The sequence below is a fragment of the Engystomops pustulosus genome, chromosome 4 (assembly GCF_040894005.1).
Source record: "Engystomops pustulosus chromosome 4, aEngPut4.maternal, whole genome shotgun sequence".
In the NCBI taxonomy this organism is placed as follows: Eukaryota; Metazoa; Chordata; class Amphibia; order Anura; family Leptodactylidae; genus Engystomops; species Engystomops pustulosus.
Genome location: NC_092414.1, coordinates 193652485 through 193779865, shown reverse-complemented (window position 1 = coordinate 193779865; position 127381 = coordinate 193652485). Strand labels below are relative to the sequence as shown.

At 43.6% G+C, this 127381-nt stretch overlaps 4 protein-coding genes across 4 annotated transcripts in view; 2 read left to right on the top strand and 2 right to left on the bottom strand.

The window, feature by feature from the left end:
- The first annotated feature begins 32085 nt into the window (after window positions 1–32085).
- Window positions 32086–61378, top strand: LOC140127938 (uncharacterized). Its single transcript, XM_072149166.1, has 12 exons — window positions 32086–32180; window positions 41192–41293; window positions 43518–43622; window positions 44220–44330; window positions 45379–45420; window positions 47008–47052; window positions 47441–47494; window positions 51338–51382; window positions 51718–51771; window positions 54522–54673; window positions 55988–56094; window positions 58752–61378. The coding sequence occupies exons 1-12, from the start codon at window positions 32132–32134 to the stop codon at window positions 58882–58884; spliced, it is 999 nt and encodes a 332-aa protein (XP_072005267.1). The 5' UTR covers window positions 32086–32131; the 3' UTR covers window positions 58885–61378.
- Window positions 61379–68396: 7018 nt separating this feature from the next.
- LOC140128514 (CD209 antigen-like protein 2) lies at window positions 68397–89646 on the top strand. The gene is made up of 11 exons (XM_072150212.1): window positions 68397–68475; window positions 76348–76485; window positions 77563–77616; window positions 78530–78574; window positions 82815–82913; window positions 82992–83108; window positions 84779–84820; window positions 85327–85380; window positions 86417–86568; window positions 86889–87001; window positions 89091–89646. Exons 1-11 carry the CDS (start codon window positions 68433–68435, stop codon window positions 89221–89223), a joined length of 990 nt encoding a protein of 329 aa, XP_072006313.1. The 5' UTR covers window positions 68397–68432; the 3' UTR covers window positions 89224–89646.
- A 14207-nt stretch (window positions 89647–103853) lies between these two features.
- On the bottom strand, window positions 103854–118871 carry LOC140125739 (uncharacterized). The gene is made up of 12 exons (XM_072144596.1): window positions 118697–118871; window positions 116364–116459; window positions 113980–114030; window positions 113777–113827; window positions 113580–113696; window positions 111401–111442; window positions 111231–111308; window positions 110437–110478; window positions 108894–108971; window positions 107070–107221; window positions 106576–106688; window positions 103854–104125 (listed from the first exon to the last, which is right to left on the bottom strand). The coding sequence occupies exons 1-12, from the start codon at window positions 118728–118730 to the stop codon at window positions 103993–103995; spliced, it is 987 nt and encodes a 328-aa protein (XP_072000697.1). The 5' UTR covers window positions 118731–118871; the 3' UTR covers window positions 103854–103992.
- Window positions 118872–123617: 4746 nt separating this feature from the next.
- Window positions 123618–127381, bottom strand: part of LOC140125738 (CD209 antigen-like protein C) — an 18848-nt gene continuing 15084 nt past the window's right edge. The window contains exons 8-9 of the mRNA XM_072144595.1: window positions 126889–126998; window positions 123618–125392 (exon numbers count right to left, since the gene is read on the bottom strand). Of these exons, the coding sequence (XP_072000696.1) occupies window positions 125257–125392; window positions 126889–126998 (246 nt within the window). The 3' untranslated portion in view covers window positions 123618–125256. The remainder of the gene's footprint in view (window positions 125393–126888; window positions 126999–127381) is intronic.

Genomic DNA, 127381 nt, shown 5'->3' with positions numbered 1-127381 from the left:
ATGCTATAGAGCCATAAGGGCTCTGAGGGCGTTACTAGAGCACCTCCACGCTCTGGCTTAACATGCTGTTACACTGTCTCCCTCTGCACTTCCCCCTCCAACTGTGTGCTGCTACACAGCAGGAAGTGAGAGGGAGGGAAGTAGTGAGGGAGACAGTGGGGAGAGTGATACATTGTAACAGCTGATAAAGAGAAGGGTAGAGCCTTTCTGGCTTATTAGCATAAATTGAAAAGTTGATTTTAGAAGGAAGGAGGCCATGGATAACAAATTTAAGAAGATTCCCTCAGTCACGGTGCCTGGATCTATGACTAATATTTGATGGTAGATTTCTTTAAAACTTACTCAATGTTTGATTCTAATAAAGGACATTGCCCACGTTTATCATCAACAACGTTTTACTTTCTTTAACAACCTTAAGTATCAGGCTTATTTTCATCATTTTTCAAACTTTCTTTGTGGCACATTGGCCCAGATTTATCTAAGCTAGTGCAGTGTGTACTTTGTGCAGTGTGCCTGTGTAGTAGCAGAGTGCAGCAGAATATTGAATTTTGGTCTTCAATAATCTGGCGCCCCCTGCACTGCTCGGGAAGGGCTCATCAACTTTTTTTTGGTGCAACTTTACCATACATTGTGAGACAGAATCGGGGGATTTATTAATTCTGTCGCAACCTCGACAGTCGGCATCTGAGATCCGACTACGGAAAGCACAGCCCGACGCATTAAAGTAGCGCACGGCTGTAAGTAATTTATGCGCAGACGGAACTAATCAGTAGGGAGACATAAAAATTGCAACACAAATGAGATGTGCGCCAAAATCTTACATGGGCTGTGCCTGTTTTCCTTTTTCTTTGAGTTCAGACCATTTTTTTCCTGGTCTGTTTTGCGACCAAATTTGTGCTTAAAACGACTGAAATTTCCACATAAATGTGGCGTGAGAAGTGAAAAATGGTGGCCACACTTTCGTTCTTAAATACATGTGTGAGCAGTTTAAACATTCTTTTCAGTGCAAAATCAGGCATAAAACTGGTGCAAACACTTTACTATAAGTGGCCCAATATGTTCCAAACTTGTAAAGGTTTGTAGACTAAAGCAAAAAATGCGTACAAGATGTTGTATAGAGTAAAATGAAACACAATGGGGCACATTTACTAAGGGCTGTGTGCCAGTTTTCTGTCGGACTTTGCACGTTCTTTTAGGTGCAAATTGCTTGCACAGGTATTTAAGAAGTGTGGCACCACATTTGTGTTGCATGTCACCCTTTTGTGTTGCAGCTGCACTATTCTTCATGTGACATAAATTTCTGCACTGAAGGGGGTGTTCCGGTGCTCAGTCGGACAATATGCCCCATTTAATATGCAAAGTCCAAAGAAATGTTTGCCACTCCCCATATTAAAGGTGCAACAAAAAAAAAAAGTGGTACACTCTGTCGGAGCAGTGCAGGGGGCACCAGATTCATGAAGAACGGGTGGCAGAAATCCTGAATCTGGCGCCCCCTGCACACTACACAGGTAACTGCACATTTCTTAGTAAATGTGTCACATTCTCTTTGTCCGTTTTATATCATCAATTTGTTTTTTGTTTGTATAGTGATAATGGGGCAGATTTACTTACCCGGTCCATTCGCGATCCAGCGGCGCATTCTCTGCGGTGGATTCGGGTCCGTCTGGGATTCACTAAGGCAGTTCCTCCAACGTCCACCAGGTGTCGCTTCTGCGCTGAAGAGCATTGGACACTTTTTTTTTTAAAATGCGCCGGTTTTTCCAAATCCGTCAGGTTTTTTTTACGGTCACCCCCCCCCATTTCCGTTGCGTGCATTCCGGCGCCGATGCGCCACAATCCGATCCCGTGCACCGAAATCCCTGGGCAATACAGGGAACACAGGATGCAGAGACTGCTAGGTGGCCTCCCAGAACAAAAAACACTTTTAGAGCAATCAACTGATTCTAGAGTATTTTTATTTTAAAGGAAACCTACCACCACGGATCTACCTATAAAGGTAGATCGGGTGGTAGGTGCATCTATTGGACGTGAGGATAGCTCTTTTAAGGGCTAATCCTCATGTCCCCTGTATCTTTTTCTAACTTTTATTCCCCTGGGGCGTGGAGTAGCCGGAGCTGAGGCTACATGGCGCGGCTCCTCAACGCCCCAGTAGCCTCTTTGATCCTCCTACTGGCATATCTTCAGCACGCAGCTACGAGGAGCTGAGCACCCTTGTCTATAAAGTTGGCATTCTGCGCATGCACAGAACGCAGGCACACAGCTGCACGGTCAATCCTCCTAAGCCAGGGCTACTGCGCATGCGCAGAACTTCCACTTCGCGGACGAGGGCGTGCAGCTCCTCATAGCTGCGCGCCAAAGATATTGCGGTAGGAGGATCAAAGAGGCTACTGGGGCATGGAGTAGCCGCGCCATGCAGCATCAGCTCCGGCTACTCCACGCCCCTGTAACCTCTTTAGAAAATTATCATATTAGGGGAATAAAAGTTAGCAAAAGATACAGGGGACGTGAGAATTAGCCATTAAAAGGAACATCCTCACATAGAGGCACCTACCACCCGATCTACCTTAATAGGTAGATCCTTGGTGGTAGGTTTCCTTTAAATAATTAAAACAATATCCATATATGCCTAATAAAAGGGTAATTCTCCAAGAACACATGGGATTCCTTGCTGTAAAACAATGATAAAAATGGGATAGATATGCGTTTCGGGTCGCAAACTGACCTGTAATTTTTCCCTTTTCCCCCATCCCCTACTACCTGTGCAACTTCAAATGATCAATTTCGTGTACCATATCTACAGAAGGTCCTACTACCATAGTACAGTACAAAACACCAGCCTACTACAGTAAAGCACAATTTATCGCAACACAAAAAATACTGCAGTTGGGCAATAACCATTATAGACCATATCAGACATCAAAAAAATACAGAGCCCAGACCAAAAAAATTATTTTAATATAGAACCAAAGTCAGACAATTAATTTTTTTAATTTTTTTTTTTTTACGTATAGAGGATGAGAGTATAGGAAACAGCTAAGGGACCACAGTCCCAAGACAAAGCATTACACAAGTAAGGGCAATGGACAACAAGGTCAAGGCAATGTCTACATTATACCAACTGAGAATATTGAACAATCCTGAGCCAACCCCACACTCAGCACATTTTTTATCATTATGAAGCAATAAGAAGGGACAGCCCCTTTATGGGGTTCCTCAACCAAACTGAAAATAGAAAAAGAGAAAACTAGACCAGGGTTGCACCAGTCAGGTAGCGCATTGGACCACTGGCCTCAGGCAGCACCACCTGCAGCAAGATGTGGAAATGCATGGGGGGGGGGGGCATGTATCGGATAATAAGCATCATCTGCCAATAGTGTCTGGTTATACCTGATGTCAACATGGAGAAAAGACTTGCTAAAAAAATACCCTGAATAACATTACTATTGGTTGGGGCAGAGACGGTGCTGCTATACAGCTCGGCTCAGACAGCAGAGCGTTTAGGTTCACCTCTGGAAGATTATATATATATAAAAGTGACAAGAAAGAAACGGTTAGAGGGAACCCTTCACCAGGGAGCTCATCTTCATTAAAGACAGGTGGCAGAAGCCCAGTACAGCTGGATTGAAATTATGTCTTTCTGCCTTTTCTGAGAATTTGCATTACAAATTAATTTTGTGTTTCAACTTACTTTGCATCCTGACAGAATTCTGTTCTAAGTCCCAGGTTTGTTTTGGTTTGGATGCATTTAAAAAAAAACATGTGACTTGTCTGTGCTGCTCAGCCCTCCGTTCTCAGCCACCACCTTTGTGCTCCAGTGTAGCTCCTCCCTCTTGGAGGTGAGCTGACATCGGTGGGGGAGTGAGGAGCTGTGCAGGAGCGGATAGGTGGGGGCCGAGAGCTGAGGAGTCTGCAGCACAAACAAGTCACATAGGTTTTTTTTTTAAATGCATCCAAACCAAAGTCCAACCCCTGGGACTTAGAACAGAATTCTTTCAGGGTGCAAGGTAAGTTAATACATACAATTATATTGTAATGCTAATGAACAGAAAAGGCAGAAACACATATTTGCAATGCAGCTGTAATGGGCTTCTGTCTCCTGTCTTTAATGAAAATGAGGTCCCTGATGACAGGCTCCCTTTAAAGGTAGAGAAAAAGGAAGGATTCCAGGGGATAAGAGGAGTGTGGTCCATCCGCTTCAATTATCAAACTACAAAACTACCAGGTCACAGAGAGTTAGGATAATCAGCAGTCTGCTGAAATGTACAGAAATGAACAGAATTACCAAGAATTACAGCAGAAGTCTCTAAATCTCCTGTCAAAATGCATCAAAATGTGACAGAAAAATAAAATATGGAGGCAACTACTTAATAGATTCTGGCAAACTCACCAGTGGCATTTAAGTGGCTGTGGCTTATGCTGGCATTAAAGGGGTTTTCCCACAAAAAAAAATCTCACATCTCAATCCCCTAGTGATGTTAACACAATAAAGATCATTTTAACCCCTTACTTTACAATTGACAAAGTTTTATTGCTCTTGGGCGGTGTGCCTTTTATCGCCTAGGCTCAGCAGTTTGAGCACCGCCTGCTGTCGCTTAGCGACGGCACTGCTGGTGTGCCTAGAGCTACCGACTGATGGCGCCATGCCCACGGATGGTAATTCGGAGGAGGAGGAGGTGGAGGAGGGGTGGGAGGAGGAGGCATAGTAGGTCTTTGAGACCTGGACCGAGGTAGGCCCCGCTCGTCACAAGAGACGGGGGAAGAAGATTCCCTTGTTGATAGCCAAAGCACCCTTAGGTCTGTTTCTCAGCGCATATCGGAGGAGGTGGAGGAGGATGAGGAGGAAGAGGAGGAGAATGTTGGTGAGACAGAAGAGGGGACCATTGTTCAGTCCTTCACTGTTCAGCGTGTATGGGCAGAAGAAGAGGAGTTGGAGGAGTTGGAGGAGGAGGAAATGGAGAGTCAGGCCATTGAGGGGAGTGAATTCTTGCGCGTTGGGACTCTGGCACATATGGCAGATTTCATGCTAGGCTGCCTATCCCGTGACCCTTGCGTTCAAAGAATTTATTCCAGCACCGATTACTGGGTGTTCACTCTCCTGGACCCACGGTACAAGCAAAATCTTTCCACTCTCATCCCTGGAGAGGAAAGGAGTGTGAGAATGCATGAATACCAGCAGACCCTGGTGCACAAGCTGAAACAGTATTTCCCTTCTGACAGCGCTAGCGGCAGAGGGCGTACTTCTGCGAGACAAGTAGCGAGGGAGAGTAGGCGAGCAGGCAGCTTGTCCAGCACTGGCAGGGGTACGCTTTACAAGGCCTTTGCCAGTTTTATGTCACCCCAGCAAGACACTGTCACCTGTCCCCAGTCTCGGCAGAGTAGGGCTGATCTTTACAGAAAGATGGTGAGGGAGTACGTAGCTGACCATACCATCGTCCTAAATGATCACACAGCTCCCTACAACTACTGGGTTTCAAAGCTGGACATGTGGCACGAACTGGCGCTGTACGCCTTGGAGGTTCTTGCCTGCCCTGCCGCTAGCGTGTTGTCCGAGCGGGTTTTCAGTGCAGCTGGTGGCATCATCACCGATAAGCGTACACGCCTGTCGTCTGACAGCGCTGACAGGCTGACGCTTATCAAGATGAATAAAGCCTGGATTTCTCCGCATTTTCACATTCCACCAGGTGAAAGAAGCTCAACCTGAATAATGTATGCACTCCTCCTCCTCATTGTCCTCCTTCTCCTCCTCTTTGTACACTAAAGCATAGGAAACTGGCTATTTTTTGCCAGGGCCAACTGGCTCTAGCTATAGTACTCTATGTATTTAATTTTTCTGGAGGGCCACCTACCCGGTCCTCTGTTTTAAGCAATTTTTGGGAGTGCCACATACAGGCACTCAATCTATTTAATTTTTCTGGAGGACCACCTACCTGCTCCTCTGGTTTGAAAACTTTTTTGGACTGCCACATACAGGCACTCAATTTATTTAATTTTTCTGGAGAACCACCTACCTGCTCCTCTGGTTTGAAAACTTTTTTGGACTGCCACATACAGGCACTTTCCAAATTAAATTGTCTCCATAGCAGCCTCCACATGTCGTCTTTTTAGCTGGCTCCACACGTTGTCTCCATTGCTACCTCCACACGTCATCGCCATAGCTGCCTCCAAAAGTCGTCCATATAGCTGCCTCCATACATTGTCTCCTTATCAAACGAACTGTGTCAGGCAGAATTTTGGGTTGTTTTCATGGCTTCCACATCAAACTTGTTAACTTTGTCGCCACCCTGCTGTGTAATCCACAAAATATACTGGCAAACTTTTATCATTTACCAATATTATTTCAGCGCTTCTTGCGCATCTGTTTACATTCCCCTCACCCGTCATATCCTAAACTTATAAGAACGCTACTACACTTGATCTTATACAAAAGGTTCTTAGAAGTGCTGTTTGGGGAGTAGCCTAGAGACAGGGGCTTGGATTGGCGAAAGCTCGCCTGGCAGCGGAGCGCCAGCTCCATCTCAAGATCCAACTAACATAGTTTTAACTGCAGCACCTTTAATCTACTACTAGTTTACTGCCTCCATACATCGTCCCCTTATCAAACGAGCTGTATCAGGCAGAATTTTGGGTTGTTTTCATGGCTTCCACATCAAACTTGTTAACTTTGTCGCCACCCTGCTGTGTAATCCAAAAAATATACTGGCAAACTTTTATCATTAGAGATGAGCGAGCACTAAAATGCTCGGGTACTCGTTATTCGAGACGAACTTTTCCCGATGCTCGAGTGCTCGTCTCGAATAACGAGCCCCATTGAAGTCAATGGGAGACTCGAGCATTTTTCAAGGGGACCAAGGCTCTGCACAGGGAAGCTTGGCCAAACACCTGTGAACCTCAGAAAAGGATGGAAACACCACGGAAATGGACAGGAAACAGCAGGGGCAGCATGCATGGATGCCTCTGAGGCTGCTTAATCGCACCATTATGCCAAAATTATGGGCAACAGCATGGCCATGACAGAGTGACAGAATGAAGCTAGATAGCATCTAAAACATCCAATAATTGACCCTGACACTATAGGGGACGGCATGCAGAGGCAGCGGCAGCAGCGGCAGGCTAGAGAGTGGCATGGCGACATACCCTAAATGGACTCAGGCTTCAAACCAATGGGTGGCAGAGAGGAACCAAAGGAGGTGAGCAAGAAGCGCTCAAATAATATCGGTACATGATAAAAGTTTGCCAGTATATTTTGTGGATTACACAGCAGGGTGGCGACAAAGTTAACATGGAAGCCATGAAAACAACCCAAAATTCTGCCTGACACAGCTCGTTTGATAAGGGGACCATGTATGGAGGCAGTGAACTAGTAGTAGATTAAAGGTGCTGCAGTTAAAACTATGTTAGTTGGATCTTGGCATGGAGCTGGCGCTCCGCTGCCAGGCGAGCTTTCGCCAATCCAAGCCCCTGTCTCTAGGCTACTCCCCAAACAGCACTTCTAAGAACCTTTTGTATAAGATCAAGTGTAATAGCGTTCTTATAAGTTTAGGATATGGCGGGTGAGGGGAATGGAAACAGATGCGCAAGAAGCGCTGAAATAATATTGGTAAATGATAAAAGTTTGCCAGTATATTTTGTGGATTACACAGCAGGGTGGCGACAAAGTTAACAAGTTTGTTGTGGAAGCCATGAAAACAACCCAAAATTCTGCCTGACACAGCTCGTTTGATAAGGGGACCATGTATGCCTACAGTTCATGCCAGTCGCTGCTCTGGCTGCCAGTCTCCTTTCGAATACAGTTTAAAATAATAACCCTCATCCATAAAGCTCTGTATAATGCTGCACCCCCCTACCTCTCCTCTCTTATCTCAGTCTATCGCCCACCCGTGCTCTTAGATCCGCCAGTGATCTTAGATCAACCTCTACCCTAGTGCGGACCTCCCACTCGCGTCTCCAAGACTTCTCTAGAGCTGCACCAATTCTATGGAATGCTCTGCCCCGGACTATCAGACTAATACCTAACCTCCAAAGTTTCAAACGTGCTCTTAAAACCCATTTCTTTAGGCAAGCCTATAACACTCATTAACTGCATGAAGTTTTAACTCTTCTACTAACCCGTCCTGTGTCGTCCTCCCATCTGTTATCCAGCAACCAACAGGCACCAGACTTCTATGCAGTCCCATTCACCCTGGACCTGGTGACGGCTGAGTGGTTCAATCGACAGCAATTCCATTTATTATATTTTGTTCTATTCCCTAAGAAGAATGGCTTGACCATTAAAAATTCTTTTACCTCGTGTTACCCCATCATCTTCATAAACCGTAAGCTCTGGCGAGCAGGGACCTCACTCCTGTTGTTCCATACAAATGTTGTGCTCTGTTACATTACATTTGTATTTGTTTCCTATGATTTGTAAAGCGCTACGGAATATGATGGCGCTATATAAATAAAGATTATTATTATTATTATTATGGAGGCAGTGAACTAGTAGTAGATTAAAGGTGCTGCACTTAAAACTATGTTAGTTGGATCTTGGGATGGAGCTGGCGCTCCGCTTCCAGGCGAGCTTTCACCAATCCAAGCCCCTGTCTCTAGGCTACTCCCCAAACAGCACTTCTAAGAACCTTTTGTATAAGATCAAGTGTAGTAGCGTTCTTATAAGTTTGGGATATGGCGAGAGAGGGGAATGTAAACAGATGCGCAAGAAGCGCTGAAATAATATCGGTAAATGATAAAAGTTTGCCAGTATCTTTTGTGGATTACACAGCAGGGTGGCGAGAAAGTTAACAAGTTTGATGTGGAATGCCCTGTAATAGCTCTTGGGCGGTGTGCCTTTTATCGGCTAGGCTCAGCAGTTTGAGCACCGCCTGCTGTCGCTTAGCGACGGCACTGCTGCTGTGCCTAGAGCTACCGACTGATGGCGCCATGGCCACGGATGGTAATTCGGAGGAGGAGGAGGTGGAGGAGGGGTGGGAGGAGGAGGAGGTATAGTAGGCCTTTGAGACCTGGACCGAGGTAGGCCCCGCAATCCTCTGCGTCGGCAGTATATCACCAGCCCCAGGGTCAGACTCGGTCCCAGCGTGCACCAAGTTAAGTGTAGTAGCGTTCTTATAAGTTTGGGATATGGCGGGTGAGGGGAATGTAAACAGATGCGCAAGAAGCGCTGAAATAATATTGGTAAATGATAAAAGTTTGCCAGTATATTTTGTGGATAACACAGCTGGGTGGCGACAAAGTTAACAACTTTGATGTGGAATCCATGAAAACAACCCAAATTTCTGCCTGACACACCTCGTTTGATAAAGGGACGATGTATGGAGGCAGCTATATGGACGACTTTTGGAGGTAGCAATGGAGACAACGTGTGGAGGCTGCTATGGAGACAATTTAATTTGGATAGTGCCTGTATGTGGCAGTCCAAAAAAGTTTTCAAACCAGAGGAGCAGGTAGGTGGCCCTCCAGAAAAATGGAATAGATTGAGTGCCTGTATGTGGCAGTCCAAAAAAGTTTTCAAACCAGAGGAGCAGGTAGGTGGCCCTCCAGAAAAATGGAATAGATTGAGTGCCTGTATGTGGCAGTCCAAAAAAGTTTTCAAACCAGAGGAGCAGGTAGGTGGCCCTCCAGAAAAATGGAATAGATTGAGTGCCTGTATGTGGCAGTCCAAAAAAGTTTTCAAACCAGAGGAGCAGGTAGGTGGCCCTCCAGAAAAATGGAATAGATTGAGTGCCTGTATGTGGCAGTCCAAAAAAGTTTTCAAACCAGAGGAGCAGGTAGGTGGCCCTCCAGAAAAATGGAATAGATTGAGTGCCTGTATGTGGCAGTCCAAAAAAGTTTTCAAACCAGAGGAGCAGGTAGGTGGCCCTCCAGAAAAATGAAATAGATTGAGTACCTGTATGTGGCAGTCCAAAAAAGTTTTCAAACCAGAGGAGCAGGTAGGTGGCCCTCCAGAAAAATGAAATAGATTGAGTGCCTGTATGTGGCAGTCCAAAAAAGTTTTCAAACCAGAGGAGCAGGTAGGTGGCCCTCCAGAAAAATTGAATAGATTGAGTGCCTGTATGTGGCACTCCCAAAAATTGTTTAAAACAGAGGACCGGGTCGGTGGCCCTCCAGAAAAATGAAATAGATTGAGTACCTGTATGTGGCAGTCCAAAAAAGTTTTCAAACCAGAGGAGCAGGTAGGTGGCCCTCCAGAAAAATGAAATAGATTGAGTGCCTGTATGTGGCAGTCCAAAAAAGTTTTCAAACCAGAGGAGCAGGTAGGTGGCCCTCCAGAAAAATGAAATAGATTGAGTACCTGTATGTGGCAGTCCAAAAAAGTTTTCAAACCAGAGGAGCAGGTAGGTGGCCCTCCAGAAAAATGAAATAGATTGAGTGCCTGTATGTGGCAGTCCAAAAAAGTTTTCAAACCAGAGGAGCAGGTAGGTGGCCCTCCAGAAAAATTGAATAGATTGAGTGCCTGTATGTGGCACTCCCAAAAATTGTTTAAAACAGAGGACCGGGTCGGTGGCCCTCCAGAAAAATTAAATGCATAAAGTACTATAGCTAGAGCCAGTGGGCCCTGTCAAAAAATAGCCAGTTTCCTCTGCTTTACTGTACAAAGAGGAGGAGAAGGAGGAAAATGAGGAGGAGTGGATAAATTATTCAGGTTGAGCTTCCTTCACCTGGTGGAGATTGGAAATTATGAGAAATCCAGGCTTTATTCATCTTAATAAGCGTCAGCCTGTCAGCGCTGTCAGTCGACAGGCGTGTACGCTTATCGGTGATGATGCCACCAGCTGCACTGAAAACCCGCTCGGGCAAGACGCTAGCGGCAGGGCAGGCAAGAAACTCCAAGGCGTACAGCGCCAGTTCGTGCCACATGTCCAGCTTTGAAACCCAGTAGTTGTAGGGAGCTGTGTGATCATTTAGGACGATGGTATGGTCAGCTACGTACTACCTCACCATCTTTCTGTAAAGATCAGCCCTACTCTGCCGAGACTGGGGACAGGTGACAGTGTCTTGCTGGGGTGACATAAAGCTGGCAAAAGCCTTGTAAAGCGTACCCTTGCCAGTGCTGGACAAGCTGCCTGCTCGCCTACTCTCCCTCGCTACTTGTCCCGCTGAACTACGCACTCTGCCGCTAGCGCTGTCAGAAGGGAAATACTGTTTCAGCTTGTGCACCAGGGCCTGCTGGTATTCATGCATTCTCACACTCCTTTCCTCTCCAGGGATGAGAGTGGAAAGATTTTGCTTGTACCGTGGGTCCAGGAGAGTGAACACCCAGTAATCGGTGCTGGAATAAATTCTTTGAACGCGAGGGTCACGGGATAGGCAGCCTAGCATGAAATCTGCCATATGCGCCAGAGTCCAAACGTGCAAGAATTCACTCCCCTCACTGGCCTGACTGTCCATTTCCTCCTCCTCCAACTCCTCCAACTCCTCTTCTTCTGCCCATACACGCTGAACAGTGAAGGACTCAACAATGGTCCCCTATTGTGTCTCGCCAACATTCTCCTCCTCTTCCTCCTCATCCTCCTCTACCTCCACCTCCTCCGATATGCGCTGAGAAACAGACCTAAGGGTGCTTTGGCTATCAACAAGGGAATCTTCTTCCCCCGTCTCTTGTGACGAGCGCAAAGCTTCCGACTTCATGCTGATCAGAGAGTTTTTCAACAGGCCAAGCAGCGGGATGGTGAGGCTGATGATGGCGGCATCGCCACTGACCATCTGTGTTGACTCCTCAAAGTTACTCAGCACCTGACAGATATCAGACATCCACGTCCACTCCTCATTGTAGACTTGAGGAAGCTGACTGACCTGACTACCAGTTCTGGTGGAAGTTGACATCTGGCAGTCTACAATCGCTCGGCGCTGCTGGTAAACTCTGGATAACATGGTCAGTGTTGAATTCCACCTCGTGGGCACGTCGCACAACAGTCGGTGAGCGGGCAGTTGGAGGCGGCGCTGCGCTGCCCTGAGAGTGGCAGAATCTGTGCTGGACTTCCTGAAATGCGCACAGATGCGGCGCACCTTCGTGAGCAAATCAGACAGATTGGGGTATGTCTTGAGGAAACGCTGAACTATCAGATTTAACACAACGGCCAGGCATGGCACATGTGTCAGTCTGCCGAGTTGCAGAGCCGCCACCAGGTTACGGCCGTTGTCACACACAACCATGCCTGGCTTCAGGTTCAGCGGTGCCAGCCACAGATCAGTCTGCGCCGTGATGCCCTGTAATAGTTCTTGGGCGGTGTGCCTTTTATCGCCTAGGCTCAGCAGTTTGAGCACCGCCTGCTGTCGCTTAGCGACGGCACTGCTGCTGTGCCTAGAGCTACCGACTGATGGCGCCATGCCCACGGATGGTAGTTCGGAGGAGGAGGTGGAGGAGGGGTGGGAGGAGGAGGAGGCATAGTAGGCCTGAAACACCTGGACCGAGGTAGGCCCCGCAATCCTCGGCGTCGGCAGTATATGACCAGCCGCAGGGTGAGACTCGGTCCCAGCCTCCACCAAGTTAACCCAATGTGCCGTCAGCGATATATAGTGGCCCTGCCCAGCAGCACTCGTCCACGTTTCCGTGGTCAGGTGGACCTTGTCAGAAACGGCGTTGGTCAGGGCACGGATGATGTTGTCTGACACGTGCTGGTGCAGGGCTGGGACGGCACATCGGGAAAAGTAGTGGCGGCTGGGGACCGAATACCGAGGGGCGGCCGCCGCCATGAGGTTGCGAAAGGCCTCGGTCTCTACTAGCCTATAGGGCAGCATCTCCAGGCTAAGCAATCTGGAGATGTGGACATTAAGGGCTTGGGCGTGCGGGTGGGTTGCACTATATTTGCGTTTCCGCTCCAGCGTCTGGGGTATGGAGAGCTGAACGCTGGTGGATGCTGTGGAGGATCGTGGAGGCGACGATGGGGTTTTTGTGGCAGGGTCCTGGGCAGGGGGCTGACTATCAGCTGACACAGGGGAAGGAGCAGTGGTGTGCACGGCCGGAGGTGAACGGGCTTGTTGCCACTGAGTGGGGTGTTTAGCATTCATATGCCTGCGCATACTGGTGGTAGTTAAGCTATTAGTGGTGGAACCCCTGCTGATCCTGGTTTGGCAAATGTTGCACACCACAGTCCGTCGGTCATCCGGTGTTTCCTTAAAGAACCTCCAGACTTCTGAAAATCTAGCCCTCGCCGCAGGAGCCCTCGCCACGGGAGCTTCACTAGTTGACACATTTGGCGCTGATGCACCAGGTCTGGCAATGCCTCTCCGTCTGGCCCCACCACTGCCTCTTCCAACCTGTTCTGGTCGAGGACTCTCCTCCGTCTCAGAAGCACTGTGTTCACCCGGCCTATCAACCCAGCTTGTGTCTGTCACCTCATCATCCTCCGATCCCTCAGTCTGCTCCCCCCTCGGACTTCCTGCCCTGACAACAACTTCCCCACTGTCTGACAACCGTGTCTCCTCATCGTCGGACACCTCTTTACACACTTCTTCCACTACGTCAAGAAGGTCATCATCACCCACAGACTGCGACTGGTGGAAAACCTGGGCATCGGGAAATTGCTCAGCAGCAACCGGACAAGTGGTTTGTGACTGTGGGAAGGGTCGAGAAAACAGTTCCTCAGAGTATGCCGGTTCAAATGCCAAATTTTCCTGGGAGGGGGCAGACTGGGGGGGAGGAGGCTGAGGTGCAGGAGCTGGAGGAGTGCCGATTTCGGTGACATGGGTGGACTGCGTGGAAGACTGACTGGTGGACAAATTGCTCGACGCATTGTCGGCAATCCACAACATCACCTGTTCGCACTGTTCTGGCCTCAACAGTGCTCTACCACGAGTCCCGGTAACTTCAGACATGAACCTAGGGAGTGTAGCTCTGCGGCGTTCCCCTGCTCCCTCATAAGCAGGTGGTGTCTCACCCCGCCCAGGACCACGGCCTCTGACCCCTGCAGTAGTTGGACGCCCACGTCCCCGCCCTCGTCCTCTACCCCTAGCCCTCGGGTTAAACATTTTGAAAATGAGAGTTATAACTTTAATTTTTTTTTAACTTTTTATTGCTTTTTGTTTTTTTTTGTGTTAAAACCAAACGATGCTATCCTATTGCTATGGCTATTTTCTAGCCAAGTATGAAAGCACACTGCTATGCCAGATGAGATGACGCTGAGTTATTAAAAAAATAAACGTAAAATAAAAAAGGAAATGGCAGACTGTGCCTAATTAAAATCCAACCCCTAATAAATTTTCCCACTTCGGTGTTTGCGATGGATATGTGCGTCACTAAGCGCAAAACACAGCGGTCGCAAGTCTCACTACAAATTGCTCACAATTTGCTAGTAGATGCACTGCAGCAAGGACAGCCACCAGCAGATCAACCAGAAATCAAATATATATAACGCTACTGTAGGTGTAAGTAAGCCGTTTGGATTCTCCTATGGCTATTTTCTAGCCAAGTATGAAAGCACACTGCTATGCCAGATGAGATGACGCTGAGTTATTAAAAAAATAAACGTAAAATAAAAAAGGAAATGGCAGACTGTGCCTAATTGAAATCCAACCCCTAATAAATTTTCCCACTTCGGTCTTTGCGATGGATATGTGCGTCACTAAGCGCAAAACACAGCGGTCGCAAGTCTCACTACAAATTGCTCACAATTTGCTAGTAGATGCACTGCAGCAAGGACAGCCACCAGCAGATCAACCAGAAATCAAATATATATAACGCTACTGTAGGCGTAAGTAAGCCGTTTGGATTCTCCTATGGCTATTTTCTAGCCAAGTATGAAAGCACACTGATGAGATGACGCTGAGTTATGAAAAAATAAACGTAAAATAAAAAGTAAATGGCAGACTGTGCCTAATTGAAATCAAACCCCTAATAAATTTTCCCACTTTGGTGTTTGAGGTGGATATGTGTGTCACTAAGCGCTAAACACAGCGGTAGCAAGTCCCCCTGCAAATTCCTCACAGTATGGTACTAGCTGCACTACTAGTGCCAGCAAGCCCAGCCACAAGCAAACAAAAAAAAAAAAGTATAACGTTATTGTAGCCCTAAGAAGGGCTGTTGGGTTCTTGTTGAATCACTCCTGCCTAACACTATTCTAATAGAACACCCTAACGCTTTCCCTGACCAGCAGCAGCTCTCTCCCTAGCGGCATCCAGACACAGAATGATCCGAGCAGCGCGGGCAGCGGCTAGTCTATCCCAGGGTCACCTGATCTGGCCAGCCAACCACTGCTATCGACGTGTAAGGGTACCACGTCATGCTGGGTGGAGTGCAGAGTCTCCTTGCTTGTGATTGGCTCTGTTTCTGGCCGCCAAAAAGCAAAACGGCGGGAGCTGCCATTTTCTCGAGCGGGCGAAGTATTCGTCCGAGCAACGAGCAGTTTCGAGTACGCTAATGCTCGAACGAGCATCAAGCTCGGACGAGTATGTTCGCTCATCTCTATTTATCATTTACCAATATTATTTCAGCGCTTCTTGCGCATCTGTTTACATTCCCCTCACCCGCCATATCCTAAACTTATAAGAACGCTACTACACTTGATCTTATACAAAAGGTTCTTAGAAGTGCTGTTTGGGGAGTAGCCTAGAGACAGGGGCTTGGATTGGCGAAAGCTCGCCTGGCAGCGGAGCGCCAGCTCCATCTCAAGATCCAACTAACATAGTTTTAACTGCAGCACCTTTAATCTACTACTAGTTCACTGCCTCCATACATCGTCCCCTTATCAAACGAGCTGTGTCGGGCAGAATTTTGGGTTGTTTTCATGGCTTCACATCAAACTTGTTAACTTTGTCGCCACCCTGCTGTGTAATCCACAAAATATACTGGCAAACTTTTATCATTTACCAATATTATTTCAGCGCTTCTTGCGCATCTGTTTACATTCCCCTCACCCGTCATATCCTAAACTTATAAGAACGCTACTACACTTGATCTTATACAAAAGGTTCTTAGAAGTGCTGTTTGGGGAGTAGCCTAGAGACAGGGGCTTGAATTGGCGAAAGCTCGCCTGGCAGCGGAGCGCCAGCTCCATCTCAAGATCCAACTAACATAGTTTTAACTGCAGCACCTTTAATCTACTACTAGTTCACTGCCTCCATACATCGTCCCCTTATCAAACGAGCTGTGTCGGGCAGAATTTTGGGTTGTTTTCATGGCTTCCACATCAAACTTGTTAACTTTGTCGCCACCCTGCTGTGTAATCCACAAAATATACTGGCAAACTTTTATCATTTACCAATATTATTTCAGCGCTTCTTGCGCATCTGTTTACATTCCCCTCACCCGCCATATCCTAAACTTATAAGAACGCTACTACACTTGATCTTATACAAAAGGTTCTTAGAAGTGCTGTTTGGGGAGTAGCCTAGAGACAGGGGCTTGGATTGGCGAAAGCTCGCCTGGCAGCGGAGCGCCAGCTCCATCTCAAGATCCAACTAACATAGTTTTAACTGCAGCACCTTTAATCTACTACTAGTTCACCGCCTCCATACATCGTCCCCTTATCAAACGAGCTGTGTCGGGCAGAATTTTGGGTTGTTTTCATGGCTTCCACATCAAACTTGTTAACTTTGTCGCCACCCTGCTGTGTAATCCACAAAATATACTGGCAAACTTTTATCATTTACCAATATTATTTCAGCGCTTCTTGCGCATCTGTTTACATTCCCCTCACCCGCCATATCCTAAACTTATAAGAACGCTACTACACTTGATCTTATACAAAAGGTTCTTAGAAGTGCTGTTTGGGGAGTAGCCTAGAGACAGGGGCTTGGATTGGCGAAAGCTCGCCTGGCAGCGGAGCGCCAGCTCCATCTCAAGATATGCAGCACATCATCCCCTTATCAAACGAGCTGTGTCAGGCAGAATTTTCAGGTGTTTCACCAGATACATAGTGGAACTTGGCCCATCTGTCGCCGCCATGCTGGAGACCTGAAGTTGCAATCATAGCAGCGCAATATGAATGCCCCATACTGTCGCTCTTAATCATGGAAGTCGTCTCCATGGCTGCCTCCACATGTCGTCCCCTTATCAAAAGAGCTGTGTCAGGCTCATTTTTCGGGTCAACCTTTTGTTCACATAGGAAATCATTTCACCTCCTTTGGTGAAACCTGAGTCCATTTAGGGTATGTCGCCATGCCACTCTCTAGCCTGCCACTGCTGCCGCTGCCTCTGCATGCCGTCCCCTATAGTGTCAGGGTCAATTATTGCATGTTTTAGATGCTATCTAGCCTCATTCGGTCACTCTGTCATGGCCATGCTGTTGCCCATAATTTTGGCATAATGGTACGATTAAGCAGCCTCAGAGGCATCCATGCATGCTGCCCCTGCTGTTTCCTGTCCATTTCCGTGTTGTTTCCTTCCTTTTCTGAGGTTCCCAGGTGTTTGGCCAAGCTTCCCTGTGCAGACCCTTGGTCCCCTTGAAAAATGCTCGAGTCTCCCATTGACTTCAATGGGGCTCGTTATTCGAGACGAGCACTCGAGCATCGGGAAAAGTTCGTCTCGAATAACGAGTACCCGAGCATTTTAGTGCTCGCTCATCTCTAGTGTTTATGTAAAAAAAAGTGATGTTTTCGTTCTGTCATACTTGAAACCTTATCACTTAAAGGGGTTTTCAAACGAAAGAAAATACTCACATTTCTATCCAATCGTAAGGTTAACACAATAAAGATCATTTTAACCCCTTACTTTACAATTTTACTCAGTTTTATTGCTGTTTTAGCTCTTATCTCTCTCTCGGCTGCTCAGTGCAAAATTTCAGAGTGTGGGGCGGGGCCTCTCTAATCAGACACATTGGGGCACATTTACTTACCCGGTCCATTCGCGTTCCAGCGGCGGCTTCTCGGACGAGCGTTCGGGTCTTCCGGCGATTCATGAAGGTCCTGCGCCCGATGTCCACCAGGTGTCGCTGCTGCGCCGAGGTCCGCCAAGTTGCGTCGGAGTTCACTGATCTCTTCCTGGTGCATGTGAGTATGGCCCGTGCGACCAATTTTTTTTTTTTAAATGCGGCGGTTTTTCCAAATCTGTCAGGTTTTCGTTCGTCCACACCCCCCGATTTCCGTCGCGTGCATGCCAGTGCCGATGCACCACAATCCGATCGCGTGCGCCAAAAACCGGGGCAATTCATGGAAAATCTGCGCAAATCGGAAATATTCAGGTAACAAGTAGGGAAAACGTGAATCGGGCCTTTAGTAAATGACCCCCATTATTATCCATCTAGTTCTGTGGGGTGTCAATGTGGTTAGATTATCAGGGTACAAGGTGTATGTATATGCACTTTCATCTGGCTTCTGACATTGTACTAACACATAGAAAGAGAGATGAGACAGACCAGAGATGCATGAGATTACACAGAGGCTGACAGACCATTACACTGTTACACTGTGAGCTCTGCTACATCTCACAGACATGTGCCTGCCTCACACTGCCCCCAGATCATTTATCTCCTTGTAGTTTGTAGTTTCAGCCTCTCTTTGTCCACCATGTGCTGACAGGATGTGAATCAGTGAGTGTTTCAGAGCTCTGTGCCCCCTGCCCCTGCACAGAGTAGAGACAGATTTCTGTCTGTCTCTACTCTGAGCCTGTAGCCGTGCCCCCTGCACAGCTACAGGCTCAGAGTAGAGACAGACAGAAATCTCATCTGCACAATATCATCCAAGATGGCGGCCTGACCATAAGTCAGAAGTTACAGGGTCGTGTCTAGGGGCAACTGAAATTGTGTACAGCAGGACTGATAGAGACAGGTTTGATTCATATATGTGAAATGCTGCATTTTTGTTAATAACATTGAATTAGAGAAAGTGTTTTTCTTGGTATCCTGAGTACATATAACAAACTTGTCTATGTGGGAATACCTCTTTAAGGTATTTCTAGCAACTCTTTATTGTTCTTGTCCTGATTTTCCTTACTATTCATTCTCATTAACTTTCTTCACTTTCTCATTTATGCATCTTCGTACCACTTTCTCCTATTTGACTTTCTTAATTCTCATTTACCTTGTACCTCATTTTTACTTGTTATTATTTACCTTAATCTTGTTCAGTTTTATATTTCTTTAACCCCTTAAGGACGCAGGGTTTTTTCGCTCATTTCTCGCTCTCCACCTTCAAAAATCCATTACTTTTTCATTTTTACGTGTACAGAGCTGTGTGAGGGCTTATTTTGGGCGTAACAAATTTTACTTTCCCGTAATGTTATCTATTTTAACATGCCATGTACTGCGAAGCTGACAAAAAATTCCAAATGTGGAAAAAATTTTAAAAAACTGCACGTGCGTCACGTTCACCTCAGCTTTATTCTTTGGTTCGGTGCGATCGCGGTGATACCAAATTTATACAGGTTTTATTGTGTTTTAATACAGTTTCAAAAATTAAACGAATGTGTACAAAAAAGAAAAAAAATTTTTTGCCGTCTTCTGAAGCTAATAACTTTTTCATACTTTGGCGCACAGAGATGTGTGAGGGGTCATTTTTTGCAAAATGAGCCGATGTTTTCATTGCTATCATTTTGAGGTCTGTGCGACATTTTGATCATTTTTTATTCCATTTTTTATGTGGTGTAAAAGTCGCATTTCGGACATTTGGGCGCCATTTCCCGTCTCGGAGGTCACCGCCGGCCGTAACCGTTTTTATATTTTGATAGATCGGGCATTTTGGGACGCGGCGATACCTAATGTTTCTGTGATTTTTACTGTTTATTATGTTTTATATCAGTTCTAGCGAAAGGGGGGTGATTTGAATTTTTTATATTTTATTAATTTTTTTTTTCTTTTTTAAACTTTTTTTTTCTTTTTTTTTTCACTATTTCTTAGACCCTCTAAGGTACATTAACCCTAGATGGTCAGATCGCTCCTACCATATACTGCAATACTTCTGTATTGCAATATATGGCTTTTTTGCAGGTCATTCATTACAATGAGCCACTGGCTCATTGTAACGAATCTGCAGAAGCCATGTAGCCTCGTGTCAAACGAAGACCCGAGGCTACCATGGCAACTGATCGCCGCCCCCCGATGCCGTTCGAGGGTGTGGCGATCGGAATAAAGATGGCGGCCGTCGGCTTTTAAATGTCACCGTCGACTTTGCCGGCGGCAATGAAAGGGTTAATAGCTGCGATCAGTGCAAGCACCGACCGCGATTATTAGCGGTGGGGGTTTGCTGCAATATGCAACAACCCCCACCCTTGTATGAAGAGGAATCAGCCCGTGAGCCCTCTTCATACAATCCCTGTACCTCTGCGACGTATATACGGCCGATATATGTCCTCTATAGACGGCAGTGGGCGCACGGCACCTTACCGCTCTGTACCCAGGAAAAAGATAGGACATGTCCTATCTTTTCCCGTATTACGACGCCGTGTGCCATACATCCCTATGGAGAGGGGTGGGGGTGAGCAGCACCGTGCTACGGTATGGCGGGCAACGGCAGTGTGAATATAGCCTTAATCATAGATCAAGACCCCGTGACCATGGTGATCTTCTCATATTTATTTTTTTATGGCCTCCTTCCTTCAACTTTTAGAACAAAATCAACTTTTAGAATTATGATAATTAGCAAGAAGGGCTTTGGGGGACATTAAGAGAGCCCTCCATGCTCTGACTTCATAGGCTGTTACCATGTCTCCCCCTCCCCCTGCTCCCCCTTCACTTCACCTTTCCTCTGCCTGCAGTAATCTCATGTCTGCAGGGAGTTTTAGCACACAGTGGGAGGAGGGAAGTGCTGGGGCACAGTGTAACTGCCTGTGAAGCTACAGCACGGAGGTGATCAGGCAGTTCTAGCTCATTAGCATTATTTTAAAATTTTAAAAGATTTTAAGACTTTAAAAGAAAGGAGGCCCTAAATAACAAATATAAGAAGATTATCACTGCCCTAGGGACTGGATTTATGAGTAAGTGTCCCTGGTTTATCCATACTCTGTTTGGATGGTAAATAGGGTAGACATGTTCTTAGAAAGTAGAGGCTTTCTTTGGCTGCCCTCTACCATCCATACTCTGTGGGGGTCATTTACTAAAGGCCCGATTCGCGTTTTCCCGACGTGTTACCCGAATATTTCCGATTTGCGCCGATTGTACCTGAATTGCCCCGGGATTGTGGCGCACGCGATCGGATTGTGGCGCATCGGCGCCGGCATGCGCGCGACGGAAATCGGGGGGCGTGGCTGAACGAAAACCCGACGTATTCGGAAAAACCGCCGCATTTAAAAACCGAAAAAGTGTCGCTTGGGGAGCGCTTACCTTCACCTGGTCCGAGGTGGTGCATTCCGGCGCGATGAGATGACTTTCAGCGCAGCAGCGCCACCTGGTGGACGCCGGAAGAACTACATTCATAAATCCCGGCCGGACCCGAATGCAGAGCAGAGAACGCGCCGCTGGATCGCGACTGGACCGGGTAAGTAAATGTGCCCCTGTATGTTTCTTATTGTACTGTCATGAACTTGAACATTTAACGTGCTAGCTGAGACCTGTAGAATCTTAGTATTTCTTGTGTTGACATTGGGGTAAATTTCCTGGGATGTTCACTCTTGTAAAGATTGTCAACTGTCTTGTGATCTTCACAGGATATTGGGCTTTAATTGATTTGGAAATGACCATATAAACCAATCGTTGCTTCTCTAAAAATATGTGACTAACAAGACTAACAGACTTACCGTGATCAAGGGAAATGAAACACTTTTTTCTCAACCCCGTAATTCCTGCATAAGCAGTAAGTAGGTGCTAAATTTTACATACACAACTTCTACATTTCCGTCACACTTATTAAGTAGCCCCAGAAATTTGCCTTGTGTTGTTGTTCCTCAAAGGGTGTATTTTTAGGCAGATTTTAAGGCTTTCCAAGAACCAGATGTTTTTCATATGTCCAGTAAAAGCCGAAGATTACAGAGATTGGACTTTCTTTGTATAAATAACCCATTTCTGCAAACCACCTTAATAGTACATCAGCGTTGGGAAGGGGGGCTGTCTGTAGAAATCTTGCTGCAGCAGTGAGTATGTGCTGCCTGTGCTCCTGTGAGATTTCAGCAGACACTGGAAGGGAGCAGGGAGCTGGGGGAGAAGCTTTGGGGCATGTCACAGCCAGAGCCTGGGGCTCTGGTAACGCAGACTGAAGCACTTCTGCTTTATTTACACGAAGATAAAAGTTCATTTTATAACAAAAGTTGCATATAGCTTTAATTAAAATGGTTAATAAAGCTCAAACCTAATGGTAGATTTCCTTTAAAGTAATTTGATAAGAAAACTGATACATTACTAATCATTTACCATTTCTTATTATTTTCATATACTTGAACCTGTCATCAGTTTCGGCAAACAACCCATTTCCAGATTTGGAAGGTAATTCAGTACACGACATATGTTATTTAGTCCCATAGGAGTACTTGTAATATTTAGAGGCCCATCTTTGTGTTTCAGTTATGTCAGATGGTAACAAGCAGAGACCTGGAAGGTGCAGGCAGATGTTCCTGACATGGTTGTTGGTCATCATCTTAGTTTCGTTGGTGGTCTTCACTGGATACATCTTCTTTCGTTGTGAGTAAAGTTTAAACAAACTCCCTACCGGAGCATATTAAATTACATTAATCCCTATTGGTCTTGTATTGGTCATTATATATAGCTTATCAAATTGATTTAAGAATTACCCATCAACTTGTTTTTAGGGATCGGTCAGAACCAAGGTTGTTTAATTAAAGTCCTAATATTTACTCAGTGATAAGTGTAATGTTCTTGGCTAACTCATCCCTTGTCACCTGCATCAACTCCAACTCTTGAAATCTATTATAGGTGTCATTCCAATGATTCCGATGCAGTTGGAATTCTTTCTTTAGCCCTCAATATTCTCAAGCAATATCGACCAATGACATAGATCAACCACTGTAGGATATGCTGCCTGCTAACATACAAAGGTTAAGCTGGAACATGGTTTAGAATCAGTTGAAGGCTCTTAGGCAACATGAGGGCAATATAATGACCCGGGAGTCTTCAAATTGTTTCGGGAGACCAGAGTAGCTTGGTGTTCACGGGAAAACTTTATACCTTCACCATTTTTGAAGGGCCAATTTCCCATCAGTATCTTACTGATAATATTTAGACCAGTCCTGTTTTACTGTTAATTATGTACACCTTTGTGAGCATCTTTTTTCTTATTATTATTGCATTGCATCTATTGGGCTAAAATAATCTTTCTAAAAGGTTTCCACATATATGTTCTTTTTTTAGACAAAGACCCATCTGAGAAACTGCCTGGTGACATGTGTATATCTTATCTGTCTTCTTCTGAGTAGTTATAAACACTCATTTCAGCTGAATTCTTTCAATACTGACCATACATCAGCTTAAATTAGTGTTTCTAGCCACTCAAGAGTCAGACAAGGGGAAAAAAGTCATAGTAATGAAGAGGCTGACATATATATGGTGGTTTGAAACAAATTGTGGTTTGAAGGCTATGTACAACTTTATTGGCAATTTTATAATTAATACATTTATTTTAGATCTACAATCATTTTCCTATAATGTTTTCGCTGAAAATTTAGCTTAATCTCTCTTCTGTAAGTGCAGCCTGATAGCTTACTGCATGTTTCTTATCTGTCTTCTTCTATGTCAGTGATGGCAAACCTTTTAGAGACCGAGTGCCCAAACTACAGCCAAGACCCACTTATTTATCGCACAGTGCCAACACAGAAATTTAATGTGGGATTTATGCTCCCTGCTCTGTCACAGCTTTCATTCATATCAGCACCCTGAGGACACCAATAATGCAGAAAATAGGAGAAATTTGGATGATCTTTATAGCTTCCCTTCAACAGGAAGAATTGTCAGGGCCGGAGCAGGAGCTACAATCCAGATCTGTCCACACTAGAGATGAGCTAGCACTAAAATGCTCGGGTACTCGTTATTCGAGACTTTTCCCGATGCTCGAGTGCTCGTCTCGAATAACGAGCCCCATTGAAGTCAATGGGAGACTCGAGCATTTTTCAAGGGGACCAAGGCTCTGCACAGGGAAGCTTGGCCAAACCCCTGGGAACCTCAGAAAAGGATGGAAACACCACGGAAATGGACAGGAAACAGCAGGGGCAGCATGCATGGATGCCTCTGAGGCTGCTTAATCGCACCATTATGCCAAAATTATGGGCAACAGCATGGCCATGACAGAGTGACCGAATGAGGCTAGATAGCATCTAAAACATGCAATAATTGACCCTGACACTATAGGGGACGGCATGCAGAGGCAGCGGCAGCAGTGGCAGGCTAGAGAGTCTCATGGCGACATACCCTAAATGGACTCAGGTTTCACCAAAGGAGGTGAAATGATTTCCTATGTGAACAAAAGGTTGACGGTATATTTAGTCGATAACACAGCATGGTGGCGACATAGTGACCAAGTTCCATAACGTATCTGGTGAAACACCCGAAAAATTAGCCTGACACAGCTCTTTTGATAAGGGGACGACATGTGGAGGCAGCCATGGAGACGACTTCCATGATTAAGAGCGACAGTATGGGGCATTCATATTGCGCTGCTATGATTGCAACTTCAGGTCTCCAGCATGGCGGCGACAGATGGGCCGAGTTCCACTATGTATCTGGTGAAACACCTGAAAATTCTGCCTGACACAGCTCGTTTGATAAGGGGATGATGTGCTGCATATCCTCTCGTGCTCCAGCGTCTGGGGTATAGAGAGTTGAAATGAGACATTGGTGGACGCTGTGGAGGATCGTGGAGGCAACATGGACAGGAAACAGCAGGGGCAGCATGCATGGATGCCTGTGAGGCTGCCTAATCTTGGGATGCAGCTGGCGGTCCACTGCCAGGCGAGCTTTCGCCTGTCCAAGCCCCTGTCTCTCGGCTCCTCCCCACCCAAAATGGGCCTGGGGGCCAGAAGCGTTTACTTTGAAAAAATTATAATTTTCAAAGCAGGCCGGGTCATTTGAATATTTCATCTAGGAATAATGGAATAGCATAGTGGTTCTATTTTTAATTGTTTTTACGGAAATGGTTCCATAATTAAGAGCGACAGTATGGGGCATCCATATTGCGCTGCTATGATTGCAACTTCAGGTTCCGAGTTCCACTATGTATCTGGTGAAACACCTGAAAATTCTGCCTGACACAGCTCGTTTGATAAGGGGACGATGTATGGAGGCAGTGAACTAGTAGTAGATTAAAGGTGCTGCAGTTAAAAGTATGTTAGTTGGATCTTGAGATGGAGCTGGCGCTCCGCTGCCAGACGAGCTTTTGCCAATCCAAGCCCCTGTCTCTAGGCTACTCCCCAAACAGCACTTCTAAGAACCTTTTGTATAAGATCAAGTGTAGTAGCGTTCTTATAAGTTTGGGATATGGCGGGTGAGGGGAATGTAAACAGATGCGCAAGAAGCGCTGAAATAATATCGGTAAATGATAAAAGTTTGCCAGTATATTTTGTGGATTACACAGCAGGGTGGCGACAAAGTTAACAAGTTTGATGTGGAAGCCATGAAAACAACCCAAAATTCTGCCCGACACAGCTCGTTTGATAAGGGGACGATGCATGGAGGCAGTGAACTAGTAGTAGATTAAATATGCTGCAGTTAAAACTATGTTAGTTGGATCTTGAGATGGAGCTGGCGCTCCGCTGCCAGGCGAGCTTTCGCCAATCCAAGCCCCTGTCTCTAGGCTACTCCCCAAACAGCACTTCTAAGAACCTTTTGTATAAGATCAAGTGTAGTAGCGTTCTTATAAGTTTGGGATATGGCGGGTGAGGGGAATGTAAACAGATGCGCAAGAAGCGCTGAAATAATATCGGTAAATGATAAAAGTTTGCCAGTATATTTTGTGGATTACACAGCAGGGTGGCGACAAAGTTAACAAGTTTGATGTGGAAGCCATGAAAACAACCCAAAATTCTGCCTGACACAGTTCGTTTGATAAGGAGACAATGTATGGAGGCAGCTATATGGACGACTTTTGGAGGCAGCTATGGCGATGACGTGTGGAGGTAGCAATGGAGACAACGTGTGGAGCCAGCTAAAAAGACGACATGTGGAGGCTGCTATGGAGACAATTTAATTTGGATAGTGCCTGTATGTGGCAGTCCAAAAAAGTTTTCAAACCAGAGGAGCAGGTAGGTGGTCCTCCAGAAAAATTAAATAAATTGAGTGCCTGTATGTGGCAGTCCAAAAAAGTTTTCAAACCAGAGGAGCAGGTAGGTGGTCCTCCAGAAAAATGAAATAGATTGAGTGCCTGTATGTGGCACTCCCAAAAATTGCTTAAAACAGAGGACCGGGTAGGTGGCCCTCCAGAAAAATTAAATACATAGAGTACTATAGCTAGAGCCAGTTGGCCCTGGCAAAAAATAGCCAGTTTCCTATGCTTTAGTGTACAAAGAGGAGGAGAAGGAGGACAATGAGGAGGAGGAGTGCATACATTATTCAGGTTGAGCTTCTTTCACCTGGTGGAGAATGAAAATCCGGTGAAATCCAAGCTTTATTCATCTTGATAAGCGTCAGCCTGTCAGCGCTGTCAGTCGACAGGCGTGTACGCTTATCGGTGATGGTGCCACCAGCTGCACTGAAAACCCGCTCGGACAACGCGCTTGCGGCAGGGCAGGCAAGAACCTCCAAGGCGTACAGCGCCAGTTCGTGCCACATGTCCAGCTTTGAAACCCAGTAGTTGTAGGGAGCTGTGTGATCATTTAGGACGATGGTATGGTCAGCTACGTACTCCCTCACCATCTTTCTGTAAAGATCAGCCCTACTCTGCCAAGACTGGGGACAGGTGACAGTGTCTTGCTGGGGTGACATAAAACTGGCAAAGGCCTTGTAAAGCGTACCCCTGCCAGTGCTGGAAAAGTTGCCTGCTCGCCTACTCTCCCTCGCTACTTGTCCCGCAGAAGTACGCCCTCTGCCGCTAGCGCTGTCAGAAGGGAAATACTGTTTCAGCGTTTGCACCAGGGCCTGCTGGTATTCATGCATTCTCACACTCCTTTCCTCTCCAGGGATGAGAGTGGAAAGATTTTGCTTGTACCGTGGGTCCAGGAGAGTGAATACCCAGTAATCGGTGCTGGAATAAATTCTTTGAACGGGAAGGTCACGGGATAGGCAGCCTAGCATGAAATCTGCCATATGTGCCAGAGTCCCAACGCGCAAGAATTCACTCCCCTCACTGGCCTGACTGCCCATTTCCTCCTCCTCCAACTCCTCCAACTCCTCTTCTTCTGCCCATACACGCTGAACAGTGAAGGACTGAACAATGGTCCCCTCTTCTGTCTCGCCAACATTCTCCTCCTCTTCCTCCTCATCCTCCTCCACCTCCTCCGATATGCGCTGAGAAACAGACCTAAGGGTGCTTTGGCTATCAACAAGGGAATCTTCTTCCCCCGTCTCTTGTGACGAGCGCAAAGCTTCCGACTTCATGCTGACCAGAGAGCTTTTCAACAGGCCAAGCAGCTATCAGACAGATATCAGACATCCACGTCCACTCATTGTAGACTTGAGGAAGCTGACTGACCTGACTACCAGTTCTGGTGGAAGTTGACATCTGGCAGTCTACAATCGCTCTGCGCTGCTGGTAAACTCTGGATAACATGGTCAGTGTTGAATTCCACCTCGTGGGCACGCCGCACAACAGTCGGTGAGCGGGCAGTTGGAGGCGGCGCTGCGCTGCCCTGAGAGTGGCAGAATCTGTGCTGGACATCCTGAAATCCGCACAGATGCGGCGCACCTTCGTGAGCAAATCAGACAGATTGGGGTATGTCTTGAGGAAACGCTGAACTATGAGATTTAACACATGGGCCAGGCATGGCACATGTGTCAGTCTGCCGAGTTGCAGAGCCGCCACCAGGTTACGGCCGTTGTCACACACAACCATGCCTGGCTTCAGGTTCAGCGGTGCCAGCCACAGATCAGTCTGCGCCGTGATGCCCTGTAATAGCTCTTGGGCGGTGTGCCTTTTATCGCCAAGGCTCAGCAGTTTGAGCACCACCTGCTGTCGCTTAGCGATGGCACTGCTGCTGTGCCTAGAGCTACCGACTGATGGCGCCATGCCCAAGGATGGTAATTCGGTGGAGGAGGGGTGGGAGGAGGAAGAGGAATAGAAGGCCTTTGAGACCTGGATCGAGGTAGGCCCCGCAATCCTCGGCGTCGGCAGTATATGAGCAGCCCCAGGGTCAGACTCGGTCCCAGCCTCCACCAAGTTAACCCAATGTGCCGTCAGCGATATATAGTGGCCCTGCCCGGCAGCACTCGTCCACGTGTCCGTGGTCAGGTGGACCTTGTCAGAAACGGCATTGGTCAGGGCACGGATGAAGTTCTCTGACACGTGCTTGTGCAGGGCTGGGACGGCACATCGGGAAAAGTAGTGGCGGCTGGGGACCGAATACCGAGGGGCGGCCGCCGCCATGAGGTTGCGAAAAACCTCAGTCTCTACCAGCCTATAGGGCAGCATCTCCAGGCTAAGCAACTTGGAGATGTGGACGTTAAGGGCTTGGGCGTGTGGGTGGGTTGCGCTATACTTCCTTTTGCGCTCCAGCGTCTGGGTTATGGAGAGCTGAACGCTGGTGGATGCTGTGGAGGATCGTGGAGGCGAAGATGGGGTTTTCGCACGGGAGGTGTTTGGGCCGTGGTCCTGGGCAGGGGGTTGACTAGCAGATGACACAGGGGAAGGAGCAGTGGTGTGCCCGGCCGGAGGTGAATGGGCTTGGTGCCATTGAGTGGGGTGTTTAGCATTCATATGCCTGCGCATACTGGTGGTAGTTAAGCTAGTAGTGGTGGAACCCCTGCTGATCCTGGTTTGGCAAAGGTTGCACACCACAGTCCGTCGGTCATCCGGTGTTTCTTTAAAGAACCTCCAGACTTCTGAAAATTTAGCCCTCGCCACGGGAGCTTGACTACGGGCAACATTTGGCGCTGATGCACCAGCTCTGGCCCTGCCTCTCCGTCTGGCCCCACCACTGCCTCTTCCAACCTGTTCTGCTATAGGACTCGCCTCCGTCTCAGAAGCACTGTGTTCACCCGGCCTATCAACCCAGCTTGGGTCTGTCACCTCATCATCCTCCGATCCCTCAGTCTGCTCCCCCCTCGGACTTCCTGCCCTGACAACAACTTCACCACTGTCTGACAACCGTGTCTCCTCATCGTCCGACACCTCTTTACACACTTCTTCCACTACGTCAATAATGTCATCATCACCCACAGACTGCGACCGGTGGAAAACCTGGGCATCGGAAAATTGCTCAGCAGCAACCGGACAAGTGGTTTGTGACTGTGGGAAGGGTCCAGAAAACAGTTCCTCAGAGTATGCCAGTTCAAATGCCAAATTTTGGTGGGAGGGGGCAGACTGTGGGGAAGGAGGCTGAGGTGGAGGAGCCGGAGGAGTGCTGATTTCGGTGACATGGGTGGACTGCGTGGAAGACTGACTGGTGGACAAATGGCTAGAAGCATTGTCCGCAATCCACGACATCACCTCTTCGCACTGTTTTGGCCTCAACAGTGCTCTACCACGAGTCCCAGTAACTTGAGACATGATGAACCTAGGGAGTGTAGCTCTGTGGCGTTCCCCTGCTCCCTCATCAGCAGGTGGTGTCTCACCAGGACCATGGCCTCTGACCCCTGCAGTAGTTGGACGCCCCACGTCCACGCCCTCGTCCTCTACCCCTAGCCCTCGGGTTAAACATTTCCATATTAAAGTGTAAACTTTTAATTTTTTTTTTTTTGTGTTTATTTTTTTTTACTTTTATTTTTTTTTTTAACAAAACGATGCTATCCTATTGCTATGGCTAGTTTCTAACCTACACTGACAGCACACAACTGGATTTTGTGCTGTGCCTGATGACTTTGAGCTATAAAATGAAATAAAGGAAAAAAAAAAAAATTCTGCAGACTCTGCCTAATTCTAATCAAACCCCTAATAAATTGTCCCACTTCGGTGTTTGAGGTGGATATGCGTGTCACTAAGAGCTAAACACAACGGTAGCAAGTCCCCCTGCAAATTCCTCACAATATGGTACTAGCTGCACTAGTGCCAGCAAGCCCAGCCACAAGCAAATAAAAAAAAAAATGTATAACGTTATTGTAGCCCTAAGAAGGGCTGTTGGGTTCTTGTAGAATCACTCCTGCCTAACACTATTTTAATAGAACACCCTAACGTTTTCCCTGACCAGCAGCAGCTCTCTCCCTAGCGGCATCCAGACACAGAATGATCCGAGCAGCGCAGGCAGGGGCTAGTCTATTCCAGGGTCACCTGATCTGGCCAGCCAACCACTGCTATCGACTGTAAGGGTACCACGTGATGCTGGGTGGAGTGCAGAGTCTCCTGGCTTGTGATTGGCTCTGTTTCTGGCCGCCAAAAAGCAAAACGGCGGGAGATGCCATTTTCTTGAGCGGGCGAAGTATTCGTCCGAGCAACGAGCAGTTTCGAGTACGCTAATGCTCGAACGAGCATCAAGCTCGGACGAGTATGTTCGCTCATCTCTAGTTGAAATGGATACAAAGGATAATTCGTCAACCGCCAGAGGGTGGGGTAAGGGAGGACGGGAAAAGATAACAATCTTTATGTGATTTTGTACGTATGATAAGAGGAATATACTAATGTAAAGATAATCTGTTTTGTATGTTTTTAATTGTAATACTTCTTTTTGCTATAATAAAAGTTTATTAAAAAAAAAATGATGTCACAGCTTTGCATTAAAAAAGTCATGATCAGCGCTAGCACACATTGTGGGTGTTAGCGGTGGAGGGGTGACCCAAGGCTGAACATCTGGGTGGTGTCCTGAACACTGTGGTTTGGGTCACTTGAGGTGTTATACTGTAGATGGGTGCCGTGCCAAATGAAGATTGCAGGGAGTTTCCAGAACTTTAAAATAAAGTTTATTTTAGCCATCAAAATCACACTTAAGTCAGAAAACTTTCACAAACACAAACAATTTGTACAGTGAGAAGCAAATACGAAGGTTCCCTTTTTATATATTTTTACAAGAACAATATAAAAAGTGACAACTACATGCCACACACAAAAAGCAGCAAAATACATCAAATCATTTTATGCTAAGAGAATGTAGGAAACTTTTTGACTCTTTCCCTTTTTTCACATTTGTTTTTATTTTCTGATTTGTTTGTCTTCTATTTTTGTATGTTTGTATGATAATAGGGGCTGCCTTCTGCTGTGACCTCTTCTGGCTTTCTCTGTGCCGGGAATATGCAATAATTGAGATGCAGAAACTTTTTTGGTAGAGCAAGGCAGCAGGGATTCTTATCTGCTTGCTCTGTCTCCTTGATTTAGGGAACATCCAGGGTCGGCTCCAGAATTCTGTAGGCCCCTGGGCGACAGAACCTCATTGGGCCCCATTGCAGTGAACGTGGTGGCATTAAAAATTCTGAAATTAAAACCCCCCTCATTTATATGTTATTTTATATAAAGCGTCCCTAAACCCCTATTGATTCATTAGATATAGCCCTTTCATCCCCCATGGATTCCTTATGTGCAGGCTTATATGGGTCCCTCCAGCAGCCCTGGACCCCGGGACTTGCCCTTATATGCCCAATCCTGGCACCGGCCATGGGAACATCATTGTACTGCTTACATTTTTCTGCAGGACACTGGCCGGAGGATGAGTAGTAAGATGTAGGAGACCCACATTAACAGGCAGTCCCCTACTCAAGGACACCCGACTTACAGACAACCCATAGTTACAGACAGACCCCTCTGACCTCTGGTGAAGATTTCTGAATGCTTTACTATAGTCCCAGACTGCAATAATCAGCTGTAAGGTGTCTGTAATGAAGCTTTATTGATAATCCTTGGTCCCATTACAGCAAAAAATGTTTAAACTCCAATTGTCACTGGGGCCAACATTTTTTTTGTCTGGATCCACAATTATAAAATATACAGTTTCGACTTACATACAAATTCAACTTAAGAACAAACCTCCGGACCCTATCCCGGGGACTCCCTGTATAGGGGTATTTTTTTAACTAGGGGTCAATTGGTTTGGAGATGCACAATGATGTATTTTGAATTCTGGTTGACCCCTTGTGAAACCCTAAAACGTAAAGATATCATTTTAAACTTTGACAACTATCTTTAGTTGCAGCTGCCCTGTGACCACCACTCACTTCCTTTTTGTATGTGATAAACTATGAGACAGAAAGTACAAGGAGCTTAGTGATTGTAAACTGATGCTGGAGGACACTGTTGAGAAGACCACAACTGAGCAATGAAAAATAAAAAGACCAAGAACGTTGACGATCAGACAAGGAGGAAAGGTAAGTTATACTGCTATTCTAGCAGAGCTGCTGGGCTATGCTCACTATTGTATGCACTTTAGCTATTTCTACCTTATCACTTGTCAGACTTCCACTAATGCACAGCACTCGGTAGTTTATATACTGATATAAGGTCTAGTACCTTTGCTGCTCTGTTTTAGGCTGTAATAGTCTGTAAAACCATATCACAGAGGGGCTAGGGCATCCTCTCTGACTCATTAGCATAATTTTAAAAGATGATTTTAGAAGGACGGAGGCCATAGATAACAAATATAAGAAGATACCACAGTCACGGTGCCTGGATCTATGAGTAATGTCCCTGGTTTATCATGATGGATTTTGATGGTAGATTTCCTTTTGGGGAGTAAATCGCCATCGTGCCTTGTAGGATGAGTTTGATAGGTTCTTTCTTAGAGGCGTTTTGTTTTCGAGTCTTCAGAAATGAGGAGGGTCTTGTTTGTGCTGACCCAGCGCCTTGGTAAGAGAGTCTGAAGCAGAAGACGTATGCTGACTCGTGGAATTATTGTGGATGATACATGGTAATACTTGGTTAAGAAGCTGAGATCTATGCATTATAGGAACTAGAAAGCACTTGTATAGAGCGAAGCAGGCTGTGGCTTGTGGTGCTTCCCCCTACTCCTTCTCCACCGCATCAGCTGCTGATTTTTATGATGGATTTACGAATAAACATTATGGACTTTTTTAATCGGTGAGTGCCCCAGTTTTCTTCATGCTTCATTTGCTTATGTCTACAAGTTACAGGAAGGGATTTCTGTAGTAATTTATAAAATAATTAGCTTAATTGTACAATATGAATTCTTGAAAAAAATCTGAAGAATGCAGAGCAAGGCTTTACTGTTCATGAAAGATACCCTTGACATGGAATCAGTAAACTAAGAACCTCTTTAACATAAATTGGCCATGTGCCTTTACTGCCTTAATAATATTCCCTGAATGTTCCCTAATTGATTCATCATCCCTGATGCTTCCTTTAGTGCTGTGTGCAGACTCTCTGGGGGGCATTTATTATGTCCTTTCAAACAGAAAACTGGCAGGGTTCAATTTTTCTTCTCTGCGCCTCTTGCACCTGAATTTATGAAGTGTCGGCATCACAATATCAGTGTTTAATGACACTCTCAACTTGTTCTAGTTTTGGGAGCAAAATTTTGGCGACGCTTCAGAGTCCACTAGTCTTCTGGTGCTTCTATTTTTCTGTTTTTAGCACATTTTGTTGTGCAAACAGAGAGCAGCTAAAAGCAGGTCTGGGATGTTCTAAACCTTTTAGTCCATGCGCCAATTCATTAATCCTTTGCGCCACAAACTTACACCCAACTGGAAAATATAACACGGTTCTAGCGCCACCCTGCGCCAAAATAAATGCCCCTATCTGTGCACCCTGTAGGATCTTTGTTTACATGTCTGTGCACTGATAAATATGAAGGACCTGTAGCAGATGATTAGAACTCATCCTGCTCCTTCCCCTTTCCCTGTGTCTGTCAGTGAGACGGACTGAGAGAAATAAAACACACTGGAGGCTGCCATTACGGAGGGACTAAAAGCAGGAAGTAAGAAACAGGAAGTTGGGTATAAATGCAGAGGGAAACATGAGGAGAAAAGGGAAAGGATGAAGTTCTCAGAGAGATGTATTGAAAATTGGCCAACTCCTTTAAATGATATTCTTTTTAAATTTCTTACATCTTTCGCCACCAATCATTCATATGCTTGTTCTAGACTCATAGGGGTGTATTTGATGTTACCCCTGTCCCTCACACGGCACTGGATATATGAAGAGGCTCCGGCATCTTAATATATTCGAAGCACGACCGTGCAGCTGGAAAATATTATACCAGGCCATGGCTGGTGTAGGACTGGGCTATAACCTGCACCAGGAACTGATGCAGGATAAGACTAGTGCGTTTGCGCAGCATGGCCTACTCCATGTCCCCCCCCCCATCAATGCAAGTGACGGTGGTATAAGGGAAGGAACAGTCGCCAAGAAATGCGACTTTATCAAAGTTTCTGCGCCACTGCAAACCTTGATAAATCCATAGACTTCCTTTAGCTTTAGTAGCGGTTATAGACAAGGAAAGGTAAGGAAAGGTGACACTTAGCAAAAGCTGAGTAAGAGAGAAGCGATACAGGCACATAGCAAGGAGGCCACAGTTAAATTGTACAATTCTATCTCACCCCAAGTGCTTTATTCACATTGGTACAGGTCATTACTTCTTTATTATAACCTACATCCTGTTGTCTCACGGTTGTGGTTCCCACATTTTTTGGTTTTTAGATGTACTTGTATTTCGTTTATTTTAATCAGTGCAAATAGTAAGAGAAAGGAAATGAAACTGCCAATAAATCAAACTTAAACCTAAGTTGCAAATTTGAACGTTTCTTTTACTTAAAATGAGGAATTCAGGAACAGATTTCTTGCACAATCATGAAAATGCCATGATCCTCCTGTCCCTCCACCTATCACAGCCAAAATCCCCCGCTGTATAGACACAAAAAGTAAAGCGGGTTTATTCACTAGCCCGATATAGAAAGTTAGATACACACAACAATTGCAATAATAAATAAAGTCTAAAATCTAAATCTGGCGCACGGTCTGACTGTGCACCGTAACGCCCCCTTCAGTGCAGAAATTTGTGTAGCGTGATGACTAGTGCAGCCCCTTAAATACCTGTGCAAGCAGGTGGCACTAAAAATAAAGTGCAAAGTCCGACAGAAAACTGTAGCCTGGCCCTTAGTAAATGTGCCCCATAGTATTCAGTAAAAAACAGCATCATTGTGAGACTCCTCATATACTCCAGTAACATGACCAGGCCATGCCATAATTCAGGGCTTTTTTGGGAGGGAAAAACTTAAAATACCTCTACCTGACCACCACCTAACTACAAATAACGACAGACACATTTTTGTTGGAAAGGTGAATGGTCACAGTTCTTTATTAATAATCTTTTAATGATCTGTAAAACAAAAACATGCATTAAAAATGCGACAATTTAAATAACATTTTAAACTCTGATAGCTGAGCACTTGGCAACAACCCCAATTTGGCATTATGTTAACCATAAACCACTGACTTATTACATTGTCTCCCAAAACCATCAATAGCACGCTCAGCGCACGAGAGCCACACCCCCAGCTCCACTTAGCCGCTAACCTCCTAGCCAAGTGGCGAACGAAGATGTGGCCCTAGACCAACCTTTTAACTTGGAGACAATGAAAACCAACCATTCCTCCTGGATAACGTCCCAGGGGAAAAACCATCAACTTCTCACTCATATAACTCCACCTTCTTGTTGATTCGTGGCTATTTTTAACCACCAATTTTTTTCCTGCCCACTGGTTGTTGCCAAGAACCCGCCACCTTACAAAACCCTAACTGCTTATCCTCTACCCCCCTCTGACATGAAAACTTTTTTCTAATTGTATCCCTCCTCCCCTAAAACACATGTGTGTCCCCTGTACAAAACAAAACTATAGGGAGGGTGGGTGGGACAATTTTTTCTGGCCAGAATGTGGCCCTCCCTTCCTGACAGCTACCTATATAATAGCTAACTCCACCCCCTTCTTTAAATCCCCCTATCGCCTCACTTGTTATTCTCCACCCCCAATCACTACCACCCAAGTATTCCTTAAGCCCTTCCCTGCCCAGCCTGTCATGCCCGCTCTCCGCCTATCTCCGCAGGCTCCGCTCTCACAATCCAATGGATAGAACATAATCAATTGTAGAAAATATGTTAAATGGCAAAAGTCAAATTAAAGTAACATAACAAGTTAGTTATAAAGATCACGTATTTCCCCTTAAGCTGCTTCATGCCTGGTTTATTCAGCCCACTCCGTGCCCCTCACTGCCCGCTTGTTGTGGAGGTGCGGCAGAGCTTAAGTTGGAGATAGAGAATAGCAGCCACATTTTCTGGCAGATCACACAGTCCCCGGCAGGGAGGAGAAGGGAACTACATGGACTGTGTCTAGTGTGTCTGACCATATTTGAAAAACTATACCCAGCTATGAAAATATGATATTGATAGAAAAAAATGAAATGGAAACATTAGGGCTCATTTACTAAGGGTCGTGGATCGCACTTTTGTCACACTGTTCGTCTGTTTCGGAGATTGCACGGCTTGGACAGGCATTAAACAGGGGTCTGCACTGGGATTGTGTCGTATGCGATAGTTTTTTGGTGCAGCTGCGCTGGCTTCCATGTGACAGAAATGGGGGGGGAGGGCGTTCCGCCAGACGATCTGACTGATTCGGACCGAGCGCAGGATTTAACTTTCAAATTGGGGGGATTTACGAATTGTGGCGCAAGCACGTCTGTCGGCATCGGAGATCAGTCTCCGCAAAGCACAGCCCGATGTATTTAAGTGGTGCACGGCTGTTAGTAATTAATGGGTAGACGGAACTGATCAGTCGGGCGCCATAAAAATGCCGACATCAATGAGATGTGCGTCAAAGTCTTACATGTACTGTGCCTTAATTTTGCTATCTGACCATTTTTTTCCTGGTCTATCGTGCGCCAAAAATTGCGCCTAAAAATTCTGACAAAAAAACACTTAAATGTGGAGGATAATGTGGAAGCGTTAGACCACGCCCGCTTGCGCCAATAAAAGACAGTGGAGTCGGCATAGTCGGAAACATCTGTTCTTTCAGACGCACACTCATTATAAATGATCTGCAACAGTTCTGCGCCATTGCAATTTTGGCGCAGATGCGATAATACATGTGCCCCATTGTGTCACAAAAACAATGCATTTACATGCACCAGGAAAAAGATGGTGAACTCTGGCGGACCTGAGTGGGGAAGTGACACATGCAGGATCTCGGGTGCACGATCTTAGTGAATCGCGGCAGAGTGCATTATCATCAGACAATGCATTTTCGGTGAACTCCACGGATGGGTAAGTAAATGTGCCCCATTGAGACTACCTCACAGTTAATTTCACAGGCAGTTAAAAACATTTTTTAAAATGTTTTTTTCCCCCCATTTTCCAAAAGCCGAAAGTGGGTAGCAATGGCGATCACAGTAAGAGAATTGCAGCCCAACAGTTTTGCTATAACCAGTGCCAGATTTACAATAATCTACACAAGTTGTGGCCGAAATCCATGCCAATTCCATGCTGACACAGATTTAATCTCTGGGACAAGAGATGTCAGTAAAAAAGTTTCACAGTCAATACCTGAGATTGCATAATGAGGACTAATTAGAAGGTTGCTCTATTTAGCAATTAGGAAACAAATGAGCAACAAAAAGAAATGTACAAAGGTGTCCGTATGCTTATATGTAGAGATGAGCGAGCACTAAAATGCTCGAGTACTCGTTATTCGAGACGAACTTTTCCCGATGCTCGAGTGCTCGTCTCGAATAACGAGCCCCATTGAAGTCAATGGGAGACTCGAGCATTTTTCAAGGGGACCAAGGCTCTGCACAGGGAAGCTTGGCCAAACACCTGGAAACCTCAGAAAAGGATGGAAACACCACGGAAATGGACAGGAAACAGCAGGGGCAACATGCATGGATGCCTCTGAGGCTGCTTAATCGCACCATTATGCCAAAATTATGGGCAACAGCATGGCCATGACAGAGTGACAGAATGAAGCAAGATAGCATCTAAAACATCCAATAATTGACCCTGACACTATAGGGGACGGCATGCAGAGGCAGCGGCAGCAGCGGCAGGCTAGAGAGTGGCATGGCGACATACCCTAAATGGACTCAGGCTTCAAACCAATGGGTGGCAGAGAGGAACCAAAGGAGGTGAGCAAGAAGTGCTGAAATTATTTCCTCTTTGAACAAAAGGTTGACGGTATATTTAGTCGATAACACAGCATGGTGGCGACATAGTGACCAAGTTCCATAACGTATCTGGTGAAACACCCGAAAAATGAGCCTGACACAGCTCGTTTGATAAGGGGACGACATTTGGAGGCAGCCAGGGAGAGGACTTCCATGATTAAGAGCGACAGTATGGGGCATCCATATTGCGCTTCTATGTTTGATAAGGGGACCATGTATGGAGGCAGTGAACTAGTAGTAGATTAAAGGTGCTGCAGTTAAAACTATGTTAATTGGATCTTGGGATGGAGCTAGCGCTCCGCTGCCAGGCGAGCTTTCGCCAATCCAAGCCCCTGTCTCTAGGCTACTCCCCAAACAGCACTTCTAAGAACGTTTTGTATAAGATCAAGTGTAGTAGCGTTCTTATAAGTTTGGGATATGGCGGGTGAGGGGAATGTAAACAGATGCGCAAGAAGCGCTGAAATAATATCGGTAAATGATAAAAGTTTGCCAGTATATTTTGTGGATTACACAGCAGGGTGGCGACAAAGTTAACAAGTTTGATGTGGAATGCCCTGTAATAGCTCTTGGGCGGCGTGCCTTTTATCGCCTAGGCTCAGCAGTTTGAGCACCGCCTGCTGGCGCTTAGCGACGGCACTGCTGCTGTGCCTAGAGCTAGCGACTGATGGCGCCATGCCCACGGATGGTAATTCGGAGGAGGAGGAGGTGGAGGAGGGGTGGGAGGAGGAGAAGGTATAGTAGGCCTTTGAGACCTGGACCGAGGTAGGCCCCGCAATCCTTGGCATCGGCAGTATATGACCAGCCCCAGGGTCAGACTCGGTCCCAGCCTCCACCAAGTTAAGTGTAGTAGCGTTCTTATAAGTTTGGGATATGGCGGGTGAGGGGAATGTAAACAGATGCGCAAGAAGCGCTGAAATAATATCCGTAAATGGTAAAAGTTTGGCAGTATATTTTGTGGATTACACAGCAGTGTAATCAGCAGATGAGCAAGAAGCGCTGAAATAATATCGGTTAATCATAAAAGTTTGCCAGTATATTTTGTGGATAACACAGCAGGGTGGCAACAAAGTTAACAACTTTGATGTGGAATCCATGAAAACAACCCAAATTTCTGCCTGACACACCTCGTTTGATAAGGGGACGATGTATGGAGGCAGCTATATGGACGACTTTTGGAGGTAGCAATGGAGACAACGTGTGGAGGCTGCTATGGAGACAATTTAATTTGGATAGTGCCTGTATGTGGCAGTCCAAAAAAGTTTTCAAACCAGAGGAGCAGGTAGGTGGCCCTCCAAAAAAATGAAATAGATTGAGTGCCTGTATGTGGCAGTCCAAAAAAGTTTTCAAACCAGAGGAGCAGGTAGGTGGCCCTCCAGAAAAATGAAATAGATTGAGTGCCTGTATGTGGCAGTCCAAAAAAGTTTTCAAACCAGAGGAGCAGGTAGGTGGCCCTCCAGAAAAATGAAATAGATTGAGTGCCTGTATGTGGCAGTCCAAAAAAGTTTTCAAACCAGAGGAGCAGGTAGGTGGCCCTCCAGAAAAATGAAATAGATTGAGTGCCTGTATGTGGCAGTCCAAAAAAGTTTTCAAACCAGAGGAGCAGGTAGGTGGCCCTCCAGAAAAATTGAATAGATTGAGTGCCTGTATGTGGCAGTCCCAAAAATTGTTTAAAACAGAGGACCGGGTAGGTGGCCCTCCAGAAAAATTAAATGCATAAAGTACTATAGCTAGAGCCAGTGGGCCCTGTCAAAAAATAGCCAGTTTCCTCTGCTTTAGTGTACAAAGAGGAGGAGAAGGAGGAAAATGAGGAGGAGGAGTGCATAAATTATTCAGGTTGAGCTTCCTTCACCTGATGGAGATTGGAAATTATGAGAAGTCCAGGCTTTATTCATCTTAATAAGCGTCAGCCTGTCAGCGCTGTCAGTCGACAGGCGTGTACGCTTATCGGTGATGATGCCACCAGCTGCACTGAAAACCCGCTCGAACAACACGCTAGCGGCAGGGCAGGCAAGAACCTCCAAGGCGTACAGCGCCAGTTCGTGCCACATGTCCAGCTTTGAAACCCAGTAGTTGTAGGGAGCTGTGTGATCATTTAGGACAATGGTATGGTCAGCTACGTACTCCCTCACCATCTTTCTGTAAAGATCAGCCCTACTCTGCCGAGACTGGGGACAGGTGACAGTGTCTTGCTGGGGTGACATAAAACTGGCAAAGGCCTTGTAAAGCGTACCCCTGCCAGTGCTGGAAAAGCTGCCTGCTCGCCTACTCTCCCTCGCTACTTGTCCCGCAGAAGTACGCCCTCTGCCGCTAGCGCTGTCAGAAGGGAAATACTGTTTCAGCTTGTGCACCAGGGCCTGCTGGTATTCATGCATTCTCACACTCCTTTCCTCTCCAGGGATGAGAGTGGAAAGATTTTGCTTGTACCGTGGGTCCAGGAGAGTGAATACCCAGTAATCGGTGCTGGAATAAATTCTTTGAACGCGAGGGTCACGGGATAGGCAGCCTAGCATGAAATCTGCCATATGCGCCAGAGCACCAACGCGCAAGAATTCACTCCCCTCACTGGCCTGACTGTCCATTTCCTCCTCCTCCAACTCCTCCAACTCCTCTTCTTCTGCCCATACACGCTGAACAGTGAAGGACTGAACAATGGTCCCCTCTTGTGTCTCTCCAACATTCTCCTCCTCTTCCTCCTCATCCTCCTCCACCTCCTCCGATATGCGCTGAGAAACAGACCTGAGGGTGCTTTGGCTATCAAGAAGGGAATCTTCTTCCCCCGTCTCTTGTGACGAGCGCAAAGCTTCCGACTTCATGCTGATCAGAGAGTTTTTCAACAGGCCAAGCAGCGGGATGGTGAGGCTGATGATGGCGGCATCGCCACTGACCATCTGTGTTGACTCCTCGAAGTTACTCAGCACCTGACAGTGGCATAGCAGTGTGCTTTCATAGTTGGCTAGAAAATAGCCATAGCAATAGGATAGCATCGTTTGGTTTTAAAAACTAAAAAACACAAAAAAAAGTAAAAAAAAAATTTGCTTATAGCACACTGCTATAAGCAAAACGGCGGGAGATGCCATTTTCTCGAGCGGGCGAAGTATTCGTCCGAGCAACGAGCAGTTTCGAGTACGCTAATGCTCGAACGAGCATCAAGCTCGAACGAGTATGTTCGCTCATCTCTACTTATATGCCATGTGTTTCTATTCTTCCTTAGAACATGCTCAGAAGAATAATGTGTATGGAAATGTGGTTGAAATAAAAAGGAATCCAGTATTGAACGCAGCTGCAGAAATGAATGGAGCCTCAGTAACCATGGGTAAATTATTTTTCTTTAGATTAATCTTTTTTTTTACCCCACCACTAAATCTAACATACAGAATTGCAAAGCAAAAATTAACCATTGCCTTAAAGGAAATCTACCACCAAGATGAAGGATTATGAACCAAGTGCACTGACATACTGGTGTGCGCCCCCTCTGGCAGGATCTGCACTTCTTTTCGCTTCTTTTGCCATTGCTTTTACAGAAAAAGTCTTTAAACATTATGCAAATGAACCTGAGGGGCTCCAGGGTCAATTAACAGCTACAGAGTCCAGAGCCCCTCAGGTGCATTTGCATAATTTTTAAAGACTTTTTCTGTAGTATTTTTAGTAAATTTTTAGTATTTATTTTCCGGGCCACATTTCTAATTGGAAACGCATTATGCATTATGAAGCTTAGTTACAGCAGTAACGCTCTGTGTTTGTTTGATTACTATATTACTATGTATTGTAGACACCTCAATGATATTGTATGTATACCAACAGTACACAGTGAGAAGTGATTACTCTACATTTACATCCGGTGATCCTTGCAGCGCTGGGGTCCTGGGTGCAAGTCCCAGGGTCAACATCTGCAAAGAGTTCTCTCTGTGTTTGTGTTGGTTTCCTCCAGGTCCTCCGGTTTCCTCCCACAAAACATACTGGTAGGTTGATTAGATTGTGAGCCCCATTGGGGACAGGGTTTGATTTGGCAAGCTCTGGGTAGCTCTGCATAATCTGTGTGCGCTATATAAATAAATGAATTATTATTTTTACTATTATTCCCCGAATGTAGTTAGAAGAGTAAGATAAAAAATACTGTCACCCTTGTAGCCGCATATTTCTCTATTATCTCAGTTATTGCTCTATAAACTGATCTACAATTGCTTCTGACATTAAAAGGATAATTATCTTCATAAAGGAGTGGGAGAGTTATCTGGCAGCTTGCATCATAAATCTCAGTGCACAGAGTTTAATTTCTAGAAATCAAAGGAGATCAAAATGATATACAGCAGCAAGTGGGCCCCTGACTTATGGGCTTAGTTTCAACTGAAACCACTTCAACCTCTATAAGTTATGTGACTGTAATATATAAAAAAAAATGTGAATGTAAGGGAGCCCTAAGGGTGTTGGGAAAGAACAGAACAAAACAGAATAAGAAAGGTCCATTGCTGTCTAGGTTGGGAAAGAACAGAACAAAACAGAATAAGAAAGGTCCATTGCTGTCTAGGTCCATTGCTGTCTAGGATGTTTGAATCTATTGTGTTTTCTCGCTTCCCATCTCATTAACGCTTCCACTCTGTGTATATGGTCATCTCTGTCGTATCACTCACAGACATTTCCTGCCAGCAAGGAGTAGTGTACACAGACTTACTCTACAAGCTACAGGCAAGATAAGAACTTGATAGCAGGGGAAGGAGTTATAGCAAACCTAACAGTCTGTGTTATAGCTGAGATATAGTATAGCTGATAGTGTGTGTTATAGGTGAATTATCAGTGTGTCATTGTGTGTTATATCCATCTTATGGATCTCATCATCTCTCATCTTTGATCTATCTCATCTCTTTTTTCCTATGTGTCAGATAGCTAAATAAAAGTGTAGATAAACCCTATCCCTGATAATCTAAGCACATTGTCAGCACACAGCATCTCATAGCACAGAGGAATCAGAGTAGAATTGTAAAGTAAGGGGGTTAAAATGATCTTTATTGTGTAAACATCACTAGGGGTCATTTTTCGAGAACATTCTTTCATGGGCAAACCCTTTAAGCAATTGTGTCTGGACTTGTTTTATTTAATCTAAATGTAAAAAAGAAGGTGAGAAAGATTGTAAACGTAGGAAGTCCTCAATATCTGCCCATGTATTTTTGTGAGATGGAGCTGTAGTTAGTTGGGGAGGACGGTTCCATATATCTGATGTATTACTTTGTTTGGTGTTAAAATACATAGGATGAAGGTTGCAAGGTATGTGGGATTATTATAGAGACCAAAAAAATTTTGGCTGGCGTAACTTAACCTACGGAACCTATCTGGGACTATATAGTTATGTGACTGGATAGGCCCTTACATACCCACACAAGATAGAATAACCAAATATCAGAAATCCATGTTGCCTCGAAAAGTTTGGTCTGAATATGGGCGGAACTTATTTTTTTTTTACATTTCGTATCTTTCCCAAATTTTGGGCCTGAAGAATAAGAAAAATATGTGATCTTTCACTAATAATGTTTCTAATTTTTTAGACAACTATATCGGAAATGATGTGTATGTGAACATGGATGAACTAAACAAAGAAGAACAAATGATCAGGACTATGAAGAAGGGGAGAGAACCAACAGTAACCAAAAGTAACGCTTATTAATCATTCATTTCCTTGAGTAAATTTAGATCTTTTTTTTGTACATTTTTTATTTAATACAGATTGTCCCCTACTGAAGGACACCTGACTTACAGATGACCCCTAGTTACAGACGGACCCCTCTGCCCACTGTGACCTCCGGTGAATCTCTCTGGATGTTATTATAGTCCCAGGCTGTAATAATCAGCTGTAAGGTGTCTGTAATGAAGCTTTATTGATAATCCTTGGTCCAATTACAGCAAAAAATTTGGAAACTCCAATTGATCTACAATTAAAAAATATACAGTTTCAACTTACATACAAATTCAGCTTAAGAACAAACCAATGGGACCTTGGGCAGTGTTTTTTACAAGTTTAGGACTGTCTGTAATAACGTCACTAGGGAAAGTCAATAAATGAGCCAATACTGTATAGAAAAAACTGTAAAAACAAGATGATTTCACATGAGAAGTGTAAATTTCTGCTATTATGGAAAATCTCAGCTCTGCTTCATGTTGTATAATGTGTAACATCGTCTTATATCTGTGTAGGTGATTAGGCGCAGCCTCAGTTCCTCTTGTACTCATGGACTTTTTGTTTATTGCAGAAGAATCAACAAGCAAAATCCCCAAAGTGCGGATAATTGTAGCGGCACTGATCCTTCTAGTTGTCTTGTTCCTTATTCTGATTGCCATAACCAGTGTCCTTTTCATATACTGTGAGTTTTGGTTGCTCTTTTATTATTGTCATGGAGTTTATGTTGCACAGGTATAAAATCATCTACACAGTAAGCTTAAAGGGGTATTCCAGAAATAAGCATGATTCATAGTTAAAAGGGTCGTTAAAATATAAGCTAATAGGAAATAGCTGTTAAAATGTTGCCCCCATAGCAGAAAAATGCTGTTGTGAATAATGGTGAATAATGACAGCAACTCCCTGTACACAATAAATAGGCCTCATGCACACAACCTTATTGGGAGACATGATCAGGCCAAATCACAGCCCCCCATTGAGGTCTACAGCACCTGATCATGGTGCGTTGAGGTCTCACAGCATCATGACCGAGCCACTTGTGTTGCTATGGAGACGGGAGCAGGACTCACCCCCTTCTTTCTTTACCTGGTTCCGGCCCAAGTGAGCACATGGTCATGTGCACATAGCCTTAGGCCTTACACAGAAAAAGAAGGGGTGAGTGCTTGTCACCCCTCCCCTCTCCATAGAATATTGAGTGACCATACCACAAGTCCAGCCAAATAAAGGACATGTCCTATACTTTGGGACGAGGCCACCCAACGTGGTCACATTGCTTCGAGACACCAATGTGCAGCCAGATCAAAGCCCCCAATATGGTCCTGAGGCCTAAAAAGTACATGAGAACGTAGAAGAGTTGGGTTTTTAATTTTCACTTGCACAATGTTAAATAACTGTTGACAGGCATGAGTTAGAATTCTAGCACATATTCCATGTCATGGGGGTGGAGCTAGTGCAGGGCGTGTCCTGGTACTGGTTCTTGTTCTTGTGTAAATCCACTCTTTTCAGTGAATACGGTTCCCCACAAACACCTCCGCCAAAAGAGTCGACTTCACCAGCCAGAAGAATTTGTCCAGTAGAAGATGTTGAAGAGTGGATACCACTCAATATAATGGCCGATCACAAACAACATTTAGTTGGAAATTCTAGTAAAATAACATATAACAGAAACATATAGCAGGAAAAAAAGTAAAAGCTGTCTATAGTTTTGATCTTTTTTATCATTTTTTTAACAGATTTGGAAATGAGAAAAGAGGTGTCACATCAGAAGAATCTTGGTAACTATGCACTATTATCAGCAGGGCCAGCTCCAGCACTGGGAATATCTGGGAAAGTGCCGGGGCCCAGAGTGGCTGGGGGGGCCCACATAAGGCTGTACATAAGGAAACCATGAGGGGGGGTTGTATCTAATGATTCCATAGGGGGTGAGGGGGGCTTATATAAAATAACCATGAGGGGGGGCGATTTGGGATGATAGGAAAAGAAGAAAGTTGATTGGCCCTCACTAGGTCCGTTAAAATTCTTGAACAGCTTTATTCATCCATAGTAAGAACAATACTTGTAAAGGCAGATACAAAGATAAGGTGCTGTACACATCTACATTTGACGCGTTTCAGACCATTAGGTCCTTAGTCATAGATGATAAACTATGGGATGATAAACTAGAAAATATTTTAGGGAACGGGAGACTTTTTTAGTTTCAAAATTTTGAATGCTGCCCCATGCGTTAACTGCAAAGGGGCCCAATGAGGCTCTATTGCCCAGGGGCCTACTGAAACCTGCAACCGACCCTGATTACCAGAGTTACTGCATGCACTTTACTTCTAAGTCTGCCATCTTAGGGAGAAAACGATTGTCTTCTATCTAGGGTAATAGTTTGTTGTGATTTTCTAGAAAGGTTCTATGTTTGCTACCAGTGGATAGAAATCTGACCATGGTCACACAGGTGCACGGCTCGTTAGTATCATAGAGAGTAATCAGAGCTGTGTGACATCATGAGCCGTGCACCTCCGTGACCATGGTCAGATTTCTACACACTGGAAGTAAACAGAAACTTTCTATAGCAGAACAGCAAGCAGAGATCTAGAAATCTGCCAGGAATTGATACAGAAAGTTTATTGGAAAATTGAATAACTTTTCATCACACAATCAATAACATTACATTGCCTAAATGGAAACACCCCTTTAAGTTGAGTTTGTATGCTGGTATATTTTGTAAGTGTAACTCCAAACTACTTTTATCGACCATGTGAAAGTTGAATTTTTATCAGTTTTGGCTGTCATGGTAACAATGTTTACCAAGAAAACTTAATTGCAGGCACCTTTGATAATTTATATAGTTCATCATTGTAGCCTGGGGCTCAAATTCATGAATTAACAGCACCCAGGGGTCACAGGGAGCAGAGAGGTCCGTTTGTAACTAGGGAACATCTGTAAGTTGGTTGTCCTTAAAGAGGTTTTCCGACCAAGCAAGTTAAGCCCTATCCACAGGATCGGGCCTAACTTGCTGATCGGTGGGGGTCTCAGTGATGAGACCCCCACAGATCACGAGAACATGGGGTCCCAGGTACCTCCGTAAAACCCCTTGTGGCTCCCCGAGATTAATGGAGGAGACGGACGGGCGTGACCGTTCTGCTCCATTCATCTCTATGTAGCTGACGGAGATTGTCAAGCGCCCCACTGCGACCCCCACCAATCAGCAAGTTGCTTGGTGGGAAAACCCCTTTAAGTTGGGGACTGCCTGACTTCTAGTTCTATAAATTGTCTTTATTTATTGCGCTGTTTATTTCTGAGGATCATTTTACTTATTTACTCCTCGGACTAGTAATATAATTGTATTGATGGATCTCTAATTTTATTTACAGCCGACAACCAAGAAAGGATGAACCTTGAAAACGCTGAATCTTTAGGTGCGTCCTTTAAGAACTTCTCAGCAGTTTATCATGAGGTGTAATTGTCAACTTCTGGGACCTTTCCTTATCCTTCCATGATGCCAGGAGTTACATCTTTCTTGTACTCTAATCCTAGGAAAGGCAGGAATGGTCTGAGAACTATGGCCAACATATGGTCCATATGTCACCGTCTTTGATTTCATTGTTTTCTCTAATAATGGGATATGCAATACTGGGATGTCTTGGGTCAAAAGCCTTAAAGGGCATCTACCACCAGGATGAAGGAATGTATGCAAAAAAGCCCCTCAGGCTGGTGGTAGAAGTCCTATAAATCAAAATCCCAAGTCAAAGATGTTTGCTGAACGATATTTCTCTCAAAACTAAACATTTTTATACTTTATTGCAGAAAATATAAAACAGAATTTTCAAAAGGACATCAAAGCTATTAACAAGACCTTTGGTAAGTGATCTAAAACTAAGATAAACTCTTCTTGAAACATATCATATGTATCTACATACTGGAGCTTATTTATTAAGGGTCTGCGGCTGCATTTCCGTCGGGTTTTCCGACGTTTTTGGGGATTGCGCCGCTGGGACAGGTATTTAGAAGGGGATTGTGTCACTGTCCGTCTCTGACACTCTCATTCCAGCGACTGCCTGTCTCTGACACTCTCATTCCAGCGACTGTCTGTCTCTGACACTCTTATTCCAGCGACTGTCTGTCTCTGACACTCTTATTCCAGCGACTGTCTGTCTCTGACACTCTTATTCCAGCGACTGTCTGTCTCTGATACTCTTATTCCAGCAACTGTCTGTCTCTGACACTCTTATTCCAGCAACTGTCTGTCTCTGACACTCTTATTCCAGCGACTGTCTGCCTCTGACACTCTTATTCCAGCGACTGTCTGTCTCTGACACTCTCATTCCAGCAACTGTCCGTCTATGACACTCCTGGGCTTTCCAAAATCCACTTGTAACCCACCATATACAGAAGCCATTTTGTGCTGCTGTGGCAGTTAGAAGCTAAGCCGTGATTGGTTGCTTTCCTGCTCAGAGCTCATTTATATGAGCTCTGAGCTTTGATTGGCTGCTACAGACAATGAGTATTAGACGCTTCTGTGTGAAGTAAAATGGATAAGGATAAATAGATAGGGGGAGATTTATCAGAAATATCTTAGGTAAAACCGTTCCAGTTGCCGATGGAAACCAATCAGAGATCAGCTGTAATTTTATGAACAGCTGTGCAAAAATGAAACTTGAGCTCTGATTGGTTGCCATGGGCAACTAGAGCAGTTCTGCTCTCAGACAAAATTTGGTGATTGTAAATGCGACGGTACAGATTCCTTTAGCAATATACATACACATACAGTCAGCTTTATACATTAGATGTTAGAATTGGTACCAATTTTTTGATTTTGGTAGATCTCTAGATAAAAAATACATAATTTAAGGCTCATTTAATAGATAAAACATATTGATAAATATCAGAGAGTTGATATAAGCTTTCGCATATTCCATGCACTGATTTCAAATAATCACACGTATTGGGGCACATTTACTAAGAGCAGTGCAGTGTGTACTATGTGCAGTTACCTGTGTACTGTGCAGGGGGCACCAGATTTAAGATTATTGGCGCACATTCTTCATGAGTCTGGTGCCCCCTGCACGGTCCCAACAGAGTGCACAATTTTATTTTGGGAGCACAGGGAGTGTGACACACTTCAGACTGAGCCCCGGGAACGCCCCCTTCAGTGCAGAAATTTGTGTTGTATGATGAATAGTAGTGTGTGCACCACAAATGTGGCGCGGACACTTCTTTAAACCCTGTGCAAGCAGTTTGTACTGAAAAGAATGTGCAAAGTCCAACAGAAAACTGGCGCAGGCATCTTAGTAAATGTGCACCATTTTCTTCTGGGTAGAGATGAGCAATTCTATTTTTTCAGTCACCAAAATGAATTAGAATATTTTCTACTTCGCTTCCAATGAATCTCTTTAAAGGACATCTACCACCAGAATGAAAGACTGTATGCAAATGAGTCTGAGGGGCTCCAGGCTCCATTGACACCCAAGGAGCCTGGAGCCCCTCAGGCTCATTTGCATACAGTCCCTCGTCCTGGTGGATAAAGGCTAGCTACTGCTGTCATTTATCCCAGAGCTTAGGTAGAGGTGATGAGTGAAGGAAAATAAAAAAAAAATCTGTGTTTTAGTGGAACTAAAGGGGGTTATATACCAATGTCTAGGACAATTGGAGGAACATTGGTTTGGACATAATAGATTAGGACCTAAACTGAATTTTTGAAACATTTGCTGAACCGCAGTTCAGTTGAGGTCATTAAGGCTGGCTTTTTTCTGGCCTCCACTGATCCACAACATTGGGGCACATTTACTAAGGGTCCAAACGCTGCATTTTCATCGGGTTTCGCATTTTTTTCCCGTTTTACCCTGAATTGCTCCGGGTTTTTGGTGCACACGATCAGATTGTGGCGCATCGACGCCGGCTTGCATGCGACACAAATCAGGGTGCGTGGACGTCGGACAACCCCACTGATTTGGACAAACCGCAGAATTTAAAAAGCAAATTGTGTCGCAAGATCAGCACTTACATGCACAGGGAAGAAGAAGGTGAACTCCGGCGGACCTCGGCGGGGAAGCGACACAAGCAGGAAATTGGACACCAATACAATAGAATGCAGGAGACATTTGGATTGAAGCTCCCCTCCAGTGTCCCCTGAAAAGGAAGAATCAGGGGACCCAAAGCAGGAGCTCCAATGATAATCTCTGTGCACACCTTCTCTCTCCTCCTATAGTCCTGGCAGCCAAGCCACTTTCAAATAGCACTGAGTGTGGCGCGTCCTCAGCTGCCATAGGGGGTGAGGGGGGCTTATGTAAAATAACCATGAGGGGGGGGCTATTTGGGTTGATAGGAAAAGAAAAAGTTGATTGGCCCTCACTAGGTCCGTTAAAATTCTTGAACAGCTTTATTCATCCATAGTAAGAACAATACTTGTAAAGGCAGATACAAAGATAAGGTGCTGTACACATCTACATCTGATGCATTTCAGACCATTAGGTCCTTAGTCATAGATGATAAACTATGGGATGATAAACTAGAAAATATTTTAGGGAACAGGAAACTGTTTTAGTTTCAAAATTTTGAATGCTGCCCCATGCGTTAACTGCAAAGGGGCCCAATGAGGCTCTATTGCCCAGGGGCCTACTGAAACCTGCAACCGACCCGGATTACCAGAGTTACTTCATGGACTATACTTCTAAGTCTGCCATCTTAGGGAGAAAAAGATTGTCTTCTATCTAGGGTAATAGTTTGTTGTGATTTTATAAAAAGGTTCTATGTTTGCTACCAGTGGATAGAAATTTGACCATGGTCACACAGGTGCACGGCTCATTAGTATCATAGAGAGTAATCAGAGCTGTGTGACATCATGAGCCGTGCACCTGCGTGACCATGGTCAGATTTCTACACACTGGAAGTAAACAGAAACTTTCTATAGCAGAACAGCAAGCAGAGATCTAGAAATCTGCCAGGAATTGATACAGAAAGTTTATTGGAAAATTTAATAACTTTTCATCACACAATCAATAACAATCAATAACATTACATTGCCTAAATGGAAACACGCCTTTAAGTTGAGTTTGTATACTGGTATATTTTGTAAGTGTAACTCCAAACTACTTTTATCGACCATGTGAAAGTTGAATTTTTATCAGTTTTGGCTGTCATGGTAACAATGTTTACCAAGAAAACTTGCAGGCACCTTTGATAATTTATATAGTTGATCATTGTAGCCTGGGGCTCAAGTTCATGAATTAACAGCACCCAGGGGTCACAGGGAGCAGAGAGGTCCGTTTGTAACTAGGGGACATCTGTAAGTCGGTTGTTAAAGAGGTTTTCCCACCAAGCAAGTTAGGCCCTATCCACAGGATCGGGCCTAACTTGCTGATCGGTGGGGGTCTCAGTGATGAGACCCCCACAGATCACGAGAACATGGGGTCCCAGGTACCTCCGTAAAACCCCTTGTGGCTCCCCGAGATTAATGGAGGAGACGGACGGGCGTGACCGTTCTGCTCCATTCATCTCTATGGAGCTGACGGAGATTGTCAAGCGCCCCACTGTGACCCCCACCAATCAGCAAGTTGCTTGGTGGGAAAACCCCTTTAAGTTGGGGACTGCCTGACTTCTAGTTCTATAAATTGTCTTTATTTATTGCGCTGTTTATTTCTAAGGATCATTTTACTTATTTCTAGTAATATAATTGTATTGATGGATCTCTAATTTTATTCACAGCCGACAACCAAGAAAGGATGAACCTTGAAAACGCTGAATCTTTAGGTGCGTCCTTTAAGAACTTCTCAGCAGTTTATCATGAGGTGTAATTGTCAACTTCTGGGGCCTTTCCTTATCCTTCCATGATGCCAGGAGTGACATCTTTCTTGTACTCTAATCCTAGGAAAGGCAGGAATGGTCTGAGAACTATGGCCAACATATGGTCCATATGTCACCGTCTTTGATTTCATTGTTTTCTCTAATAATGGGATATGTAATACTGGGATGTCTTGGGTCAAAAGCCTTATAGGGTAGAAGTCCTATAAATCAAAATCCCAAGTCAAAAATGTTTGCTGAACGATATTTCTCTCAAAACTAAACATTTTTATACTTTATTGCAGAAAATATAAAACAGAATTTTCAAAAGGACATCAAAGCTATTAACAAGACCTTTGGTAAGTGATCTAAAACTAAGGTTCTTCTGAAGATAAACTCTTCTTGAAACATATCATGTGTATCTACATACTGGAGCTTATTTATTAAGGGTCTGTGGCCGCATTTCCATCGGGTTTTCCGATGTTTTTGGGGATTGTGCCGCTGGGACAGGTATTTAGAAGGGGATTGTGTGACTGTCCGTCTCTGACACTCTCATTCCAGCGACTGTCTGTCTCTGACACTCTTATTCCAGCGACTGTCTGTCTCTGACACTCTTATTCCAGCGACTGTCTGTTTCTGACACTCTTATTCCAGCGACTGTCTGTTTCTGACACTCTTATTCCAGCGACTGTCTGTTTCTGACACTCTTATTCCAGCGACTGTCTATCTCTGACACTCTTATTCCAGCGACTGTCTGTCTCTGACACTCTTATTCCAGTGACTGTCTGTCTCTGACACTCTTATTCCAGCGACTGTCTGTCTCTGACACTCTCATTCCAGCAACTGTCCGTCTATGACACTCCTGGGCTTTCCAAAATCCACTTATAACCCACCATATACAGAAGCCATTTTGTGCTGCTGTGGCAGTTAGAAGCTGAGCCGTGATTGGTTGCTTTCCTGCTCATTTATATGAGCTCTGAGCTTTGATTGGCTACTACAGACAATGAGTATTAGACGCTTCTGTGTGAAGTAAAATGGATAAGGATAAATAGATAGGGGGAGATTTATCAGAAATATCTGAGGTAAAACTGTTCCAGTTGCCGATGGAAACCAATCAGAGATCAGCTGTTATTTTATAAACAGCTGTGCAAAAATGAAACTTGAGCTCTGATTGGTTGCCATGGACAACTAGAGCAGTTCTGCTCTCAGACAAAATTTGGTGATTGTAAATGCGACGGTACAGATTCCTTTAGCAATATACATACACATACAGTCAGCTTTATATATTAGATGTTAGAATTGGTACCAATTTTTTGAATTTGGTAGATCTCTAGATAAAAAATACATAATTTAAGGCTCATTTAATAGATAAAACATATTGATAAATATCAGAGAGTTGATATAAGCTTTCGCATATTCCATGCGCTGATTTCAAATAATCACACGTATTGGGGCACATTTACTAAGAGCAGTGCAGTGTGTACTATGTGCAGTTACCTGTGTAGTGTGCAGGGGGCGCCAGATTTAAGATTATTGGCGCATGTTCTTCATGAGTCTGGTGCCCCCTGCACGGTCCCAACAGAGTGCACAATTTTATTTTGGGAGCACAGGGAGTGCGACACACTTCCGACTGAGCACCGGAACGCCCCCTTCAGTGCAGAAATTTGTGTTGTATGATGAATAGTAGTGTGTGTACCACAAATGTGGCGCGGACACTTCTTTAAACCCTGTGCAAGCAGTTTGTAGTGAAAAGAATGTGCAAAGTCCAACAGAAAACTGGCGCAGGCATCTTAGTAAATGTGCCCCATTTTCTTCTGGGTAGAGATGAGCAATTCTATTTTTTCAGTCACCAAAATGAATTAGAATATTTTCTGCTTCGCTTCCAATGAATCTCTTTAAAGGGCATCTACCACCAGAATGAAAGACTGTATGCAAATGAGTCTGAGGGGCTCCAGGCTCCATTGACACCCAAGGAGCCTGGAGCCCCTCAGGCTCATTTGCATACAGTCCCTCGTCCTGGTGGATAAAGGCTAGCTACTGCTGTCATTTATCCCAGAGCTTAGGTAGAGGTGATGAGCAAAGGAAAATAAAAAAAAAAATCTGTGTTTTAGTGGAACTAAAGGGGGTTATATACCAATGTCTAGGACAATTGGAGGAACATTGGTTTGGACATAATAGATTAGGACCTAAACTGAATTTTTGAAACATTTGCTGAACCGCAGCTCAGTTGAGGTCATTAAGGCTGGCTTTTTTCTGGCCTCCACTGATCCACAACATTGGGGCACATTTACTAAGGGTCCAAACGCCGCATTTTCATCGGGTTTCGCATTTTTTTCCCGTTTTGCCCTGAATTGCCTTGGATCGTGGCGCATCAGCGCCGGCTTGCATGCGACACAAACCGGGGGGGGGGGGGGGGGCGCGGACGTCGGACAACCCGACTGATTCTAACAAACCGCGGAATTTAAAAAGCAAATTGTGTCGCAAGATCAGCACTCACATGCACCGGGAAGATATACACAGGTGAGATCCTATTTAGAATTTTTGGTTCCAAAATGAACAGAAATTGTTTGGGAATACCGTGGGCAAGAGATGAAGTTCAACAATGAGATCTAGAATTGGAGTTGGTGTAGGTGCCCAAATGTGCCCAATGTAACCATTGGGTTTCCCAAATATTTCGGAATCGCACAGGGGATTGTGTGCACCAGTGCCGGCTTTCATGAGACAATTTTGAAAGTTAAATTCCGTGGTTTGTCCGAATCAGTCAGATTGTCCGACGGCCACGCCCCCAATTTGGGGGCGTGGCCGTCGGACAATCTGACTGATTTGGACAAACCGCGGAATTTAACTTTCAAAATTGTGTCGCAAGACACGAACTTACATAGACACGGGAAGAAGGTGAACTCTGGCAGACCTCAGCGGGAAGCGACAAATGCAGGAAATTGGACGCACGATCTTAGTGAATCGCGGCAGCTCCGAATTCTCGTCGGACATTCCGGATCGGCGGACACAACGGGACGGGTAAGTAAATCTGCCCCAGTATGTTTGCCTTTGTCTACTTCCCTGTCTTCACCTACATGATATGTGGTTCTTTACCCTCTCTCCCATTCAGAGACAATCTGTGGAAAGTGCCCCTCTGGATGGCTGGCAATAGGTGTTTTTTGCTACTACATCTCCACGGACACCTCATCCTGGGACGCTGCTAAAGATGAATGCATAAAAAAGGGGGCAACTCTTCTGCCTCTAAAGACTCAGGAAGAGACGGTAAGAATGTTCTCCTTCCAGCAGACCTCTAGCTTGGGATGTCTTCACATAGTTGTGTCCTTCAAGCAATTTTAATGAAAGACATTTGAAAATGGCAAATACACTCATCTAGTGGCTATAGAGAGATTGGGGCACATTTACTAAGGGTTTTCCCGAATATATCCCTATTGCGCCGTTTTGCACCAAATTGCCCCGGGTTTTGGAATGTGGTGTCGGCTTGTACACGACAGAAATCAGGGGGCGTGGCCGTGGGACAACCCGACGGATTCGGAAAAAATGCAGAATTTCAAAAACGAAATGTGTTGCAAGATCACGCACTCACATGCACCAGGAAGAAGAAGGTGAACTCCGGTGGACCTCGGGATGGAAGCGACACCTGCAGGAAATTGGATGCAGGACCTTAGTGAATCGCGCCGGACCCGAATCCTAGTCGGACAATGCACCGCGGGATTGCGTCAGGACCGGGTAAGTAAATGTGGTCAGATCCCCCAAAAATTCCATGTAAAATGGATTCCATGAAAAAACAATGAGACTGATACTTGCCATCTAAGTTAAATGTTATACCCAATGCCGGGACTGCGACAAAACTCATGTTAAAAAATGCCTTTACATCTGAAGGAGCTACCATATAAGACATAGGTCCTTGACAAGAGAGCAAGTCCTGTAAAGCAGTATAGCAATATATGATGTAATGGATGTTGTACTCTACTGGAAAAGAGAAGAGTTATTATCTCTGTATCAAATTTGTCCGGTGTAATTTAGACCAGAGTGATTCGGGAAATCTTTCTTAGCACTTGAGTGTCTTCTTAGTTTTCAGCATTTAGCAAGCATATAAAATAAAAAACATTTTCATTAAACATATAACAATACTTCAAAGTCTATTAAGGTGTTAAATGTCTAAAACATGACTGGAACATGGCAAGTAGTGTGGAATTCCTATAAGGCCTCATACACAAGACCATTCAATGGGGCTGTGGGCTAGCCACTCTTTTTGCCACTACCTCGGCCCCATTACTTTCTATTGGGCATTGGGCTTGCTCACAGTGCCGAGCGCGTGCTTCCCTATGGCCAAGCCAAGTGCCGGAGTTTTTACATTTTTTGCTGTAATAGGACCAAGGATTATCAATAAAGCTTCATTACAGACACCTTACAGCTGATCAGTGCACTATGGGACTATAGTAAAGCATCCAGAGAGCTTCACCAGAGGTCACAGGGGACAGAGGGGTCCATCTGTAACTGGGGGTGGTATGTAACTTGTGTGTCCTTAAGTAGGGGACCGCCTGTATAAGATTTTTTTGCCTAATGTTTCCCCAGGCTGCCTTGCACAACTTCATTAAGACAGACAGGTACTGGATAGGAATGCGGCGGGACAAAGAGCCTGAGAAATGGAAATGGTTGGATGGAGAAATGATGTCCTATAGGTAAATACTAAATCCTTTTTTCAGGGATTTTGCCATAGTGTTTTATGGTAGTGTCACAAATAAAAAAGTAATGTTCCCACAGGCCTTGTGGATGTGTTACTGCTCTGTACAGACATGTCATGCTGACCTTTCTAAACTATATCCCACCTGTCTTTTCTGCCTTACTAAGTGCTCTGCCCCCTTTAGAATCTCACATGAAATTACGTTCTTATTTAATTTCCTCACCTACTGCCTTCACCATATATTTGTATTTCACAATAGAAAGCTGAAGGTTTAGTCTATAATCTACCCTGTTTTAGTAAAGAATTACTTAAGGAGAACCTGTCACCAGGAATGTCATTTTTAGCTGGTGACAGGTTCCAATAGCCTATGCTGTGCTGATTAAAAAAATGCCTTTTTCAGCATTCTTAATCATTTCAGTACTCTATAAATTTTTATTTCATATGATCTGGCTCCCTGCCAGCAGCGTGTGTTGAGTCCCTGGAGGGAGGTCAGCTTGAGCAGCCTGTGTGTGCCAGTGTCTCAGTGTCCTTTCTTCCACACTCATCCAGCTCCATCCATGTGAATTAAGCAGGCAGGGGATGGAGGGGGATGGTGTGGAGTAGAAGAAGAATGCCTGAGGAGTCTGAGTAACAGTTTGCAGGGAACCAGGTAATGTGAATCAGGGGTGTTGCTAGGGAGGTAAAAGATCCAATGCATGTGTATCAGACTTTCAGTAATGCCCCCCTGTACATAACCCCCTCACATTGGTTGTGCCAATAACAACTTTACTGACGGTGTATACAGCTACAGAAACCACAAGAGAAATCCCTACTTGTTCCATTCAGTGACTCCAGGTGACGCGTCCTCTATCTTCTCCATCAAGCATCACCACATCTTTTCCTCAATGTCCCTATATCTGTGTTCCCTGACAGAGTTATCCTGCTGCTGCCCCTAAAACTCTCCCAAAATACTGTAAGGCTGTCACACGTTTGTCTTCCATTTAAACAACACCAGGTGCTCGTTACTGATCACATGTGTATTACTGGAAAACATGTGAGATCAAGCAAGGCCTATCCTAGTGCCAAGTGTGAACACGCCCCAAGAAATGTGCCCCACACAACCCCCAGTAATGTCCCACACACATCCCCCGGGTAATGCACCTCACACAGTTACCCCCAGTAATATGCCCCATACAGCCCCCTGTAAGTAATGTCCCCCCCAATCCCCCCCCCAGTAATGTGCACATACCCCCAGTAATGTCCTCCACACAACCCCCCAGTATTGTCCTCCACACAGCCCCGCTAGTAAGTAATGTGCCCACACAGCCCCCCCAGTAAGTAATGTGCCGACACAGCCCCCCCCAGTAGGTAATGTGCCTCACACAGCCCCCAGTAAGTAATGTGCCGACACAGCCCCCCCAGTAAGTAATGTGCCGACACAGCCCCCCAGTAAGTAATGTGCCCACACAGCCCCCCCAGTAGGTAATGTGCCTCACACAGCCCCCCAGTAAGTAATGTCCTCACACATAGCCCCCCAGTAAGTAATGTGCTCACACAGCCCCCCAGTAAGTAATGTGCCTCACACAGCCCCCCAGTAAGTAATGTGCCTCACACAGCCCCCCAGTAAGTAATGTGCCTCACACAGCCCCCCAGTAAGTACTGTGCCCACACTGCCCACCTGTTCTCCCTCTTCCCTATCATGTGTCCCCCCTCACCTCACTGCTGTGTACTGCTTTCCCAGGCAGGTCATGTGATCATGACATCATCACAGGTCCTTCAGCCTCTGGGAGCATTATTATCCCGGAGGCTGCAGCTCCTGCTGGGGAAAGCAGTGAGTACACACGTTCTCATAATGATCTGTGTCCTAAGGACACGGATCATGATGAGAGAGGGGAGGATGCCCGGGCAGCGGGGCAAATGTCCTTCTGACCCTCGGAGATCCAGGGCTCCGGCCAAAAGATCCAGGGCATGAGCCCAGAATCTTTTAACCTAGCGACACCCCTGATGTGAATTAAACATATATAAACTACTGAAATGATTCAGAATACTGTAAAAAGGCATTTTTAAAATCAACATAGTGGAGGCTATTGGAACCTGTCACCAACTAAAAAAGACATTCCTAGTTACTTTTATCACTATTCAGTGCAAGGGAAGATATTCTCTCACCTTGTGTCTCCTTCCCTCCCATATAGATTGTGAGGCCTCACGGGCAGGGTCCTCCTACTTGTCTCCCCATCACTGTAGTCTTGTATTTGTACTTGCATTTGTTCTTGTCTTGATGTAATGTATGTGAACCCCTTACTGGTTGTACATCCCCATGGAATTAATGCTCTATAAATAATAATAATAAATTAAATTAAATGATGCGCCCACTATCACCGTTCAGTTTTAGATTCATACCACCATAGAGTTATCAAGTAATAAACACTTGTAAAGTATAATCTTACTAGTGGTATATATAAGATATAGTAACAGATACCCGTAATACACAGGAACTCTATGGACCAAATATGTGGTTACACTGACTCATACATGTCATTCAACTTCCCTTGACCATGACAAGCTTATCACTTACACAGTGATAGCCCTGACATGGTTCCCCATATATTACCAGCTATAACCTGCTCTTCAAAATTAACCCTCATCTCATACAGTGCATCGTTTTTTCCTCTCCAGCAAATGGAAGTCAGGAGAACCAAACAACCCAACAACTGAGGAGTGTGCTGAATCCTACTATGGAGAATGGAATGATTTACCCTGCTCGAGGACACTGAAGTATGCCTGCAAGAGAGGCTGCTGCTGCTGCTGAATCTTCTGTATGACCCCAAGTTCAAGATGACTTGTTCTGCTGCATGTGTCTCATATTAGACAGTAGTTCCACAGTAAAAGGCATATCAAGTCCATAAAGGTCCTTCTAAGTTCAACCAAGAAAGTCAAGCCAAGGGAAGGAGTGTTAGAGAACATAATTCTATCGTATATAACCATAAATGTTAGAAGAAGGCATCTGAAGCTCTCTGCTGTCCCTGCTGTGACCAGCTCCTGAGCTTGGCTATTCCACACATTCACAGGTCTTAAGATACAGAAGCCTTGTCTCTTCTGGAGATCAACCCTCTTATCACAGAAATTATGTGTAGAAGAAATATATCTTAAATTATTTTTGTCAAGAAATTAGAGTTTCCCAAGACCATGGCTGACTCATGTAGACCTCTCTGTTTTGGAGTACCATATCTGGACTTACTAGATTTACAGGAGAAGATTCATTCTCCTAGGCTTGCTGGGGCAGAGAGATGGGCAGGGAGACGGGTAGGAAACTGGTGTAGACTATAGTAGAAAACTCATCTGGTCTACAGGTCGGAACTAGAGGAGTTTGCGTCCATATTCACTAAGATGCCGGAGCCTTTTTCTATTTTTAGTCAACTTCTGTCCCCTGTGGGATTTTTCAGATCTTCCTGAACCCCTTCATATGAAACCTGTCACCACAATTTTAAACCCCACCCAACAATGCCTGCTATTAAAGGATTACAAGTCCTCTCTATATCACCTAAAATTAGCTGCCAGTGAGACCCTGTACCTTAATTACAGCCATTTTTCTGATGTACAAATTTGGCTTCTTCTCCTGAGTTTGGCTCTTCTCTATCCCGGGCTGCCAGTGAACCAACCAATATTGTTTCAATTATTTTATATGCTGCATTGTATTACAATCATGTCATGTTACCAGGGCGATGTCATCTAATCTTAAAATGTAACCCATGTATGTATCTGATCACATGAAATCACAGCATGCCTCTAACTACTCCGCCCCATCCTCCATGGAGGCTGCTTTGATTTCATGTGAGCAGATACATACATAGGGAACAGCTTGCAAATGTAAAGTGTAAACAATATAGGACCTTAGATGACTTCACTTTAGTCACATGACAGGAACTGCTTAATAGTAAGGAGGCAAAAGGCATGGGGATTAGTAGTTGGGAGGGACCAGCTAAGCAGAACACACCCCCTTTGATGCCAGGTAATATAAGATAAAGTTGATTTATGGGGAAACAATTTTTAGCTAAAAGAAACTTGTCAGTTAGTTAATAGTGATCTATAGGAACCTGTCACTAGATGTATATGTGAAAATTTGCTGACAGGTTCCCTTTACCTGTATATTATGCACTTTCCTCAATGTACGATATAGGGGAATAGAGAAAATCTTTGTAACAATCCACTTCTTGTTATTCTTTGGGCGAGTCAGAAAGATAACTGGGAAGTCTTTTGAAACAATATTTTTCCTAACCACCTCAAGTCCTCCTTTTGTTTTGTCCTCCTGACAATTTTATCAACTGCTTGGAAAAACAACTTTTAGTTGGTCTAAACTGTGCGCCAGAATTTTGAGCGCACGGACGATTTCCCGTAAGCCACGCCCCTTATACGAACAAGTCGGAAGGCTGCCGAAAAATGGTCTAAATGCCTTGATAACTGTGGTGCAAGGCATATTAGGTGAAAAACCACCATAAATGTGGCGCAAGTGGGTTTATACAGACAAAGAATTTTTGTAAATTGGCTAATATTATATATTGTTATATTCATAATTCCTTATTTCTTATTGGGTAACTTACCTCTGTTAACTTCTGTTTAAAGCTTATAATATTCTATTTTTTATTATATCAAAAACTCAATTTAATAAATCTGGGCCACTGGGGCACATTTAGTTACCCTTCCAGAGGAGTTCCTGAAAGTGCATTGTCCATGTATAATGCGCTGTGCCGAGATTCACTAAGATTGTGCGCCCGATATCCTGCATGTGTCACTTCCCCGTTTAGGTCCGCCGGAGTTCACCTTCTTCTTCCTGATGCATGCAAGTGCATTGGTTGTGAAACAATTTTTTATGCAAATCCCGTGCTCAGTCCGAATCAGTCGGATCGTCCGACGGCCCGCCCCCATGAAAGCCAGTGCTTCTGCGCCAAAATACCTGTCCCAGTGGCGCAAATCTCAAAAACCATGAACAATAAGTAAGCCCCATGGTGTTCAATAATGAGCATTTACTTTGAAAGTGCTTAATTATTTGTTGTTTAATGCTGGATGTGGCTTCAGCTCTGCTTTGATGAAGAAGCAAAGGGAAGGAAAAGCTTTGCTTAAAAATAGTTGATTAAGTTTTAAAAGTCCGAAAGCCAGAACCCAATAATTCAGCCAGTAAGGGGAAGTTTGGTTGTGGGCTGCGTATTTGAATGTAGTCTGACTGTCAGATCCTCATATAAAGACAATCTCATATCAATAATATTGTCAGCCTAGAAGTTAAGTTGTAGAATGATACATGATAATTAAACGTGAAAAATGAAACAAGTTGGAAATCCCTTTTTTTCATTTTTATAAAAAATAATGATAATTTAACAAACTGAGATGTAAAGCCGCTCCAAAGATATAAAGAAGAGCAAAACAGAACTGCAAAAATTGACCTGGACATTCCCCGGACCCTTGTTCAAAAAGGGGTTAAAGGAAATCTACCATCACAATCCATCATGATAAACCAGGGACATTACTCATACAGTAGATCGAGGCAACATTACTGTGATAATCTTCTGATATTTGTTATCCATGGCCTCCTTACTTCTAAAATCAACTTTTAAAAGGATGCTAAAAAGCCATAAGTGCTCTGGGGGGCACTACTAGAGCCCCTCCACACTCTGGCTTTACATGGTGTTACACTGTCTCCCTCTGCACTTCCCCCTCCAACTGTGTGCTGCTACACAGCAGGAAGTGAGAGGGAGGGAAGTAGTGAGGGAGACAGTGGGGAGAGTGATACATTGTAACAGCTGATAAAGAGAAGTGCAGTGCCCTTCTGACTTATTAGCATAAATTGAAAAGTTGATGTCAGAAGGAAGGAGGCCATGGATAACAAATTTAAGAAGATTCCCACAGTCACGGTGCCTTGATCTATGAGTAATATTTGATGGTAGATTTCTTTAAAACTTACTCAATGTTTGATTCTAATAAAGGACATTGCCCATGTTTATCATCAACAACTTTTTACTTTCTTTAACAATCTTAAGCATCAGGCTTATTTTCATCATTTTCCAAACTTTTTTTTGTGGCACATTGGCACAGATTTATCTAAGCTAGTGCAGTGTGTACTTTGTGCAGTGTGCCTGTGTAGTAGCAGAGTGCAGCAGAATATTGAATTTTGGTCTTCAATAATCTGGCGCCCCCTGCACTGCTTGGGAAGTGCTCACCAACTTTTTTTTGGTGCAACTTTACCATACAGTGTGAGACACAATCGGGGGATTTATTAATTCTGTCGCAACCTCGACAGTCAGCATCTGAGATCCGACTACGGAAAGCACAGCCCGATGCATTAAAGTAGCGCACGGCTGTAAGTAATTTAATCGCAGACGGAACTAATCAGTCGGGAGACATAAAAATTGCAACACAAATGAGATGTGCGCCAAAATCTTACATGGGCTGTGCCTGTTTTTCTTTTGAGTTCAGACCATTTTTTTCCTGGTCTGTTTTGCGACCAAATTTGCGCCTAAAAACGACAGAAATTTCCACGTAAATGTGGCGTGAGAAGTGAAAAATGGTGGCCACACCCACTTGTGGCAAAAAAAGACGGATGAGTCGGGAGAGTTGGAAATATCTGTTCTTTCTGGCGCAAAGCCATTATAAAGAAGCCGCAACACATTTGCGCCAAAAAAACAAGAGTAAATGACACTTTTTGGGCGCAGATACGATAATAAATTGCCCCCAATTTTGTCAAGTTGCTTTAATAAATGTGGTGCATGGTCCAAATCTGCCCCAGAACGCCCCTTTAGATGCAGAATATTGTGGGATAGCGGACACAGAGCAGCCGTGACATAAAACTGGCGCAGACACTTTATAAATACACGTGCGAGCAGTTTGAACGTTCTTTTCAGTGCAAAATCAGACAGAAAACTGGTGCAAACACTTTACTATAAGTGGCCCAATGGGGCACATTTACTTACCCGGTCCAGTCGCGATCCAGCGGCGGGTTCTCTGCACTGGATTCGGGTCCGGCCGGGATTTAATAAGGAAGTTCCTCCGCCGTCCACCAGGTGGCGCTGCTGCGCTGAAAAGCATTTTAACGCGCCGGAATTCACCGAGGCCGTCTGAGTGAAGGTAAGCGGGTCCCGAGCGACACATTTTCGGTTCTTAAATGCGGCGGTTTTTCCGAATACGTCGGGTTTTCGTTCGGCCACGCCCCCCGATTTCCGTTGCGCGCATGCCGGCGCCGATGCGCCACAATCCGATCGCGTGCGCCAAAATCCCGGGGCAATTCAGGTACAATCGGCGCAAATCGGAAATATTCGGGTAACACGTCGGGAAAACGCGAATCGGGCCCTTAGTAAATGACCCCCATTATGTTCCAAACTTGTAAAGGTTTGTAGCCTAAAGCACAAAAGCACAAAACGTGTACAAGATGTTGTATAGAATAAAATGAAACACAATGGGGCACATTTACTAAGGGCTGTGCGCCAGTTTTCTGTCGGACTTTGCACGTTCTTTTAGGTGCAGACTGCTTGCACATGTATTTAAGAAGTGTCTGAGACACATTTGTGTCACATGCATCCGTTTTGTGTTGCGGCTGCAATATTCTTCATGTGACATAAATTTCTGCACTGAAGGGGGTGTTCCTGTGCTCAGTCGGACAATATGCCCCATTTAATATGCAAAGTCCAAAGAAATGTGCACGGCCCATATTAAAGGTGCAACAAAAAAAAAAGTGGTACACTCTGTCAGAGCAGTGCAGATTCATGAAGAACGGGCGGCAGAAATCGTGAACCTGGCGCCCCCTGCACACTACACAGGACATTGCACATGGTACACACTGCACTGTTCTTAGTAAATGTGTCCCATTCTCTTGGTCTGTTTTATATCATCAATTTGTTTCTTGTTTGTATAGTGATAATATGTTATTGGCCATGACTTAGGAGAATTGTTCGATCTGCTGTTCAGCCCCACAGAAGCTGTAGTATCTCTGTGCACTGAGCTTTCTCTTATGGTGGCTGCTGGAAAATTGGGCGATTATGTGACAAACACTCTACACATCTACAAATCTCTTCTACTAATGCATAAGTATAAGGTGCGTTATTAGGGCCAAGTTGGATCCAAAAGTGCGCCACAACAATGTTCACTTTATTTGGTCACATTTCTTGTTCCTAATGACCAAGACTGAGTCACCATACTGTTTAACTTGTGCTTTTACCCATCAGATGGTACACAGGATGCAGAGCCTGCTAGGTGGGCTCCCAGAACAAAAAACAATTTTAGAGCAATCAACTGATTCTAGAGTATTTTTATTTTAAAGGGAACCTACCACCACGGATCTACCTATAAAGGTAGATCAGGTGGTAGATGCATCTATTGGACGTGAGGATAGCACTTTTAAGGGCTAATCCTCATGTCCCCTGTATCTTTTTCTAACTTTTATTCCCCTGGGGCGTGGAGTAGCCGGAGCTGAGGCTGCATGGCGCGGCTCCTCAACGCCCCAGTAGCCTCTTTGATCCTCCTACCAGCATATCTTCGGCAAGCAGCTACAAGGAGCTGAGCACCCTCGTCCATAACGTTGGCATTCTGCGCATGCACAGAACGCAGGCCCGCGGCTGCACGGTCACTGCTCCGAAGCCGGAGCTACTGAGCATGCACAGAACTTCCACTTCGCGGACAAGGGCTGCGCGCCGAAGATATTGCGGTAGAAGGATTAAAGAGGCTACAGGGGCATGGAGTAGCCGCGCCATGTAGCCTCAGCTCCGGCTACTCCACGCCCCAGTAGCCTCTTTAGAAAATGTGCATATTAGGGAAATAAAAGTTAGAAAAAGATACATGAGAATTAGCACTTAAAAGGACATCCTCACATATAATAGAGGCACCTACCACCCGATCTACCGCAATAGGTACATCCGTGGTGGTAGGTTTCCTTAAAATAATTAAAACAATATCCATATATGCCTAAGAAAAGGGTAATTATCCAAGAACATTCCTTGCTGTTAAATAATGCTAAAAATGGGATAGATATGCGTTTCGGGTCAGAAACTGACCTGTAATTTTTCTCTTTTCCACCCATCCCCTACTACCTGTGCAACTTCAAATGATCAACTCCGTGTACCATATCTACAGAAGGATTTATCGCAACGCAAAAAATACTGCAGTTGGGCAATAACCATTATAGACCATATCAGACATCAAGAAATACAGAACCCAGAGCAAAACATTAATTTTAATATAGAACCAAAGTCAGACAATGAATTTAAAAAAAAAATTTTTTTTAAATAATAGAGGATGAGAGTATAGGAAACAGCTTAGGGACCACAGTCCCAAGACAAAGCATTACACAAGTAAGGGCAATGGACAACAAAGTTAAGGCAAAGTCTACATTATACTAACTGGTAATACTGAACAATCCTGAGCTGTCCCCACACTCAGCACATTTTTTATCATTATGAAGCAATAAGAAGGAACAGCCCCTTTATGGTGTTCCTCAACGAAACTGAAAATAGAAGAAAAGAAGAATAGACCAGGGTTGTACCAGTCAGGTAGCGAATTGGATCACTGGCCTCAGGCAGCACCACCTGCAGCAAGATGTGGAAAGGCATGTGGGGGGGGGGCATTTATCGGATAATAAGCAGGATCTGCCAATAGTGTCTGTTTATACCTGATGTCAGCATGGAGAAAAGACTTGCCAAAAAAATAACCTGAATAACATTACTATTGGTTGGCGCAGAGACAGTGCTGCTATACAGCTCGGCTCAGACAGCAGAGCGTTTAGGTTCACCTCTGGAAGATTATATATATATAAAAGTGACAAGAAAGAAACGGTTAAAGGGAACCTGTCACCGGGGAGCTCATCTTCATTAAAGACAGGTGGCAGAAGCCCATTACAGCTGGATTGCAATCATGTCTTTCTGCCTTTTCTGAGAATTTGCATTACAAAATAATTTTGTGTTTCAAGTTACTTTGCATCCTGACAGAATTCTGTTCTAAGTCCCAGGTTTGTTTTGTTTTGGATGTATTTAAAAAAAAAACATGTGACTTGTCTGTGTTGCTGACCCCTCCGTTCTCAGCCACCACCTTTGTGCTCCCTCTTGGAGATGAGCTGACATCTGTGGCGGAGGGAAAAGCTGTACAGGAGCAGATAGGTGGGGGCTGAGAGCTGAGTCACATAGGTTTTCTTTTACATGCATCCAAACCAAATCCCAACCCCTGGGACTTAGAACAGAATTCTGTCAGGGTGCAAGGTAAGGTAATACATACAATTATATTGTAATGCTAATGCACAGAAAAGGCAGAAAGACGTATTTGCAATGCAGCTGTAATGGGTTTCTGTCACCTGTCATTAATGAAAATGAGGTCCCTAATGACAGGTTCCCTTTAAAGGTAGAGAAAAAGGAAGGATTCCTGGGGATAAGAGGAGTGTGGTCCATCCGCTTCAATTATCAAACTACAAAAGGGTCTGAATCACCAGGTCACAGAGAGTTAGGATAATCAGCAGTCTGCTGAAATGTACAGAAATGAACAGAATTACCAAGAATTACAAACAGAAGTCTCTAAATCTGCTGTCAAAATGCATCAAAATGTGGCAGAAAAATAAAATATGGCGGCAACTACTTAATAGATTCTGGCAAACTCACCAGTGGCATTTAAGTGGCTGCGGATTATGCTGGCATTAAAGGGGTTTTCCCACAAAAAAAAATTCTCACATATCAATCCCCTCGTGATGTTAACAGAATAAATCATTTTAACCCCTTACTTTAAAATTTACAAAGTTGTATTGCTGTTTTAGCTCCTATCTCTCCCTATGCTGCTCAGTGTAATATTCCAGGATGTGGGCGGGGACTCTCTAAGCAGACACATTATTATGCATCTAGTTCTGTGGAGTGACAATGTGGTTACAGGGTACAGGTGCATATACACTTTCATCTGGCTTCTGTTCTAACACACTGACACATAGAGATGAGACAGATCACAGATGATGAGATGCATATTGCAAACACAGCTCTGCTACATCTCACAGATCATGAGATCCATTAGATTCCTATTACACACACAAGTCTGCTACATCTCACTGACATGTGCCTGCCTCTCCTTGTAGTTTGCAGCCTCTCTCTCTGCTCACAATCTCCTGGCTGGATGTAATCAGTGTATGTGTCTCTGAGCTCCGTGCAGGGGGCGTGGCTACAGAAATTTCATCTGCACAATCTCACACAGAAATCCAAGATGGCCACCACCCGACCCTAAGGGAGAAGTTACTGGGTTGTGTCTAGGGGAAACTGAAATTGTGTACAGCAGGACTGATAGAGAGAGGTTGGACTTATATCTGTGAAATGCTACATTTTTGTTAATAACAGTGAATCAGAGAATGTTTTATTTCGTTATCCTCAGTACATATAAAAAACTTGTCTACGTGGGAATACCCCTTTAACCTGTTGGCGGCTCCACCCGCCATCACTTTGGGGAGGATCATCGCTCCCCAATTACAGGACTGGACTGAATTTTATCTGGGTGCTCATCACGGCCCTAGAAAACCTGTAAACCGCTGATATCTATGTTTCTCGTAATGCATCCCAAAAATGGTTCAAGGTACAAGAGGGTAACTCCATCTTGTACTATTGTGAATCTCAAAAATCTTCTCTCAAACCCTGGCTTATGTGGAGGAACATAGAGACATTATCCATTTTTGCATACGACCCATAGACCAAACTTTTGGGGCACTTAAGCCATGGAGATCCAACTAACCTTATCAAATGGCATTTTGGAATCTGTAAAAAAATAACATAAGGGTAAGTGGTCTAGAAGTACTCGGGACATCAGGTTGGTGGCTTCTCTACCCAGCACAAATCCAGCTTGGTCCGAGTGAATGGCACCAGCTAACAAGGGAGGCAGCGGCACCTCTAGAATCATCGGAAATGCTGCCCCAATGTAAAATCTGTACCAGGCCACCAAATAGGATTTTTTTAGGTATTATAACTATTATTTATAGTAATGCTCTCTTTGTATGAGGAAGAAATAACTTTTGGGCCGAGATATGAATTTTCTGCTCCCCCTCAGGTCTTTTTAAGATAACCCATTAATTTAGATGATGAGGCTGCAAAATTGATCACCAACTCATTTTAGACTTTTATTTTTGTGAATATAGCACAAACCTAATCCCCAGTTGGGTGTGGGTTTAGTTCCGCTCCAATGCTCTTGTTGAGGAAGGGAAAGTTTCACTTTAAAATAGTTTATAAAACCTCAAAATAAGTATTTACATAAAGTAAGGTTCTGCAACCTAATATGTGAGCCGGTAAGGGGAAGTTCACTTGTGGCTGTCGTATCCTCCTATAAAGACAATCTCATCTCATCATTATTCTAAGTCACGAGGTGAAGATGGAGAACCTGTATGACAATTCAACGGGAAAGAATAAACAAGGTACGGAAATTTTTTTTTTAATTCAACAGTTATATTTTCATTTTTGGTATTTTTCTATTGTGTTTTTGTTATTTTGTCTTTGTGAGGTTGACGTAGAATAAAAATCATGGTGAATACCTTTTTGTTTGTATATACAGTATGTAAACTATCTGCTATATATACAGGTAATGCTCATACGTAGTCCTTATATGTAGTATAATGAGCATTATATTGTATGGCTGAACATACACATGCATTGCATATGATAGACTCTTTAATGTCAAATCTCACCTGTTTACCAATAAAAAAAAATCCCACCCAAAGTCAGGCAAATAGGACTCTTCTCACCTTATTTTCACACAAGATGAGTCAAGTTCTGTGGCTACAGGGGGAGGGTCATTTTAGAAGCCCCTATCTTATGTTTTTTAAGACTTAGAAACATGCTGCTGGTGTCATCTTAAAGATAAGAAACTCATCTTTTTAGATCTGTGCTCTAAAGAACCAGGGATACAGACAGCTAAATACATAATTGGTAATGCAAGCGGCAGTAAAGTATATAAAGGTCCAGTTCCCAGCTATTGTGTAACTGCTTGTATGTTCAGTTCTGTAGCTCACAGAACCGTAAGCCTGGTGGAATCTGAGATCTTATCTTTAATATGATGTTTCCAGGGGCTTCGGATGCCTCCTCTAATGCTTCCTCCTGCAACCACTAAACGTGACTCATCTCGTGTGAAAATGAGCTGAGAATAGTCATATTTGTCTGACATTAGGGAAACCTTTTTATAGGTAAACGGGTGAGATTACACATAAAAGGGGGAATTCTGGAAAGGAAATGTCATCTACTAATTAAGGGAACTAGTAATTAAGGGGGTAAAACCTGGTGACAGGTTCTCTTTAAAGAAGACATTTACAATCCCCAACATTTTCTATTCTCTAATCTCATGCCCACTTTTCCCATTTGACATAATAATAATATAATAATAATAATTCTTTATTTATATAGCGCACACAGATTACGCAGCGCTGCACAGAGCATGGCAAATTGGTCATGTCACTTCTGTAATAACTCTACAAACTTTAACGTCCACATGGGATTTTGAGAGCTTTTCCAGGGCACACATTACTTCATGGTCATTTTAGCTAATTGATAGAAATAGAAATTTGTCAACAATTTGGAAAATGTTTCCATTTTCAAAGTTTAAGATATTCTTCTTTTCACAGTACTAATATCCAAATTAGTTAGTAGCTTAATACTAAGCCATATATCCGTTTTGTGTTGGTGTATTATTTTATTTTAAGAGGATTTTAGAAGGCCTACAAATCAACATCTGCAAGTTTCTAAATTTTCAAGTAAATTTCAGAATTTATTATCATAGGATCCAATTTATTTCTATCGGTTGTATATTACAATCCCCCCCCCCCCAACTTCCTAATAAGCAACTCAAAGTTTAATGTGGAGTTTTCAGACCACTTTAAAACCTTACCATCAGGATGAAGGACTGTATGCAAATAAGCCTTAGGGGCTCCGGGCTCCACAGGTATTAATGTGTTAATTTGCATAGAGTCTTTCATCCTGGTGGTAGATGTCATGTAAGGTCAACAGCCCAAAATGGCCTTAAGAACACATAATGGGGTCGGTCACTGCGCGATCCCCGATCTGGAATGTCCGACGAGGATGAAGATCGTGCGCCCAATATCCTGCATGTGTTGCTCCCCCTTGAGGTCCGCCAGAGTTCATCTTCTTCCCAGTGCATGTAAGTGCTTGGCTTGCGACACAAATTTAAATGTTAAATACCGCGTGTAGCCCCAATCCATCGGATCGTCCCACGGCCCATCCCCCGATTTGTGTCAAGTGAAAGGCGTTGCGATTGCGACACAAAGCGATCACATGTGACAAAATCCCCGGCACGATCCCCGAAAAGTCGGGAAAACTGACGAAAATGCGTCAGCGACACCCTTAGTAAATAAGCCCCATTATATTTTACATTTTTTTCCTGTTCAAATTCCAAAACACATAACTTTTTTATTTGTTTGTCTGATAAAGGCAGAGGGGGGCTTGTTTTTTTGCGGTTAGATTTGTATTTTTTAATGGGTTCATTTCTATTGTAAAAATAGCAATATGATCCAAATTTATTAACTCTTTCCTGCAACGGAACATAATAAAACAACTGTTTTGCCACTTGTTTTTTAAAACGTTTCCGCAGTTACACAGTACAGAATAATAAACATGATGAACCTACTCTGTAGATTAGTACTATTAAGGAGACAACAGGTTTTCTTATGTTTTTCTAATTCAGTAAATAAAAACTTCTTTGACGCATGTGTAGCCATATTCTGAGAGCTATAAAAATGTTATTCTTCAATCAAAAGATGATTATTAGGGATTGTTTATTGAAGGAAAAGGTAACAGTTAGATTGGTACTATTATATGGTAAATCTGACTTTTTGATCTCTTTCTATTAAATTATTTTGGGCGGTAGGAAGCACTAAAATTGCCATTTTTAATTAGTTTTTGTTTTTTTATACCCTTTACAATACGGGTATTGTTATATCTGCTTGGCCAAGGTTGCAAGCGGACGCGACATTACCAATTTTTGGGGGTGGGTTTTATTTAATTTTTTTTCAACACAAAATAGAATTATATAATAATTATATAATTTATTTTTAAAAAAACCTTTATTTGACATTTTTTTTAACTTTCCCACTAGGGACTTACTCTGGGGATACCTTGATCCCTCATACAATACATTGCAATACTTCTGTACTGAAATGTATTGCATCTATCAGTGTTTTACTGACAGTTTGCCTATTAGACCCATTCTTGGACTGGACCTAATAGGCCACCGTACATGGCAGAAATGGAGGTCTTTGTCAGACCTCAGGCTACCATGGCACCCCCAAGACACCCCACGATCGGTCCGCAGGGATTTGGGGGAGTGACAGAGGGAACCCTGTTTTCCTCTGTTTCTCTCCTTGTCGTGCTTAATCACTTCAGTTAAGGGGTTAAACTGTCCTGCAAGAAGAGATCTCTCTGTCTGACAGATGCAGCAGAGACCAGGCTGTATGAAGCAGCCAGTCTCCTGCTGCAGATCGCATTGCCACACTAACAGTGCCAGCACAATCTGTAGGACGATATAGATCGTCCAAATACGGCAACAGGCTGCAAATTTGGACGATTTATTTCGTCCTATGGGGATATTTATCATACGCTGGCGCTCGTGCCAGCGTATGATAGCCCCGCCGCTGCAAATTCGCAGCCCGATACATGAAGAGGCTTCTGCCACTTGATGTATCGGGCTGCCAGCAGCGCAGCGTTTATCCTACACCAGGCCCTGCCGGCGACTTTTCACTTATGAATAGTCGCCGGCAGCAGCGAGTGCGCAGGCACGGGGACAGTAGCGCCCCTCGCCGGCCCACTCCCGGCCAGCCGCGCCCTGCGCTGGCGTGAAGGTGGCGGATTGGGGAAAATAATCACAAAAGCTAGCAATAAGCTAGCATTTGTGATTATTTCAGGGCCTCTGCGCCACTGGCGGTGCGCAGAGGTCCTGATAAATATCCCCCTATGTCTTCAACCAGTTAAGAATTTATCATGGGGTATAGTTAAAATTTTACTTTTAAACAAGCTTCTCAGAATTTATCAAGATTGAAATAAAAAAATACATTTCATCCACATTTTATCCAAAATAATGTTGCTTTGGGCCAAAATTTGTATTTTTTAGAGTGGTTAAAGCTGAAAATACTTTGCAAAGTTTGTTACTAGAGATGAGCGAACATATTTCGCCAGCTCGAGAAAATAACATCTCCCAGAGTTTAGATTTTTGGCGGCCAGAAGCAGAGCCAATCACAAGCCAGGAGACTTTGCAGTACACCCAGCATCATGTGGTACCCTTACACATTGATAGCAGTGGTTGGCTGGCCAGATCAGGTGACCCTGGAATAGACTAGCCCCTGCCCGCGCTACTCGCATCATTCTCTGTCTGGATGCCGTTAGGGAGAGAGCTGCTGCGGCTGCAGGGATAGCGTTAGAGTGTTATATTAGCTTATATTAGGCAAGAGTGAGTCTACAAGAACCCAACACCCCCTCTTAGGGCTACAATAGCATTATATTTTATTTTATTTTTTTTGCTTGTGGCTGGGCTTGCTGGCACTAGTAGTGCAGCTAGTACCATATTGTGACGAATTTGCAGGGAGACTTGCGAACGTTATTTTTGGCTCTTAGTGACACACATATCCATCTCAAACACCTAAGTGGGACAATTTATGGGGGTTTTGATTGAATTAGGCACAGTCTGACGATTTTTTTTTTTCAAAAGTAAAAGTGAAAGTCACTGTCAGTGGTGCAAATGCAATTTCATCTAGCTTAGTCTGCCTGCTACTGTTTAGCAAACTAGTCTCCAGAAATCCCAATCCACATTCTCTCCGGCGGTGAAGCGTACTGTACGTCACATGTGGCGTAATCTAATACGTTTTGTTGTTTACATTAGTACCGAGACATTCAGCAATCCGCATTTCAGTTTGCTTTCTGATTTCTTCTGCGTGTTTCATTTATAAAGAAATTAAAAGAAACAAAAAAAGTTTTAAAAACGAAAAAAACAAAAAATTATAATAAATTTTCTCTTTTAATATTTTTTGGGTGGTGGAAAATCTCCGTTATAGCAATCAAAATTGTCTACTGTAGTTGAATGGTTGTGCCTGCTACTGTTTAGCAAGCTAGTCTCCAGAAATCCCAATCCACATTCTCTCTGCCGGTGAAGCGTACTGTACGTCAAGTGTGGATGAATGCAATGGATGCAAAGCGCACCCCCCCTCCCCACATGCCTCCACACGTCGTCTCCACAGCAGTCTACACACGTGTTCTCGATAGGTGCCTCCACACGTCGTCTCCATAGCAGCCTCCAGACGCCGTCTCCATAGCAGCCTCCAGACGCCGTCTCCATAGCTGCCTCCACACATTGTCTCCATAGCTGCCTCCACACGTTGTCTCCATAGCTGCCTCCACACGTTGTCTCCATAGCTGCCACCACACGTTGTCTCCATTGCAGCCTCCACATGTCGTCTCCATAGCTGCCTCCACATGTCGTCCACTTAGCAAACGAGCTGTGTCAGGCTCATTTTTCGGGTGTTTCACCAGATACGTTATGGAACTTGGTCACTATGTCGCCACCATGCTGTGTTATCGACTAAATATTCCGTCAACCTTTTATTCACATAGGAAATCATTTCAGCACGTCTTGCTCACCTCCTTTGGTTCCTCTCTGCTGCCATAACCAGGCCAAATACTGATACGTACAGTGCTACACGTTATCCTCACCAAAAGGAATTTTTGAAATTGGTTTGAAGCCTGAGTCCATTTGGGGTATGTCGCCATGCCACTCTCTAGCCTGCTGCTGCTGCCGCTGCCTCTGCATGCCGTCCCCTATAGTGTCAGGGTCAATTATTGCATGTTTTAGATGCTATCTAGCCTCACTCTGTCATGGCCATGCTGTTGCCCATAATTTTGGCATAATGGTGCAATTAGGCAGCCTCAGAGGCATCCATGCATGCCGCCCCTGCTGTTTCCTGTCCATTTCCGTGGTGTTTCCATCCTTTTCTGAGGTTCCCAGGTGTCTGGCCAAGCTTCCCTGTGCAGATCCTTGGTTTCCTTGAAAAATGCTCGAGTCTCCCATTGACTTCAATGGGGCTCGTTATTCGAGACGAGCACTCGAGCATCGGGAAAAGTTCACTCCAATAATGAGCACCCGAGCATTTTAGTGCTCGCTCATCTCTAATAATTACTTCTTATTATTACTTAAAATAAATACTTAAAAAATGTGTTTGTTTGACTCAGGTTCTAAAAAAAACACTTTAAAAAAACTTTTTTACGGCATTCAAGGAACAGATTTTGATTAGGCCTCATGCACATAAACGCATCCCGGCATGGCTACACCCCCTTCCTCCAAACTGTTGTGTGCATTGAGCCTTAAGCGACCCTAGATTTATAGTATGAATTGTGGATCACACAACAAAATTTGCATTACCAAAGCAGAATTATAGCACTAAAGCATTTTTTATTATCAGAATTGATTTTTATTAAATAGTTTAAACATTGGGGGGGGGGGCATTGCTGTGCACGGCTAGGAATTATAGCTCTCCCCCCTCCCTTACATCACCACTATTATCTATAGCCTGCACTGGTTCCTGCACCTTTGGGTCCCATTCCCGATATGCTAAGCGGTCGGAGCCTATTAGTGTACCCAACAAATCCAAATGGGCGGGAGGAACATTGTGCTGGTGCACAATGCACCGCTGATTTATAAATCCCTCCCGTTTCTGGTTTAACTTTTAGTTCATCCACTAAATGTTACCATCCTCTGCTTCGTATATGATAGACATAAATACTAATGTATTGCAATGCATTAGGCTTACCTACCTAATCTCTTCTAGCAAGTCTTTCTATGAGGTTAGTGATGGACCTAGGAGTCTTCACCAGGGCCCCAGCTGATGCTTTTACATCCTGAACTCACTTATTTTGAGGAGATGCAAGGGAATTTTACTGTTACTTACCTGAAACTATTGTGGAAAAAAAGCAAAAATTCTCCTTTTCCAGTTGAAATTTTGATCAAAATGATTTAGTCGAGGCAGCGCATTCAACATAATGGCAACATTGTGTAGGTAGGGTACGCTGGTGGCATCATGATCAGATACCTTCTATTGCTAAAGTACACATAAGAAACCGAAAATAAAATCTTCCATTCTGTATGGTAAATATATATCAGTCTATTTTAGCCTCTCTCTTGTGGCAATCTATTCCTGTCCTTCTTGTAGAGGTCGCTCCGCTGCTTCTAGAGGAAGAATGTTTTACGGGTGGCCGATCAAGCAACACAATGGTAGAGTGACTGGTAAAACGTTTTCTAACTACAATGACCCCTCCCTCGATAAAGGCTTCATTGTGTATAGAACAACAAAACAATCTCCGTTCTATAGAGATAATTTGTTCATAAAAGATCCCCTAAGCACCGAATAATTATACTTGGTACCAAAAACAAAGCGTATGGGTTTTGATAAAACCGTGTATATACATGCTTCATCATTCCAGACCCTCACATTGGGGCAGATGTACTTACCCGGTCCATTCGCGATCCAGCGGCGCGTTCTTTGCGGTGGATTCGGGTCCGGCCGGGATTCACTAAGGTAGTTCCTCCGACGTCCACCAGGTGGCGCTGCTGCGCTGAAGTCCGCTGAAATTCACTCAAGTACACCGGCCTATTCCTAGTGAAGGTAAGTGCAAGTTTGTTTTTTAAATGCGGCGGTTTTGACGCCCCCCCCCCCCCGATTTCCGTCGCGTGCATGCCAGCGCCGATGCGCCAAAATCCGATCACGTGTGCCAAAATCCCGGGGCAATACAGGGAAAATCGGCGCAAATTGGGAATATTCGGGTAACACATCGGGAAAACGCGAATCGGGCCCTTAGTAAATGACCCCCGTTGTCTTGTTGTATTGCATATGAATAAGAAAACTATGAAATCTGAACATCCCTTTTCAAAATTTCTGGACTTTCCTGAACTCATTGCACTGTTTTGTTTGGATTAGAAAACCCGTAAAAAATTCCCACCTGTTTTCTGCACAACGTCAGCATCATTGGAGTGTTTCTGTATTACATTTTCAGTCTATCGAGTACTATAGTGTGAAGCACATTTTTTTCTACTCAGGGCTGTTGGGTTACTCACTCATCATTAGAAGACCCCCTTTTTTTTAACTGGTTTGTCCCAAAAAAATTTTTAGTAACAATTTATTTTTTGTGATTTAGTTTTTAGATTCCAGTTATATTTGCCACGTTTTTAGATTGTATACATTGTAATATAGAACTCGTTATACAGAATATAGATTTTTGACTTTAATACAACTTTTGTCCAGTCAACTTTTCGCATCAACGTGATGACGAGGATGATGACGACTATGAGAACGCCAATCCTTGTGACCCGGCACCAGCTGTACCCTCCAGGAAGACTAGGAAGATGAAGAATGCTATGAAAGATGACCTATTTATGAAATGTAAAGTATACTTACGGACAAACTGACTCCCACTGCGCATGCGTGATATCTCCACACATAGTAGGCTAGACTTTTACACTTGAACCGCGGAACTAAATCTTATGGGGCTCTATATAAAAGGACAGGAAGAGGAAACAAGTCACCCCTAAAGAAGCCGTGGTAGCGGCGATATGCATGGGGACACGGTCCCCCTCACTCCTATTTTGATAATTTTGCCTCCCCGTACCAATTGTTCACAGGTAGTTACACCATTATATTCTATCTTTATTCACTACTGTTTTTGATTACTATATGTGCATTGGTTTCAACCACAGGGGAGGTTGCCAGACTGGCACTTATACCTGTGGTACATGTTTTTCCATAGCATATTAGCTTTTTTACTGTTTTTCATTTTTCTTTGGCTTTTATTACGCTACTCCATGCTTTCCCTAATTTCTAATCAATGTGTTATTCATGGAGGGTGTGCACATAAAAAATTTATTAATAAAGTTTTTCATATTTGTACTTGATTTCATCTGTGCATTTTTGAGATACTCTGCACACCTAGTTTTTATTTCGTTATATATAGTTTTTTGGTGTGCACATAAAGCATCACACTTTCTTTCTCTTTGAGGATGAAACTGAGCTCTACATTCATTAACGAGAATATTGTCTCCGATAATGGTTTATGACTTATATAATAATATTACTTCATTTAGAATGTGAAGTTAGAGATAAAAAAAATCAAAATATGCTAGAATCGACAGGGAGGCACCTATTAAAGGATGCAAAAAGTTGGGGTCATTGGAGTTTGTGAAATGGAGCAGGCAATGTTATGAATGGCATCTTCCAATATTTTTCTGTTGGGTTGGTGCATGAAAAAATTTCATAAGGCTCAGTCCTATATCTTCTACCTGCTTTGCTTGCTTTGTTGACTATTGCTTGACCCAAAATTGGTACAAGTTCTACGATAACTTAATTATGTTCCACAAGACCAGTGGATACCACCTCATCTTTTTTCCAGTACAGATTATTTTTGAGCCATACAAAAATTAGATTATATTGCTCTAAAATTAACATTTGCCATATAAACTGTAGGTATGGACAAGCCAGCTAAACTACCTCCAAGTGTTTGGACAACTCCCCAAAAAGGTAAGTCATGTAGAATGTACTGAGAGCTTTTATTAGGTATTCATTTAATTACTCAGAGCATAGCAAGGGTTGAGTGTGTTGGGCCCTCGCTCCAGACCTTAGGTTCCAGGTGATGAGAAGGAGCTACCTTGCCTTGATCAGAAAATGTATCTCTTCATCATGAACACCATGAATGATGCCAACAGAATCCACAAAAAGATGTTTGTTAATGTTATATCTATGGTCCTTTACATAAGCCAAACTACCATCATCCAAGAGAGAAGTTTTCGGGAAACTTGTAAGCCTGATTTCTATTGACCAAATATTGTCTAGATAATTTCAGAAGTGGATATGGAACTGCTTGTGAATGTGCTATATGTCACATGACAGCTCAAACTATCTCGCCCTTGTGTGTTCTGTACAGTCTCCCAAGATGAATCAAGGTCCCACCTAACCACTTAGAGATCTGGACCCGAGAAGTATGGTGTAGTGCCTATTAGTACAGCTGGTACCCTAACCCTATAGTATAGCTCCCGCCCTAACAAGCGTGGTTCCAATTCTGTCCCTAGTGATGACTGTTATACCCTAATTCTGCAGAATGTCTACTATTCAAATTCCCTACGCGTTTGATGCTTCAGGAGATGCAATCATCGGGGGTGGGGTGGGGGGAAAAGTTTTTTCTTATCACCTGACCACATTATCCTTAATCATAGAAGCCCCCAGTGATAGATAATAAAGGGTTGTTTATGCTGACAGCGGGCAGTGGCTCGCAATATCCCAAGCAGAGGACCAGGCAGTGGCTCAGTCTAATAATATACACATAGCGGTAATCACTAGGTTTGTTGGCATGGGCTATGGTAGATCCCTTACAATTACTGCAACACAGATACAGTTTCTTTTAGTAATTGTTTATGTAAATTTTCTTTATCTATAGATTTTTTTCCAAAAGAATCACCAATGTTTCAGCCACCACCAACAGGTGAGTATATTATGGGAGATGTCAAAGTCGGACTTGTTTGGATTATACCTATACATCAAGCGGCACCTCCTTGCGCTTGTTTTGTGTACATACGGTGTACATAGAATTATCACTTAGCAGTTGATAATTATCAATGCTGTATCATCTGTTATCTGAACAATAATAATAAACACTGCTCAAAATTTTTTTTCAAAAATGCTCAAATATTAATACCACTCTACCTCTATACTAAATACTTCATAAACAATACAGAATACAATGCTGGACTAGCTGAGCCACAAAATGCACCTCTAAAAGGGTTTCCTCAAATCCTGCTTCCTTCATCATGGAAGTCTTCTGGTCTTTGATGTAATTGAATACCTTCTAATAACCATGGAAGTAAGAAGACTCCTTAAAGAGGTATTCCCACCAAACAAGTTAGGCCCTATCCACAGGAAAAAACAGCTAAAAGTTTCTAGTAACTGCTGCGGTCGATGCTGGCACCAAACAGGTTGACTGTCGTGGTCAAACCCATGACGTCATCGGAGGGTGCCGAACAGTACGATGACAGCTGGAAGCCTGTTAAAGCTCACATAGCTGTGATTAGAATTTCTTTATTACAGACAAACTGTAAAATAGAAGTAGTATATCTACAATATACTGCAATACATTTATAAGTATAAGTGATCAGATCCCCTAGGGTTTAAGGAGGGGCTCAAGTATCCTAGGGGGGCTCAAATAATAGTAAAAACACACATAATTAGACTATATAAGTTTGGTATCTCTGTCATTGTACTGTGCCAAAGAATAAAGGAGAGGTGTTGTATCGACCGCACATCGAAAGCCGTAAAAAAATAAACCTGTTTATGGCACAATTGGGTTCTTTTGTCAATTCCACTACATTTAAAATATTTCTTAATCTTCTCTGTACATGGCACACTAGAAAATGCAATTTGTCTTGCAGATAAAAAGCCCTCATATAGCTTTGTAAATAAAAAAAAATCTAAAAGTTACGGCTGGTGGAAGGAGCGGAGTAAAAAAACCTAAATGCAGAAAAATGAAAATATTGGTCTTGAAGGAGGTTAAGGAAACTTTGCCATTATTATCACTTAGGATGAGCATGACTTACATTGTGGATATGGGTCCACAAACCGGACTTTAGACATAAGTTTGGCGTTCAGGCTCACCCCCACTGGTAACACCCACAGGTGTGTTATGGGTCGGTGTTCATATTCAGTTTCAAGTTTTTGTTCAAACTTTGTCTTAATTCGACGAACCCAAACCTGAGCAGGTCTGTGCACCGCTAATCATCATGCATTATGTCATTAGGCTTAGTCATGCTTTATGTTAAGGGGGTTGCCTTACTAGGTAGCTAAGAGGCAATGGGGGTCATTTACTAAGGGCCCGATTCGCGTTTTCCTGACATGTTACCCGAATATTTCCGATTTGCGCCGATTTTCCCTGTATTGCCCTGGGATTTTGGCGCACGTGATCGGATTTTGGCGCATCGGCGCCGACATGCACGTGACGGAAATCGGTGGGCGTGGCCGAATGAAAATCCGACGGATTTGAAAAAAACGCTGCATTTAAAAAAAAAAAAGTGTTGCGAAACGTGCACTTACCTTCACCAGGAATAGGCCGGTGAATTTCAGTGCATTCCAGCGGGCCTCGGGGAACTTCAGCGCAGCAGCGACATCTGGTGGACGGCGGAGGAACTACCTTAGTGAATGCCGGCCGGACCCGAATCCACCGCAGAGAACGCGCTGCTGGATCGCGAATGGGCCGGGTAAGTAAATCTGCCCCAATGTTTTCCTCATAGAAAAGGGAAATTTTTCCAGCATGGAAAGCCGTTGTCTTCATTAAACTACAAACTTTATTCCAAAGGGATTATCCATATAAATCGCATCATAAATCCCTTCATAGCAGACAACATTCACAGGATAAAAATCGGCAGCCTCCAAGCCGATGAGTTTCTAGTGTCGTCCGACACTCTTACCCATGGATCTTATCTTCCTTATCCCATCCTGGAAAACATATTTGCATATTTCTATTAACCCATCACATTCATGTCTTATTTTTTTGTATCAATAGAATTTTTTCCAAAGGAAACGCCAAAGTTTCAGCCCCCATCAATAGGTGAGAATCAACGGGAGGTAATAGATCTCAGTTTATGCAAAAAGCATATGAAACAACATAAATCTTATAATCTCTTGCCTCAGCAAAAATTCTTATTATTTCTGAAATTCTTCAGGCCTCGATTTCTCCTCCGGAGCAGTTAATGCAGCATTTGCAGATTTAGGTAATGAGCCAATTATTAGGTGTTCATTTAGAAAAGGGATATCTGTTAGTAACAAGATCTGTTATACTTGACACCTTATCACTAAAGGCATTTCTTCTAGCTGCTCTTGTCGTCATTGTTCTTGTCTTGACTTTCCTTACTATTCATTATTTCCTAATTCTCAATTACTCCGTACCTCTTTTTTCTTCATATTATTTATCTTTAATCATGTTCAGTTTCATCTTTCTTTTAAAAAAATCTACCATCAAAATAAAAAATGATGAACAAAGCACTTAATTGTAGATACAGACACTGTGATGGTGGTAATCTTCTTATATTTATTATTATAATTTATTATTAAAAATGATAATTTATGTTATTTATGGCCTCCTTCCTTCTAAAATCAAGTCTTTAAAAGGCTCTTTGAAGGGTTCTGGGGTCATTAACAGAGCCCTCCATGTTCTGGCTTCATAGGCTGTTACACTGTCTCCCCCTCCCCCTGCTTCTTCTTCACTTCCCTTTTCCTCTGCCTGCTTTAATCTCATGTCAGCAGGGAGTTTTTGCACACAGTGGGAGGAGGGAAGTGCTGAGGCACAGTGTAACTGCCTGTGAAGCTACAGTATGGAGGTGATCCAGCAGTTCTAGGTCATAAGCATATTTGTAAAAGTAGATTTTAAAAGGAAGGAGGCCCTAAATAACAAATATAAGAAGATTATCACTGTCATAGGGACTGGATTTATGAGTAAGTGTCCCTGGTTTATCCATACTCTGTTTTGATGGTAAATAGGGTAGACATGTTCTTAGAAAGTAGAGGCTTTCTTTGGCTGCCCTCTACCATCCATACTCTGTATGTTTCTTATTGTACTGTCATGAACTTGAACATTTAACTTGCTAGCTGAGACCTGTAGAATCTTAGTATTTCTTGTGTTGGCATTGGGGTAAATTTCCTAGGATGTTCACTCTTATAAAGATTGTGAACTGTCTTGTGATCTTCACAATAGGATATTGGGCTTTAATTGATTTTTTGGAAATGACATCATAAACCAATAGTTGCTTCTCTAAAAATATGTGCCCAAGACTAACAGAGTCCAGTTTTTACAGACGTGGTCACACTTATTTACCGTACCGTATTTTTTGGACTATAAGGCGCATTGGATTATAAGGAGCACCATCAATAAATGCCTGCTAAAACATCTAGGTTCATATATAAGGCGTACCGGATTATAAGGCGCACCTGATTATAAGGATGAATGACCAGCAGGTGGCAGACCTGTGCACAGTTCAAAGCAGCTGTTGTGTGTACGGTTCATATGTAAGGTGCACTGGACTATAAGGCGCACCTTTGATTTCAGAGAGAATCAAAGGATTTTTTGTGCGCCTTATAGTCTGAAAAGTACGGTAATCAAGGGAAATGAATGAGTATAACCAACACTTTTTTCTCAACCCCGTAATTCCTGCATGAGCAGTAAGTAGGTGCTAAATTTTACATACACAACTTCAACATTTTCGTCAGGCTTATTAAGTAGCCCTAGAAATTTGCCTTGTGTTGTTGTTCCTCAAAGGGTGTATTTTTTGGCTGATTTTAAGGCTTTCCAAGAACCAGATGTTTTTTATATGTCTTGTAATAGCCAAAGATTTCAGAGACTGGACTTTCTTTGTATAAATATAAAAATTTCTGCAAACCACCTTAATACTACATCAGCTGCTGTCTGTAGAAATCTTGCGGCAGCAGTGAGTATGTGCTGGCTGTGCTCCTGTGAGATTTCAGCAGACACTGGGAGGGAGCAGGGAGCTGGGGGAGAAGGGCTTTGGGGCATGTAACAGCCAGAGCCTGGGGCTCTGATAATGGCAACTGAAGCACTTCTGCTTTATTCACATGAAGATAAAAGTTCATTTTATAACAAAAGTTGCATATAGCTGTAATCAAAGTGGTTAATAAAGCTCAAACCTAATAGTAGATTTAGTTTAAAGTAATTTGATAAGAAAACAGATACATTACTAATCATTTACCATTTCTTATTATTTTCATATATTTAAACCTGTCATCAGTTTCGGCAAACAACCCGTTTCCAGATTTGGAAGGTAATTCAGTACACAACATATGTTATTTAGCCCCATAGGAGTACTTGTAACATTTACAGTCCCATCTTTGTGTTTCAGTTATGTCAGATGGTAACAAGCAGAGACCTGGAAGGTGCAGGCAGGTGTTCCTGACATGGTTGTTGGTCATCATCTTAGTTTCGTTGGTGGTCTTCACTGGATACATCTTCTTTCGTTGTGAGTAAAGTTTAAACAAACTCCCTACCGGAGCATATTAAATTACATTAATCCCTATTGGTCTTGTATTGGTCATTATATATAGCTTATCAAATTGATTTAAGAATTACCCATCAACTTGTTTTTAGGGATCGGTCAGAACCAAGGTTGTTTAATTAAATTCCTAATATTTACTCAGTGATATGTATAATGTTCTTGGCTAACTCATCCCTTGTCACCTGCATCAACTCCAACTCTTGAAATCTATTATAGGTGTCATTCCAATGATTCCGATGCAGTTGGAATTCTTTCTTTAGCCCTCAATATTCTCAAGCAATATCGACCTATGACATAGATCAACCACTGTAGGATATGCTGGTAACCTACAAAGGTTAAGCTGGAACTTAGTCTAGAGCCAGTTGAAGGCTCCCATGCCACATGAGGGCAATATAATGACCCGGGAGTCTTCAAATTGTTTCAGGAAACCGGAGTAGCTTGGTGTTCACGGGAAAACTTTCTACCTTCACCATTTTTGAAGGACCCATTTCCCATCAGTATCTTACTGATAATATTTAGACCAGTCCTGTTTTACTTTTAATTATGTACACCTTTGTGAGCATCTTTTTTCTTATTATTATTGATTTGCATCTATTTTGGGCTAAAATAATCTTTCTAAAAGGTTTCCACATATGTGTTTTCTTAGTTTCTCTTCTGTATATGGTTCTTCTCACATTCACTACAGACAAAGACCCATCAGAGAAACTGCCTGGTGACATGTGTATATCTTATCTGTCTTCTTCTGAGTAGTTATAAACACTCATTTCAGCTGAATTCTTTCAATACTGACCATATATCAGCTTAAATTAGTGTTTCTAGCCACTCAAGAGTCAGACAAGGGGAAAAAGTCATAGTAATGAAGAGGCTGACATATATATGGTGGTTTGAAACAAATTGTGGTTTGAAGGCTATGTACAACTTTATTGGCAATTTTATAATTAATACATTTATTTTAGATCTAGAATCATTTTCCTGTAATGTTTTCGCTGAAAATTTAGCTTAATCTCTCTTCTGTAATGGCAGCTTCTTCTATGTGGTTCTAAAAGCTCATGTCAGCTGAATTCTTTCAAGACTGACCATATGTCAGCTTAAATAAGTGTTTCTAGCCACTTAGGAGAAGTTAGATAAGGGTAAAAAAAAGTCTTAGTAATAAAGAGACTGAAATATATATGGTGGTTCGAAACAAATTATGCTTTCAAGTCTATGTATGACTTTAGTTGCAATTTTATAATTAATGCATTTATTAAGAATCATTTCCCTATAATGTTTTAGAAGAAAATTTAACTTCTCTTCTGTAATGGCAACTTGATATCTCGCGTGTTTCTTTTCTGTCTTCTTCTGATTTTTTAGCAAAAACACAAATTTCAGCTGAATTCTCATTTGACTGACTATATATCAACTTAATGAGTGTTTCTAGCAATTTAGAATAAGATAGATAGGAAATTCACATAGAGCTCTCAGATAGCTTCTCTTCAAACCTCCAGTGAGTGGGAGAAGAAGCCACTAAAGAGAAGGATTTGTTTTCATTTATTTAAGTCTTGGCATTGCTTTAACTATTTTACTATACTTCTGTATTCGAATGTATGTAAATCATGTTTTACATACTAATTTTTATGTTTTTTTCTTATTTACAGACATTGTTGTCTCTGAAAAAGTGGCTGACTTAGAGCAAATTGGTAATATCACCTGTATATAGCAATCACCAATCTTCCCGTACCCCAATATACATCAGATTAATGGAAGCAATTTGCTTTTTGGAAAATTGATTGGAGTCAACATCAACCCATAAAAAATCCAAATAATATAACATACCGTAACTACTTTCTCCTGGGTATGCTCTGTGTCTTCTTAACCAAGGCAGAATGACGTGTTGGCTTCCCTTAGCTATGCCCCTAACCTCTGTTATGTAGGTTCTAGGAATACTCAGATAAAGAGTCCTATCTTTAATCTAGTAGACAGATCTGCCTTGACAATGGAGAAGTAACATTGCACATTGCAGCCTGTTTCAATGCAAACTAAGCAGGAATTTCTTAATGAAGTATATTAGAAATATGTTCACAACACTCCCACCAGAAACATAATAATCTTAAATGATAGTTACTCTTTAAATAATAAAAAAAACAGAAATTAGGCAACAAAATAAAAACAATAAATATCTCATTGTGTTTTTTTTATGTTGCAGGGAGATTGCAAGACACAGTTGTGGCCAATTTACTGAACATTAACAAGACACTGGGTATGGTATTATCTTAGACTTAGGCCTCATTCTCAAGGCTTTATGGTCGCCCATACTAGATTCAAGGGTGTAGAAGGGAGGGGGAGTAAGCGCTGCTCACCCCTCCCCTCTCTATTGAAAGCCAAGCGCCCACACAGCAAATCGGCAAGATATAGGACATGTTACAATGTGCTCACTCCACTGTGACCGGATGCCATACACATTTATGGGGGCTGTGATTCAGCCGCACATTATGGGGCTGGATCATTGGCTCCCTTACGAACAAATGAGTGGGAACCCCAGGAGTCCCTGGTTGAGGTTTGGATATCAACTACAGCAGAGGAGACTTCTTGAGTTCAGCTCTGAGGTCTCTGCTCTTGTGATTTTATACAAATACTTTGCACATCACTGGGTTTACCCCACTTAGGATGTCTTCTCCACTGTGGTTAACATTCCAGAAACATTCAGCAACATCATTAACTGCCTATTTGAAGTAAAGGGGCTTTCTCTGGCAGGGAGAGCTTGACTTCAGCTTCCATGGCTATAAAACTAATATGCTATCAAAGTTGATTTCCTGGATAATGCCACCATGCTGGACCATCAAAGCGACATGATCTGGAAAGTTTTTTTTATCTGGTTGATTAGGTACTCTTTAAAATGTATGAATCTAGTCTAGGTTTCTACCTATTAGTGGGAGTCTAGAAGATCATTTTGACTACAGTAAGGCTTAGATTGGAGTGTTTGATATTTTGCAGGATAAAAAAAGTCTAAGGCCTCGTGCACATGAACATGTGCAAAAATGGGCCGCAAACCTGTTTTTGGCTGGTTGAAGAAAGAAAATATATTTTGCAGGTTGGCTCACCACACTGTGCCCGGGCACAATGCACTTTTATGGCAGCCATGAGCTGATTCCCGTTTTTGCATCAAACTCACAACTTTTTTATCTGTAATTTTTTAAATGATCTGTGGTATCTAGCATAGCTTATTAATTGCATATCATCATCAGCAATATGTCCTTACTGCTACTGCCTAACCCCTGTATGTAACCTTCTCACAGAGAGAATCTGCACACCCTGCCCTGTTGGCTGGAAGATGGTGGGTTCCTCATGTTATTTTGTCTCCAATGAAGATGTATCCTGGGACTTGGCTCGAGATGAATGCTACAAAATGAACTCCATTCTTGTAATGGTAAAGGACAAGACGGAATCGGTAAGAGCTGTAACTATCTCGTATCTATGTATGTACAGTATCGATCTATGACGCTATCTCGCATCTATGTATGTACAGTGTCTATCTATGACGCTATCTCCTATCTATGTATGTACAGTATCTATCTATGACGCTATCTCATATCTATGTATGTACAGTATCTATCTATGACGCTATCTCATATCTATGTATGTACAGTATCAATCTATTACACTTGTGCGCTAGAAGGAATTAATTAACCCCGGGTGCTACAAAAACCTCATGCTCCTTTGTTTTTTCATCCGAAAAAATCAACTTCTTGAATTTAATGATGTTTCTAGGATAATTTAAAGACTTTATTTACCAAGAATAAGAGATACTGGATAGGACTGAGGCGAGATCCATCAGAAATTCACATCTGGAAATGGCTGGATGGGACACAAATGACCTTTAGGTAAGTCCCTATTAGGCAGCGTTTATATGGCAAACTAATAGGGGATCTACTGTACATCCCAGAACTAGAGTCCTCTGGGCCCCAGGGAAAATTCATAATGATGTCCCATTCTTATTACATCCGAAACGCATTGAACCCTCCTTCCCCCTAACCCAATTTCAGTGTTTTGTAGTGCAATACTTTATACAAACCAAAGGATATTCTTTTTAATGTGGCCAGCCTGTCATTGGTGTTTCAGCATCGCTCACCGCACCAATTTCTATAGAAAATCACTGCCCAAAGTAAGACAGGGACAAGACGTGCTCTACCTTCTGCATTGCAGGTAGTCAGCTTATGCACAAAGCTGGGGAAATCATGCACTTACTATAAATCGTGTGACAGATGACGTCTTTGATTATTTTCTTCTTCTACCTGGCTGCCATGTCAGGTGCTTCCAACCATGACTTGCTTCTGCATTTTTGGCAAAACAGAAATTTTAGCGCACAAATTGAGAACTGTTCTGCTCACAGAAGCCAATGTAGAAATGGTGCCCTCACAATACCGGTAGCTAGTAACATGGGCTTCATAGTAACCAGTTACAGGGGCAGATTTTCCTTACCCGGTCCATTCGCGATCCAGCGGCGCGTTCTCTGTGAAGGATTCGGGTCTTCCGGCAATTCACTAAGGTAGTTCCCCCGATGTCCACCAGGTGTCGCTGCTGCGCTGAATTCCGTCGGAGTTCACTGAAGTTCACTGTCCTACCCTGGGTGCAGGTAAGTGCATGTCAAGCAACACTTTTTTAAAAAAAATATGGCGGTTTTTCAGAATCCGTCGGGTTTCCGTCGCGTGCATACCGAAGCGCCACAATCCAATCGCGTGCGCCAAAATCCCGGGGCAATTCAGAGAAAATCGGCGCAAATCAGTAATATTCGTGTAACCCGTTGGAAAAACGCAATTCGGGCCCTTAGTAAATGACCCCCAAAGTGTCCCCACGGTAGCCAATTTACTTACAGTAGCTAATATAGTCACAAGGACCCCACAGTAGCCAATACAGTCACAGTGGCCAATAGTCAGTGCCCACCACAGTGTCGTACAAATAAATAGGGCAAACCCAATTTCACCGAAACGGATTCAAAATAGAATAGGGAGGTCCTCCCCACACCTACACCACACATGGAGACAGTTAGATGTCCACAAAAGCACTATATGTGATGCTAACTATCTTTCTTTACCAAAGCATTTGTATACAAAAGGACACCTACCAAAAGTTCAATAGGCTGTATAGCAATCCACTCCAAACATTTAGCAGAGACCTAGCCACATTGATGAGATCAGGTATATCGACAATGTCCTTGTTCTTTGATTTTTGTAGTTTCCCTAGTTAGTTTCTAATGTTTTCTTTTCTTCTCCAAATAAAACTACCTATAGTTTCTTCATATCTAAGGAAGTCACTAACATGGACAGATTTTGCATTGGGTACAAAAGTTTTGGCAAAATTGACATCTTTAGCAGCAGCATTAAGGTTAATGGGATATCTCTCCATCTGTTTAAATCATTTTTAATTCTTTGCAAGATGGGAGAGAAATTAAGACAATATATTTCAGCTTGGAAGTAGGCAAGATAGATACCAAGATATTTTATTTTATTTTTCACAAGCTCCATCCTTCAACGAATTCCTGGTTGGAAAGGTGCTGACAGTACCCCTGAAATTAACACTTGGTTTTCTGCAGTTACATATCATTTTTTTTTTGGAAATCTATAAATGGGCCCCAGAACCCCATTTGAGCAAGAACCAGGAATAGCCAAAACCCATTCAATATTGTCAAAAGTGTTTTCGCATCGATTGAGACAATGGGAGTTACCATTTCTAGTTCCCATTACCTGTGAAATGTATATTTTTCTGAAATCATCCAGGCCCCTCTTGAAATAGCACAATGTATCCGCCATCACAACATCCTGTGGCAGTAAGTCTGAAAGTATCACTGCCCTTACAGATCCCAAATATGATAATGCTGAAACCAGCTTTCCCTTCAGATTTTGAATTTAAAATATTGATAGCCTCTTTAATTCCTAGAAAAATAATTGCTTCTTTTCACTTCTTCATTCACAGCAACTGGGCAGTAAATGAGCCCAACAATGATTCGGGTCGTGAGCATTGTGGTGAAACCATATCCGGACCTTGGAATGATCGAAACTGTGGGGACAAGTTGTTTTATATTTGTAGAAAGATAAAAACATGCTGATTCTTTACCAGTAAAATGTAGACAAGACCTCCACCCACCGGGCTCTACATATGACAGAGGTCTACTCATGCTGTATACATACTAACTTCATGTCATGTTATTGTCCACCATTAAAGGGGTTATATTATGATTCCATGTTATACCCTTTCCCTTACCCTTACTCAGTAGGGCGAATGGACCCTTTTTTGTGATTATTGGGGGGTTCCAACAGATAGACCCTCATCGATCAGCATGACCATCTTTATTTTGGATCCGGAATAACATGTAATCTTGGGACCACCCTTAAGAGGATAGGATAGTGAAGCACTTTGGATGGGAGATATTCTGGGGATAATTGTCCCACCTAAGTATAACACAGTTAAAATTAGAATTCGTATACATTTAAAAAAAGGTTATATTTGTGAAAAAAATACTATAAAAAAACTGTGATGCGCAACATTTTCTTATGACAATCTGATTTTTATGTTGTATTATTTTATCAGAAGTTTTTGTCACTGTATTTTATGCTTTTAAATAAAAAAAATAAAAGAATATGCTTACATAAAGAAAAACTTTTTGAATTATTCTTAACCCTCAACGGAACCTACAGGTAATACAGTGGAACCTGGAATTACAAGTAACTTGTTTTCACAGGTTGAATGGGTTCCAAAGTTTCATTGTGGACCTTCCCAGTATATCACCCTCCAGGAAACTAATTTCAAGCTAAACACCAGATGGTACAAAACTCCATGGGGCTCATTTACTAAGGATCCAAGGACCGCATTTCCGCCGGGTTTCCCGCCGATTTCCATTTTGTGATGCATGTAACAGGGGTTTTTGGCGCTCGCGATCAGATTTTGGCGCCGACTTTCACGCAACGCAAATCAGGGGCGTGGCCGTCGGACAACCCGACGGATTCTGGCTATGCGCGGGATTTAAAATTCAAATTGTGTCACAAAACACACACTTACAAGCACCGGGAAGAAGAAGGTGAACTCCGGCGGACCTCAGCGGGGAAGCAACAGATGCAGGAAATCGGGCACATGAGCTACGTTAATCGCGCCGGACTTCATCTTCGTCGGACCGTCCGGATTGGGGATCACGACAGGATCGGGTAAGTAAATTTGCCCCCTTATGTTCTACACAAAGTTCCAGAAGTATACTGGAGATGTGCCGAAGCTGTTGGTTCATCATGTGTCTGGTGGACACATGATAAGATTCAATCCTACTGGTCCCAGATAGGCAACCTCCTCCAAAACATCTACCCAAAATCCCCTGTCTTCGAAACTAACATTGTATTTCTCAATCTACTACCCGAAGACAGAACCCATATGCTAGTTAAGAAACTCAGTGCCCTCTTGCTACTATATGCCAATGCACTGATACCTATGCAGTAGCGCCAAAATTCACCTCCATCAATAGGTCAATGGATCTGGAAAGTCGCCCATCTACCTAGAATGGAAGACATTTGTGCCCATGAAAGGAGGTCACATCCCAAATAACTGTAAACATGGTGACTACAAGTGTAGAAGTCTTTTGGCTGCCAACGCTGTGATTTCATACTTATATCCTCCATACCCTCGTAAGGTCTACGCTGGTTCCGTATTGGTCCCTTAAGGACTCCAACAGTAATCAGTCTTTGCTCTCTCGCCTCCAAATCTCTCACCAGAGCCACACTTGGTAGACAACTTTGAAAATTAACTGGAACCCTCCACACCCCTCTCTCCCTTGTAAATTCTATGGATATCTCCCTCTACTCCTTACCCTGGATAAGCGCTTCTCCTATATCCTCATTATGCACATACAGGCACCGTTACATTTGGGCTAATAAGAGATCTCTCCAATGCTTTAAGTGTATGTTTCTATGTTTTCTTTGAACTATTGATATATGTTTCTATGTTCTGTCACTCCTTCACTGTATATTTTTACTGATGCTATTTGTTGTACATATGTTATTATGGCCACTTGATTTTCTTTTTTTATCATAAGGGAAACCTTTGAAAATAAACTCAATAAAAATAAATTTGAAACAAAAACAAGTCACTTGGTCTGCTGGCATTTTACATTTTTCAAAAATTGTAGCTTGGTTAACAAGCAAGATTTCTTAATTTAAGCATTATGTGACCCTTCCCACCCTCTACTGTATTGTACCTCCCTCTCTTACAAAATTGTATAACACGATATTGAAGAAGTAGCAGAACTGAAGGGGCATGTACTATACATGACTAAATATGTATGGAAAGAATTATCTAGGTTTCAATGATTTCCTATGGGAAAACTTGATTTGATATATGCAGGGCTGGATTATAGGGAGGGCTTCAGGGGCGTGTGCTACGGGGCCCCCACCACTTATAATCATATAGTGGGCCCACTTCAGCTCACAGTTGTGAGCTGACTGTCTCTGGGAGTGATTCCCCTCTTATTTCCTAACATTGGTTGGCTTAACTGTTTGCTGTCCAAGTCCTTTCTGATAATAATTTAGAATAGTAATGTGTACCAGTGTCTAGTCTACATTCAATGGGGGCCCCATCAGATTTTGCACTTAGGGCCTCCACCTGTTCGTGTAATGAATTATGCTCCTAATCCAAGGTTCCCCTTCAGGTCCATACAGCAAATGGGGCAGTGTTCAGCTAGCCTTAGGACATCATAGGATCTAATGGCAATTGACATTAGAGAATCATCCAAGATTTGATTCATAAAAGCTTTGGCAAAATTTTCAAGATTTGTTTCAAGTCCAAACCAAATTGGTTACTACTAAAGTAGCTGCAATAGTCCTGGAAATGGGTATGTAACCCCCTATAGTCCTCTAAAATTTTCATTAAAAGCTTTTATCTCGTTTTGTCAATTCTTTACAAATTGTTTTCATTTTACGTTACCCATGTTGCCTCTCTAAGCTCTGGGATGCATGACAGTATTTGTGAGAGATGAATATTGCACCTTTATCTCTGATAGTTCTGACATAGAAGCAGCTCCAGAAGGAAAAGAACATGTATAATGTATAACATCAAGATTGAGCACATTCTTCAGTTCATGTATTAAACCCATTGGGCAGATTTACTTACCTGGTCCTGCCGCGATCCCGCGGTGTGTTGTTTGACGAGGATTCGGGTCTGGCATGATTCACTAACATCGTGCGTCCGAATTCCTGCATGTGTCGCTGCTGCACTGAGGTCCGCCGGAGTTCACCTGCTTCTTCCTGGTGCATGTGAGTGCTTGGTCTTGCGACACAAAACCTTTTTTAAATTCCGTGGTTTGTCCGAATCCGTCGGGTTGTCCGACGGCCACGCCCCCCGATTTCTGTCGCTCCCAAGCCGGCGCCAATGCGCCAAAATCCCGGGCAATTTGGCGCAAAATGGAAATATTCGGGAAACCCGACGAAAGTGCGCCGTTTGGACCCTAAGTAAATGAGCCCCATTGTGGCAATCATTTCTTTTGTTCTGATATTATATGTTGTAATCTGCTTTTTAATATTTACAAACAATGTAGAGGCCGCCCCCATGTTGTGTACAGGATCCAGGAGTAAGTTTTACCAACATTTGGTGCCGGACGCTGAGTTTTTTTCTTTTGCTTCAAGTTGGATCTCTTCAGTTCGAGAGTGGCGATCTGCACATCTGCTATGGTGTGGTCGGTGAGTTGAAAAGCAATTATCGTTGCCTCACTGGTTCTCCGCTCTGGGCTTGGGGTGTGTAGGGCTTTGGTGGCACAGTATGGAAAAGATTCGAAGACTCCAGTGTAGATACAAAAATGTAGTTATAGAAAAAAAATGTAGAAACATTAAAAACTAACTTTTAATCACACGATTAAAAAGCCATGTGCACATGGGCGAGGGAGATAGGGACGGCCATTGACGCGTTTCGGAACTAATTCTTAGTCATAGTGGCGTGTACACGTATAGGAACAGAAGGCGTTTAAACCCATGAGCAGAACACCTGAAGGGAGGGGAATAGGAAATGACGTATCGGAGGAAAAGATAAACTGGAAAAGAAGGGGAAATTGCCTAAATGTAACATTATAGAAAAAACAAAAAAACACAATATAGGCATAAGAGAAAGTATTTGTCTAATGACTAAGTGTAATAACTTCATGTGTAAAACTAGTAAAAGTACATGAGATCGGATCTCAAATTCAGACCGTGGGGATGACTGGTATTCAGAGTAAGAATCCAGAATGCTCCTCTGGTAAGTACAGTTCTGCGCCAGTCTCCTCCACGTTTAGGTGCAGCTACTCTTTCGATGATAGTGGCTGACACATGAGAGAAAGAACCATTATGTACATATTGAAAGTGTTTGGCTGCATTGGACCTGTTGCGAGAAGATGATTTTTTGGCATCATTTACATGTTCACATAAGCAAATTTTACATTTTCTGACTGTGCAGCCTACATACTATAGGTGACAATGAGTGCAGGAGAGTAAATAGACTACATGATGGCTGTCACAATTGACATATTTGTTGATGTTGAAACTCTTGGGATTTTGTGTAGTGTAACTTTGGAAAGTGGCAGTTTTCTGCATGTATTTGGAACAGTTACATCTATGCTGGTCACATTAAAGTTACCTTTCAGATGTAACCAAGTACCTGTGTTATTGTTGTTGACGCTAGAGAACATGTTTGGTGATACAATGTTGCCGATGGTAGTGGCTCGTCTGCTAACAAATTGTATGCCATTAGTTAATATTTTTTTGACAGTGGCATCTTGATACAGTAAAGGTAAATTATTTAAAATAATATTTTTAACCATTGGAAAATCTTCACTGTAACTAGTGCTAAAGACAATTTTGTCAGGGATAGATTGTCCCTTCTTTTGTTTGTGAGAACAAATAATCACTACGTGACTTAGTAGACACAATATTTTTGGCCCTTTCTAGGATGTGGGTATTGTAGCCACAACCGTTATTGTATTGACAACCGTTTTAAAAATAGAGGCTACAATACCCACATCCTAGAAAGGGACAAAAAAATTGTGTCTACTAAGTCACGTAGTGTCACGGAGTCTTCGAATCTTTTCCATACAAGTTGTCTCAGAGCGGCCTGACTTCCATACTCCGTGCGATGGACTATATCGGCATCTACTATTTTGGTGAGCTGAAAAAACTTTCCTGTTTTTCTTTTTTGGTGGCATAGCACCACTATGGATAAAATACCTTACAAATAGAGATGAGCGAGCACTAAAATGCTCGGGTACTCGTTATTCGAGACGAACTTTTCCCGATGCTCGAGTGCTCGTCTCGAATAACGAGCCCCATTGAAGTCAATGGGAGACTCGAGCATTTTTCAAGGGGACCAAGGCTCTGCACAGGGAAGCTTGGCCAAACACCTGGGAACCTCAGAAAAGGATGGAAACACCACGGAAATGGACAGGAAACAGCAGGGGCAGCATGCATGGATGCCTCTGAGGCTGCTTAATCGCACCATTATGCCAAAATTATGGGCAACAGCATGGCCATAACAGAGTGACAGAATGAAGCTAGATAGCATCTAAAACATCCAATAATTGACCCTGACACTATAGGGGACTTCATGAAGAGGCAGCGGCAGCAGCGGCAGGCTAGAGAGTGGCATGGCGACATACCCTAAATGGACTCAGGCTTCAAACCAATGGGTGGCAGAGAGGAACCAAAGGAGGTGAGCAAGAAGCGCTCAAATAATATCGGTACATGATAAAAGTTTGCCAGTATATTTTGTGGATTACACAGCAGGGTGGCGACAAAGTTAACATGGAAGCCATGAAAACAACCCAAAATTCTGCCTGACACAGCTCGTTTGATAAGGGGACCATGTATGGAGGCAGTGAACTAGTAGTAGATTAAAGGTGCTGCAGTTAAAACTATGTTAGTTGGATCTTGGCATGGAGCTGGCGCGCTGCTGCCAGGCGAGCTTTCGCCAATCCAAGCCCCTGTCTCTAGGCTACTCCCCAAACAGCACTTCTAAGAACCTTTTGTATAAGATCAAGTGTAATAGCGTTCTTATAAGTTTAGGATATGGCGGGTGAGGGGAATGGAAACAGATGCGCAAGAAGCGCTGAAATAATATTGGTAAATGATAAAAGTTTGCCAGTATATTTTGTGGATTACACAGCTGGGTGGCGACAAAGTTAACAAGTTTGTTGTGGAAGCCATGAAAACAACCCAAAATTATGCCTGACACAGCTCGTTTGATAAGGGGACCATGTATGCCTACAGTTCATGCCAGTCGCTGCTCTGGCTGCCAGTCTCCTTTCGAATACAGTTTAAAATAATAACCCTCATCCATAAAGCTCTGTATAATGCTGCACCCCCCTACCTCTCCTCTCTTATCTCAGTCTATCGCCCAACCCGTGCTCTTAGATCCGCCAGTGATCTTAGATCAACCTCTACCCTACTGCGGACCTCCCACTCGCGTCTCCAAGACTTCTCTAGAGCTGCACCAATTCTATGGAATGCTCTGCCCCGGACTATCAGACTAATACCTAACCTCCAAAGTTTCAAACGTGCTCTTAAAACCCATTTCTTTAGGCAAGCCTATAACACTCATTAACTACATGAAGTTTTAACTCTTCTACTAACCCGTCCTGTGTCGTCCTCCCATCTGTTATCCAGCAACCAACAGGCACCAGACTTCTATGCAGTCCCATTCACCCTGGACCTGGTGACGGCTGAGTGGTTCAAGCGACAGCAATTCCATTTATTATATTTTGTTCTATTCCCTAGGAAGAATGGCTTGACCATTAAAAATTCTTTTACCTCGTGTTACCCCATCATCTTCATAAACCGTAAGCTCTGGCGAGCAGGGACCTCACTCCTGTTGTTCCATACAAATGTTGTGCTCTGTTACATTACATTTGTATTTGTTTCCTATGATTTGTAAAGCGCTACGGAATATGATGGCGCTATATAAATAAAAATTATTATTATTATTATTATGGAGGCAGTGAACTAGTAGTAGATTAAAGGTGTAGCACTGAAAACTATGTTAGTTGTATCTTGGGATGGAGCTGGCGCTCCGCTTCCAGGCGAGCTTTCGCCAATCCAAGCCCCTGTCTCTAGGCTACTCCCCAAACAGCACTTCTAAGAACCTTTTGTATAAGATCAAGTGTAGTAGCGTTCTTATAAGTTTGGGATATGGCGAGAGAGGGGAATGTAAACAGATGCGCAAGAAGCGCTGAAATAATATCGGTAAATGATAAAAGTTTGCCAGTATCTTTTGTGGATTACACAGCAGGGTGGCGAGAAAGTTAACAAGTTTGATGTGGAATGCCCTGTAATAGCTCTTGGGCGGTGTGCCTTTTATCGGCTAGGCTCAGCAGTTTGAGCACCGCCTGCTGTCGCTTAGCGACGGCACTGCTGCTGTGCCTAGAGCTACCGACTGATGGCGCCATGGCCACGGATGGTAATTCGGAGGAGGAGGAGGTGGAGGAGGGGTGGGAGGAGGAGGAGGTATAGTAGGCCTTTGAGACCTGGACCGAGGTAGGCCCCGCAATCCTCTGCGTCGGCAGTATATCACCAGCCCCAGGGTCAGACTCGGTCCCAGCGTGCACCAAGTTAAGTGTAGTAGCGTTCTTATAAGTTTGGGATATGGCAGGTGAGGGGAATGTAAACAGATGCGCAAGAAGCGCTGAAATAATATTGGTAAATGATAAAAGTTTGCCAGTATATTTTGTGGATAACACAGCAGGGTGGCGACAAAGTTAACAAGTTTGTTGTGGAAGCCATGAAAACAACCCAAAATTCTGCCTGACAAAGCTCGTTTGATAAGGGGACCATGTATGGAGGCAGTGAACTAGTAGTAGATTAAAGGTGCTGCAGTTAAAACTATGTTAGTTGGATCTTGGCATGGAGCTGGCGCTCCGCTGCCAGGCGAGCTTTCGCCAATCCAAGCCCGTGTCTCTAGGCTACTCCCCAAACAGCACTTCTAAGAACCTTTTGTATAAGATCAAGTGTAGTAGCGTTCTAATAAGTTTAGGATATGGCGGGTGAGGGGAATGTAAACAGAAGCGCAAGAAGCGCTGAAATAATATTGGTAAATGATAAAAGTTTGCCAGTATATTTTGTGGATAACACAGCTGGGTGGCGACAAAGTTAACAACTTTGATGTGGAGTCCATGAAAACAACCCAAATTTCTGCCTGACACACCTCGTTTGATAAAGGGACGATGTATGGAGGCAGCTATATGGACGACTTTTGGAGGTAGCAATGGAGACAACGTGTGGAGGCTGCTATGGAGACAATTTAATTTGGATAGTGCCTGTATGTTGCAGTCCAAAAAAGTTTTCAAACCAGAGGAGCAGGTAGGTGGCCCTCCAGAAAAATGGAATAGATTGAGTGCCTGTATGTGGCAGTCCAAAAAAGTTTTCAAACCAGAGGAGCAGGTAGGTGGCCCTCCAGAAAAATGGAATAGATTGAGTGCCTGTATGTGGCAGTCCAAAAAAGTTTTCAAACCAGAGGAGCAGGTAGGTGGCCCTCCAGAAAAATGGAATAGATTGAGTGCCTGTATGTGGCAGTCCAAAAAAGTTTTCAAACCAGAGGAGCAGGTAGGTGGCCCTCCAGAAAAATGGAATAGATTGAGTGCCTGTATGTGGCAGTCCAAAAAAGTTTTCAAACCAGAGGAGCAGGTAGGTGGCCCTCCAGAAAAATGGAATAGATTGAGTGCCTGTATGTGGCAGTCCAAAAAAGTTTTCAAACCAGAGGAGCAGGTAGGTGGCCCTCCAGAAAAATTGAATAGGTTGAGTGCCTGTATGTGGCAGTCCAAAAAAGTTTTCAAACCAGAGGAGCAGGTAGGTGGCCCTCCAGAAAAAATGGAATAGATTGAGTGCCTGTATGTGGCAGTCCAAAAAAGTTTTCAAACCAGAGGAGCAGGTAGGTGGCCCTCCAGAAAAATTGAATAGATTGAGTGCCTGTATGTGGCACTCCCAAAAATTGTTTAAAACAGAGGACCGGGTCGGTGGCCCTCCAGAAAAATTAAATGCATAAAGTACTATAGCTAGAGCCAGTGGGCCCTGTAAAAAAATAGCCAGTTTCCTCTGCTTTACTGTACAAAGAGGAGGAGAAGGAGGAAAATGAGGAGGAGGAGGAGTGGATAAATTATTCAGGTTGAGCTTTCTTCACCTGGTGGAGATTGGAAATTATGAGAAATCCAGGCTTTATTCATCTTAATAAGCATCAGCCTGTCAGCGCTGTCAGTCGACAGGCGTGTACGCTTATCGGTGATGATGCCACCAGCTGCACTGAAAACCCGCTCGGACAAGACGCTAGCGGCAGGGCAGGCAAGAACCTCCAAGGCGTACAGCGCCAGGTCGTGCCACATGTCCAGCTTTGAAACCCAGTAGTTGTAGGGAGCTGTGTGATCATTTAGGACGATGGTATGGTCAGCTACGTACTCCCTCACCATCTTTCTGTAAAGATCAGCACTACTCTGCCGAGACTGGGGACAGGTGACAGTGTCTTGCTGGGGTGACATAAAGCTGGCAAAAGCCTTGTAAAGCGTACCCTTGCCAGTGCTGGACAAGCTGCCTGCTCGCCTACTCTCCCTTGCTACTTGTCCCGCAGAACTACGCACTCTGCCGCTAGCGCTGTCAGAAGGGAAATACTGTTTCAGCTTGTGCACCAGGGCCTGCTGGTATTCATGCATTCTCACACTCCTTTCCTCTCCAGGGATGAGAGTGGAAAGATTTTGCTTGTACCGTGGGTCCAGGAGAGTGAACACCCAGTAATCGGTGCTGGAATAAATTCTTTGAACGCGAGGGTCACTGGATAGGCAGCCTAGCATGAAATCTGCCATATGCGCCAGAGTACCAACGCGTAAGAATTCACTCCCCTCACTGGCCTGACTGTCCATTTCCTCCTCCTCCAACTCCTCCAACTCCTCTTCTTCTGCCCATACACGCTGAACAGTGAAGGACTCAACAATGGTCCCCTCTTGTGTCTCGCCAACATTCTCCTCCTCTTCCTCCTCATCCTCCTCCACCTCCACCTCCTCCGATATGCGCTGAGAAACAGACCTAAGGGTGCTTTGGCTATCAACAAGGGAATCTTCTTCCCCCGTCTCTTGTGACGAGCGCAAAGCTTCCGACTTCATGCTGATCAGAGATTTTTTCAACAGGCCAAGCAGCGGGATGGTGAGGCTGATGATGGCGGCATCGCCACTGACCATCTGTGTTGACTCCTCAAAGTTACTCAGCACCTGACAGATATCAGACATCCACGTCCACTCCTCATTGTAGACTTGAGGAAGCTGACTGACCTGACTACCAGTTCTGGTGGAAGTTGACATCTGGCAGTCTACAATCGCTCTGCGCTGCTGGTAAACTCTGGATAATATGGTCAGTGTTGAATTCCACCTCGTGGGCACGTCGCACAACAGTCGGTGGGCGGGCAGTTGGAGGCGGCGCTGCGCTGCCCTGAGAGTGGCAGCATCTGTGCTGGACTTCCTGAAATGCGCACAGATGCGGCGCACCTTCGTGAGCAAATCAGACAGATTGGGGTATGTCTTGAGGAAACGCTGAACTATCAGATTTAACACATGGGCCAGGCATGGCACATGTGTCATTCTGCCGAGTTGCAGAGCCGCCACCAGGTTACGGCCATTGTCACACACAACCATGCCTGGCTTCAGGTTCAGCGGTGCCAGCCACAGATCAGTCTGCGCCGTGATGCCCTGTAATAGTTCTTGGGCGGTGTGCCTTTTATCGCCTAGGCTCAGCAGTTTGAGCACCGCCTGCTGTCGCTTAGCGACGGCACTGCTGCTGTGCCTAGAGCTACCGACTGATGGCGCCATGCCCACGGATGGTAGTTCGGAGGAGAAGGTGGAGGAGGGGTGGGAGGAGGAGGAGGCATAGTAGGCCTGAAACACCTGGACCGAGGTAGGCCCCGCAATCCTTGGCGTCGGCAGTATATGACCAGCCGCAGGGTCAGACTCGGTCCCAGCCTCCACCAAGTTAACCCAATGTGCCGTCAGCGATATATAGTGGCCCTGCCCGGCAGCACCTGTCCACGTGTCCGTGGTCAGGTGGACCTTGTCAGAAACGGCGTTGGTCAGGGCACGGATGATGTTGTCTGACACGTGCTGGTGCAGGGCTGGGACGGCACATCGGGAAAAGTAGTGGCGGCTGGGGACCGAATACCGAGGGGCGGCCGCCGCCATGAGGTTGCGAAAGGCCTCCGTCTCTACTAGCCTATAGGGCAGCATCTCCAGGCTGAGCAATCTGGAGATGTGGACATTAAGGGCTTGGGCGTGCGGGTGGGTTGCACTATATTTGCGTTTCCGCTCCAGCGTCTGGGGTATGGAGAGCTGAACGCTGGTGGATGCTGTGGAGGATCGTGGAGGCGACGATGGGGTTTTTGTGGCAGGGTCCTGGGCAGGGGGCTGACTATCAGCTGACACAGGGGAAGGAGCAGTGGTGTGCACGGCTGGAGGTGAACGGGCTTGTTGCCACTGAGTGGGGTGTTTAGCATTCATATGCCTGCGCATACTGGTGGTAGTTAAGCTATTAGTGGTGGAACCCCTGCTGGTCCTGGTTTGGCAAATGTTGCACACCACAGTCCGTCGGTCATCCGGTGTTTCCTTAAAGAACCTCCAGATTTCTGAAAATCTAGCCCTCGCCGCAGCAGCCCTCGCCACGGGAGCTTCACTAGTTGACACATTTGGCGCTGATGCACCAGGTCTGGCCCTGCCTCTCCGTCTGGCCCCACCACTGCCTCTTCCAACCTGTTCTGGTCGAGGACTCTCCTCCGTCCTAGGGAGTGTAGCTCTGCGGCGTTCCCCTGCTCCCTCATCAGCAGGTGGTGTCTCACCCCGCCCAGGACCACGGCCTCTGATTCCTGCAGTAGTTGGACGCCCACGTCCCCGCCCTCGTCCTCTACCCCTAGCCCTCGGGTTAAACATTTTGAAAATGAAAGTTATAACTTTAATTTTTTTTTTACTTTTTTTTGTGTTTTTTTGTGTTTTTTAGGTTTTTTTTGTGTTTTTTAGTTTTTAAAATCAAACAATGCTATCCTATTGCTATGGCTATTTTCTAGCCAAGTATGAAAGCACACTGCTATGCCAGATGAGATGACGCTGAGTTATTAAAAAAATAAACGTAAAATAAAAAAGGAAATGGCAGACTGTGCCTAATTGAAATCCAACCCCTAATAAATTTTCCCACTTCGGTCTTTGCGATGGATATGTGCGTCACTAAGCGCAAAACACAGCGGTCGCAAGTCTCACTACAAATTGCTCACAATTTGCTAGTAGATGCACTGCAGCAAGGACAGCCACCAGCAGATCAACCAGAAATCAAATATATATAACGCTACTGTAGGCGTAAGTAAGCCGTTTGGATTCTCCTATGGCTATTTTCTAGCCAAGTATGAAAGCACACTGCTATGCCAGATGAGATGACGCTGAGTTATTAAAAAAATAAACGTAAAATAAAAAAGGAAATGGCAGACTGTGCCTAATTGAAATCAAACCCCTAATAAATTTTCCCACTTCGGTCTTTGCGATGGATATGTGCGTCACTAAGCGCAAAACACAGCGGTCGCAAGTCTCACTACAAATTGCTCACAATTTGCTAGTAGATGCACTGCAGCAAGGACAGCCACCAGCAGATCAACCAGAAATCAAATATATATAACGCTACTGTAGGCGTAAGTAAGCCATTTGGATTCTCCTATGGCTATTTTCTAGCCAAGTATGAAAGCACACTGATGAGATGACGCTGAGTTATGAAAAAATAAACGTAAAATAAAAAGAAACTGCCAGACTGTGCCTAATTGAAATCCAACCCCTAATAAATTTTCCCACTTCGGTCTTTGCGATGGATATGTGCGTCACTAAGCGCAAAACACAGCGGTCGCAAGTCTCACTACAAATTGCTCACAATTTGCTAGTAGATGCACTGCAGCAAGGACAGCCACCAGCAGATCAACCAGAAATCAAATATATATAACGCTACTGTAGGCGTAAGTAAGCCGTTTGGATTCTCCTATGGCTATTTTCTAGCCAAGTATGAAAGCACACTGATGAGATGACGCTGAGTTATGAAAAAATAAACGTAAAATAAAAAGAAACTGCCAGACTGTGCCTAATTGAAATCCAACCCCTAATAAATTTTCCCACTTCGGTCTTTGCGATGGATATGTGCGTCACTAAGCGCAAAACACAGCGGTCGCAAGTCTCACTACAAATTGCTCACAATTTGCTAGTAGATGCACTGCAGCAACTACAGCCACCAGCAGATCAACCAGAAATCAAATATATATAACGCTACTGTAGGCGTAAGTAAGCCGTTTGGATTCTCCTATGGCTATTTTCTAGCCAAGTATGAAAGCACACTGCTATGCCAGATGAGATGACACTGAGTTATTAAAAAAATAAACGTAAAATAAAAAGTAAATGGCAGACTGTGCCTAATTGAAATCAAACCCCTAATAAATTTTCCCACTTTGGTGTTTGAGGTGGATATGTGTGTCACTAAGAGCTAAACACAACGGTAGCAAGTCCCCCTGCTAATTCCTCACAATATGGTATTAGCTGCACTACTAGTGCCAGCAAGCCCAGCCACAAGCAAACAAAAAAAAAAAAGTATAACGTTATTGTAGCCCTAAGAAGGGCTGTTGGGTTCTTGTAGAATCACTCCTGCCTAACACTATTCTAATAGAACACCCTAACGCTTTCCCTGACCAGCAGCAGCTCTCTCCCTAGCGGCATCCAGACAGAGAATGATCCGAGCAGCGCGGGCAGCGGCTAGTCTATCCCAGGGTCACCTGATCTGGCCAGCCAACCACTGCTATCGACGTGTAAGGGTGCCACGTCATGCTGAGTGGAGTGCAGAGTCTCCTGGCTTGTGATTGGCTCTGTTTCTGGCCGCCAAAAAGCAAAACGGCGGGAGCTGCCATTTTCTCGAGCAGGCGAAGTATTCGTCCGAGCAACGAGCAGTTTCGAGTACGCTAATGCTCGAACGAGCATCAAGCTCGGACGAGTATGTTCGCTCATCTCTACTTACAAACCTTTCTCTTTGAAGCCAATCAAATTCCCGGGCTTACACTATAATAAGAAACCTGCTTCCTACTACCTGTCCCCAGAAGCCTACTAGAAGCTCCGTCCTATTTACATGTTGCGCCAATCTCACTTCACAGGTTTAGTTGTTCTTAAACCTCCCCAGACTCTCCGTGAGCAGTCATCTTGCCCATCATCCTGTCCCTTTTGTTTTGTAGTTCGGAGATGTGCACATTTCCCTCTAAGAATCCTCCAAATCCTCCTTCTATAGGGACCTAGGAGTGTTCCTCAAACAGGTGACATTTCCCTCTCATGTGATGTTTGTAGCCGATTCCCTCCTGATTACAGTCCCTTTATGGTCCCTTTATGGATGGTGCCACAGAGCCACTTAGTGGCCATAATGGACATTACAGGTATTGTATCCATTGCCTTGGTTTACATATTCTGGCAGGACATTAGATTTTCTTAAATGTAATGTTTCTACCCCTTGATGCCACATGTGATCCACAAACATATATACATAACCCTTTCTAAGCCAGTGCCCCAATTCTTCTACAAAGGTTGCAAGATTTTATCAGACTTGGGTCACATTTTTGGATCTGACAAAAATGATGCATCTTTTACAATTACAGCAGATGGATGGCAGGAGGAGTGAGCAAAGAAAAACTCCACCCATCCCATATATTCCCTTTTGTATCTTTATTATCAGCATCTATTGGATTTATCAGACCTGCTGGGGGGGGGGGGGGCACTGTTCCTGGATTTGGAAATTAAACTACAGTGTTCATGTGGTAATAGTGATTTCTTTAGTATTTATTGATCATAGGATAATCCTCAGCAGAAGCGATTCTTCTCACAGATGTAGTAAAGTTTTTCGCTGCAGCTTAAATCATTCCAGGGTCCGGACAGGCTTTCCGCACAATGCTCCTTAGATGAGTGGTAATTGGGCTCATTCACTGCCCAGTTTCTACAAATAAATAAAGAAAAGTCACAGATTTTTCCATTTCCAGGGTTTTGAACGGTCTACATGATGTTTGTACATCTTGTAACCATTGCAGCACTCCTCAATAGAAGTAGAATAATTGAGAGTTAGGTAGAATAGATAAAAAGAAAGAAATATTACAAAAAAAAGGTCAATTCTGTCGAGCCACTTCCAGATGTGAATATTTTTGGTGTCTGGTCTCAGTCCTATCCAATATTTTCTCTTACTGCGGGAGAACATCCTTGTGCTGAGCACGGAACTGAGCAGAAGGGAAATATATAAAAACATTTTCCAAGATGTGATAAGGAAAACATTGCCTCTCAGCTACCTTGTAAGGCAGCTCACTTAACACCAAGTGTGACATTCACGAAGCCTAATAACATGATGTGGGATTAAAGCCAAAAAAGTATATCTATTCCAAAAGGAACAGATTCCCAACTCCACTGTTGGAGACAGTGGGGCAGATTTACTTACCCGGTCCATTCGCGATCCAGCGGTGCGTTCTCTGCTGTTCCGGCCGGGATTCACTAAGGTAGTTCCTCCAACGTCCACCAGGTGTCGCTGCTGTGCTGAAGTCCTCCGAGGCCCGCCGGAATGTACTGAAGTTCACCGGCCTATTCCTAGTGAAGGTAATGCGGCAGTTTTTCCGAATTCGTCAGGTTTTTGCTCGGCCACGCCCCCCGATTTCCGTCGCATGCATGCCAGTGCCGATGCACCACAATCCGATCGCGTGTGCCAAAATCTCGGGGCAATACCGGAAAATCGGCGCAAATCGGAAATATTCGGGTAACACGTCAGGAAAACGCGAATCGAGCCCTTAGTAAATGACCCCCAATGAGGCTCACTTACTAAGGGTCCGCGGGCTCTGCTATCATTGGATATTCCGTTGATTTCTGATTTGTGCCACATTTAGCAGGGTTTTTTGGCGCACGTGATAGGATTTTGGCGCCGCTGAGCTGGCTTTCATGCGACACAAATCGGGGGGGCCTTGCTGTCGGACAATCCGACTGATTCAGACTGAGCGCAGGATTTAACATTTAAATTGTGACGCAAGCCATGCACTTACATGCACCAGGAAGAAGATGGTGAACTCTGGCGGAGCGGGGAAGCAACACATGCAGGATATCGGGCGCCCGATGTAAGTGAATCGCACAGGGACGGGTAAGTAAATGTGCCCCAATGTTTTCCTTATCCCATCTTGAAATATACATTTGTATATTTTCCAGAATCCCCCAGTGGAGTGTCAGTGGTGGTAAGTCTCCACATGCCTGCAAGACGGCCTTTTTTGGCTGAGCGGCTGTGAAGAGTGGGAGGAAACTTGAGTGCATATTTGGGCTCCCTGCCACCTTGACAGACATGGATAAAAGAGGAATTATGGAAAGGTAACAAGATACAAAAAAATAATTTGGACACTTTGAAAGTAATAAACAAGGTTCTGCTTAGGGTGACTGTTTGAGGTGACAGGCTTTAAATTTTTGGCAACTCTTCCCTTCCACCAGTCCCTGGAAAAATTGTTTGCTTGCCACCACCCTCTGGTTACTAAAAGGTTGGGGACCACTGATCTAAATCACAGTAGACAATATGGAGGAGATTTATCATAAGTCTCTTAGTGCAGAACTGTTCTAGTTACCCATGGCAACCAATCAGAACTCAGCTTTCATTTTCCCACAGCTGTTTATAAAATTAAAGATGAGCTCTGATTGGTTTCCATAGGCAACTAGGATAGTTTTACCCCAGAAACCTGATGATAAATCTCCCCTTATATCTCTAAACCTCTCTGGTGAGATGTATAGTAGAGATATCTAGGGAACTTAAGGAGATATCAGATGGACACTCGGGTGCATGTATCAAGGGTTGTTTTTCACATTGGTTTTGATAACTCCTTGCCCTGGCACAACATGTACCTAATTTATGACAAGTCAGAGGCCTCAGTAAAATTTACTCTAGTAATGGCTAGAGTGGCCAAAAGGGCCTTGACATATGCCCCTGTTGTAGAGAGATAGAAATAATGGGGCACATTTACTTACCCAGTCCTGACGCAATCCTCGATCCGGACGGTCCAGTGAAGATGAATTCCGGCGCAATTCACCAACATCGTGCGCCCTGCATGTGTCGCTTCCCGCGCTGAGATCCGCCGGAGTTCACCTTCTTCTTCCCGATGCTTGTAAGTGCATGTCTTGCGACACAATTTACAATCTTAAATCCTGTGCGTTGTCTGAATCCATCGGATCATCCAACGGCCTGCCCCCCGATTTGTGTCGCATGAAAGCCGGTGCCGATGTGCCAAAATCTGATTGCGTGCGCCTAAAACCCCTGTTAAATGCGGCGCTAATCGGAAACCGTTGGGAAACCAGGCGGAAATGCGCTCTGCGGACACTTAGTAAATAAGCCTTAATATTGTAGGTAGAAAAGATAGAAATAAATGAGATACTCACGTGAAGGTCACTTCTGATCCATCCAGCCACTTCCAGATATGAATATCTTTGGAGTCTCGTCTTAGTCCTATCCAATATCTTCTGTTACTGGTTAACAAGGAATTCAGTGAATCCTACAACAAACATCATCACAAGAAGTAGAATGTGAAGAATTTTGATATTACCCATTTCATGTCTAAATTTACAGGAGAATGTGAAAAAAGTATCCCTATATTTAGTTAAAGTTAGAGATTGCATGTCTGTATTATGACAAAACTTCCCATCCTTGAGTGCAGCCCTAGGTCGAAAGAATATTGGGAATTTTTGGTGACTAATAGGGAAAGTGCAGCTATAGATCAGTACGGACACAACACTTACCTATGAGCCGTGCATGCAACTGTGCTGCAGTACCAAGTGCAAACTGTAAATGGAAGTGGTGCTACAGTAGGCCGTACAACTTCTTTAAAGGACAGTCTACTGTATGAATAAAGCTTCTTCTTCCATGTAGCACTCACCGATTCATTCCTGTCCTTAATCATGACAAGATAGGAGCTCACTTTGTAGCATTCATCTCGAGCTGAGTTCCAGGATCTTTGTTCCTCAGAAAGATAGTAACATGAAGAACCAAGGGTATGCCATCCAAGGGGACAAACGGTGCATATATTGTCTATGTGATAGGGACATGATACAAGAAAGAAGAAAGAGATCCAGGAGTTAGGCAAGTGAATGCCAGGCAGTATATGAATAGGGGATGTATAAAATGTAAGCCTTATTCTAGATCAAACTGTGAAAATATATTATTGACTACCTGCAGCCGTCACTAGGTGGAGCTCTCTCTATACAGCTTCATACACATTCCAGTAGGTGTATAGATCTGATAGTAGGTTGCCACCTACATTCTAAACCCTAATCTATCTTCAGCTAGTAATAGACTCTACTATCTACACTAAACTACAGCTCTGCATCTATGTGCTCTGCATAGATATGTCTATGCAGAGTACGCACACCATAGCAGTGCTGAGGATGGGAGTGGAGTAGACTTTGCTCGCCCTAGTAGCCTCTCCATAAATTAGCACATTAGTTAAATAAGCTCTAGTTTAATGTAGATAGTACAGATTTAGATAGGTGGCAACCTACATCCAATCAACATTAATAGGTACAATATATATCTTACGGTAGGTTCCTTTTAAGCACTGATGTTATTATACAGCCATCCCCAAGTCAGGGGTGTGTTGCTACAAAAGATAACAGTGTGCATCATAGGGACCCACTGAGTCACCTGTTGCTGTATTTTTGGGTGCATCCAGGGTCAGAGGTATAATACTTACCCTTGAGAATATCATATTTTAGTTGTAAGCCTCTATAATATAATGCATGTCCTTCACAATAAACTCAGGGCAATATCATCCATGAAATTGTAACCTGTTATTTGTCTCTATCCTGCCTGCTAAACTTCTCCGTTCACTGCTCAGATCTGTCTTCAGTGAGGAGAAGAGGGGCGAAGTGCACCCAGGCCCAGACACACAGGACTTGCAGCAATAATATATCATTCTTACCAGAGTGTTACTCTGTTCAACAATGTTTAAAGGAAACCTACCACTTCCAATAGGGCTTCTAAGCAGCACATGCCGCGCACCAGCTCAGGGTGAGTTGGTGCCGGCGCTTATCTTTGTTATGTTTTTAAACGTTTTTAAAGCGTTTTAACACTTTAGTGATCTTTATATCCAAAGTAGCTTCCCTGCACCGTGGTCCGCACTCGGTGCATCGTGCGCCTGAATAGCAAGTGGTCGCGGGCATGGTGCGCTGAGCGCGGACCACGGTGCGGGGAAGCTACTTTGGATATAAAGATTAATAAAGTGTTAAAACGCTTTAAAAACGTTTAAAGACAAAACGCAGATAAGCGCCGGCACCAGCTCACCCTGAGCTTGCGCACGGCATGTCCTGCTTAGAAGCCCTACCCGAAGTGGTAAGTTTCCTTTAATACTGCTTACAACTTCCAGAATAAATATACGAAATGGCTAGAAATCTGCCAAAGATTTATTGTTATCGGAAGCAGCATGTACCTGTGTCTGTGTTTTTCCTATTTGGCTGCTACTTCCCTTCATCCCTCCATAGACATGGAAGACAGATCTGAAGGCAGTACATTGAGCAGTTTAGAAGGCAGGAAAGAGCTAATAAGTACATTATTTCTTATAAGATATATTAAAAAAACATTTATATTCACCTGAATTAACCTATTAATGTACAAAAACATTTTTTGAAACAATAAATACTCTTTCAAGGGCTTTCCTACTGTATCCTACTGAGGAAGGTCTATTGGACTCTAGATATCTGCTTACCCAGCAAATTACTGAGGTCCACCATCTTTGTTTTCATGTTATCCCACTCCTCCATAGCATTCTTCATAAATTTGGAAGCTATAAGTAGTAAAGTAACACAGATAAGTTTCAGTTCAACATTTTATTTTATGAAATAGTAATGTGCATTATATCAAACTATGTAAATGACAGGGAAAGTAATGAGTTGAATTTGGAAATTACTGTACATACAATTCAATTTCAAGGAGAGAAGAACTTTACACAGCAGGACATTAGTCATGGAAAACTAGTGATGGATCACATTACCACTATACTGTAGTTCTTAGTCATTGGCTATAGTGAGGAACTGCAACAGAGGGATTGGCAGTGCCAGTCATTTATCTCTGTATTGGGACCACAACAGGTTGTAGTTCCCAGGAGTGTGAAGTTCAGTGGGCCACAATTACTAAGGGCTTTGTGCCAGTTTTCTGTCGGACTTTGCACAATTTTTCTAGTGCAAAATGCTTGCACGGGTATTTAAGAAGTGTTCGTGCCACATTTGTGTCACACACAACCCTTTTGTGTCATGGCTGTACTATTCTTCATGCAACACAAATTTCTGCACTGATTTCTGGGCGTTCCTGTGCTCAATCGGACTGTGCACCAGATTTATCATGCAAAGTCTGACAGAAGTGTGTTTCATGTCCTGTGTCAAAGGTGCACCAAAAAAAGTGTTGCACTCTGTCGGAGCAGTGCGGGGGGCCCCAGATTCATGAAGAATATGGACCAAAAAAACTGAATCTGTGTTTACACTGAAGACTGATCTGAACAGCAAACTCAGCAGTTTAGCAGGTGGGATAAGTGCTGATATCAGGATAGGGGCATTGCCCACTGACAATATTCTTGTATTCACATAATGTGAAAAATGTTTTTAAAAATGAAAAAGCTAAAATGTTCAAATCACCCCCAATTTCCTAGAAAGTATCTATCAAAATATAAAAATGATTGTTAAAATGTGGAAAAAAATTGGTGATAAAATGTGAATAAAAAGTGATGAAAAGTTAGTTCAGTTCCCACAGTTTTTAGTAACATCAGCACGTGCAACTAAAATCACAACACTGAGGTGAACGTACTGACACCAATGAATAAAGGTGATGTATCATTTTACTGTACAGTAAAAGCTGTAAATACAAAGCCTGTTAGAAAATAACCCAATTGACAATTGTACTGCAATTTTGGAATTCTTTTCCCGCTTCCACATTGCATGGAATATTAAATACCGATACTGGCAATTACAATTTGTCCTGCAGATAATAGGTCACATATTGCTTTGGCGAAATGAATCTTCGTCATTGGCTTGTAGAAGTAGAGAAGTGGAAAACGGAAACAGAAGAACCAAAAAAGGACCACGTCATTAAGGGGTTAAGGTTTTCCCACTCCTCCACTGCATTATTTCTAGAATTCAGAAACTATTGGTTGTTAGTACAGTAATACAGAAAAGTTTCAGTGCAACATTATGATTTATAAAAATGTGAATAAAAATACACATATTAAAAAATTCTGTAAACTCCATTAATCCCGTTACCATTATGCCGTTTGTCGTCCACCAATCCTGAGACAGTGAGATCTGTAAACAAGAAACCAGAAGTAATTCAATATCCAGGGATAGATTTTAGTATATGGGAAAAATAGGCTAATTTCCTTAGATGTCTACTGGCTTCCAGAAATGTTTTGGGACATTTAAAGTGTTTTGCTAATCATCCTACTTATCCCCACACCTCAGGATAAGGCAAAAGTGATTAATGGGGTTCTGACCACAAGGACCCCTAGTGATAATGAAATATAAATGGTGTTCTGGTAAATATGTTTGCATAGTGCTACTTCTATTTCTATGGGGCTGAAGGGCTAGCTGTCCCAATAGGCCCATAGAAGTGAATGGAGCGCAGGTTGAACATGTGAGCACCCCATTAAGTTGTGTGGAGCACATCACAGCACATCATTCTCCTCATCAATTTTCGGTGCTGGTTGGTCTCCAACCAGTGTCTTCTTCCTGCTACTGAGATGATGACCCAATTATTGGCTGTTATGGGTCACTGCTACGTTGGGGGAATGGCTGAATATGGTCTATATCAGGACTGCAACAGGAAGGAGTGTGAAGTTGACTGAAGACAGATCTGAGCAGTGAATCGAGCGGTTTAGCAGGTGGGATCAGGGTTATCAGTGCATTGCTTTTTATTTGCTGGATCAATGTGAATAGTCATTAAGCTGCAAACAGTTTTTTCCACTTAAATCAATCATGTCAGTGACCTAACCTAGTATCTAAATGCTCTAACTAATGCACAAAGTTTGCCAGGAATTGAAATCTAGATATCTACTCACCCAGGGCATTACTGAGGTCGTCCATCTTTATTTTCAGGTTATCCCGCTCCTCCATTGCTTGCTTCTGGAATTCGGAAACTGTATGTAATAAAGAAATAGTAGAAAATTTTAATTTACTTTGAAAAAAAACACATCTTAATAAATTCTGTAAAATCCATTCATCCCATTACCGTTATGCTGTATGTCGGCCACTTCACCTGAGACAGTGAGATCTGTAAATAGAAAAACAATTATTTTAATGTACAGGGATATATTTTATTAGGTGGGGATAAGGAACTAACATCCTTTGGTATCTACTGGGATCCAAAAACTTATTTATCATACACTGGCACTAAGTTCTCCGACCTTTTGGTAAGAATAGAATAGAATAGAATGCTTTATTGTCCCCATAGGGGAAATTGATTTTGTCACAACGACAACAACAACACCTCCATTCATGATCACAATTACACATATACAAACAAGTAAGATACTAACATACATATACAAATAAGTAATACAAATTTTAAAAAACAGTAAAAAAAGAAAAAAAGAAAAAAGCACCATGGTTAAGGATATTAATTACTTGCCCAAGTTAACTAATGCAATTACCCTAGGTAAATCCTGATGCCCTCTTTGGCAAGGCACTTCTACGCCAGGTCCAGCCAGGTCTGGCGTGATTTAGAAAAGCGCCATAGCATGTGCCACAAAGGGAATTTCCCGCACCCTCCTTTAAACCCCCTATGTCCATTTCGTATATATTTGGCATAAGGGGGACTTAGGTGCAATTCCAGTAATTCTAATGGACAAGCAATGATAAATGTGCCCCAATAAGCCATCAGGTATGTTTCCAGGTTAAGCCAGTCACATTAATCAGTGTAACATTTGGAAAAATATAAAATGTGGCATGGCACTTTGTCATCTTCAACTTGCCACTTAATACCCTCAAGCACGCCACCACCCTTGTGTGTCAGTGTCTGACATGATTTTCTATTGCTGTCATTCAGCCCAGAGCCTAGTTAGGGGACGATGGGCATGGGAAAATGAGGGAAATAAATGAAACAATATATAACCTTTTAATAGAAATCTGTGTTTTAGAGGACTAGAGGGGGTTATAAACCAATTTCCAGGACAATTGGAGCAATTTTGGTTCAGGCCTATAGGATTTAGAACCAAATCGAAATGAAAAATTCAGCAAAGCTTCAGTGAATTGAATCTTGGATGATTCGCTCATCTCTAGTTTTGATCACTAGACCACAAATCATAATGAAAATAATCAGCAATAATGTATTTGGATATGTTTTTAGAACAGTGAACTCAATACTGAATCAGAGATCCTGCAAACTATGATCTGAGCTGGAAGAAGACGCCTCTGACCATGATCTAGCGGCTTGTTGAGTGTTGCACCTGCATATACTATGTAGATGGCTCCTAGATGATACATGGATAGGTCATTAGTAGATATGAGTGACTTTTTCAAAAGTTCAATTTGACCGATTTGTCTTTTTTTCCTGAAAATCTGATGTGGATTCAAATGTACTTGGTCCAAACCAGAAGGTCATGGAAGCTCTATCCGACCTCCAGGAGCCCTTTGCAGCATGACCTGCCACGTTATACACATTGGGGCTCATTTACTTACCCGGTCCTTTCACGATCCAGTTCTCCGATGAGGATTCGGGTCTTCCGGCAATTCACTAAATGTCCACCAGGTGCCGCTGCTGCACCAAGGTCCGCCGGAGTTCACCATCCTATTCCTGGTGCATGTAAGTGCGTGTCAAGCAAAATTTTTCTGAATCCGTCGGTTTTTCCGACAGCCACGCCCCCCGATTTCCTTTGCATGCAACCCGGCGCCGATGCAACACAATCTGATCTCGCGCCCGTCAAAAACCTGAGGCAATTCTTCCCATTCCCAGACATCTAATAAGGTCTCTTGGAACTGCAGTTACAGTTCGCAACCAGGAGAACCCACTTCCCCAGGTACATCCCTCCTCCATGAGAGTCTCCCTGTACTGGCATATATTTTTTCTTGACCAGGACGAAGTACCAACCTATGTCAGAATGGGCTCCAGGAGATCTCTCATGGTTTCCACAGCTTCATCATCTCAAACTTTGCTATTACGAATCTACCATCACATAGATGGAATACACCCAGTTTTGTACCGGGGTTCCTTGGGCCTTCCAGATAAAATGGTTCTAGGGACTTAATATTCATCAATCCCACACTAAATAGACCCTAGTTGCCTCTGAATTGAATTGTCTTCTGCTTAATCCTATCTTATCACAATGCCTGAATCCCCTGGTAATCGGATGGGCCAGAATATGAGGAATATTAATATTTATAAGCACAAATAAGAGTTATTCTGTACTCACATTGTGGATATGTAATTGCAATGAAGACCACCAAGAGGATAAAGACGATGACCATCAAGACCGCCAGGACCATGACCATTGACCTTTGTACCTTCTGCTGCTTAACACTAGATACAACTGTAATAGAAAGGACATTGTGATACATAATTTGTCTGAATATGTTAGAAGATATAGGAAAGTTCTGTCTATCTCCTCACCTTCTAAGTCGGGAAGCCTACTGCTTGTAGAAGCTGATGAAATGTTCACATCTATTAATGTAGAACAAAATAGGATGATATCAGTAACAAAGCACTGAAAATGTAGCATTTACGACTATCCTGGTGAGCTGGTGCTCATGCCTAGCAACTAATTAGAATAAGGAGAGCAAGATGTTCATGCCCATATACAAATAGGGTCTTACCTGCCAAGTCTGAAAACCCTGCATTCAGTTCTCCAAAGGAAAAACTAGAATCTAAGCAGAGAAATAAACATGTAAAGAAACTTAAAAATTCTATGCAAAAAATGTAAAAATACAACAAGGCCTCCAACCACCTCTTACATACTAATTGTAATACTGGTATCTTCTTATTTGGTAGATGTACCCATCAGGTCCGTGGTGGAAACGTTCCCTCTGCCCAACCTATACCTACACCCGAGCTGAGCTCTAAATTTGTCTCAGTGGGTTCAAAGACTAAGAAGACAATAATACTAAGTATTATTAGGTAAGTATTTCACTTGTTCCTTGCTGTTCCGATCGCTATACATCACATTGTGATGGTTGTTTAACAGTAGAGAACCTCCCATGATGCTTTCATGGAGATCAAGGTGTCACCCATCACAGTATTAGAGCTTCCTGGCTCATAATCCTCATAATTATTAATTAGATTCCTGTCACACAGTTATGAATAAGGTCTTCCTGAAGGTTTGCTTATCATATAGAGAAGAGAGATGGCAAGTTTTATCACCGTGCACCCATAGCTAACAGAGATTGTTGGTCTAACTGGTCTCTGGCTGGTCATGTTATAGTGTGCCTGCTGAGGCATCATGGAATTGATAGCAAAACAGAAAAGAAGACAAGCAGGGGAGTTGATTTCAAGCAGAGGAGAGGCTGCTTTACAGATGTCATCCATTAATGGTTTTATAACACTTTGGGGCTCACCTTACCTTAGCCTCTGCTGTGAAGCTCCTTTCTGTACCTATGGGTGCATATTAGAGATGAGCGAGTATACTCGTCCGAGCTTGATGCTCGTTCGAGTATTAAGGTACTCGAAACGGCTCGTTGCTCGGACGAGTATTTCTCCTGCTCGAGATCGAGCATTTAATTAAAAAAACACAGTGAAGAACAATGAAGAATAGAATAAAAACATTGAACACAGTGAACACAGGATCATTTAAGTGAAAAACACAGTGAAAAACAGAGTGAAGAATAGATTACAGATGTTCGGCACATCTGCTTACTTGTCGGGAGATACGCGCGGAACACATTGAAGAACACGGTGAGCAGCACAGAGACATCGGGGAGCAGCAGAACGGAGACATCGGGGAGCAGCAGAACGGAGACATCGGGGAGCAGCAGAACGGAGACATCGGGGAGCAGCAGAACGGAGACATCGGGGAGCAGCAGAACGGAGACATGGGGCAGCAGAACGGAGACATCGGGGAGCAGCAGAACGGAGACATAGGGGAGCAGCAGAACGGAGACATAGGGGAGCAGCAGAACGGAGACATACGGGAGCAGCAGAACGGAGACATGGGGCGGCAGCACGGAGACATCGGGGAGCAGCAGAATGGAGACATAGGGGAGCAGCAGAACGGAGACATAGGGGAGCAGCAGAACGGAGACATGGGGCGGCAGCACAGAGACATCGGGGAGCAGCAGAACGGAGACATAGGAGAGCAGCAGAACGGAGACATAGGGGAGCAGCAGAACGGAGACATGGGGCGGCAGCAGAACGGAGACATAGGGGAGCAGCAGAACGGAGACATAGGGGAGCAGCAGAACGGAGACATGGGGCGGCAGAACAGAGACATGGGGCGGCAGCACGGGGACATGGGGCAGCACAGAGACATGGGGCAGCACGGAGACATGGGGCAGCAGGGAGACATCGGGCAGCAGGGAGACATGGGGCAGCACGGAGACATGGGGCAGCACGGAGAGATCGGGGAGACTTCAGTGAGAGAAGAGCAGCGGATCCCGGGACATCGTATCTCCCGACAAGTAAGCAGATGTGCCGAACATCTGCAATCTATTCTTCACTGTGTTTTTCACTTAAATGTTCCTGTGGTCACTGTTTTTATTCTATTCTTCACTGTTCTTCACATCTGCTAACTTGTCGGGAGATAATATACGCGCGGAACAGTGAAGAATAGATTGCAGATGTTTGTATACATCTGATAACTTATCAGAAGACATTCTTTTTCAATTAATTAACACATTTTATTCCCGAACCATGGTCCCTTTGAAAAATGCTTGAGTCTCCCTTTGACTTCAATGGGGCTCGTTATTCGAGACGAGCACTCGAGCATCTGGAAAAGTTCGTCTCGAATAACGAGCACTCGAGCATTTTAGTGCTCGCTCATCTCTAGTGCATATATAAACCATGTGTATAGGTTTCTAAGATGATGGATGTGATGTGTCTTCCCTGGTGTTGTATCCTTTAAGCACAGGTTAAATAATGTTTGATATACCAATCTTGTTGAAATACCCATAGGCAAAGGGGGGGGGGGCATCATAGTGAGGGTAAAACCCAGCGAAGTGTTAGCAGTCTCAAGTGTGATTTCCTGGTCCATAGCTTAATACCTTACCGCTTGATTTTGGCTTATAATTTCTGTATGTGTCCCGTTCTTTAGTTTCATCCGGTCGGGTCACATTGACATATGTATCCTCTTCATAGTAGTTTTCTGAGGAAGAGCAGGGACATTATCATTGTAATCCCACAGAGAGGGAGTAAACATCTAAAATATCTACTCATGCCATTACAGGGGATATCCAAGAGCATACAATGTAAGGCTACATTCAAACGAACGTGTGACGATCCAGCTGTAGCCAAGTGGGCACACACGTCCGGTGCCATGGAGAGGAGGATTGGTGACCCCTTCCTTGCTCCATAGCGATGCATGGCGCCATACACACGGGGAGAGATAGAAGATATTCTATATTTTCCCTGTGTACGGAGCGGTATGATGCTGCACACGTGCAGGACCGTATCTCTCCGTACGACCATTGCTATCTATGGGGGACATATGTGCGGCCACAAGCTTGCAGATGTACAAACGTCCTCCAAATGTTCGTCTGAATGGGGCCTAAGGCTACATGTATGTAATGGGGTGACACTGCCAATTCATATAATATAGATCAAGGTATATATTGTTGTTTATCATCCAGGCGTTAGGACCTATCCGACTTGAAATAAATTGGTGTTCACCTCTGATTGTCTGTGACTTGGAGAGACACATGGGGTACATTTTCCATGGAGGGTGATAGTTATTAGTTGGTGTGAAGTACAGAGCAGGGGCTACACTAGATACATGAGTGTACCTATATCTACAACTGGCCTCAAGTGAGCACGTGCTAAGAATTCATTTTTGGGTATATACCGATTGTGGAGTGGTAAAAGAAAGTACTTATCTTGGGAGAAAAAGAAACTTGTGGTTGTTTGATTTTGTATTCCTCACCCCCCTTGTTACATGCACATTACTGTTATTGTGGCCGTGTTTTAGCTTCCCAAATAACAGCCAAAATAGTGGTCTATGGCACCCGATCACAGTGTGGTGAGCACACCTTTTCTCATCGCACCGTGACCTGGCCAGGTGGCCGCTCCGCCCAAGATAGGACATGTTCTATCTTCCGCCGGATTGCGGCAGCGGCCGCTCTGCATTTTATGCAGAGGTGAGGTGTGCTCCCCCCTCCCCTCTTCTGCACCTGTTTGTGTGCTCACCCGGAATATGGCTGGCCGGTGTGAGCATGGAGTCATGTGCATGTAGCCTTAGATTTTTGCTATTTGTTTCCTGTTTTATATATAAATATAAACACATATACACTGGCAGACACAGGGTGAGCGCAGGGTGGAGAGCAGGATGAGTCATAACTCTGCTGCTGCAGCCTCTCCTGTTCAGCAGAGTTCTGACATGTAAACAAAGATCCACTGAACTGCACTAAAGTAAGTTTCAGGCCTGCTTAGTCACTTGATGAACATTCAAGGAATATTATTAAGGCAGTAAAGGCACATGGGCAACTTATATAAAAGAGTGGTCAACCCATTTGAAGGGTTTTCCCAACTATATAATCTATCCCCTATCCACAGAAAAGGAGATAGCATGCTCATCAGTGAGGGTCTGACTAATGGGACAAGAATGAAAGCCACATCAATTCCGAGAGAACTGTCTTTAGGATATTTCATAATTTTAGGTAAAAAATCTTTGGATTTCCCCATTAATGGATAAACAGATAAACATATTTTAGGCGACCAAACTCAGACCAGGGAGAGGATCTGGTGGTTAACAGAGAAATTTGTAAAAGTCTGCTAATTGATGTGTTTTGTGGTTATGATGTATCACAAAGAGGAACATGTGGTTTATTCAATGATAAGGGAACCTGTTTTTCATGGTCAGTTTGCGAGCTACCATATTGTACAATATATTTAACAAATTAGAAAATTTTTAAAAATTGGCCTCTTTAAAGACCTTGGGTTCTGACCCTCTTGTTTTTAACAATACAAATTATTCACATAATTTTATTGTAGTTTGTTACCAAAGTGTCATATCAACTACACTGGAGATTAGAATAGAAAGATGTCGAAAGACAATGTTACTTTCTGGACTATACCACATAGACAGGCGGGGGGGCCTGCCTACTCATCAACTACTGATGATACTAGATATTTTATACTGACATCCGACGGACATCTTATACTGTATTTGAAAAATGTAGGCTCAGTCTCTGTGCTGTAGGAGAATAATTTTTTCCCAGCAGTCAAGTATAGCAAAGTCTCTAGCGGCCCATGTGATGCTGCACTGTACATCAAAGGGTTGATTTTAAAAAGTACAAAATTATAGAACTATTATTTCTGATTCTCCGCCATTAAAATATACAGACAGCAATCAGATTAGGGTGTAGGGATGGAACAAATGGGATTTACCTTGTCTCCGTGTAGGAACTTCAGTTTTCTTCATCTTCTGCTTTGATCAGCTTCGATATATGCAAGTCTATGCTGTGTCTCTTTGGAAATACGGTTTACAGGTTAAAGCTTCACTAGAATATTATATATTTGAATTCCTCAAACCCTGGGAGGGTGGCACAGAGACCCACAGAGTCCGCAGTTTCTAAAGCAAATATTTTGAGTGATTGCTAAATTCCAGGTTCAGCAGTTCAGTTTGTACATCATTTCTGATATAGGGGAAATCCCCAGGAAAAGATCATAGGATTATATTCCACAGATCTAGGATATTGATACTTAACCAATACTATTCCATTCCATACAATACTCTTGGAAGATAGTTTCTCAATGTTCAAGTGTCCAAGTCCAAGCTTTTTCCATCGGAGACATCTGCATATATAGGGGCACATTTACTAAGGGTACGTGGAATGCATTTCTGTCAGGTTTCCCTGATTTTTCCGTTTTGTGCTGCATTTAACTGGGGTATTTGGCACACGCGATCAGATTTTGGCGCATCGGCGCCGGCTGTCACGCGATACAAATCAGGGGGCCGGCAACGTGCAGGATTTAACATCTCATACTGCTGTGCGCCACAATTCTGCAGCATGAACAAAGTGCACCGAAAAAAATGGTGCCCTCTACACACTACACAGGCAAACTGCACTTAAATGTGATCAATGTGAGCAAATATACTGTATGTATGTTTGATTGGTGAGAGTCCAACTTAGGAGGACTACAATATAGAAAATATTCTCGAATATAAGCAGAGTTTTTCAGCCCAAACTCGTCCAAATAAAAACAGTACTCACCTTTCCAACTGGAAAAGGTGAGTACTGGGGGGGTTTTGACAGCATAGTGTGTGTGCCGCCAGCGGGCACGGACCACCCACTGCCAGGGCACTGGAATCACTGCCACTAGCTATATACTGGGGGGCAGGCACTGGCTATATACTGGGGGCAGATTCTGGCTATATAGTGGGGGCAGGTTCTGGCTATATACAGGGGGCAGGTGCTTGCTATATACATGGGGCAGGTGCTAGTTGTATAGTGGGGCAGGTGATGACTATTTACAGGAGCAAGGTGCTGGCTATATAATGGGGGCAGGTTCTCGGTATATACAGGGGGCAGGTGCTAGTGATATACCGGGGGCTGGCTATCTATATACAGAGGACATGCACTGGCTAGCTATATACTGGGGCTGGCTATATTCAGGGGGCAGATGCTGGCTATATACAGGTGGAAGGTGTTGGCTATATGCAGGGGGTGCTGGTTATATACTGGGGACTGGCTATATATTTTGGGACTGATTGGCTATTTACTGGGGCAAGCTTGCTATATACTGCGGACTGACTATACACTGGGGCAGGGGCTGGCTACATATGGGACACTGGTTGCTGGCTATATACTGGGAGGGGGGCAGGGGACTGGCTGGCTATATACCGGGGGACAGGCAACTGGCTGGCTATATACTGGGGAGCAAGGGGTATATGCTGAGTGGACCAATTTATTTCCCACCCTAGGCTTATAGTCAATAGGTTTTCCCAGCTTTTTGTAGTAACATTAGGTACCTCGCCTTATATTTGGGTCAGCTTATACTCAAATATATATGGTATTAGAAACATTGGCATATAACTGACATGGGGCTTCTAGATTAAATATCCACACACAAAAGATCAGACTATAATACTCTAAATGTAGATAGAATGTAGAAATGAAGATAGAACATAAAAGTTTTATTCCTGGGGAATAAAGTTTTCAGTCACAGAAATTGTACTTAAAAATTGATCCAATTCATTTAAGTTAACTTTTAAGCTAGATTGCTGACTCGTGTGTCTCTGCGTTTTAAGGTCATGTCAAATAAACATATGAGGTAAAGTCACTCTATTTTGGGCATCGTTTCACATTTACATTTTCGCTTCTCTGTTGACATGAGCTAGTATCTGGAGATGTGTGACTTGGGCCCAGTCTCACAATAATAGGCTTCAAAAATCCAGCAGGAGACAATCCCATTTAAAGGAAACTTTGAAGACACTTCCAGAGAAACCACATGGAATAATTAGCTTCACACTAGCTCAACCTAGTGGTGTCTGCGAATGGCTCTGTGGTCAAATGTATGTCATGTCAAGAAGAAGCTCTTAGGTTTCTAAGAATTCTACAACACTTAACCACCTCTACATCCTGAAGACACTACAACAAAAATGAGAGCCTTAATGACCCAACCACCTAAGAACCATCAGGACTTTAACAGTGCTGAGGCCACTTGATTTTAGAAGCTTGTTCCTGGCCAACTTATGACCCTCAAGAAGTCAATGTTATAGTTGTTCTCGCTCTTGGTTCACCACGAGATGCCTTCCGGGGGTATTTCTGATTTTGAGTAGACCCAGGAGTTGGTTGGTCCTATTTGGATGCTGGAACAATTGTCTGACCATATGAGCCTCCTGCACATTAGGGAAAACTTCTTTTGTGTGGACCTCCATTGTTGGGCTTGTCCCTAACTCTCCCATCTTTGTTTTTTCTCTCAGTCTTCTTTTTTTGTCTATTTTTCTCTCTTTTAGCTCTAATTTCCGCATTTGTGATGGAAGCTATGTTTTGCCGTATTAAAGCAGATGACACCCCCTATCATTTTATCTAGCAGGCAGGGCTGCACCAGCCAAGATGCAAACTAAGCCTCTCGCCCCAGGCAGCAGTACCGGAATCAAGATTGGGGGCTGCATAAGGAGTGCCGTCACCTGGTACAAAGCAGAAACTAACACTTAAAAGTATTGTCTCTTTATGTCTTATGTGAGACCCTGCATGGAGAACCTACCTTCTAAAAAATTAATTTATATATTAAAACTGGATAGGGCGGAGGAAGAGGGGCATCTATAGTTTGCCTCAGGTGGCAGAATGGTGAGGTTCACCCCTGCTAGCAGGGACTGCCTGATTGCTTTGGACGTGAGCATGATTTTCAGGAAGTGGTAATTTTATGATGCTTTTGTTTATTTTTAACCCATCTTATCCTCTCTTGTTTGTAATTTGTTTTTATTTTCTCTCTAAACTGTGATAAAAAGGGATGACTGGGAATTATCATGGATAGCCCATCTCTTAGTGCTTTCCTCTTTGGCCAGGGTAAAGAGAGGGCAGAGTAGCTAAAAGTTTTAGAGGAGTTGGCCACTTTTCATTAAATCTCTTCCATTAGGCATGTCTCGGCATGTATATGTACCTGTGTTTTTGCCTCCTTTGAGAGGGTTTCCCTGTTCTCACCATGCTGCCCCCTGCATATGCACACATACACAGCTTCCTGTTTCTGACTCAGACTGCTCTAATGGCATCACCCACTGTGCCTCTTTCTCTCACAGTCCTTCTCACTGACAGAGGGGGGAGTGCAGGAGTTCACAGGCAGAACTAAAGTAAGTATCAGGACTGCTGAATCACTGGATGAATAATAATTAAGCAAGTATCAGGACTGCTGAATCACTGGAGGAACATTCAGGAATTACTAGTAAGGCAGTGAAGACACATGGGCAAGTTATGTAAAAGAGTGGCCAACCCTTTAACTACAGCTGTGGCCCATATTCTCTTCTGAAGTTTCTCAACTGAAATGACAGCTTGTGGCGACTAACCAGAGAATGGAGCCAGCAGCTTTCTGCTGAATGTTGAAGAGGTTGGTGCCTATCCCCATAATTACATTAATCTTCCTGGGAAAAAACATAAGAACTCCAATCTCGAATAAGCTTGTATTCAGACTACAGGATCGCCTTTCACCTTTTCCTCCTTTTCATGTATTGGGGCACATTTACTTACATGGTCCCTGCGCAATCCCTGAGGTGCGTTGTCCGCCGGAATCCACATCTGCCTCAATTCATGAAGATGGTGCGCCTGAGTTCCTGCATGTTTCGCTTCCCCGCTGAAGTCCGCCGGAGTTCACCATCTTCTTCCCGATGCATGTAAGTGCGTGGCTTGCAGCACAAATTGCTTTGTTAAATCCTGCGCATAGTCCGAATCCATCGGATCGTCCTACGGCCCGCCCCCCAATTTGTGTCACGTTGAAAGCCGGCGTCGATGCGCCAAAGTCCGATCGAGTGCGCCAAAAACCCTTTCTAAATCGGAAGTGGGCGGATATTCCGATGATAGTGCGGACCGCGGACCCTTACTAAATGAGCCCCATTATGTCCTGTAGTGAAGGCAAATTCAGAAGAATTTGTGTGTGCGAGAAAATGAGGAAGAGGCGCAAGGCCATCCTGTAGTCTGAATACAAGCCTATTCAACATTTGAGTTCTTAACATGGTAATAACCTGGTAGTAAAATAGCTAAAAATCGATAACGTTGTGCTCCAGTTATTCTTGTTTTTATATCTTTTATAAATTTACGAATTGTTGGACTGATTTGGGACTGGATGCTGATGACGTGATAGAAAGTCTCTACTTGGGTATGTTTTGAGGCAAATGTTTATCCCATAATTAGCTATTTAGGCCGACAATCATAATTCCTGGAGAATCCCTATAAACAAATCAGCTACATGTTAATATCCTCTAAATTCCCATATTTCTTTGGTTAAGTTGGACCGATGTGTAAATTTGAGAATGGAAGACATTTCAAGTCAAAATCACATTCTTCCATGTCCCGACAGCTCTCAACAACATAGTCGGAAAATGGGAAAATGACAGGAACATGGAAATGACTGATAAAGGATTTCAATAACTTCCCATTTTTGTTTTCCAACCAAATCTAAAATCTACTTAGCGCAGCTATTTCTCCAGCTCCAAGCTTCCTGTTTCTGTTCTTCCATTTCAGCAAATTACTTTTTCAAGTCGAAAGAGCTGAACTCCGGTTCCAGACATCCCATAAACATAAGAGGCGCCCTCTCCTATGCTGTACAGGGTTCAGGATTACCATTTCCAGAAGCAGAACAACAGAAGTCAAAATTCAATTTTTAGCCATTTTTATTACACAGAAAAGCAGTTTTTACAAGTTATTTTAAGTTAAGTAATTTTAGTTTGTTTAACATGCAAAAGGATATATAGAGAATCCTGATAAACATGAAAATCTGTAATATATATATAAATATAGATTTTTTTAGTCATTTGTCACATCGGGGCTCATTTACTAAGGGTCCAAACGCCGCACTTTCGTTGGGTTTCCCGTATATTTCCGTTTTACGTCGAATTGCCGCACGCGATCGGATTAGGGCGCATCGGCGCTGGCATTCAAGCAAAAGAAATCGGGGGGCGTGGCCGTCGGACAACCCGATGGATTTGGAAAGAACGCAGAATTTAAAAAATGATTTGTGTCGCAAGATCAAGCACTTACATGCACCGGGAAGAAGAAGGTGAACTCCGGCGGACCTCGGCGCAGCAGCGACACCTGCTGGATATTGGGCGCGCGACATTAGTGAATCCCAGCAGACCCGAATCCTCATCCGACAACGCGCCGCGGGATTGCAACTGGACCGGGTAAGTAAATTTGCCCCATTATGTACAAGCTTAATTCACTGTTGATAAAGTATGGAATAGGAAGATGCTTGCTTTGTTCTATTCTAGGGGGGTTTTATGTGTGTGTAAAATAATGACCCAAAACCTACGGCAACAAAAGGGTTTAGGTTTATGATCAAAACGCACCCGCCATACATATACCCTGTTGTTCTTAAATCAGACCTACCCAGAAAATAAGCTCTGACATGATTTTTCAGTATTTGCAGAGTAGGGTTGAAATACAAGCCCTACTCCAAAAATAAGCCCTAGTTACAACGTCTATAACTTTGGAACCATGGCACCTTGAAAAACAATTCTGCTGTAATTTTAAATATTCTCTTAAATTTTACATAAGTATTGTGTGTCTAGTTGCCACCATAGATATACAAAGTTAAATGTATCTCTCACTCCTGATTGTAACTTTATCTATGTATATATCTTTGTCTGTTGCACCTAGAAACAGCAAATTGTGTTATTAAGGGGAGTTTCTCCTATTTAAAAGGACACCTGAACTGTGATTCTAGGTGCCATGGTACAGAAATGATATCTGTTTGACCCCCCCCCCCCCATCCAGTCTATCAGCTAAATGCAGAATGTAGAAGGAGGATGAGGAGGGAGCTGCAGGGAAGAGGGAGCTGACAGATGAAATTTGCCACAAATAGCTACATGGACAAGAGGGGCTCATTCAAGGAAAGTGCAATTATTAGACATGAGAAATTGGGTCTAAGGTTCTGAAGGTGATAGAGACAGATAGAAATTTACAATGGAATTCAGGGTTTGGACAATTACGATGATAATTATAAATGAATAAATGTGGATTTTTTTTTTTGTTCAAGAATAAATGTATATTTTTTTGTTCATGGAAAAACAACTAAGACACCCCCCCCCCCCCTGAAAATAAGTGACAAATCCTGATTGTCCAATTTTAAAAGAAACACTGTTTATAAGACATGTGGCGTTTAAACAGCATAGCTCCATGTACAGGAGCACAGGTAGATATAGGAGCACAGGGTCACTTTATGATTGGTTTCAGGGGGAGAGGGAAGGGGGTAATTTTAAGAAAAAATTGGCAATTTCAAGTGGAGATTTCTTTTTAGCAAATCCAGACGCCCTTACATATGTAGTTCAGCTTGTGATGACAGGGGCGGTCGTTCCATGCCTGAGATCCTCCCATAACTTCGGCACAGTGTTCAGTGTCACTATCATTGGGTTCTCCTACATCCCATGCACTGTAAGAAGAGAAAGGAAATCCCTTATTACAAAAATAATCTACACTTACTCTAGATCTATCTGCAAGATTTGGTGTTGTGGGTCTTCTATCTGTTACTGTTCATACACCAAAAAAAATAACTGGTGATCTTATCCAACACTAACCCTACAAGTATACTATGAGCTCCCCCCCCCCCAAAAAAAAAAAACTATCTTCAGACTGGGTTACCTTAGGCTAACTAGATAAAACAATTCTCTGGGCCCACCATTCATCATTCCCTAGGTAATAGACCATATTAGCCTCCAAATTAGGTTGTCATTTGCATTATCTATGAGGTGAGAGCCTGGACCTACCGCAGATTCCTCTGATAATATGGTTGGCCAGTCCCACTGTATGCAAAGGGAATTGACCTGGCTCCACAAACTCTCTCCAAAGAATTGGTTTTACTGTAACCGAATTGACCATACAATACAGAGTCAGATACACCTACAGAGGCAGGGGTGTAGCTACAGCGGTAGCTGCTATGGGGCCCACAGTGTCAGGGGGCCTGTCATCCGACCTAACACACTAAAGAATGGAGGAGGTGCAGCATTATATACATATTATGCTGCACATTGTACGGTATAATATGTATATAACATATACAGGTATGTGATGTATATAAGCTGTATTTGTGTGTGTATCTGTGATGTGTATAAGGTGTATGGTGTGTATATATGCTGTACGTCTTTATATGGCACTGTATGTGTGTGTGTCTATCTGATGTGTATATGATGGTGACCATCATATTCATTTAGTGTCCTAACCTCACAACCTAGAGCGCCCACAAAGTATAATATCCCTCCAGGTATCTTCGGTGTAGCCCCTGTCCCTACTTATAATGCTCCACTTTTAGTAGTTCCCTCACATTCTTGCAATGGCCCTTTATCATAGACCTCCCAATTTATAATGCTCCCTTTCTGTTGGATCTCTGTAGCCCGTTCCAATTCGCCACCATTGCTGGGTGATAAGGCAGAGCCCCGCCCCTAGTGCACTTAGAAGCTTTATTGCATAAAGATAAAAAATATTTCTAAAATGATATATAGATGGAAAAGTAGGTCTGGAAAGCTTATACTGAGCCCTACACAATGCTTGTAGTACATGCGGTATAATTGGGGAGCTAATGGAAGATAAAAATGGAGGTGCTGAGTACATAAAAACCTGACTACAAGAAGACAGAAGGGACAAACTTAGCATTATTCAAATTTCTATAGTATAGTATAGGTCATAAGTAATTCATGGATAGGGCATAACCATTATCAGCTCTAATTCACTTTAATTAAAGCTGTGGCTGCAGTTTTACCAGGCAGACGATACACTAGGGATGCAAGCAATGTCCTTCCTTACATTTCTGACTGCTCCGGTTCTGTCTATGCTATGGGGCTGGAAAATCCCTTCAGCTACATACAGCTAGCCCTGTAGCATGTTTATCCTACAATGTCTTTTATTTAATGAAGACTAATAGAATGTCCCTACCTGTATGTTACAGGGGATCCATCTGTCCATTCCCATGTGTCCAAGTCTTCAGGATTCCGTTTTAGTCCTATCCAGTATCTACCTTGTTTTATGGTTGGCCACAATGAAAACTGAAAACAAATAAAACAATTGTAAGGTACCAGGAAAACTTGTTGACTCTAGTATAAGCCTAGGGTGGAAAATGCATTGGTCATAGCCTCCCACCTAGTATATAGCTAGCCAGACCCCCCAGTATATAGCTAGTCAACCCTTGCCCCACAGTTTATAGCTAGCCAGCACCCCAGTATATAGCCAGGCTGTCCATGCCCCCCCAGTATATAGCTAACCAGCACCCTGCCCCCAGTATATAGCTAGCCAGCCCTTTGCCTCCCAGTATATAGCTATTTAGCCCCCTTCCCCCAGTATATAGCCAGCCAGCCCCCTTTCCACCAGTATATTGCTAGTCAGCTCCCTGTGCCGCAGTATATAGCCAGTCAGCTCTTCCCCCCCCCCT

Excerpts from the sequence above, each read along its gene's own strand:
- LOC140127938 (XM_072149166.1), top strand. The coding sequence starts at position 32,132 with ATGAAAAATAAAAAGACCAAGAACGTTGACGATCAGACAAGGAGGAAA. Across the intron at positions 43,623-44,219 it reads AGAACCAACAGTAACCAAAA|AAGAATCAACAAGCAAAATC; the intron begins GTAACGCTTATT and ends TGTTTATTGCAG. Across the intron at positions 45,421-47,007 it reads GTCACATCAGAAGAATCTTG|CCGACAACCAAGAAAGGATG; the intron begins GTAACTATGCAC and ends TTTTATTTACAG.
- LOC140128514 (XM_072150212.1), top strand. The coding sequence starts at position 68,433 with ATGGAGAACCTGTATGACAATTCAACGGGAAAGAATAAACAAG. Across the intron at positions 77,617-78,529 it reads TTGGACAACTCCCCAAAAAG|ATTTTTTTCCAAAAGAATCA; the intron begins GTAAGTCATGTA and ends CTTTATCTATAG. Across the intron at positions 84,821-85,326 it reads GGCTGACTTAGAGCAAATTG|GGAGATTGCAAGACACAGTT; the intron begins GTAATATCACCT and ends TTTATGTTGCAG.
- LOC140125739 (XM_072144596.1), bottom strand. The coding sequence starts at position 118,730 with ATGAAGAAAACTGAAGTTCCTACACGGAGACAAG. Across the intron at positions 114,031-116,363 it reads TTATAAGCCAAAATCAAGCG|ATTCTAGTTTTTCCTTTGGA; the intron begins GTAAGGTATTAA and ends TTCTCTGCTTAG. Across the intron at positions 106,689-107,069 it reads TTAAGGACAGGAATGAATCG|GATTCACTGAATTCCTTGTT; the intron begins GTGAGTGCTACA and ends TGTTTGTTGTAG.